General features: G+C 47.5%; 3 protein-coding genes and 1 long non-coding RNA gene across 5 annotated transcripts; 1 reads left to right on the plus strand and 3 right to left on the minus strand.

Moving 5' to 3' along the window:
* Positions 1-1,885: 1,885 nt before the first annotated feature.
* Positions 1,886-13,806, minus strand: rel (v-rel avian reticuloendotheliosis viral oncogene homolog). Its single transcript, XM_035399755.1, has 11 exons — positions 13,699-13,806; positions 12,264-12,302; positions 11,916-12,055; positions 11,470-11,618; positions 10,268-10,359; positions 6,275-6,415; positions 5,221-5,325; positions 4,790-5,005; positions 4,417-4,485; positions 4,232-4,300; positions 1,886-3,907 (listed from the first exon to the last, which is right to left on the minus strand). The coding sequence occupies exons 1-11, from the start codon at positions 13,703-13,705 to the stop codon at positions 3,129-3,131; spliced, it is 1,806 nt and encodes a 601-aa protein (XP_035255646.1). The 5' UTR covers positions 13,706-13,806; the 3' UTR covers positions 1,886-3,128.
* A 5,647-nt stretch (positions 13,807-19,453) lies between these two features.
* On the minus strand, positions 19,454-31,025 carry papolg (poly(A) polymerase gamma). 2 transcript variants are annotated; one of them, XM_035399752.1, is made up of 23 exons: positions 30,668-31,025; positions 28,985-29,152; positions 28,749-28,815; positions 28,383-28,464; positions 28,128-28,237; positions 27,923-27,976; positions 27,705-27,816; positions 27,320-27,409; positions 27,076-27,214; positions 26,556-26,628; positions 26,342-26,462; positions 26,090-26,174; positions 25,890-25,943; positions 25,587-25,706; positions 24,038-24,147; positions 22,596-22,717; positions 22,271-22,431; positions 22,030-22,139; positions 21,710-21,936; positions 21,494-21,574; positions 21,033-21,092; positions 20,813-20,929; positions 19,454-20,264 (listed from the first exon to the last, which is right to left on the minus strand). In XM_035399752.1, the coding sequence occupies exons 1-22, from the start codon at positions 30,682-30,684 to the stop codon at positions 20,831-20,833; spliced, it is 2,262 nt and encodes a 753-aa protein (XP_035255643.1). In that variant the 5' UTR covers positions 30,685-31,025; the 3' UTR covers positions 19,454-20,264; positions 20,813-20,830. The 2 variants fall into 2 exon arrangements, with proteins under 2 accessions (XP_035255643.1, XP_035255641.1); XM_035399750.1 differs by having other exon boundaries at positions 19,454-20,929; positions 30,668-31,024.
* Positions 31,026-34,251: 3,226 nt separating this feature from the next.
* LOC118217996 lies at positions 34,252-46,511 on the minus strand. Its single transcript, XR_004763343.1, has 2 exons — positions 45,759-46,511; positions 34,252-34,615 (listed from the first exon to the last, which is right to left on the minus strand). It is a non-coding gene; the product is annotated as an uncharacterized LOC118217996 (long non-coding RNA).
* Positions 46,512-46,779: 268 nt separating this feature from the next.
* Positions 46,780-107,454, plus strand: bcl11aa (BAF chromatin remodeling complex subunit BCL11A a). The gene is given in 4 exon segments (XM_035400283.1): positions 46,780-47,312; positions 51,399-51,740; positions 102,040-102,500; positions 102,502-107,454. Coding segments are annotated over 4 exon segments (2,508 nt in total). The 5' UTR covers positions 46,780-47,257; the 3' UTR covers positions 104,152-107,454.
* The last annotated feature ends 14,173 nt before the right edge of the window (positions 107,455-121,627 follow it).

A 121,627-nucleotide genomic window follows, 5' to 3' on the forward strand; every position in this document is an offset into this window, starting at 1 on the left:
CCCCCCCCCCCCACAACTCTCCTCTTGGCTGCCATGTTTCTTTGCTCGAAGACAGTTTGGGCTTCTAAACCTGACCAAGTGTGTAATATGGGCTTGTCTTAACTTACTTCTGTACGCACATCTACTTCTGTGTAGGAGTTATTCTTAAAAAGGTACAAGGCAGGACTCTGATCTTTTCTGATTGGTCTGCCATTCCAAACACCACACTGTTTATATAGATTGACTGGCAGGACATGCGCTAACATACTGGACATCCACTGACATATTGGACGTCCGCTAACATCTTGACTATGTTAAGCAGTCGTCCTCACTTGTCCTCCATTGTCGGCGACTACCCCAGAAGATTTCTGAGGTTTGGACGTGTTGAATCTTGGCAGGTACAGTAATTATCTTTACACATTCTGGCAGTCTGTGGCAGAACACCTCAGACCGACCAATCAGGAACAGCTTTCACTGGCCTTCAGCCAAATTATATTCAGCTGCCAAAAAAATACCCAATGATTTAATGACAGTTAGAAAACGTTGGAAAAAATGCATGGACCAGAAATTTCACCAAAGGACACATGCAGTGTGACTATTTTAAATATTTTTAAAATTATTTTTTAAGAAAAGGCTTCAGAGGTGTTAAACAAGTTTAAATCTGCATCCTACTTAATTGTGTATGTTGAGTACCTCTTTTAAGCCCATTTGGTTACAGGAGACAATGAACAACAAGGCAAAGACTCTTGCTCGTGCTTTTGGTGTAGTGTAACAGTAACATCCACTCTACGTGAGTTAGAGAACTGCACGCTGTGGTTTGCATCTTGCAGACAGGAAGTCATGTGGTGAGGTCAAAAAAAAGCACAAGCCTAAGCAAGCGCCTGTCCGGAACATTTTCATCTGAATTTTAATAGGCTTTACCTGCGTTTGTACCCCACTAACTGCTAAATGTAATCACATCTTGGTCATACTGCAGAATCTCAATAAGCAGGCTAATGATCTTACATTTTAACTGTGCTGCTTTTCAGACAGACAAGATCTATTACCAGATCTGGCACTTCACATTCAAATTTTAATCACCAAAACAATACTTAAAGCATTCAAATTCAAATCTACTTGTTTGAAATATAAGATTTTGTGTAATATTTATAATGGGTGGGGTAATGAGTTGATACCCTTTTTCAACCTGATCAACCTTTTCAACCTGGGGAGATGCTGTTTCGTGGACAGAGAGAGGACAATCCTGCTGACTGAAACCTCATTTCCCTGGGCAACGCTATAGCCAATTAGGCGCTGCCTGTGTAGCTACCATCCACATTCCACATTAGGTGATTCTTGATTTGGTGTTTATTATTATTATTATTATTATTATTATTATTATGTGGCTGTCACAAGTGTGGGGTTCCTGGCATCAGTTTGAGTTAATTCACCACAAAACGTTCACTGGGCTTTCTGGGAATAGATGTAGCAGTCCTTTTTGTTTTTCTTCTTATTGAACTCCTGTCACTAATAAAGTCATCATGGCCCAATTACTCATTGGCTATGTCACAACAATGGGAGTGTGCAGGAAACCAGCCATCAGCACGACCCTGTCAGCTGATGTCTCACGCACGCATAGACAGTACAAAACAATGTCAGATGTTCACAAAGGTCAACAAAAACAAACGGAGAAAACGTATTTTTAAAAAGCAGCCCACTTCTTTTCATGAACATGGCATCACTGATAAAGGCAAAATAAGGGTCAGCGTAGGCACCTGTTTCCCAAGGCATGCCGCCATTTTGTGCTGTGAGTGAGTGCTGTCAGACTCTGTTATGGCAGACATTGCCCTGTTGAAAATGGGAGGGAAAGTCCTTTACGGCACACTGGCACACTGGTAGCTGACTGCAGGCATGACAATAAAGTGCGTAACGTAGCAGGGCTTTTATTCACTCTGTGTGTGTTTGTATGTCTGCTCATTGATTCTGTATCTACATTTACCATGTTTACAGTGTGCATGAGTTTAAGAGACTTAAAAAATTTTTAAGTTTAAAATCATATTATCACGTATGAATCACAGAATCACTTGTATTATGAATATATGTACCTTGACCTTCCATTATGAAAAATGTTTCCATTCAAATGCTCAGACTTGGTACAGTGCAACTGATGCATTAGATATCTTTGCTTGTGGCTGCATGTCTAATCATAATTTCCATTTACAGGTGTTCAAAGAAATTGGTTACTTTTGTTGTTTGTTGCTAGCAACAACATCACATTAACCACAATGCATTTATTAAGAAATGTTTAGTACATTCAAATGTTAGACAATTATATATTAAATACAATAGCTACATTGTGAAATAAAAAGGAACAGAAAAAAGCGGGATTACAAATGCATTTCAGAAATATTTAAAGAGCGTTTCGAAAGAGTGTTTCCGACATCACCCTAGAAGTTAGACATCAATAAGAGAATCGAGTGTCATTTACAAGGCAAGGGAAAGTATGTCTTTCCGCTCGTGAACAAAGCCCTTCAAATCTCTTACGCAATCCTGAAGGAAGCGTTTGTACCACGTGAATTCTGGCCTCGACCGGTGATGCGTGCTATACGTGACACTGTAGTTCACTGAGTAGCTGAAGAATGCTCTGAGAACTTTGGAGAGTACATGTGTTATATATGACATAGCCATTACCAAGGAACTCCTCATCCCTTTGAACTCCTTTATAAAGAACAGAAGTACGGTGTAACGTTGCCACTCTCGAGAGCTTTTGCATGCAAGTCCCAAATATGGCTTCATAAATTTATATACACATAAATACAAAACTGGCCTTAAACGAAAGCCTTTGCCTGACCGTTAAAAAGGTTACAAAAATGCTCTGAAGCAACAGTTGCTCCACTTTTTTTTGCTCATTGCAGCGAATCCTTTGACTGATTATTCTGATTTGAAAACCAAATGATTTTCAAATTTGATAGAAAATACATTCATCTAAAAGAGCAGCCTGTATAAAAAAAGTAAAAAAATAGAAAATTTGATAAAGGAATGAAGGAATTTCCAGTTGACAGAACATCATGTATCGAACATTCTTTTCATGTTAATGGCGTAGCCTACAGACAGGGCCTCCTTCCTCATTGCATCACAGCTAATAGGGCCAATTGAACGACAGGTTGGCTTCAGAGCCACCCTGATTGGTGGAGAACTGGTTCTTGAAGGCCTTCAGGCCAGCCGGGGGCGACGCTGAGGACGGCAGCCTCCAGGGCGCCCTCGTTGTTGGCGGGGCGGGGCAGCAGGGGGGTGTAGGAGAGGTGGCAGTCGGAGGAGGGCATCATGCCCACGCCCTGGCCCGTTTCCATGGCGGCCTGCGGCTCCCGCTTCATGGTGAAGCCCGAGGGGGAGGAGTCGGCCAGGCACTGCAGGAAGTCCTCGTTGCCCATGTAGGGCAGCTGAGCGTTGACGCCGCAGTCTCCGTTCAGCACGTCCTGCGCAGCCGGGAGCCCGTAACCGGCCCAGGTCGACTGCAGCCCCGCCCCTGGCCCCGCCCCCTGGTCCTTCCTGTGGACGGGCAGGGAGGCCTGCTGCTGCTGCTGCTGCTGCTGCTGGAGCAGCTGGGAAGGGTGACTGTTTAAGGCCTGCGTCTCTGGCCCCAGGCACTGCAGGTCCCCCTCCGTCAGCAGGGGCAGGCTGCTCCCGTCGCCCGCGCTGGGGTACCCCGAATTGCACTGGAGCTGCTGCATGCCGTTGCCGGGGCCGTTGCCGTGGCCGTCGGCGGAGGAGGAGGGGTTGATGCGGATGGCGTCCAGGGACAGCGCGGGGCTGGGGTGGGACCAGGCCTGGCTGATGGACACCGACGCCTGAGTGGCTACCTGTGATGTCATCATGGTGCGATGGGGAACAGACTGCTGGTAGGGGTTGGGGTACATGCCCTCCATCCTCATGTACATGTTAGGGGGCTCTGTTCAAAAACAACATGTTACTTCAAACGCTATGCAGCAGAAATACTGTGAATTACTCAATGAAGCTCAGCTATGAGGAAATGTTCTCACAGCAAATACCACCAATGGAAGAACGTAACTACTGTATTAACAGATTGTTCTTACAATACGTGCTTCTGGGAACTCACCATGATGGAACTTTTGCAAACACAACACACAGCTACACTCATTTGCTTTTCATAACTATATAAAACTCTATTAACACACTCAAGCACTACGGGTACTCCAGTAAACTGAACACCCAAAAAATCTATTAAACGGGCGGTGCGTGTGCCACTTCCTACCTTTTTTAATGGGCTGACCCATCATTTGAGTGCGTGGCACAGCCTTAACTCTGTTCGCCTGGTTCAGACCTGTGGGACCAATGGAACTCCATGAGACAGATTGATTTTAACACCAGCTGCAGTTACTCTTGCGCGGGGCGTTACGTGACTCGAACCCTGTCTTTCACGTCCTTGCTGCTCCTTACCCGTAAAACTGGGGAAGGATTTCATCAAGTCTTCTCTCCTTCTCTTTTTCTCCTGACAACCATAGGGATCTGCAATACATCAATTATTATTATTATTATTATTAGCACTCATTTATAATATAGTCCAGTGGTTCCCATCCCTTTCATAAGGTACCTCCAGCTGGTTCCAGATATTCGATTTGTTCCATCTCAAGCACACCTGATGCAATTAATCAAGCCCTTCATTGGCTGTATTGGGTGTGCTGGAGGTGGAACACATGAAATACCTGGAACCGGCTGGGGGTCCCCTAGGGGGGGCTTGGGAGCCGCGGACACAGGGACCCAGAGGGACGGGTGGGCCTGGCCGGGAGCGTGGCGTCACAGACAGCCTCACCTTTGTCGTCGGGCAGGTATCGGAACTCCATGGCCTCGCTGACCTCCTGGTCGGTGGGTCGGCGCAGCTGCATGCGCACGGTCACGGGCGACGCGATGGACGGGTCGAAGTACGCCGGCGTCTTGAAGACGATGGCCACCTGCCTGTGGACGTCGGCCTGGGAGAAGGAGCCCTTGGCCTCCCAGTTGTGCGTGAAGAACCGCACCTCGATGTCGTCTGCGGAACGGGGTGAAAGAACGAACGGGCGAACGAATGAATGGTCGGACGGACAGATGGACGAAAGAAGAAAAAGGCGAGTGTACACTGTCTAGACCGCGTGAGAGGATGAGGGATGGAATTCACAAACAAACAATAAAATGAGATCATTTAAGACAATGTCTGTAAGTCTTAAGCAACAGGATGTCCCCTCCCCCTCTCGCGCCTGAACGCACCTTTCTGAACCTTGTCACAGAGCAGGAAGATCTCGTCTCCTCCCTTCACGCTACCGCTGTTCTTGTTGACTCGGCAGATCCGGAGTTCGGCGGTATTTGGGGCACCTGGGGAAACAGCAAGACAGGTTTGAGGCAGATGGACAAAGGGGCGGAGCTACAGGCTCAGGCTGACATATAAGTGGGCGGAGTTACACGGCTGGCTCAGTGGGAGGCTCTGGGACAAAGAAACTTCTGTGCTTTACAATGGCACTCAGATTGAGGATCTCAAAGAACTAAACACAATATCAGAAGAGGAAGTAGCATGTGTTGGGGCCATTAAAAAAATAAAAAAAATTAAAGAGGAACCTGCCCAACTTCTTCTTTTTTCAGTGCCTGTGAGCCACATGGAGGGCTTGGTTTCAACAGCAGGGAGGGAGACAGTGCTACCACGTTACCCTTTAAAAACTCACTCATGTATACATAATGAGCAGTTTCAGCAGCTTCCATTCACTCCTGTAGCTCTCTCTCTCTTTCTCTCTCTCTCACAGCTCTCTTTCTCTCTTTCCCTTCAGCCTGAAACATCTGCATGGCATCATCGAGGCTCTCACATGAGTAGGCAAGGTGTGATGTTAGTAAAGAGGGTTTTCCCACTCAGTGTTTCCACTGTCAGACTTCGTTTCTGTGTTCCTGCTCCTCTCTTCCTTTTTCACTCCTCATTAAACGCTCTGTATTGACATTCATATGTTTGTCATAACATGGGACTCGGGGTGGCTTAATGCAAGCGTTAGTTTTCTTACTTCACAGAGTTTAGCAAGCAGTCAGCAGGTCAAACTGCTTGTGTTCGCCAGCGCCTCGCACGCACTGGAATCCGAAAAGGAGTCGGCCCTTTCCAAGAAGCTGTTGCACAAAACTGGCACAGATTCCCAAGCGCATGACACAGGCCTGAAGCAACGCTGTTTCTGTTTCTTCACACTTCCCTGTCTCACTGCTGCCCCCCCCCCCCCATCACCTTCAATGTCGGACCCCATCTGAACCTACTGTAGTCTGGGGGGGGGGGGGGGGGGGGGGCACTCACGGTTGTCGTAGATGGGGTTGGAGACGATGGGCGGGAGCACGCGGCTGTACTGGCCGGCCTCGTCCTGTAGGAACACCTGGAAGCACAGCCGCACCACGTTCAGGTTGTACTCCTCGGTCTGCAGCAGGTGTTCCCGGGGCACTGCCAACACAACACACACAACTTCTTTAAACTGTTCTTCACGGTCACATTAGTTAAGAAAGGCAATACAGGCAAGTTCTCTAAATTACCACAGTCGAATTTGGTAAGAAAAATAACACAGGCAACTTCTATAAACAATGTATCACAGTTGAAGTCGGTCAGAAAAACAACACAAGGCAAAAAGAGAGGGCGCACACCCAGCAACGTCAGGAGTTTCTGACTGACAGCGGTCAGATTATTCTTTTTAAAAAGAAGGCCGCACACTCTTTATGCTCCTATACAACATTTATTTATCATTTATAAATGGCAAATTGGAGTTTAAAGAGTGTGAGGCCTTTTCTTTTTATTAAAAGAAAGACAAGGCAGTCATCGTCTTTAAACAATGTATTAGTCACATTTTCCCAGGAAGAGCACCGGCGACATCTGTAACCAGCGCAACGAACGTCAGAGAAAAAGCACAGCGGCCAGCGTCGCTGAGCAACGGCAGGCGTTTGGCTTCGTCTCGGCGAGCCGCGACACAGCGCGACGCCATTGGCTGCGATTTCGGCCGACCTCGCCCCGGCGGACGAGTGGAAGCTTCCGATAACGGCGTACGCGCAGCAGGACGCCGAGCGCTTGCAGCACAAACCACATGAGAGGGGAGAGCGCGATCAGGATGCGCCCGCCGCGGCCGCTGCAGCTTCTCTTCGCTTCGTCCTCTGGGCGCATCGTCTAACTCGCAGGCCTGTGTTAAAGGGCTGCTGAACTCCTATGCCTAACTGAATCTACAATCAATCCACGAGTGATGTCACTGATCCGCGCCAGTTAGAAGTCAGTTCCCATCTCTTACACTCGTCTGCTAAGGTTGCACTGTTCTCTTAATGCCATTAAACTCAACAGCATTTGGACACAGCCAGCGACTACTTCAGCACATTGGTCAATTTGTTCACCATTCACTGAGCTCATATTTGGGGCATATGGGAGACCCAGATGACATGAATACCAGTAAATGTGACTCTACAAATACAAATGACATTGCACTTTAATTAATTAATCACTAAATAACTCAAATAACTAAAAAGAGGATTTTCAAAAATTATATATATCGGTGAATTGTTTGCCACTAGAAAGTTTAGAAATGTGAGAAATAAATAAATGAATAGGCACCAGTTTTGGGGTCAACTGTTGACAGAGGGAGAGGGAAAGAGCAAGAGAGAGGGGGAGAAAAATGAGGCGTGAGAAAGAGGAACAGAAAGAGGGATGCTTTGGAAAAAGAGTGAATAAGAAAGAGGGAGTGCAGTTAAGCATGACAAAACATGTAAAACCTTAAACCTTGGATTTTCTTTGCTAAGCTACTTGAGGATATTTAGAAGCACAACAATCATTATGAACAGTCTTATCTAAACCATATAGTAAGTAGAGTAGCTAAGAGTACATAGCAAAATGGCTGAACTTTCCTTTGGTGACACTGAAAAATGCATTTTCAGCTAAAACCCCCTTTCCCACATGCACATAAAACACATGCAAACACACACACCCACACACACGTAAACGCACGCACACACACACGTACACATGCACACTCACACACACACCCACGCACGCACCCACGCACACACACGCATACACACACACACACACACACACAAACACACATGCGCACACACACACGCGCACACACAAACGTATTTATGTACGCTCGTTTCCACCCACTCTCTCGCACTTGACGACCGGACTAGCCCGCCTACAGCAGTGCGTCTGAGTGACATCGCCGCCCTCTTGCTGATGTCATGGCCAGTGGAAGACTGAATGAGCGGAGATAAAATGACATTCTTTTTGGTGGGGGCTGATATGACGGCACAAGCTCTCGACTGCGACATAGCAAGAGACCTCAATCTCTGCCCCCGCTCTGAATGGATGCAACCACAGAGAGAGAGAGAGACACAGAGAGACAGAGAGAGAGAGAGTGATGGGGGTAGGGGCAGAGCTGGGGAGTGTGCGAATACTCCAGGGCTGTGGGCACAGTGCTACATCCCTCCACACTTGTGACTCATGTGATGACTACCGACTTGCCACAACTTACTGTCTTTTATCTGAATGTAATATTTAGTCTTATCAGACACTACTACAGCTCCAGCAGACTTCAAAGGAGAAACTCCAACAAAAACATTTCAGTAAAAAGGAACCCTAATGACATGCGGAAATGCAAATCCTGTACTGCCCTGTTGGAGGACTGAAACTGCTTTGGCAAAGACTTAAAATCCTAAAACAATGCAATAAATGTAATAAAATGGACCAATGATCCTAAAAGTGAGTCCAAACCGAGAAGCCAGTAAATAATGTGCTTATTCAAATAGCAAAAATGCAACTGGCATATTAACAATTTATCACACTGGATATTCACTCAAACAGTTCTGGTCATGTGCCTTTGCTGAAGACCAGCACAGCTGCACTGAAGTGGATTCAAACCTACAACTGACATATAAACCACAGACTTGTCTTAGGCCACATTGTGCTGTAATGCGGGCATAGCTAGCATTTCCTACGATACTAGACATGAAAATTAGAGCCCCGTCTCTCAGATGAATGCTCTGGTTTATGTCCGGGCAGAAAAACAGTTGGACAGTCAGTCGCGCACCTTTATCAAAATTCATCTCACAGACAAAATCAACAGCTATCACCTCCGTCATAGCTGGTTCCAAAACAGCGAGCGAGCATGCTTCGCGTTCAGAAACACAGCGAAATACCACCAAGGAAGCTGAAGCCTCAGTCAACTCTGCTGCTACAGAAATATCTCCACTTCACTCAGGGTAAGGGCGCTAAGTGCAGCTCAAAGGGGAGCGCTCGCAGATCAAGTCTCTATTTAGAGAAGTGGATGCTGTCTGTATCTGGTAGCCGGAAGCAGCTGAGTTTCACAGATGAAGTGATACTGCCTGTGCAGCAGCCACCCCCCCCCCCCACCCCCCCAACCCTGAAAGAGCCTACGGTGTGGATCAAACCCAGAGGGGCCTACGAGGCAGAGGCCTACCGGCGAAATGAGGGAAACGTAACTGTCGTAACAATCGGTTGCTGCAATCCGGCAAGCCTCAGTGCAACACGTGCCCATTTTGATTTATTACCCAAACTCAGTTGCACTGACTAGCTTCCGTTTTTTATATCACAGTTTAATCTCTATTTTGGACCAAGACAGAACTTCCTGGAACACTAACACCATTACCAATCATCATATTTCACCATATTTTGCCTGTGCCACATTTCAACACTTTCGGCATCGACCGAGACAACCACAAGGTTACTAATTCTACAAAACAATTATTGTAAGAGATCTATCTTTCTGCCCACAGCAATGAGAAGGTATTCAGTCCCACATAGACAGGAAACACGGTCAATTGTAAATAAGCCCAGTAAAACCATTAGTTTCCTCTTAACTCTATAGAAGGCAAATATGCCGCAGCAAATGCAAAGCATGCTGGATGATAACAGGCAAGTAAATTGGTCAATACAAATTTCACACATGGGAATGCAAATTTAGAAACACTCCCTTATTAAAAGAATTTTTATAGCAAAAAGTACTAGTCTTATAAACAAAACTGGCTGCTTCCATGCAACAGAACAGCCTTTTAAATATCTTACAACTGGATTACATTCTTGTCTGTACACGAAATGCAGGATAGGCACTGTGCGTTGTCGGATCTGGGTCTTCTTTGCCAACAAAAAAAGCCATGAAGCTACTCAGTAACAGGCATTCCGCATTGAGAGCTAAATACCAGCTCTCAGATTGTAACAGGCTGCGAACAGGCCGCTAGCTGTAAACAGGCTGCTAGCGGTACACAAAGTTGGAAATGTTCGGAGATGACGGACAGCTGAACTCACCATTGAAGGGATTAATGTGGCGGGCAATCCTCTGCATTATCGCTTCCTTCACCTCCCTCCTTCTCACGCACTGGATCCCCAGGTTCTGAAAGCTAGGAGAAAGGAGCACATCAGTCAGGCATCATTACTGCTGACCCTTCATTCAGGAGGAACCACACAGGCTGGACCTGCTGGGCTCATGCTGCAGTCAGCCAGGGCTGAGAAGACCACGCTGGATACTGATCTCCTGATTAAGGGACACTTGGACTCTTTGTTGCACTGGTGCATTTTATATTAATACTGCTGCTACGCTGCTTCATCCTGACTAGCATTCTTTCTCCGTTAACTTTTACTGTGAATTACTTCTTGTTTTATATTTAATGTTTATTGCTGTCTTTGTTGCTGTTTTTAATTGTCTCTTTCTCAATCCGGTTTTCACATTGTACTGTGGTTCTGGGGACACTGCATTTCATTCTTTCTCTAACACCTGTAATGAGACGAATGACAATAAACCTGAACCTGAACTGAAATCAACAGGTACAGATGGTCTGCTGCTTAGTAAAACTGGACCAGAGATTCCATAGAGAGTGCTAAGACAAGAAAGGTCTGATAGCTGGATAAAATGTGTTGCTATAACAAACAGCCTGTATTTGACTACAGAGCAACATGACAGAGACTCAGGCTGGTCATCCCTTAGATGCCGACGGATGAGCGTGGGCGGGAATATGATGACATCACAGGCCGGTGCCATCACACTACACTCAGAGTGGCTTTGACAGTGAGTCACAGGTATAGCGGTTTTTTAAAAAAAACAGCCCCAAAAAAGAGATTCTATGACAACATATCATCCATTGCCTGGGTTTACGTAAGCGAAGACTGACAAAGACACAGACGTAATGAGATGATTACGATACTTCACTGAAAAAACTTGTTATTAGTCAGGCACCTGGTGAATTTCAGACAATTATCTGCACATGAGCTACATCCATAGCAAATCCAGTTTGATTGGCTTAACCGGCTAAAACATCAAAATGTACTACAACTATTGACCGGCTTGTTTGTGTAATTATTCAGTTTGGAATATTCAATTGCCCAACAAGTCACACCACCCAGATCAACAGAACCTTCAGAGCTTGACAATTGAAATCCTCCATTAAAAAGGAAACAGGACATTAGCAAACGCTCATGTCCATGGTGGAAGAATAATACTGATGGTGACTTACGCAATGACCCTGCGCTCAGGCCCAAACTCTGCCTCGTAGTACCCGTCCTTGCAGTCCTTACCCACCAGATCGTGGGGGTGTGGTCTGTAGGGCTCGTTCTTGGTCACCAGTGACACACGCACCTTTCCTTTGCCAGTGAAATTCAAAATCTGGAGAACAAAAGGGGTGCGTGACAAAACAGGAAGAAGGGAGGTGTTAATTGAGGAACATAGAGTTCATAGAGTTTGAAAACAAGGCTAATTTACCTTTCTTTATCTCTTTTCGGCATCATTCTACAACCTCCCCCTCACCTTCTTCAGGTACTGTCTTTCAAATGATGCTGAGCTCATTCCTGATTACCAATGCCAGCTCAATGCCCGCTCACATAAACTCAGCTGCTGCCCCCCCACACACGCAAACACCAAATGACACTAGAGCAGGGGCCGGGGCCCCGGGGGTCCTCTGACCTGGATGCTGGGGTAGGTCCTGTTGTTGTCCGTGCTCCTCTCACCGGGGATGCTGCCAGCCGATCGCCCCTCACACTTGTATCTGAAGCGCATGCCCCTTTGCTTGGGTTCCTCAAATATCTGCACGCTGGGCTCACCCACTGGACGGGCAAAGGAGGAGGCAGAAGGGGTGGCAATTACAAGCAGGAGATACACCAAACTGAAAGCTTAACTTTGAGATGGAGATCACAAAAATAACAGAACTAATTCCCCTTGTGCTTCCAATAATTAAAACACTTAACTGTGTGTTTTTCATTTTTATTATTTTTTTTTTTTTTAGCAAATTGTGGAGCAGGAAGTCTTACTTACCTAAGAGATGAGAACCTCTCTGCAGTGGAAGCATATGAGCTATAGAAAATGAACAAATGAATATACCCAGTGAGCAAAAGCTGGAATCTAGACGTCCAGAGGGGTGGAGGTCTAGGTTGAGAGACGTTTTGATATAAACAGACAAGGATAACCATAATACAGCCCAGGTTTTACCTGGATATAGCCTGGCTACGTCCTAGTCGGTTAGAAAACTTTCACTTTCAAACCAAACGCAGTCGGGGTTTCACCTTAACGCCTAAATGGTGTTCCGCCGACTTTTCACCGCAAAAATATTCATTGGGTATGAGCCAGGGATGGAAAAAGAAAGGCTGTGAGTGTTGCATAAAGCAACTGAAATCACAGAAAATTTTAATGACGATTATCATAAATAGCTTAAATCTAATGAGAACACTAAATTCAGTCCCCCAAAACTAGGTTTCATTTCAGAAGATCTGCACCTGTCAACAGCATATACAATCTGCACTTCTATTGGAGAAACAAACCATTAATTCCAAAAAATCCACGAGCGCAAGTTCACACATTCCACACATCCGAACTCGCATGCCACAGAAATACACCTAGGCAAACACTCACGGGCGCCACCAAACACGCGCCTGCGGAAAAGTACGCACATACAACCTCACGCAACAACACACACTGAGCACGGAGTAATTCTAAATGACTGAATTATATGGAAATCTAAAAATCTATTTAATCTGGCTAAATCAAAATACTATGACCCACATTTCATTGACAAATTGTAAGGTGGATGTTATGAGGTCCCTTCACAAGTTTCCCGTGACTGGGATTTCATTGTAATCAGTTACCCGATCTCGTGCGATGTTAATTATATGTTATGACAATAGTATGAAATAATCACGTTTTGTCGTTAATAATATTGAAATCATAAAGATTTTTCGTTTTTCATTGCCACCCACGGACAGCCTACGTAATTTTCCTTCCGCATTTACACCATCCGTTTTCGCTTATGCTATGATAGCCTAATTTACGAAAAGATACATTCATTTTTTAAAATCAACTTTTAAATTAAGTAATTATTTAATCGCAGAATACCACGGACATAGAGCGTTATTAGCAATCATTACAAAGTTGTCATTTGTTTGGTAATGCATTTTCTACGACTAATTTTCAAAAGTTATCATAAATACACGAACAATGTAATATCTAAAGATTCTGGCAAACTCGAAGATGTTAGAACACTGATGCTCAATGAAGCCTTGATTCTATACTTCAAAACATTACATGAAACGCGACTACATAGAACTTAACTTGCTTTGCTTTAGCAAGGAGCCATTTCATTATATGCGAAAAAAAGAGAGAAAACGAACACTGGCACCTTTTGTAAATGTAGGACCAGCACAATATCTCTACCTTGAAACACATTGCAAAAGTTTTTGTTTTTGACAGTACTCACCGTCCATGTTGTGAACACCCTTATCGCGGTATAGTATTTGAGTGAGACGACTGGACTGAAAAAGAAGAAGAGTGATGTATTCATTTTTAAACAGAGATGATGAAGGGGAATTCCCCACATTATCTCCGCCTGAAGGAGCTGTACAGCCCTCATCTGGGCGGTATTAAGTGACGACAGTAAATTCTTAAAAAAAAAACAAAAAAAAAAAAACTCACCTACAAACATACAGCAGCAACTACTTCGGCGCCCGCGAAAGTACTCTTGTGGGCACGTCAGATTAAATACAAGTAAGAGATAACTGTGGATAACTGTGGACTATGCTTCACGATCTAGTATTTTGATACATTTCCTCGCCATTTTAAACTTCTTTTCTGAAAATAACAAAAGTGTGTGTGCGTGGGTGTGTGTAGAGATAGACTAATTTGTCTTGACAAAGAATTTAATGATTTGTGAAAAGAGCACAAATGATTATCAATCCAAAAACACGAACATGAACAAATTACATCCCAGCATGCATTGGGCGAGTGGCAGGAATACACCTACAGTATCGCCAGTCTATGGCAGGGCACACTCACCATTCACTCACACGCTTATATTCACGGCCAATTAGCATACCTGCATTTCTTTGGACTGTGGACCCAGAGGAAAGCACGGGGAGAACAAACAGATAGGCCCAGGCCAAGATTCGAAACCAGTACCTTTTTGCTGTGAAGAGACAGACACTGAAATGTGCAGTTCTGAAACTGTGATCCTTGGGTTCTTCTTTGCCTCCCTCATCATCTTCCTCACCGTGTGTGGGGGAAATATGCACATCTTCTTTTTGGCAAATCTGCAACTGTCTCAAACTTTTGAAACTTTGTGTTCTGTGCTTAGTGGTAATCTCTATTTTCTATACATTTTTCCATTAATCCATTGTCTGATTTGTGTACATCAACAAGCATCTGTCTCTTCTGAGTTAAAAGCTCTTTGTTTTTTCACTTGGTGATGGATGACAAAAGGATTTTGTGTGTGCAACCTTGTATTTATACCCCAGTGATACAGGAAATGGCAAAAGTTTCTGGAGACTGAGATTTAAAAAAAAAAAACATTTTTTAAATATTGAATTGAATTTCATCATGAATTATATGAATATTCTTATTAGAGTTAAAGAAAGTTCCACCTAATGTTAGAGCAGAAAATTTCAATCATTATGTGTATTATGTTTTATGCAGTCATTTTTGCTCATTTTCATGCTGGGTGAATATAATTCTGGAGTTGACTGTACTGTAACATCTCACCTATTAACAGTAAAAAATAATAAACAATGTTTTGACATGTCAGAGAGCAAGAACTGACAATAGAGACACCCTGACACGGATCAAACCAAGGACTAGATAGCCATGCAGAACACATGTGCATCACTGCAGTCAACAAGCGGCAAAGAAAAGAACTTTGTCAAAAATGCGTGAAAATACATGGAAGTAAGAGGTACCCACTTCCCCAAAATAACAGCAATAAATCTGTTGTCCCACAGGACAACAAGCAAATGGCAATCATTTTTGTAGAGGATGGTTTGGCCTACTACAGTCTGATAGACAAGGAGTGACACCGTCAGGCAAAACACCTTGTTCGTGTTTTTTGAAAACCTTTTTAGCTACATTTTATCTCAAGTCATTGTTTTATCCAATATTTTGTCCAATATGTAATAAAAGTCATACCAACTGTTTTAGTTTTACGTAAAAATATTATGATGATGTTATATAATATTGCTTTGACGAGAAAGAGAGAGAGAGAGAGAGAGAGAGCGAGAGAGAGAGAGAGGGGGTTCAGAAAAAATAGTCTATCAACAAACGGACCCGGATCAGTTTAATTACGATGCAAGTCAGTTTACGAATACAAGGCAAGTATTTTGACAACAGCAAACCTGCAATTGACATGCCTTACAGTAGGAAAAAAAGAAAAATGAAAAAATGGTGGGCTGGCCAACGTCACACTGAGGACTAAGCACAATTACCTGTATCTCCGTCGCCAAATGTCAGAGAAACCACATACGCCACCACAGGACTCCAGGCGTAAAGGTAAACACTGTAAAAAAAATATATGCTAAATCACACATGTCTGAAAAGTGCAATGTTATAGTAATTACTTAATATCTTGACATGAGATATGTAAAACGCGCAAATTGGACAGCGACGGACAATTCAACAGACTGGATTAATCGTCATTAGGAGACTGGAGACTGAAGACATTTGTTCAAATGTCTGCCGACGCCATTTAAGACAAAGAACATTAATCAGGTTTGTTTTATTAACATGCTTATAATATCAATTTTAGGGTATTCCCCAGGCGAGCTAGCACGCCTACATAAGAAGATGGGAATGTCCCAGAGACGATGCGAACAAGGAAGTTTTTTTCTAACGTGGCAGAGAATTGGCTTCCTGCCATTTACGCAGCGATTGCCATACAATTACGTCGCACGAATTTGTTTATATTATATATTACCCCATATATACTATACGAATTTGTTTACTACGCAACTGTATGTAAACGTCTTAATACTCGACTGATTTCATCCCGCATACGAGGGCGCTCGCTGCGCTGACTTTCATGCAGACCGAGAAATCTTAAACCCACAATGAAGAGCGTACAAACTGTGACGTCTTTAACAGTAGGTGAGGAAAAGGACAGACAGGTATAAGCAAGAATGTAATCTTGTGCGCGCGCTGGGAAAACTTTAGATGCGATTAATATTTTTTTAAAGAATTGTCATATTTAGTCCTTCCAACCTTCGGCTGCTTAGTGTCCAACAGACACGGCACGTCATTAAATATAACTTGACTTGAAATGTCTTATTTTAATAGTCTCTATAGAACTAATTTTAAAACATCGCTAGAAATCTATGAAACAGTAACCCTATAAGTGGTAATGATAAAAATTGTAACGTCACCCCTATTTTCCAGGACCACGTGAAGGGTAATGCTAAAGGAACCACCTCAGATTTTTTTTTAAACCACGTTGACCCAAATGACAAATAGGCAGTGTGCCTTCATTTTTTAAATAATCTGATGTATGTTTTCCAAACTTTGCACCTCAATCTGCCAATATATGAACTGAAAGGTACAAATTAGCTTAAACAATTATTTGAATGACGCAAATGAGTGACAGGAAGGAAAACAAATTCTCAGATGTTTGGGAGTCACTACTACGGGAACATTATGTGCTGGTAAATAAAACACTACATGGAAACTATACATAGGCACAGTTGCCCTTTCATTGTTTTTTAAGTGTCAAAGGCCTTTGCTTCGCTTACCTTTTAATGGAATGACACGTCCATGATTAGTTGGCTGTGGTCTGTTTTCTGTAATATGCACTCTTACCCACTGATTTCAGAGAAAGTGCAGAGGAATCCATTTCGCAGACGTCTGTGAAACTACTGCACTCAACTGCCATTAAAGTGGAAAGGATAACCTCACATTCAGTGCAAAGCACTGCAAACATTTTTAACAGCCTTTTGTGTTCACGCGAGGGTCCACATACGCGACTGTACGCAAGTGATCAGTCAATGACGTGAACTGAAACCAATATCCAAACAAAAACCAGACCAGAAGTGCTCGTGTCAATTAGCACATACCCACACCTACAAGCTGTCGGTTACAAAAAGTGCATGAAACGGATGACAAAGAAAAGAAGTTTGAAGCTGAGTTAATCTGAGAAGAATCAAGGCACTTAGAGGTAGGAGGTATATAATAAAAAATCTTTATTTTGAGAGATTAAAAGTAAATGTTAAAATACAACGCAGAAAAACAACATGACTACAATCTATGCGAAGTGGCTCAAACAGCCTTCAAGATTTATCCCTTGGAGACCAGAAAGTAGGCTTTTAACTCAATTCGCTATTCAAGGTTTACAAAACTCAGATGGACTAGTAAAATAGGACAATTGCATAAATTGCCAAAGTGAACACTCAGCAATTAATTATACAGAATGTAGGGAACATACTTCTAAAGTTTTTTTTTTTGGGGGGGGGGGGGGGGTTCCATATACAGTGCAGTCTGTATATGAACAGTGACATGGTTTTAGCAGCTTTGGCTTTGTAGTCCAGCACATTGGATATGAAAGGAAATGATGAATATCAGGGCAAAGTGCAGTGTCAGCTTTTGAAGGGACTTGCATCCATATCAGGTGAACTGTGCAGGAATCACAGCCCTATTTATACATAACCGCCATTTTAGAGGACCAACTGGACACTTGGTTACTCAGCGGTTTCTTGGCCAGCTGTGTCTTTGCATCATTAGTTCATGCACAAGAAAGCAAATGGAAGGAATCGATTGTAGGTGTGGAACTTGCATTTGGAATCTGCTGCTGCTGTCTCTCAACATGAGGACCAAATAAGCGTCAAAGCCAGTAAAGCAGGCCATCATCCATCCATCCATTATCTATACCCGCTTATCCTGGGCAGGGTCCATCCATTATCTATACCCGCTTATCCTGGGCAGGGTCCATTCATTATCTATACCCGCTTATCCTGGGCAGGGTCCGGGGGGGGGGGGGGGGCTGGAGCCTATTCCCAGGGTATATCGGGTGAAAGGCAGGATTACACCCTGGACAGGCTGCCACTCTATCACTCTACTGTACACTTCTGAAAAAAGTCTCATGGACAGATGAGTATTAACCTGTACCAAACTGGTGGTAAGAGGAGAGTGTGGAGAAAGAAAGGAACTGCTCAAGATCCAAAGCACGACACCTCATCTGTGGAGGTAGTGTAGTGTTATGGCTTGGGCATGTATGACTATCACTGGAACTGGCTCGCTTGTCTCCACAGATAAGACTGCTGACTGCAGCAGCAGAATGAATTCTGAAGAGTACATAAGCATCTAATCTGCCCAGATCCAACCAAATACCTCAAAACTCATTCGACACCACTACGCCTTCCAGAAGGAAAATGACCCCAAACACACAGCTAAAGCAGCCAAGCAGCTTCGATGGACCAAAAAAAAACAAAGAAAAAAACTTGAATGTTTTTTGACTGACCAAGCCTTTCCCCGAACCAGAATCCAACTGAACACGCCCTACACTCGCTGAAGACAAGACTGAAGGCACAAAGCCCCTGAAACACGAGGACTGAAGATGGCGGGAGTACAGGCCTGGCGCGGCGTACCCATCTGGTGATGTCTGTGGGTCACAGACTTAAGGTAGTCATCAAATGCAAAGGATTTGCAACTACTATGACAACTTTGTGGATTGGACAAATTAAAAATGTGAGGACTACGTATTAAAAGGGCTGCAATTCCAACAGGTACCACCCAATATGGATGTAAATTAACACATTACCACTGACAGTCTGCACTTTAACCTCACGGTTTCATTTATATCCAGTGTGCTGGACTACAGAGCCAAAACAACTATAATAGTGTCACTGGCCCAATACTTACGGACTGCACTGTATTAGTAAAATCAGGCATTTTTCAAACTAATATTTTCATAGATTTGTCAAGGACAGACAGTGTACAGAGAAGAAAAACATGGGAAGTCAGTGGACACCTACATGGATTTCACCTGCCTAGAATTCATCCAGACTGTCATGATGACAACCAAATACAACACACAAAAAGGCATGAAACCTCTATAAATCTAGGACACTCCAAGGAACAAATATAAGGTTTCCCTCCGAAGAAGTACCAACATACCAAAAATACCCCCCCCCCCAATTTATTAATATAAAAGTCTGAATTCACAAAAACAAAAAGCAAAACAAAAATAAACAGGGAGACAGACATCTGGGGTTTTATGGTTTTATGGTATTATTTTAAAGGAGACAATACCATACATTACATAGAAAAATACCCTTTCAAATACAATTTGTTGCCCTACAAAAACAATACCCCAACGAACTGAAATATTTTTTTTTTTTGTTTTTTCTTTTAAATTGCGATAAACGAAGATTCACATTCGGCTGGAGCAGTCATCACAATGTTAATGAGGAAGAAAAGTAACGGCAATGGTTTTGATATATAAAAAAAGCACAAGGTACAAACATGGCGGGTATAAATAAAATGATAAGAACCCCAGGAAGTGAGTGCGGAAGGAGCCTTAAGCGCGCAGCTGCTTCCTGTACGCCCGACTTGGGCGGGGCCAGTGAAGTTACAGAGCGTGGGGGAGAAAGCAGAAGCCGGGCTCCCTCCTTCTACGTCATGAACCAAGGAGGAGCCGAGGGGCCTCCACAGGAGGCGTAAGAGCCGCCGCCCCGCTCTCGGGGAGTTAGCGTAGCGAGGGGGGAAAACGAGGGGGGGGGGGGGGGGGCAAAAAAAAAAAACAAAAAAGAGGGGTTGGGAGGAACTCATCCAGCTATACAGCACACAGCACTCGACCGTCCCGTTAAAGCAGGCTGACCCTGGTCCCGGACCGCACCAGAACCACGACCGCCCGGGCTACAGCCAATCACAGGCCAGCACGGAGCGTCAGATTTCCACTGGCTGAGAAACAGCGGCTCGCCAGGGCCCCGGGGCCGAGCGCGCTGTGGCGGGCAGCGTGGTCGCGGTTCTGGCCCGGTCCGTGGCCCAGAGGAGCCGCTGACTGCACTGGAACCTCTACAGTCATTTAAAAAAAGAAAAAAAAGGAAAAAGAATATCCTTGGAGGAGGAAAAAAAAAAACAAAAAACAATTTTGACAGTACATAGAGAGGGAAAAAATAAAGGACTTTTTTTTTTTTTTATAACTTTTCTTTTTTGTTAAAAACTACAATTTTTGGTGTATGAAAAAAAGACTAAACAGTGATTTTAAAGACAATTATATACATAAACTATACTTATTGTACAAGTTATGAATTCTAACAAGCTCAACTCAGAGTATTTTGTCGCGTGAAGGCAGTTTAAAAAGAAAAAGGAAACCGACCAATGAATTCCGAAAAAAAAAAAAAAAAAAAAAACTACCACCCTCCAATACTCTTGATTGGCAGTTGATCATTTCAGGGAGAGATTGCAAGCGTCCAGCAGGGCAGCAGTGTGGGGGTGTTAAAAACACATTACCCCCCCCCCCCCGCGGTCCTGCTCCCTTCTCCAGGGGGTCCCGGCACCAGCAGTGAGTGTGCACTAAAAAGGGGGGGGCGGGGGTCAGCGGGGTGACCCAGCAGGGTTACCTGGACAACGCTTCGCTGCTATCGGTTGAGGGTGAGTCTGATGGAGTTCTTGATCACGCGCAGGTTGCTGGTGGGGAGGGGCGACGAGGCGTCCGGGAGCTCCTTGCTGGGTAATCTCTGGGGGGGGGGGGGCGGGAGGGGGCACAGACGAAGAGAAAGGTTTTAAAATAAACGTGGTTCCTCTGACTCGGTCCTAATCTGGAATTACAGGAGGAGGTACCTGCGTCCTCGACGTGTCGATGGTCGGGATGGGCATCGCCTGAACTTCAGCAGGCCCTTCCTGTTGAGCACAAGAGTGATTGGCTGGATGAGAAAAGGAACTCCTAAAAACAGGTCACGTTTACAAGGCTAAAAGAACAGTTAGGGGCTGCCTGTTGTACCCGTCGAAAGACAATGTGTTCAGTTGCCGTGTGCAGTGACATTTAACTCCATTTGCACAAACAAAAAAAGGTCACTCATGGGCTAGCGATAAACAAATATTCAAATATTCTGATACGCGTCTGAAATTAAACCCAGATAATTCTAACTAGTAATGATATTAAAACTCATTAGTAGGAATTATCATGGTTTTATTTCACTTTGTGAAATAACACTTTGGGACAATATGCTAAGGGAGTACGCAAGCTATTTTGGCTAGGAGGGAGTGTGTCGATGGCGATTAAGGAGTCCGCTGGTACCCACCACCGCCGGGCTGTCCCCTTGCTCCTGCCCGTTGCTGGGAGGTGGATAGGGCTCTTTAAACTCCGAGTCCCCCAAAAAGAGCTGTAAAGGGAAAAGTACAGAATGAGTACTACAGGCCTCCACGTATCCTGTGTGGGGACAGGGCAGCAGTGTAGGGTTCTGTGTGGCGCAGCTCCGGGCCGGCCGCAGTGCGTGATGGGTAAGGCGGCGGCTCGCCTTGTCGGCGTCTTTGAGCCTCTTGGGCGACTCCTCCAGGGACGGCGAGTGGGGCCGCTTGGCGGCGGCGGTGCCGTTGACCACCGGGGCGGCGCTCACGCCGTTGGGCAGCTCGCTCGGGCCGCCGGGGGAGCCGTGCCGCGGGACCACGCTCCTGCCCACCACCGTGGGGATGGTGCTGCCAGGAGGGGGCGCTGCGCTCATGGCTGGGGGCGTGGCTACCGGGTCTGCAGAGGGCAGAGACGTCGGGTTTAATAAGAGACCAGGAAGGCTTTTAAACTTACGAAAATGCACAGAGGTGACGGGAGGGCGGTACTCACTGGAGCCAATCACAGGGATGGACATGCCCTGCTCGGTGCTCTGGGGAGAGGCCTCCTCGGGCGGCGGGCTCTCCGCAAACAGCAGAGCGGGGGGTTTGGGAGGGGTGATGCTGGAAGAGAGGTGGGGAAAGCCTTAAATGTGGACCCGCTGCGGATCACGTGGAGCTCGCTGGCTACAAACGGGACCGGGGGGGCTGGAGTTACGGGGGGGGGGGGGGGGGGGGGGGGGCTCCACGCTCACCTGTCGTCCGTGTCAGAAGCCGGCTTCCGGGGCTTGATGACGGGGGTCGGGGAGGTGAAGGGCGTGCCCGAGTCCGTGTCCCTGGAGCTGTCCAGCGTGCTGCTGTCCAGAGAGGCGCGCTTTGTCCCGCCGCCGGAGCTGCGGTTCAAATCCGCCATGCTCTGCACACCCGGGGGAGAGAGAGGGGAAGGTTACACCGCGGGAAAGGACCGCGCGCTCGTTTTGTAACGCTAGCGTCAGGCGCCGAGCGGGGAAGCGACTCCGTCCGGACGTCGCGGGGTAGTGATGTCACGCCCCGCCGCGGTGGGCGTGGCCTTGTACGCACCCGTTTCTTCTTCTGCAGGACCTCCGGAGGCAGGTACTGGTGGAGCTGCCTCTTCTTCACGTGCGTCGCCTCGATCTTCATGCCGTCTTTCAGCATGTTGATGTTGTTCGCTTGTCGGTACACTGCGGGAAAAGAGGCGGACGCATCAGAAGCGTGGGAGCCAAACATACGCTCCACAACACAGCCATTTTCAGCACAACAGCACAGAGACAGGAAGAAAAAAGGGGCGAATCATGCTTTTGGAGTTCTGTGGCAGAGTACCCTGTCTCCAGGTGATACATCACTGAAACAAATAATTCAGCCCTGTCAGAATTAAACCCTGCCACCCAAAATTGAAGTTAATTTAGTGTCACCTGGAGCCCAGCCCACATCTGTGACGATAGGTAAAAACCTACTTCTACGTAAACAAGGAATGTCATTTCTAGAAATCCTTTTTAGCCTTTCCTCGTTCCATTGTCTATACCTTTTGTAGCTCTGCAGTTGGCATTCAGCAGTTTGTTAGTAGTAGTTACCAGTAATGTTAATATCTTATAGTTCGTTTTGATTTAGATTACTAGTTTTTATAATTGTACATAGTGTAACGCTAGTTTTTTCTAGTCTTCTCTAACTTTATTATAAGTCTGGCTGTTTTCTCATTTCAGCTAAGATGGCTAGCATGGGTTTCACTGGCTGCATCTGTGGCTGTCAGTCAGCAAGTTACTCACAAAATGACGTGATGTCTAAGATTGAATGTTCAGCTACAAAAACAAAGTGAAATAGTTTGCGTATGGTCAGTTAATGTTGTATACTTTTCATGGTGGATCATTAATGTGGTTCTGTTCTGAGGAAGGGAATGAGGCAGATGACTAATGATATCGTCAGATCATTAGTCTACTCTGTAACCGCATAAGGAGCACTCAAATCCTATTCGCTTTATTTCTCCAAAATATCTTTGCTGGTCTTTAAGAAACAAAGTTCATAGCAATTTGCGGACATAAAACAGCGATTGCAGCTAGCCTGATCGTCGGTGGGTCTCTAATTCAGTGACAGATTTTTTTTCTTTTTTTGACAGCCGCTGGATTGCTTTCCCCCTTGCTGGCTCCGCCCCCGTGCCCATGACACAGCTGGCTCCATCACCCCTCCCCCTCCTCCCTTCTGCGCTCTCACTCTCAACCCCAATATGCATCTTTTAAAACTGTGAGGTGGGAGGAGACAGGCCAAGAGCTGGTGAAGCCGCACACTTAAAAAAAAAATAATAAAAGGAACAACAAACTACACTCTGAAGATACTCTGCAGTACATTTTCATACACAAGTATTTTTACATCAACTTGTTTCACACACACACACACACACACACACACACACACACACACACACCCACAAAAGAAAAAAGCTATTTCTTGAATGAATTGTGATGGCAAAATGCACGGACAGCATTAACACAGCTACAAACAGGCCTTACCGGTGTCTGTGAAAGCCTGGATGTCATAGGTCAAGTCAATGTTCACACTCTCCGCATTCTCCACCTTCTTGAAGATGATTCCAATGAACCACCTGGAAATGTATTCATTCCTGTTTCGACAGAAATATGCATTTTAATCACCCATGTATCACTGGAGTTTTAAAAACATTTATATTTTAAAAGTTTTGATTTTGAACTTAATAAGGAGGGAAAAAAATGAAATCAAGCAATATTTGATATAGACTACTACCACAATCAACACACAGGTTAAATAAACTGCAGTAAATTTCAAATGTTACTGAATTCCGTTATCAAATCCAGACGCACAGAACAATGGAAGAGGGACAATTAGTTTTCAGCTCCACCTGGTGACTATGCAAGGTACTGCGTCCACCGCTCTTAAATGCTTGAGCACAGACAGACAGGACGTCCTTCATCAACTGACATTGGTCTTCCTGTCCACTGGATTTTATCATTAAACCAGAACAGTACATTCCATGCACTTTCCTTCTGTTTCATTACTGTACACTGTCTGGAAATTCTTTAGAATCCAAGAACTAGGCGGACTCACAGATGGAGTTTAAAAAGCTAGTGATCTATAATCCTTGATGCCATTTTTAATGCAAACATGAGCAGGACACGTTCCCTGTAGAATTTACTTCTATGTTCTACTCTCATATTTCAAATGTAATGCAAGTATTTAAACTCAGGTTTCTTGGCTCCAACCAGAGATTCAAATCCTACTTGCTCCAACCAACATGATACAAAATGCTCTTTCCACAGACTTCAGTGGTGTACAGCTACTGTGCCACAGTCTCTCAGAACAGACTCGCTCAGCAATCGTTCATGAAACCGTTTACATAAGATCAAAGCTGCACTATGGGAGATTGATGTTGTACTCAATTACATAATTTACCAACACCCACTGGGAGAAAATCAGATCGTAGAGCTCAGGTTAAAACAAAATGTTCTTGTTACACAGTACCCAAAAAACAAAAAAAAAAAATCAGTTCTGATAAAGAACTCCCTTCTATGAACTCAAGTTACAAAGTAAACAGAAACACTGCCCCCTTGTGGGGTCCGTCTTGGCGGCGCACATGCAAGGCCACAGACTGCACAGGGAAGCGCATCTGAGTCGGGGCTGAAAGCCTACACCCCGGCAGGCCCGAGTCTACACCCCGGCAGGCCCGAGTCTACACCCCGGCAGGCCCGAGTCTACACCCCGGCAGGCCCGAGTCTACACCCCGGCAGGCCCGAGTCTACACCCCGGCAGGCCCGAGTCTACACCCCGGCAGGCCCGAGTCTACACCCCGGCAGGCCCGAGTCTACACCCCGGCAGGCCCGAGCCCACACCCAGGCAGGCCCGAGTCTACACCCCGGCAGGCCCGAGTCTACACCCCGGCAGGCCCGAGCCCACACCCTGGCAGGCCCGAGCCCACACCCTGGCAGGCCCGAGTCTACACCCCGGCAGGCCCGAGTCTACACCCTGGCAGGCCCGAGCCAACACCCTGGCAGGCCCGGTCAGCGGGCAGCCGGACTCAGGACTCACTCGCTGCTGTTCTCCTTGGACCCGGGGAAGGACTGCGGGTTCACATGGGCCAGAGTGATGTACTCGTTCCGCTCCAGATTCCCCACCAGAACCCGGATCTTGGACTCCACCAGACCGATCCTGGAGAGAGACGGACACAAGGTCATGACAAACAACCAGAGCAAGGCATTAAGAGCGCGTGTGAGCACTGTGAATAACAGCCAAAATGGGAGCAGGAGCCGCCAGGGTGAAGGACTGCAGTTTCCACCAATGCGGCTGTACATGCAAAACACACACGCACACATACAACAGTCACACACTCACCATTCTAAGTGATTCTCCTCAGTAGATGCACTGGCTGTCAGTACAATGTAATGCCTGTTCAACAAGATGCACAAAAGGTAAAGTGAAACTTTAATTGCAATTTTTAGAACATCCTTCTGCGCATGTTCACCAATACTATGTAATAACCGTAAGTACAGAATCGACACACAAACCACCATAACCACAACGCATTTACGTACTTGTATTTTTGGAAAAAGTTTGGCGGCTCAAAAAGCTTCGACCAATCCGCTTTCCCCTGAAGAATTTCATCGGTGACATTGAGACCTGGCGGTATGAGGAGAGGGAAGTTCAGCAACCCAAACGCGCATCACAGAGAGGCGACCTAACTGCTGAATGTGGACGTGTAGCCGCCAGCAGTTACACCTACACCGTTCAGACCGATTCCGGGCCGTTGCCGCGAGCGACGGGCCCGTTTCCGTTTCTTTACCCACCGTTCTTAAACTCCTCGCTCATGATGGTGCGGGTGGAGGTGGAGACGTTGTAGGTGGAGTTCTGCTGCGGGTACGCGGGCGTGATGATGGGCATGAGGTGGTACCGGTCAGAGGGGTTCACCTGCAGGTGGGGGGGGGGGAGACGTTAGCCTCAGGGCAGGATGTTAGCCGGCGGGGGCAGGGGGACAAGGGCACTTTAGAAAGCCAGACTCACCCGTGGGTCCCAGACAGGCAGGTTCAGGTTGCTCTCTTCAGGTTGTTTCAAGAGGACCGGGTTGGGCCATTCCCTGCGGGAGGGAGAGGTTGGGGGGGGGGGGGGGGGTGTTAGTGAACAGGGCTTTACTGAGCTCTCTGGAACACTACAGGTCTGAAATGTTTCAGTGACCAGAACTGCTCCCCTGAACAGATAAAACATTAAGGGCCTGATTTACTACAAACTTCAGCATGCGCAAAACCATTTAGTATGCGCAAAACCAACAACATGACCAATGATTGGTCATTGCATTCGTTTTTGCACTAATCATCGGTTGTGTTCTGCGTGTGCCAAAAGGTCAATGGCAAATCAGGGCCTAAATGTAAGCCATGCATGTTGGCCGGGATGAAGGAATCTGCATTAAACAAATGGATAAAAAAAATAAAAAAAACACTGGCCATCAGCCTTCTAGTGCTGACACCCAAGCGTTCCTCCACAACAGGAAGCGGTGCGAACGCCTGCATTTCCCAAACGGACTCACCACTTGGAGAAGACGAGGAAGAACTTGTGCACCAGCGTGGCGGCGACCGCGTTGGGGTACAGCTGGCAGGTTCGGGCCACCAGCATGGCCCAGGACACGCCCCCCAAGAAGCCCAGCATGTTGGAGTAGATTCCCCGCCCTGGAGGAGGGGCACAAAGCCACGCCCGTCAGATCTCGCGCTGCACGCACTCAAAGCGGCCGAACCTTTCACACGCGGCCCCCCACACAGCCCCGGTACACTCACGCTTGGCCCACAGCTTGATGGCTCTCAACGTTAGCCTGAAGTTCTCCTTGTTTGGCACCAGGTACAGGATTTCATCGGTGACTCGACAACCTGCGCGGAAGGGTTCATTCATAAAAACAAAGCACTGGCACCCTGTTCTGCAAGAGAGCACCTCAGCTACACAAAAAGAAAGGGGATGTTTAACCCTTTAAACTGAACATTCTAATACTGATGTAACGATCACTACTGGGAACTGAAAGCAATCGAATTCTAGAACATTGACTTGTAGAAATATTCTTAAAAACCTACTCTTCAAAGAGTGAAGGACAATCCTTCCAAAACAGTTTCTATCACTACACTACAGGTGGAAAATCCACACTTCAATCAAACACTTTGAGCAGCCTACCGTTTAAGCTGCGAATGCATCGGATATCTAGATTCCTCAAGTGAGAGTCTCCTCGCAGGTCCAGGTTGTCGGGAATGGACGGCAGGGCCAGTCTCGCAAACAACAGATCAATCTACCCAGGAGAGAGAGGGGGAGGGAGAGAAATTAACGCAAATAAATCCTTTTATAAAAAGAAGTACATTAAGAAACTTTGAAAGCACCATTTTAACGTTGCTTACCTCAATCCCATCAAACTTAAACTTGATAACTGGTACAAATGCATCCTCAACAGCCTGTGTTGAAAGAAAATGAACACGTTCAGTCGGTAAACCAACGAAGGACAGTCGGAAAAGGGAAGCATGCAGTTTGGCTATTCTCCCCCAGATCCCCCCTGGAGTAGCCCGCCGATGAGACCAGCGCGCCCTGTGCCCGGAGAACGCTCACCCGTAGGTCTTTGATCTCCTCGAGCTGCTTGAGCTTTTCAAAGAAAGACTGAAAGAAGTCGGAGCGGTCCACGTGACGGGGAGCCACACACAGCGCGTCGATATCCGCCCCTGAAACGCCGGGAGAGGTACATGAACCACAGGCGGCATAAGCGCGAAGCACACACTGCTCAGGCTGCTGAACAGGACAATACGACAGAGGCCATTACTGGCTTCACAGCAGCTTCTGTACATGCAAGCATCTCGTTGGCCTCACCTTTAGTATGCACTCCAAGTCGATAGGACCCAAATGTAAATATTTTCCCACCGACATTGGCTACAGCTGAGGGGGGAAGGTTCTGTAACAGAGTAGACGTACATTTTTAATATTTTATCAACATATAACAGCAGTAAACAGGAGGGACACCTGATGTTTAAATGTAAGAACAGTGAGAAATTTGAAAAGAGAAAACTCATTCTGAAAAGGTCATGTCATCAACCATGGTGCTATTTTACAAAGGAAATGGACTGGACATGAAGCAAAGGAAATATTCTGATACAGACACGCAGACAAAGCTGGCAAAATTAATAAATGAAAGACAAAATAAAGGTGCAGTCATCATTACGCAATTCTATTACTTACCTTAGTATCACTAATATCTGCAATCCATTCCTTGACAAACATGTTGAGTTTCCCCAGAACGGCCAATCTGAAATATAACAGACAAACGTGTGTGCACATAGTATATGGAAACCTAGTTTAAGTTGACAGTTCATCGAAAAAGTCAAGCCCGTTCCTCTCAAATACCACTGTTGCACCAAAGCCCGGGCGCAGCCAACGCGCTCACGTGGAAAAAAAGTGACGTCACAAGGCCCCACCTGTGATTGAGCTCATCCTCGTCCTCAAACACCCCGAAAGGCTTCATGGCCTCGATGAGTTTCTGGGTGTACATGTGATCGATCTCCCTGGGGAACGCCAAGCTGATGGAGGATGTGATCCCATAGTGTTTCTGAGGCTGCTGCCCGCCAAGCACACTGTTGCTAGTCCTTAAAATAAATAGAAATAAGACAATTCACCTTTCCACACAGCTCCTACTCTCTTCACAAAATTCATCATCAGTTTAAACAAGCATGACAGTGGTTGACTATAACTGTAGGCAAAGTACAAAAAAGTTACAAATAAAATAGTCTAGGTTATGGAATAGCATTCCATTATATTACACATGATGACACAAACAAAATCACACACACACAAAATACAATTTTAAAAATAAAATTAGATTAGAACACGACTACCACGAAAAGAATTAATGCACGTTTTAACTGACACTGACATACGTCCTGATTTGGGGCGGGATACTCGTAATAGACAAAGCTCAAGATACATAATTTCATTTGGCCTTAAAATTAGGTCATATAATGGTACCGCTACAGGTTGATAACGTACGGACCACGCCCCATCGCCCCGGGTTATTATTTTTTTTAATAAAACGATAAATTAGTATCTAACAGTACGTCAGCTTACTGCATTTAAAGTGACTTCTGTACAACGTATTGTGTTTTGTGCATTACCGTTGTTGTTTAGCTAGCTATACCATTTCACATTGCTGCATAACATTCGCTTCAAAACCAGTCCACATGTTTACATTTAGCAAGCTAGGCATTTACTTAGGCTACAGCGAAATTAAACTAGCGGGCAGGAAATACTAAAGTTGCAGGCTGAAAAAAACATACTGATTTGAGCAAGACATGTTAAATCCTGACTAGAAAACGCAACAGTCACAAAATCAACAAGCTAACGCTATGTAGCAAACACCATAGCGTTAGCAACAGTCGCGCCAAGCATGTCACCTCTCTCGTAACAAGAATGGCTAACGTTAGCTAACAGCAAGATAAACAAACCATCTAGCTAACGATAGCCACCAAGAAGCACGACACACAGACTAGCTAACACTAGCTACCACTGAGCAAGATAAACTGGTTGTGTAATGTTAGCCAAACGCTCGTCATTTCCAACGAATCGCACCAAACGGTTTGATGCAGGGAACACGATTACGCTTCAACTCTCGCCAACTCATGAAATAAACCCAGCTAGACTAGCAGATTCGCCTATGGTTACAACAGTAAAGATACTGTAGACAGCTAGCATGTCGTTTTAAGAATCACACAAGGATCGATCGCCAAGTTAGACTAACTTCACCAGAACTCAACCCTGTCAACCAAAAGCACGCATCGTATCTCAGCGTACTGTTGTCAGCAAGCTAGTTAGCGAATCTACACAAAGTTAACGCAAGTTCAACATGTAGCTATCCAGTGTTACAGAAAAATAGCTTATAATATAATTAATCTTATTTTTCCGGTGACAAAGAACAGTCTCATTTATGGTTCTCCTTTGCAACAAAATAAACAACCGCAAAACATATTCGATGTGAATCTCGCAGGCCTTTGTTAATCCTAGCTTACTAGCTAACATACAACCAGGTAACGGCCATAAACCCATCTCCTTTCAACAACAAAGGGAAATTAATTTATCAGATCAGTTTAAATGCTTGGACCACTTACGTTGACATTTCTTTCATGACCTCCAGAGGAGCTTTCGTCGTATTTTTCAAAATATCTTCCTTGAAAACATGTAAACTCAGCCAGCAGCAGCCCCCGTCAGTATTTATAACAATAGTTGTACTCCAATATGGCGACGACCGGCGCTGTGTTTCCCGACGGGCTTTGCGCGGCACAGCACGGCGTTAATGCAGTTGGTTTAAATAAAGTACGCCGACTGCATTGTAGCATTGGATCAGGACTGTTGACATGGAGGTAGTGCAAGTATTTTTTCTTAACAAGTCTATATTTCGATATTGTTTTAACGTTAACTGTTCTGAGAAAAAAAGCGGGTACCATATTGTGCGTCTTCCCCTTTACAAGTAGGCCTAGACAGTGAGGACATGAAGTTCCGGGACATCGCGTGACTCAGTTGTCAGAAGCCCTCTGGGTGCTAATTTTCACGTCGTACTGCTGTTAGACTTAGGCCTATACATTTTCATTTCACCACATACATTTGTCACTGTTGTCGCAAATCACAAATTTGTAAAGGGATGCGGTTTTTTCTTTTTTGCTGAAGAGACTCACAAACTGTAGTCAGGGGACCCTGTGGATTCCTGTAGGTGCGGCATGGGGTCCACATAAAAATAAAATGAAATTGCAACAAAACAAGAACAAACATTTTTACTTCATAGAATATCTGGTTTATATTTTCTTATGTATTATATACAAATACATCTTGTGTGCTTTATTCATCTTTGGTAACATGGTAATTATTATGTAATTATTATAATTAAGGGAGAGTCATCATAAATGTAACAGTCCGAATGTATTTAGCCTAGTACTGTGCAATTTTATTTAAAACAGCTTTGACGTCAGTAGTTATTAGCCTTTTCATTTGCATTCATACTTTAATCAGCCAGTCAGTTTATTAATTCTTTAGTATTCAGGGCAGCAGCAATTTACAAACAAATAGGCCTACATAGCCTATATATGCAAAATTTTATTTTAAATTTTAAGTCTTGCATTTACGGATATTTTTTTACATTGCGTAATATATCATTACTTTGTCATAATATGTCATTACACAATGCTTAGGTTTGCAAAATTTGACTTTTCAAAATAAGAAATGTTCCATGAAAATGAATGGGAATTCATGGGAATTAAAGGATGTTAGCAGGAATTTTGATGAATTTATGGGAATTAATAGGTGTTTCACACTTTTTGCCATCAGTTTAAACAAACTATGAAAAGCAATTAAAACAGGCCTTTTTATTTACAGGTTATAGCGTTTCATTTTAAATAAATTGAAATTTGCAGCTTTACTTGAACTTAAGTTAAGTTCAATATCCTGACCACATGCATGCCTCCCTGCACAATCATTCAAGATCCTTCAGATCTTCAATCTAACCCAAACATTTTCAATCACGTTCAGAGGCTGAGATGGTTGTTGCAGGACAGTAATTTTGTGGTCAGTCCAAAATTTTTTGGTTGGTTTCATACTATGCTTGGGATTGTTGTCTTGCAACAATCAATTTGCATAGTTGAACTTGAAAGATCAATTTGCAGCCAGGTTTGAGCTCCCTGGCAGAGGGAACCATGTTTTTGGCCAAAATGTCTTGGTAGCTGCTGGAATTCATGATTTCACTGACCACAGCAAGAGCCCCAGGATCAGCAAATGCAAATGAAAAACGCGGATGTACCGCCATATTTCACCATAGGTATGATATATTGTTTTCTACATAAGCATCCTTCTTCCAATGCCAAATCTGTTGGTGGTGTGCATGACAAAAAAAAAACTCAATTTTGGTCTCACCCGACCATGACATGTGGCTCTAATCAAAGTTTCAACACTGAAAACCTTTCAAAGGAGCCTGTTGAAGTCTGACAGTAGATGCAACCAAAATTTGTCTCCTAACTGTGGCTCTTAATTTTTTTTTAGCCTCCCAAACCATCTGATTCTGTGTGTGGGGGAAGATGTGCCTGGTCCCCTATCTGGCAAGTTTACTACTGTTCCACAAGTTTTAAACATATTAATGACTGATCTAACAGTGGAAAATGGCACCTTTAGTTTACTTATTTGTAACCATCTTATGATTTGTGAAGGTTAACAACTCTTAGTCTTGTTTCTTTTGAGAGTCCTTTCCCTTTCCTCGTGGTGATGGAATCCTCATTGATTTTTCATGTGTGTTACCTTATTTTTATGCCCCAGTGAAAAAGGAAGCCACTGGAGGCCACAATATAGTTCCCCAAGATACAGATGCACTTTAAAAAGGGGCATGTTGATGCAGATTTATTTTTGGTTAGAATTTCATTTGAATTAATTATTAGGGGTGTTGATAAGTGTGGCAAATGTCCTTTAGAAAAAAATATTTTTCTCTGACCAGTAGTATTCATATAAAATAATATAATTTTGATGCATTTTGGTTTCACCATGTAGAACTAACAGCATTTTTATGCATGGTCCCCCTATTTCAGGGCACCATAATGTTTGGGGCAAATGGTTTCACAGCTACTGACTTCCACAGGTACTGTATCACTTGTCTTTATTGATGATGTGACTGCTAATGGCAACAGCAGAAGTGTCCTATCTGCTCCAGTTTAAGCAGATGCCTCCAAACTTATTGGACAGCACTACATACAACTGCAAGACAGTGATCCCGCACATACTGCTATAGCAACAGAAAAGCTGAGAATCTGCACTTTAATCACATGTGAATTGTTTCATTACAAATCTATGGAGTACAGAGCCTAATCAAGAAAACATTTATTTGTCCCAAAATATTGTTTATTTTATACAGCCTTGTGTTCTCATGTTTATTTCAATTATTCACATGCACACACAAACACACACACACACACACACACACCTACCTCAGGATTGAGGGTTGTAGGAAATCTTACTTCAGCCCCATCTTGTGGACATATAGTGGCAAGCTCTCTGAACATGATGGTTGATTATGCTGCTGTTTCTGCAATCCATTTTTGGTGCATCAAAAGCATTTTGATTATACAAGAGGTCTACTTCTATATTCTGAACTTACTCCTCATTGGTCTTTTCTGTATCCATTTGTGAAAACCTTACTTTTAGTACAGACGTTAACAATGAGTATTATTCTAAAAAGAATCATTTTCTTTTAGAGAGCACTGTGTTATTAAGAAAATAACTTGGATCACTGCATCATAAAATTGACATTGTGTTACCAACATCTTCGTAATAAATACTTATACATAAAGAAATCTATGTATTTTAAAGGATAAACTGTAAAGCTCGTACCACTTTGAAATTGACCAAAAAGCATTGTAATCTCAGGCTTTCTCTGAAGTGATTAGTTTCTTTCCTCTTTCCGTATAAGTCTATGCACTCGTGTTATCTAGGTGTCATATACCTCATCAGTAGTTTCTTCCTGTCATGGGTTGTACCAAGCAAGATTGGTATAAATGTTCATATAAATTTTTTTTTGTTGGATTCGCACAGAAAAAATGTGATAGATGTGTTTCAAATCCATGTGGCAGTGTACAATTCTTCCAACCCGTATGTCAGTTTATTACACGTTATCGGAGAAAGTAGTAAAATTCACACTACAAAACATACAATATACAAAATATTGGTGGTGCCACTTTATTTTATTATACATGGTTAGATTAATAAAGGATGACATATTTGTATGATATTACAGCCTGTACAGGAGATCTGGTTTGTCCATTTTTGCATATTTGGGAATATGGTGGATGATGGTCACCATTAGCGGCCAAATCTGTCACATTACCGGTCGTGCTGTTATTAACAAAGCTACCAGTGGCACACGCTAGTCAGGAGCCACGCTGCATTTCCCCACCAGTATCTCACCAATCAGCTTCCAGTGCTGACATTCTGATGGTCCCAATGAATTTCCCCGATAGGCCGATAGGCGCATTTGCATCCAAAGCCATTAGCAGTAAACACAGAGATGATGTCTCAAAGGGGTTTTCCTGCATAAACAAAAAATAAAAAAATTCAGTCATTTACCAGACATTTTTAGCCAAAGTGGCTTACAATATTCTATTTCAAATAAAGGATCCATTACATAAATTCTGCAGTCTCAAACTTTCCCTATGCCAACTGCCAGGAGTGAAACATAGATTGGTATATCTAATTTAATCAAATATGAGTGTGTTGTGAAGTATAATCATTGGGCTTGTAATTTAGAGGTTGTAGGTTCGATTCCCAGATAGGACACTGCAGTGTACCCTTGAGCAAGGTACTCAGCCTGAATTGCTTCAGCATATATCCAGCTGTATAAAAGGGTACTGTATTTAAAAAAAAATGTTGTGTACATCACTCTGAAAAAGTGTCTGCTAAAATGGCTGTAATTAAATGAATCAGTCAGTTGCCACTAAAGGCCAATTTCAGCAGTTTTTTGTTGAGTCACTGCTTGTGGCCAATATTGGTGTATTATTATTCTTGGCCCTTAGACTTCCCAGTGAGAAATACAAACATTAGCCACTGCTTAGAAAGATATAAAATAGGTCTAGCTGGGTCACATTACTATGATTTTCCACTGTTACTGTTCACAAATAATTATATATATAAGTTTCACAAACTGGGGTCAGTATTTGTTTCCTTATTGGTAGTAGTAATCAAATATAATGTAAGTTAACATGATAATTGTGTGAAATGTTAGTGTACAGAAATGTATGAACTGAGAGTTTCAAAGTCCTCACAAAACAAATTTAACATGGCATTATTTCCCTCAAAATTATACAATATGTACACGGTTGTGCATATACTGTAAAATAATATAGACATCTTAAATATGTCATTACAAACAAGAATAATTCTACAAACATCTGTATGCAGATACATACACAGCAAAAAAGATTGAGGTCTAAACATTTCTTGACATCTATTGTTTTTTAACTATTGTTTTACAGAAATACTGTTAGTACTACTGTGGTGGTGCTATGCATGTTTGTGCAAGGCCACGATGAATAGTAAGATATTTAAAATACACAAAATTTGAGTCAGAGGTATATGTGTGTTCATCGAAGGGCAAGTTCACTGATGCTTGTAGCTGCTGCTCTGCCTTCCATTAACGAATGAAGTTGATATCGACTCCGCATGAGTTTCTCTGAGAAGGACGGCTGGTGAAAACTCTGACATCAATCTTCTTTTAGATTGGCAATTAAGATAATTAAGAGCCTCTAATGTTTGGCTTTACAGATTCTGATGCCTCGAGCGCTGGTGCCTTTAAATCACGCCGGCGATAGCAGAACTGGAGAAAGGGAGTGTGCAAATCAGCAACTCGGGGCATGTGCAGAGTCTGAGTTTGACGTTGGACTGCTAACTATATGCTTTAGGCTGGGGGAACAAAATGCTTTGTCGAGCTAATTAATTTGACCTCCTGGTGCTAAATGTTCCTCCCTCATCTTAAAATACATTGAGGAGGGGATTAGTGAACCCAAAAGACATTTTAAAAAATTGCAGTATCATGAAAACAGTCTGCGTGCCACAGCAATAGTTTGAGGACCAATGTAAGACACTCTATATGGTGTGAATCTTGGTTTCTTAGTTTAAGTTTAATTTAATCAGCACAGGAGTGCAAGAATGCCTCTGTTTTAGCAGTGGATAAGCATTATTTGAGGTTTCTGCAATGGCTGGTGTTGATGGTTTACAGAATAATAATTCCAGGTTCCCTGCTATCAAGTGCTTGCGTTGCGGTCAGCACCTGCGTGATTTGATTAATATTGCATTTGCCAGGTCGCATTGACCTCCTAGTCTGTTTGTCCCTTAGCAGAAGTTGAAACATCGGTCTGTTAAAAAGTCACAAGAAATACATTATACATGCATACACAACAGCGATTCTGGTACCCATAAAATACTCCCGCAGGTATAGGCGTTGTACACGAGCACGGCAGTGCATATATGCGGTCTTTACAAAAAGGTGTAATTATATTAATGGGAACTACTTGTATTGGTGGAGCACAAAAATATTCTCTGAATGGGGACCATATTATGTTTATGCTTCGTCCATAGAAATCGGCAAATCGTTTCAAACGCACATAATTCCCACCAGAACCTAGTAATAATTTCAAGCTCCATATACAGTATACTGTAGACCAGTAAGTTAGAGATCAGTTTTAGAGTTCTGTTCCTTGCGCCTTGAGAAAAAACGTAAAGCAAGCAGCTGTGTATCGACAATTACAATACTTCACCACAAATGTGCAGTGAATTCAAAGTGATAGTATTAGGATCCAACAATTGTTGCATATACACCAATGTTATCTACGCAACCATCAGACTGTTGTGACGCTGTCCATGGTTCTGAATCATTCCAGCGAGTTGTATACAGTTAGGGAGAGTATAAATCTTTATTTATCACACTCGCCTCCTCACCGATAATTTAACATATATGATTATATTCCACATATATGTTTTGGTGCTTCTTCATATATACGTTATGTTGTTACAAGTTGTTATTCCTTATATCTTGAAAATCCAGCCGCCTTTCCTGGAGTTTAATATGAATCATTCTCAAATGATCTTGCTTGCAAGTGTTCTAGCCCTTAATACTACACAGTTGTTCCCCCTTTTATTTCGGCTAAACGAAAGCCACGTGGACATATACAGCGTTGTTCTAACATTAAAGACGGATATCAAGTGGGAAATCGTGTCGAAATTAGTTATTTCTTTTCGTGGCTGGTAATAATTTAAAAGCCAGTGAACTAAATACATAGGCAGTTCATTAAATCATTAAAACAGGCTGCTATAATACTCTCAAAGTCATTATAACGCTATTCCCTCGTCAGAGACCTTCGCTTGCCTTAAGCACAGTTTAATCAAATTAGATAGCAAGCTATGTCTTGGGGTTTCTTCTATTGATATTCATTAAAAATACATGACTTATCACTAATCTCTTGAAGTTATATCCCATTCATTCAACGTAAGGTAATAAACGCCACGGAGAAGGATAAACAGTAAAAATTAATTTACCTTAAAAGCAATAAAAATCCGCATACGTCCCTTCTGTGCCTCCAAATGAAATTAACAGATAGTCTACTTATTAGAGGGACGTTTTCAGGGGGTTATACATTGTAGTATATGCTGATGGTTTAGAACAGTTGTGAGGACACTATAATAATAACGATAATAGTAATAACGTTTTATGTTGCAGTGTTTCCACTTTTTAAAAATCCCGAGCTAGTAAAGTGAAAGCATCATTGTAATAATTATAATAATAATAATTATAGTTATTATTATTATTGTCATTATTTTTATACAAAGCATAGGTGAACCAGATGATCGATTCAGTCAGCAAAGCGCAACGAGCTTCAGTGTAATTGTTTCCTATACCAAGCAAGGCTTATTACAGGAATATCTAAAACCATGCTATACGCGACATATAGATTTGTAAAAGCTTCGAGGTGCTAGAATTATGGTAATTTATTTAATTGAGACCGATTGAAACACTGGATGAACTGCAGATAAAGTTTTTGTAGTCTTTAAAAAACACTATTATGATCCAGCATGAACCTTCATTTGCTTTATTATTGTTAAATCATGCTTATGCTTATGATTCTCTCGTGGCTTGTTTAATTCTCAAATATGATCTCTGGGCGTTTTATTTTTTTGTTGGGAAGATTGGATTGATGACTTTCTTAAAGAGGAAAGTCAACTTATGAATAAAAAGTATTGTTTGAATATAAACGTAAGGCTTTTCCAATACACATTTTCCAACAAAAAAAAGAAACAAAAGGATGATATTACTAAACGACGAGATGTCAATATAAAAATTTGGCAAATAGCTATATGCTATCGCTCAATCAAACTGCTTTCACTTTCACAGATAACATCTTCGCAATGTGATAAATGCATAGTTTAATGTAGAGTATATAAGGTGCAGTATTTACATGTAGGCTATATCAACACAGGTAGCCTATATGCAAACTGTGCGTTTTTTCTTAACTGAAAAACAGAAAATAACATAATTTTTCGACTTCAAATTCTGTGTCGGAGGAACTTATCAACCAAACCACTATTTCTACTGTAAACACTATTAAGAGAAACAGCAAGTGCTATTAGATACTGCTAATAATTGCGACTTGAAGTGGAAGACAGACCCTGGTGTATTTAAACGCTAGAGGGAGCTTTTGATCCGAGTCCTGCAACCATCACCAATCCCCGTGGACAAAGTAGCCTACAATGAAAACTACAAAACGCAGAAGTTAAATCCTTTGCTAAGCAGAGCCAGAAGTTTCGTGAGGGTTGGTTTAATTCACGCAAGTACTTAACGGCAGCTAATTTGAAACGGGATATTTTTGTATTATTTTACGGCTGATGAACCAAAACAGTTTATAACCTAATTGTCATTAATATTAAATACCTGTAGGTTATTAACGGACTTTCACCGAAACTTTGGTTTTAGTACCAAAGTTAAGCACACACCCATTGAGATTATTTTGTATTTGCCTCTTATCTCCCTCAAATACGAATAGATAGCCGAATAAAAAAGTTGTGGAATAACATAGCCTACCCGTTTAAACAGGTTCCGATAGTCACTGAATAGACTGGATAGAAAATAAACTAACCCAGTGTCACAAAATAATGCAGTAACCCTGTCCCACAACATACTTCCCACGACTAATTTCCAGTAGTATATATTTTTTAATTGATTGTGCTTCAAGATGACCGCTTGGAGAAGCATGAACAATCTTAGCATATGCACCTCTTAGATCAAATAATCCATGTGCAGAACCAAAAACCGTTGCATAACGCACAGCGCCTTACTTGGCCAATAGTCTACGTTCTATCGGTCACTTGAAAAAAGGAAACATATGCTATTCTTTTTTCCCGCAATAATCAATGTATAATGTCAAACACAAAACTAGTTTTGCTTAACGCCCGAATACCCGTATAATTGCAACAATATAAATAATTCCAGTGACAAAGTCTTCTGAATGGTGATGGCATGTTCAAGGGAAATACAAACAAGCAAAGAAACGAAATATTAACCGACGCTACATTACCGTATTTTGACCTCAAGATGGCACCCATTCATTACCTTGTAAAATAGCTTAATACTAGAACTTGCTTCCGTAAAGTCTTGTTCAGACAAGACGAGTGATACGCATTTTTGAATGCACCTCTACAAAGCATGCCTTACGTGGCCGAGAAAGTCCCCCTTATCTTTTAAGACGGTTTTACTCGAACACAGATAGGCTCAAAAATTTTCCCATTGCAAGGAAATATGAATAATCAACAAATTCGTAATGTTGAATGCCCCTACAATGCAGTCTCGGTGCTTTTTGTGCGCGCGGCCTCAATGGTACATGCGCTAAAATAAAGGGAGGCCTTCTCGCTCAACAACAGTTAAATGCTTGGAGTCCCCTGTGTACCATCGCAGCCTCCTCATTCATCATCATAACAACCGTTTAGTGTAAAATTAACAACGACTTAACTACTACCGCAATAAACATGGCCATGCATTACAACAGATTGATGAAGATTGCTCGGTGGAATCCACGAACCTCACGTGGAGGATGAGCAAGTACGTCAGAGAAACATGCCGATTTGAATTTAGGGTGGCGTAATGCAATTAATGTGAAAAATAAATAAATAAAATAAACTGATGTGTCCATGTCCGTGCGTGCAAGTAGGTTCCGCATTCATCGCGATTGCTTATGCTTTCAGGTGTGGTAGTGTGATGCTTACTCCTAGGTCCTCCCCTGGGGTAGAGGAATGCGCACACGCGCGGGTACACGCACATGTCCTGATTTTTATATAAAAAAAGACTAACCAGCTCAGGTTTGTAATTTCACCCATAGCCAAGTAATCCCTTTGATTAAATCTAATACCTGCCAAAACCCAGATGGCATGCCCACCCATAGCACGATGTGATAATGCCACATTGTGAAATCTATCCATTAATATTAATTGTCAGCCTGTGAATCTGTCTGAACTACTAAAGCTTGAAATTTCCCGAAAAGGCAAGGCCCGACTTACCAAGGATTTTAGGATAATTCCTGTTTTTTTTTCATTGTCTGCGTATTTTTTCCCATTTGCCCGATTCGCCATATACTTTTTTTAGTGGCGTGATATTGTTATGTTGTAGCTACTGGCATAAACAGGCATTTTCTTTGTTCATGTGTAACGCATGAGTCCGCATGTGAATCTCATTAACGCGAAGCATGTGTCCAGATGACATGTAACACATGTAAATTGCGTAATTTGGAATTGAGGTAAGGAACAAAATAAACTGTGAACTGTAGCTGTTTAATATATTGATATTCCCCGTACATGGACAAAAAGTGTTTTATGGGAATTCAATGTCGTTAAGTTTGCCGTAACAAACACATTGAGAAACTATATAAAATATTTTTTTGACTTTTAAACTCACTCGGAAGTGGACATAGAATGACTCGAAATTAGCTGCCTGATTAAGTAATGCGAAGAGCAATGTTAGAAGTTCAAGATCTTAGTCATGCTGTTCCCTGTGATTTTTTTAATTCCGTCAATTCAGTACGATGGAATGGCCAGGGGGAAGACGACGACAATAAAATGTTGATAGCTATATCTTTGAAATGCACGACTGTAATTTAGGACTTACTTCAAGGCCAGACTTATTTAGTTCCATTCGGAGAGGTCAGTTTGAGGTCTGGCAAAGCTAACCTCTCCGCTCCCCATCTGTCCACACTTCAATCAAAACACTTTTCAATGAAGCCCTGTGTGCTCGAGACCGACCACAAACAAACTGAAGTGGGTGCATAGACACTCGAGTGTTTGCCGTGGAGTGACCAGTGTGTTTGTCAGCAAATTGATGCAGTGCTTCTTTACGTCAAAATGACACAATTGTCAGATTGTTAAATCCCCCCCCCCCCCCCTTAAAAAAGGAAAGGGAGCAGCGGTGCTATGCGATTAAATATAAACGGGAATCTTGAGCGAGCGCCGTTATAGATTAATTCCCTCTATTCGTTACCCATCAATTTTGGGGGTTGGGGGACGGACTGCGCGCGCAGTTTGAATGTCATTTCTCAGTTTGGGCTATGGGGTCGCTACTCGCCGGACGATGGGAATCTAGAAACGGGCTTAAAATGTCAGTTACAAGCAATCTCATGACGAGAATCTAACGAAAATACAGGCTCTAGGCTTTTTTATTACTACTGTTTTGAATATGACCGTCGTTTTAGTTCTGAGAACAAAATCGAGCTGAATCGAATGTGGAATTTAGCCCATTTACTGGTAAGTGGTGACTACAGGACAAACCAGTTTATGGGGAGAATATTTGAAAAGTGATACTTCGTCATGCCACAAGTGTGTTAAATGGTAAGGGAACATGTGATACGTCATTCGACATTTTTACTATCCCTGGTTTAAATAACAGACATAACACGAGGCAAATTGGTCAAAACGCAGTAAGCCCCAGGCATTCACATGCGCCCTAAGTTTAGACGCTTACTAACTACATGCGTGCCAGACTCTACAGTTCAAACAGACCCTTCCATTTAAAGTTTTTAAGTATCCTTAATGTAATTAGTCATTCGTTCAGTTACGTGAGATTTCAGGTCATATTAGACAGAATGTATTGCGAGTGAATGGTTGAAGCTGATATAAAAATATAATGGTTTGCATATCCTTTATTCATATCCAAACTGAAGGCCGAAAATGCTAACTGTGGCCTTTAACTGTATACATATTTTTTTAATTACAACATATATATATATATATATATTATTTTTTTCGACTTCTACAGATCAGGGTGAACAAACTAAGGAATAAATAATAATGAAATACAGCTAATGAAGGCGGAAAACGCAGATGTTTCAAGGTTGCTCAATGACACACAAACATACACACAGTGTATTTTTTTTATCATGCAGGTTATAGCCCACGTGTAAGCGTAAGCTTTGCGCAAATCAGAGGAGCTGATGAATAGGCAAAGGGAAAAATGAAAAAGTGAAGCAGAAAAAGAAAAATGACAAAGTGTTGAGCGTTGATTTATCGCATAAGCCCCTGGTCATTTCCATATATTGAAATGCGCCCAAGCGGCCAGTCAGTCAATTTTCTCCGAGCTGCTGCCCGTGGAAGGCGTGCACGTGACTACCCCGCATTTCACTCACCCTTTCTCCTCTTGAGGTATTATATGTTTAATCCACTGTTTAGGTTCAGAAATATATGAATATATACATTTACAGTGCGCTTATATTTAGCATACCATGTCTCTTATCCATTATTAACTGTTGCAAAAGCAAACATTGAATTATTGGGTGAAGGTGTTAGAAAGACCGAGAGGTCTGCAAACCTCAGTGAGGTTCGCGAGCACAGTAACCGAATAATTAATATTTTATTAAATGTATGGTTTATGATTGTGTGCATCACTGTAACGTGCGCAACATATCCAGTTAAAATATTTTCATTCCCTTGTCCATCAGTCATCTGGTGCAGGCACTCTCACTTGCACACATGAAGAAAGGGGTGATGCATGTCAGACTGCACTGTAGGCTAGATGGATACTCCAATATATTTAACAACGGCTGGCTGATTTATGATTGCATCAATCGCGCTGTCATTTACATATTGAGATTCTCCCTGTCCACAAGGGTTTTTTCCCGCTGCCGTGTAGTGTACTCTCCTGGAGGAATTGGGTGAGGAGGTGTAGCGCTCGATCTGCTTTCATCAATGTTGGCTATGAAGGAAGGGGGAGGGCGGGAGGGGGGGTATGTAGAAAAAGAGGGGAAAAGAAAAAAGGAAAAAAGCTTTGTGCTAGCAGATGGAACGGGGTCTAGGGAGAGGTCAAGGTTAGCGCTCTCTGCTATTGAATCGGTTGCAGCCTCGTAGACAGACCTATGCCTCGGAGGCACCCATCGGGGCTTTTCGCAATCAAACCCAGTACAAAAGGCAGTCGCAGAACAACGCATCATCTGAATCATCTTTTTATTTACTTATTTAATCGGGGGTGTTCAAATTATTTGTTTTGAATAATAATAATAATAATAATAATAATAATAATAATAATAATAATCACTCGTTGGACATTGATTCTTACAGCTTGAACGGATACATTCTTATATGGATTTCTTTAAACTGTGTCGTGGAAAGAACCTAATCTGTGTCGTGGAAATTTAGACTGAATTCATTTTGAATTCATAGGCCTTGTCAGAAAATAACCTACTTCTGCACAGCTGTCATTGATTGTCAGATTGCTAATTCCTTTTATTGCATTTTACAAAATCCCAAGCCTTGAATGTTTGTTTCGTAAAGCCATGATTAGCCTGTATCTTGTTGTAGAGGGAGTCGGTCCACATTTTTACTGCAGGTGCATTTCGATTGTACTGCCTTTCATTGCACAGTAGGCCTTGCCATAACCTTGACAATTTCTCAAACGTGTGGCATGATAAGAAATAGCTTTGATTCTATCCAGAAAGAACTATGCTTTGTGAGAAAATTACTTAAAGCATTAGATATAAACCCATTTGTTGGTGGAATTTATTTGTTTTAAATCTGTTAAATCTGCTGCATTCCAATGGAATGTTAACATCCCAAACAAAACGACATAAACTAATGAATACGTCCATATAAATAATGTCACAAACATTGCCTGTATTTTCCAGATTAATAACGGCGCACCGTGCTTTTCCTGGGCGTTAGAATAGGTGCCCAGTATTTACAATAAACGAATGCCCCATGAGACCCGCAGTCTTACTCTCTTGTTTTACAAAAAGAGTCGCTACACAATGGGAAATTGCAATTGCACACAAGGAGCCTGGCTGCTAAACTCGGCTGTCTTCGAAAAATCACGCAACTCCAAAAGAAAATGAGTTTGCAGTCGTCTTGCCACTGCTCCTGTGTAGAGCCACTATATTAAAGTACAGCCCATAAACAGCGGTTTCAATGGGGAACTTTATTCCATTCCCTGCTAACAATAAATACCCGGATAAAACCTATACACAACAAAATAATAGCCCACACATGTGCTTCTACACATTTGTAAACGTTCAATATGATTCACTCAGGCACGAAATGTATGCTAATTATGTAGATTGTGCATTTCTATATTTTTATAAATTTTGGAAATTCTGAGAGCTTCCTGCGCGGGGATAAGGATAGGTTGTTCTAAGTTCATACCGTTTTGACATGCAGACTGCACCAAGTTTAGGCTATCATTCAGTAAGACAGAAACTTTCACTATCTGTTACTGTTGATTAGCCCATAGATGGGCAGATTGTAAATAGTAAAAACATTGTTAAAAAAAGAAGAAAAAAAGAAGAAAGAACACGCTAAAAACAGCCTAAAACAGCTTTTTCCATTTTTGGTTGCCTATTTTTGAAGGCGATTGTTGTTTTTGACGTTTACAGCTGTATCTATTAATTTCTGTTCTGGCATCTGTCCGATGAATATGAATTCTCTGTTTTATAAAAAAAAAACTTGTAAAACAAATGTTAAACTTGTCTCTGCATTGCCTTGATCGTGGTTTAAAAAAGTATTTAATGTGTCCAACGTTCAGTCGTATAATTTATGAATATATAACTTTCGCTGTTCTTCATTTAACCTGACAATTCGTTCATATATCACTAGACAGAGGCATTTGCAATCGTTTATATGAACATGAAAATGGGAAAGACAAACATACACCAAAATAAACAATAATAGCATGTGTTAATATCCTTATCAAATAAATACGCGACATAACTTGGGGTCGTGAAGTTATCTGTTCCCCATTGTGCGGTGCAGAAAGCGAGACTAAATGTAGCTACTTTTTACATACTATAGCCTACATTGCATTGAATAAGCTCAGTATGTTTTTTAAGTCTGAACAAGCCCGAACGTCTGTACTTCTAAACGGAAATCAGACCTATTAGACATTGAATCATTACCATTATCTGTCTGTGTTTACTGAATAGCCAACATTTACGGCATTATTTAATCGACTACTAGCGGGTTGTACAATAATGAGTCCATACATTCGCTGATTCTTTCTAATTGACAGCAAAATGCCGCGCATGCTAGCTACAATCCTCATAGCTCTTTAAAACGTTGACGCTTCTGTCGGAAACAAGATATTCTAACGCAAAACACACCGAGCTTTCTTAGCAAATGTCTAAGCTGTCCTTGACCCGACAAATATTTTCACTCACTCACTGTTCACATTTTTTCTTCGTGGCTCAACTTCCTCTCCCGATCCACTCTTACGTCTCCCATTGAATCTCCCTTTCCCTGTTCGGTCTGTCCAGTCCATCTCTACAGTACTGCTCGCGTTTGCACTGCGTTTCGCTCCTGTGATTCTCTCGCGCTGCCGCTAGTCTAGTACTTTTATTAGTTGGCTTGGGTGTTTTTCTCTCCTACCCACTTCATACATAGCCACGATCATGTCATCGCTTTTATTTGTCTGGTGTCTCTTGCTGTCATTATTTAGTCTGATGAGGCGGTGTTCTGTTCCCCTTTATTTTTCAATCTATTGTCACGACAATTTTACCCCTCCCCCTGCAAATTCCCCGCATGAAGGCAACCTGCGCACATCTGAAAGTTATTACATCCACCTCCTTGCTTTTTTTTTTTTTTTTTTTTAATGGGCAGTCCCTGTGATCTTTCCTTTATATGGCCTTTCTTTATATTTTCTTTATTTTTACAACAACCTAGTACATACAGCACCACAGCTACATCCTCCACAAGCACGCATGTCCCTTTGAACTTGACCAATTAAAAACATATATTTTCCTAAGCTCACACTTTCTGTTCAAGACCAGTCAACAGTCTTAAATTCGTTATACTTTTTACAACCCTGCCTTGCATGCGTGCGAGAACCTGTCTGTCCTGTTCATGCAACCCGATCGTTTATTCACGGCCGGTTTCGTTTCAAAGCAGCTTCACCCCTTCAAACGCTTCTGTCCTCGTAGGCTACACACACGTTACTGACTGCTTGACCACCGTGCGAGTGTTTTCACTGCCTCTGTGCTTCTGCCTCTGGATCCCTGCTCAGTGTCCACTACGCTTATATTAAACATTTCTCTCTCCCCCTCCCCTTCTGTGTCGTAGCCTATGTCCAGCCCCCTTGAATCTCTTGTCCATTGGCTTTTCTCACTCTGTTTTTCTGTCCACCCCCCCCCCCCCAACACACACACCACACACACACACACACACCTTTCATTTCATCTCCCTCTCTCTCTCTCCCCTCTCTCTCTCTCTCCCCCTCTCTCTCTCTCTGTCTCCTGTGCCTCTTGTCCGGCCCCCTGATCTTTCTGTCCATTGGCTTCTTCGGGTCTACATTTCATGTCCAGCCCCTAATGAGTGTCCATTGGTTTTGTTATTTCCATTCCCTCCTCCCACTCCCCGGCTTCGCCCTGCCCATGTTTTGTATGTCTGTGTCCATCCATCTCCTGACGTTCAAGTTCGCAGGGACGTCACGTCCGCACTTGAACTTGCAGCTCAGGGGGGCTTTTGCCATTTTTTCATCTCTCTCTCTCTCTCTTTTCAAAAAAGCCATGACGGCTATCCCACAATCCATCTTCCCTGCGCCATCTTTGTATTATTTCTAATTTATTTTGGATGTCAAAGGCATTGATGAAGATATTTTCTCTGGAGTCTCCCTTCTAACCCGGCTCTCCCGATGTGAACCGAGCTGAAAGCCACCACCAACCACCATGTCTCGCCGCAAGCAAGGCAAACCCCAGCACTTAAGCAAACGGGATTTTTCGCGTAAGTAAACCAAAATTGTAATTCACAGTCTTTTCCATTACTTTCTCACTGCCCGTAGTTTAATGCGTGTATAAAAGAAGAAAAACGGTAACGGCGAGCGTAATTCTTGGTAAAGGCATACTGGACACTGGACGGCGAGGATCGTGGTCAAGTGGACTTCACTGAAAAGCGTGGGGAAAATGTATTTCCTTCAAGACATACCTATGAAGAGTGCATTCCTCTTCAAAACCAAGAAAAAGTTGTACTTCACTTCAATATGCAACATTTTGAAATCGGAGTTCTTTGCATAAGATTTTGTTACGTGCATATGGTATGGCTTTGAGTGCCCCCGTCGCTTTAGCCACTTAAGTGCATATGCTAAGGTAGGCGACTGGTCTAGGTATGCATGCTTTACCAGAGTTATTTGGTATATCTATCGGAAAATCCCGTAACAGTGTCTATGTTCTTGAGAGGATTCCCTCCTCTCGCACTATTTTTTGGAAGATTTTCAAAAAAAGTGGAAGTGGATTTTGATTGGGAAAAATCTCGTGTCCGACTGTTTACAAGCACCGCGTGCGCGTAACCCGCTGCCAGCAGCGCTGAAAGCGGAGAAAAAAAGAATAAGCGCGTAATTTTACTCGCATATCTACACAGAGTATTGTCAAACGGGTGGATTATATACATTTTACGCTTTGTTTTTATTAAAAGGGAGACAGAATATGCTTAGAAATCGCGCTTGTTCTAATAATAGGGAACGAGCTCCATAAAGAGCAACAGGAACACGGCATTGCTCCATTATTTTTCTTCCTATTTTCTGTCTCTCTACATTTCTGGATCCTGTTTTAAATGCATTTTAACATATCGCTGTAAGGATCTACTAAGGTAAGGTACAGTCTTCATGATGCTCGTTAGATTGTAAGGTTTATCGACGCTACGTTCGTGGGAAGACAAAGATTGCTCAAATTTAGCTGCTGCTTATAATGTGTGAAGAATACGTAAATGCACAAAATAATGAACATTTTTAGAGCATGTCACTTTAATTCGGTTTGATGTATTTGAATCGTGTATATATTCCACTTTTCAAGCGGAGTCCCATTTAAAGTAAAATAACAGCGTGAAAAATAGATAAACAGTCGACCAGACAAGAAACAGTGTTATCCTTCGGTATTTATATAACTAACGGACAACAGATAGACGAATATATGATAAATAATAAACCCGTCCTATAATTACGCTTGTTCGAAGACTCGTACTCTAGTACCGATGTTTAGAACTGTTAGTCTGGCCGCAAAGGCGTTTTTCCAAGTTGCATTGAAGTCCAGTAGCCTACCTGTGCGTGTCTGCGTTTTGTCGCTAGGAGGCAGAAGACGATAATAAACTGGAAATGAACTTGAACCTGATCAATTTCACCGCCACCCCGATCTACATATTCTGACGATCTGTTTGGAATAAAAGGAAACGCATAATACGAGGTTATGGCTCCTTTTCCCCCATCCTTTTCGCAACTCTCTGCTCAAATCCACTGTTTTTCAATGACAATTTAAGTTAAACAAATTCTCATAAAATTGTCGCTGTTGTGGACAAAGTCTTAAAAATAACCTTAATATTTTCAAATGGATTTCGTTGTATTTATTCCCTCCGAGCACACACGAAACAAAAGGGTAAACTTATCTGCATTTTTAAGATGAATATATTGTGTACACTAGTAATTAGCATTGTGTAATATGCACAGGGACTGGGTATGAAGGCTCTTAATTTAAGGTTAGTATTTCTACTTTTCATTGCATTCCTTCATTTAGCAATAAATACACCACAGTAGCTTTAAAAAAAAAAACTACGCCAAACGCGCGTATGTAAATCTCTGCTATTTTTAAATCTAATTTATGAATATGTATTTTTTTTTTACTCCGAGTCAAACAGTGATAGCTGTTATTCGTTTTTCCTTTTAACCTTTGAAATACATTGCAGTTCAACGACAGAGGGGAATAATATTGCACAAGTTGTCTGATGCTCGGTTTTAAGCCACGTGTGTTTAGTGCAATAGTGTTAACATACAAACTTATTTTCTTACACGACGTGCATCACACGAATAATGTTGCTGTAACGCGTAGTGGTCAGTTGAATTGTGTTGTGTTCCGTTAAATGTGCTGCCTTAAATTCTTAAATTCCCGAAGTAAAAACATATAAAAGTTTTTTCGTGAACAACTTTGAATATTGTACACAATTTTTGACGAAAATATACGTCTGTTCACAAACGTGCTTGTGAAATATTTTTGCACTTTCAACCTCTTTTAAAATGTAAATTGCTTTACAATTTGGATAATAAAATAGGGGTTATTCAGTAAGACGCCTCTTAAGAAAATATACTCATTCTCTATTGAACATTTACACAGTACCTAAGTGTGTAGTTTTTACTGCTCTCTTTGTACGATATCCATAGCCTGCACGTTTATATACTTTACGAAATAAATGATAACTTACTTCAGACAATGCAAATATTTAACTCGTAAAATTAATATGACCATATATATATATATATAGCGAAGGAAACACACTTGACAGCCATAAACAAGTCATAAAAAGCATGACCGAAATGAGTATCAAGATGCACGCATCTGTTGAAAATCTAGTAGGATTAAAAAAGATCTGAGTCTTTTGTAACCGATGTGGTCAGTTCTGAGGTCAACTTCGAGCCTTTGCACGCAACGCCATAGCCTAGTCTTCCTATTATTATTATCTGATGCTTCTAAATGCGCTGGTATGCTGTACAACCCAGACAATTCCCGCTGCTGACCCGGCATAAAACTAAGGGTAGTAGCAGCAGCAACAGGAATTATCACGTTATCTCAATGTCCTAGTTCGAGCGCAGATGTCGTGTAGGATTGCGTCTTTCAAATGATATTTTCTCACAAGCACGTCTGGGAGCTAATCCACATACGCCCCTCAGTATCTGGTCTAGGTTGGGCTGAAATAAATTTAACCTCAGTTCACAAGATCCCAGCACTTTTATCAAAATCTGTTCCAATCATCCTAAACTCAAATTAAAATCTATTTTTTGATTCTCTGTGGTTTTAAGTTCATTAAAATGTGAAATTGGCAGCTTAGTAAAGAAGGTCAAGGTACTTAACCATTAGGAGGCTCGTAGTGTTTTCACCTCTGTACAGAGATTTAAGATAACATTAGTTTCGGGCTACTACAATAGTGGATTTCTTCACCGTTTACTCAAAACTCTTTAACTGTCTTCATCTTTTCCCGTCCCTTGTCCCATTGGTCCTTGTTCAGTGACTGGTCAGAAGTGAGAGAACTGTGCGATCATTTAACATTCTAACATTTCAGTCTCTGAGCTAAGCCCTTGCTTGTCCGTTTCTCCACACTGATTTCCGGCCGCGAAAGTGGTCATCAAGGAAATAAAACTGATGCGCGTGGAAGAGCCTAGACGTACTATTAGATTTAAGAATTCACGGGCTTTCACTGCGTACCCATAATGTTTTATTCACATTTTAAATGGCTTTCCAATTTTAAGATCAAGAAGGTTGGATAAATGCTAGAAGAAAAAAAAAAAACTGGGAGGCTGAAAGCAGTTCATTTAAATTCACATATTGCCTGTTCATTCTTGTCTTACAATGATGCTGTTTTTGCATGGGCCATTTTAAAAGTGTTGAATGTCTTGCATCTGTAAATAAATATAAAAACAAATTGTAAATAGGGTAGTAGATGAGCGTGCAGCTTTTCATTTGGTATTAATTTGAATAATAAATGCTTATAAGTAGTTAGGAAAATTCAGTGTGTAAAAAGCCAGTACTGACAACAGGAACAGAAATAGCAGAACCACAGGAAGCATCTCTGCGTTTTATGAACCTGTGAAGAAGTAATTTTGCGAGACCTTTGTTTAAAAAATGACAAGAAAAACTCCATTGTTTGGAAAGATGGCACCGCAAATTCAATACAAGCAAAAGCCAGTCACAATTATCTTTTTATTTACTGCTCCACAGTCTGGGTGCTGGTCAGCGGGACATTTTGGTCTAATTTCCCCCCCCCTCTCTCCCTCCCTCGCTCTTTCTCTCTCTCTCTCCCCGTCTGCCCCCCCCCCCCCCCCCCCCCGTGTAGCCGAGCCCCTGGCTGCCGTCCTCCCGGAGGAGCAGCAGGAGCACGGAGGCCTGGTCCAGGTGGTTCCGGAAGCGGATCAGGACCTCCTCACCTGTGGCCAGTGTCAGATGAACTTCCCTCTGGGGGATATCCTGGTTTTTATTGAGCACAAGCGGAAGCAATGCAGCGGCAGCATGTGCGCGGACAAAGCTGTGGATAAACCGCCGTCGGCCTCGCCCCCGCGCGGCCCGCTGCGGAGGGCCTCCGTCCCCGTGGAGGTGGGCGTTCAGGTCACGCCGGAGGACGACGACTGCTTGTCCACGTCGTCCCGAGGGATTTGCCCGAAACAGGAAACCGTAACAGGTAACCAGACCTCACCGAAGCAGACCATAATAAAAACAAAACACAACAAATAGGACACACACACACACACACGCACGTGCGCGCGTACGCACAGGTGGACCACGCTGACAGGAAGTCGCGTCTCGTGTATCGCTCGCCGCCTGCGTAACGGCGCTCTCTCGCGCGCGCTCGACTTCCTGCTCTCGCGTGCGCGTGGGACGCGTGCGTCGCGTGCCGCGGCGCGCGTGACGTCTCGGTGGGGGTTGGTTGTCTTGGACGGGGAACGCGGAGACGGCGTCTTGTCAGTTTCATTTGGCGGGGATCTTCAGCGTACCCGCACTGCGAGAACTCGGATATACAGCGCAGTAACGCTGTCGGATACCTTTGCCATATGCCTGTGCTCCTGGAGTGTCAGGAACGGGCCGTTCTGCGGTGTGCGTGGTTATAACGGCTGTTCATATGCAATGTCATTTACCATCATCTCTGGCTCGGGCCCATGGCTTTGGCAGTCGGCTTTCTGTAGACTTTAAGCACGTCCAGTGGACTGTTGTTTTGGACCCCTGTAGAATGGGGCCTCAGCTGAGGGCCAAGCTATCTCCAAACTACTGGGGTGAAATGGTTACCCCAGCTCAGCAACTGTCCCAGGATCTATAGAGTTTGAGAGCCTTTTTTTTCTCCACACTAGTCAAATGTAGACCAATGACAAAGTGACACTGGCGACCTTGACTTTAACTTGCCATTTGTGACTGGCCCAGGCTGGAAAGTCTGAGACCGAGTGCATGTGTTATGGTTTGTGCATAAACAGACCTATCCCAGGAAAAAGGGGGAAGGTTCTCTGGTCTGGAGGGGAGCTTTGAAACGGATGATGGTTGGAAGGGGGTGGGGTGGGGGGGGGGGTGAGGGTGGTGGAGGGGGTGGAGGGGGGGTCCCTTAGCCTGTCCGCTCGCTCATGCCCGTGAGAAACGCTGCCCTGGGCAGCTTGGATGTTCTGATGTGGGTTTTGGGCAGATGTATCTTGACTTCTCTGTGGTTTCACGTGGCCACATCTTATCCGTGTAAATGAGGGCCTGCACATTTCACTTTCTTACCAAAATAAAAAAAAGAGGGAAAGGGAAGGCGCTCGGTTATTTTTGGTCGTTGCGGAAGAGTAATTCAGTTAAAGAATTGTTATGCCGCAAATTATTTGTTGTCGTTTTCCCCGCATTTGGAATTGGGGAGAGCGTCTAGTGGTTTGCTTTCAGCACTGAACAAAGTCCCCAGAAGCAGGAAGTGAAGTTAAAGAGATGCAAAACAAAACCGTTTATCATGTTGCTGTAAACAAGTTTTTTACAAAAAATCTTTGGAATCCATGGGGTTAAAGCTTGACCCAAGGTAGCTATAAGTCTTTGGCTCTTCTCTGTGTATTTAAAACATGTGCCTGCCGTCCAGTCCACATCCTGGTTTAGAGATAAGTTTGCCGTGTGGATTGGTTGGGAGCGGGGCGGGTGGGGGGTGGAGGGGGTTGTTGATAAGGGAGCGTGTCTTAATCACGAGCCTTTTGGTCTTGCCTTTTCTTTTGATCAGGGCACCTTCTGCTTCAGATTCCTATTCTAGGAAGTCCTTGGGCTTCCGCATCGACCTGGCCAGAACATTTTCTGCACTTGACCTTTTGCTTTAGCGATAATTGCTGCTTATTGAGATCAGCTTGGCTGAAGTGGTTTTGCGGACCTTTCTGTAACGTGCAGAAAGTCAGTGACAATCGGCCCTCTTCAGCGGACGCGGACGCGCGCCTCGCTCTTTCTCACCGGCCAAACGTTTACGTTCGGTTCCGTTAGCTCCGGCTTAATCGCCAGCGCCGCTAACCGGGGTCGTGTTTGTCTGGTTAACCCCCTTTGTTTTAAAGATGCCGCTGCGTTTTCAGCACAAATTATACAACCTATTTATCCACGCTCGCCATCGCACATACGCGTCTTGCTTCTGTCAGCAGCTAAACTGGGTTATTAAACTCATTTGCATGATAATGTAAAAAGGTTCATCTGGGAGCTTTGGGTCACTGGTATTATGGTTTGTTTTTTTCTTTAGTAAAACCGTTCTGCGGTGGCTAAATCTGAGTAGCAGCTCCTTAACACTTGATTTAAAATGCCTGCATGGTCAGTTACAAAAAAAAAATGAATAGATGAACTAATCCTCACTGAGGACTGCGTTCTGTTTTCTTTTCCCCCCCTGTTCTGTCAGCAGCGCATGTTAAAGCTCCGTATTGGTCTTTATGTGTAAATATGAGGGGGGCTGGGGGGAGAAATGCTTCATGCGTTCAAGAGACTTTAAAATTCATTTTCTGCTGTTGAGGAAGTTGTTGTCTGCTGGAGTCCAAATTGTTTTCTTGACAATCTCCAAGCAACGGAAGAGAGAGGATATGAATAATTAGCATCAATGTGACGGCTACATTTATTATTAAATATTATAATAATAATAATTATTATTGCTATTTTTATTATTACTGTTATTATTGCTGCTGTTTTTATTTTTGTTATTATTATTATTACATTGTAGCACTTTACAGCCCTATAACTTTATTATATTGTAATTATTAGTGTGATCTTTGTTTCTTTGTTATGAGTCACACACTTAGGTCAAAGTTATGTTCAACTCAAACTTAATGCTTCAGTGTTACTACATATTTATCTCAAGCTAGGAAAGTGCAGGTGTTGTTGTTGTTGCTGTATTATTATTATTATTATTATTATTATTATTATTATTATTATTATTATTAGTAGTAGTAGTAGTAGTTGTAGTAGTAGTAGTAGCGTTATTGTTGTTGCTGCTGTTGTTATGAAGGCGGAATGATAAGGCCTGTGCTCCCAGTCTGTGGTTAGTGTTGGGACAGTGGGTAGGCAAAGAGGGGGAAGTGGAGGTTCCCTGCCTGGCTCAAAAGGCCAAATATGGACGGCCCAGCGTGGGTGATGTACACCCTATTTACATACGGCGCTGCCCCCTGTAAAAAGACGAAAGGCAGTACCTGTCTGGCTGAAGCTGCGTGAAGATCTCACAGCCTGCGCCCGGGCAGAGGGGCCCAGTTCTGGGGCATGGGGGGGGGTCACACACCCCCTCCCTGCTGGCCCCTTCAGTGTAAATGTGAAGGGCTGCTGATTCCATTTTAAAACCTTGCTGTTTTATTGTTTTAACTCCGAATCAGACCCAAAATTAGACTAGGTTGAAAGCTGAGACTCACTGGAGGCTAATAAATAAAGTATTCCGGTCACGGCGAGTACTTTTATGCCAAATATCACAGCGCTAATCGCACCGATCGTGTAAAGAGTGACAGGATCTCAATTTCTTCTGTGAGCTTTTTTTTAATGAGGAAAACTGTAAACAATAAAAGCGTAAAGCAGCTGTCCGATCTCCCGGTCGAAACGCAGCGTCCAGATACGTGCCCAAATGACAGATGGAATTTTCATTGGCCGTAAGAATGCGTGTTGGCCGGAACAATGAACTTTCATTTGCATAACAAACAATTCCTCGAGACGTCTACCGCTGCCGCGGCCCTTTTAAAATTATGAATGTCCTGAAACGGAGCAGCCGATTAGTCCAGACTAACACCGCCACCATGCAGAACGGGCCTCCGCGCATAATTGTGTTTTAAATGCCTTTGTCGGCTTGTGTTTTAGAACCTCTGAAGCTCTCTCTCTCTCTCTCTCTCTACCTCTCTCTCTCTCCCTTTCTTTCCCCCCTCTCTCTCTCTCCCTCCCTTTCTCTCTCCATGTCTCTCTCTCTCTCCTTCCCTTTCTCTCTCCATGTCTCTCTCTCCCTCTCCCTCCCTCTCTCCCTTTCTTCCCCTCTCTCTCTCTCTCTCTATCTGTCACTATTGCTGTGGTTGCAATAGTCGGTGTAAGTCGGCCATCATCCAATTAATATTGAATCAATTACAGTGCGCTGTAGGCTGGCGTGTGACACGCGTGCCTGTTCTAACACCGCTGGGCAGCCAGGCCGGGTGGCTAATTTGGCCTATTTTTTAAGGTATTGTTCGACTGGCGTTTGTTCTTATTTCGAGATGTTTTAAAAATCGCCTGCTGCTTAAACAGAAAATTGTTTCCGCAGCACTTGTTCACTTCTGCAAATAGTTCTGCTTGGGAAATGTCTTCTTACCAGCCCAGTGTGTTCTTGCTCCGGCCTCTGTTCGATGATTCAGGGGGTGAAAAGGCAACTTTAAAGCCAGGGCTGCCGTGTGTGTGTGTGTGTGTGTGTGTGTGTGTGTGTGTGTGCGTGCACAGTGTGTGCATGTGTGCATGCACGTGTAACCAGCAGTGTAAGATTTGTTTCATGTAGCTAATATCAGTGTTGTCGGTATTGGTTGGTAATGGCCGTCTCATGTATTGGGCTGCTGCTGTGATTATGGTTGTTATGATGGCTGCTATGATGACACATGATGACGTGCCTGAGAAAACACATGATTACACACATGTGAATCTCATATATTTATTTTTTGTTTAGAATTTTTCATTTCAACCACCCAAACTCACCAAGCTATACAGAGACTCTGTAGCTCCCTAGACATGTGCTCTCTATTCAGTCAAATATTATACAAAAGCATTTTTGCATATAAATAAAATGTAATTATTATTTAATATTACTTCGTCAGTGGATATCTTTTCCCATCCAGATCTCCCATGAATGTAGAAACTTGATAAGTTACTATTGCTATCATTAAAACAGGGAGGTATTGTAATTGGTGTCAGCCAATATGGACAGACAAATATGCACCCTGAATTGATGGTGAAGTTGACTGGAGAGATGCCTGAGCTGTCCCAGTACTTCAGTGTGCTGTTAAAGGAATTGTTTATATGCTATACGTGTGTTTCTGAAACTTCCAGGGCATGCAAGTGCATTTTTCATACTCCTCGAGAACAGAATCTAAAAGCCTCTTCATAACGACCATGCAAGACCACGCGGTTGTGTTTCTGAATGTCTGTTTTGGTGTTCTGTGCTGGGTATTGGTCTGTAGATACCAGATGGTCCCTTTCATTTTTTATGATTATTCATATGATCATTGAAGTATTTTGTGAAAAATAGAGAAGAAGGTAATTTCTTTAAATCAGGTTGTCCTGGTGGTTGTACATGTCTGTGCTGTAGAGAACACTTGAGCTGTCTCTGTGTGCTTTGCTTGCACGTCACAGTCAGTCCTCCCCACTGTGGGGTCTGCTTGTGATCCTAGCCTGATTTCCTCCTGTCGATGGTTTAGCTTTTGCCCTTTGTGACACCAGAACCTGAAAACGGAAGAGAGGCCCAGCCAGGTGATTTTGGGTGTGGCCCGTCAGTCAGGCCCTCGTCGTGATTGATGAGGGGCGAAGGGGCGGGGCCTCTGCGCTTCTTTCCCTTTGTCTGTCGGATCGAACGGCGGGAGCCCAACTCTGCCGCGCGTCGTGGCGGTGTCAGGGTGACCCTGAAGCAGATCGCCCGCCATCGCTCCCGCCTCCCACAACCGGTCGCTCGTGTGCGTAATAAAACGTTTAAAACGGGGGGCGGTTTACTCGTCAGATCTTTAATCTGATTGGTTATCCCCCTCCGTCCTTCCGGTCACTTCGCAGGCTTGGCTCGCCCGGCCGGCTATCCCAGCATGCCTTGCGGCTGTCCCTGAAAACGAGCGGAGGCGGTCACGGATCGGCTTCTCGTCGGAGGACGCGTGGCTTCGCGCGTTTTACGCCTGCGCGCGCTCGTTAGCGACTTGTACCCGTGGGGATCGGGGACGCCGCGCCGCGGCGCTGAATTCGTGAGGCTCGGCTCTCGCTCCGCACCGCTCGGCCTTCGCGACGCGGCGGGCGTGGATCGGACGCGAGGTCCGGTGCGCGACGCGGCGCGGTTCGATTTGCGCCATGCGGGACTTGCGTGGGCTGCGGCTGGATTATCTCTGCCGGTGACGTTCCGCGAGGCGGTTCATCCCGCATGCGTTTGCCGTTCAAATTTTTATTTTATTCTGCTTTCATTTTAAAGTGGAACTAATTATCCATTTGAGCATAAAATATTGCTGGAGGATTTTTTTTTTGTGTCGGCCTCGTGTTCTTTACACATTTCCCTGTAAAATGAGGGACGTAGTCGAAAAAAAAAAAGCACTGCCACAAATGTGTTTTAAAATGAGATTTCCCCCCCCTCCCCTGCGAGGCTCTTTGTCCAATCCTCATAATTTGGCCTGCTTTTGAGAAACGGGGAAATCCATATTCATGTGGAAACATGTCATGTGCGTCTGAAAGCCGGCGGAACCTGAAGGGAGGCCGCTTCCATTTTTTATTTGTCGTAACCCCCGGACAGGGCGCAGGAGCGGCCGCGCTATCGGTATCTGAATTTGATTAAATCCCGCTTTGCTGGAACAAAGGTATTTAGCAGCCAGCCGTCCCCTCCCTGGCTTGGTGCCACCTCCCTTCCAGAAGCCCACGCCATTGGGTGTCTGTCGTTCGCCCCCCCCCCCCACCCCCCACCCTCGCCAACCGCCGCCTTCGCTCGACGGGAGGAATGCAAACCCGTGGGTGTGCGCTGCGTCTCTGTTCACGCCTCGCCTCCGATCTTCCGGGAAGAAAAAACAACAAAAAAAAAACACGGGTTTCAAATAATTGGCAGCATGCATATGTAAACCGGTTGTACTAGGGTGCTTGAAAGAGGTTTTAAAAAAAGTGAGCTTTTTTTCCTTCATATTTTCTTTCGGTGTTCGGTATGAAATTATACAAATTGTTTCTTCTCCTTTAAGGTATTTGCACCGTGAAGGAGGTACTCCCAGTGGTGTAGAGTTGAGATTTTAGTGAATTTGTAAATGCTGTGCTTGCACTGTGTGATCAGCACATACAGTACAGAGGGGAGATGTGCTTGTGTTGATTTGGTTTTATTTTTGGGGGACGAGGGCTTGTGTTTTTGGAAATAATTTAAGAGCAGCCTTTTCTTCGTCCCTGCCTGTTGGACACATGGATTTGTGCCTCCCTGAAATCCAGGGCCCACCATGCCCCTGTGATGCCACAGCTCTCAAATTATGTCAGTGTTTTATAAAACGTGACTATAAAAAATGTTTATATACTACAAAGCTTATTTATAAATCCCTGTGGATTACAGACTGGTGTTTTATAACATGGCAGAGGCACTAAGGATTGCTGCATGTGTACTTGTGTGTTTGCGTTTGTGTGTGAGTATATGTGTATGTCTGCGTATTTGTGTGTACGCGTGTGTGTAGGTATGGGCGTCCGTGTGCATGTTGGTATGCCTGTGTGTGTTTGTGTGTGCTTGTGTGTTGTGTTTGTGTGTGCATTCATGCATGTGTGTGCATGTGTGTGTGTGTGTGTGTGTGTGTGTGTGTACATGTAGGTATCCCTGTGCATGTGTGTGTGTGTGTGTGTGTGTGTGTGTGTGCATGCTGGTATCCCTGTGTGTGTGTGTGTATGTGTGTATGTGTGCATGTGTGTGTGTGTGTGTGTGTGTGTGTGTACATGTAGGTATCCCTGTGCATGTGTGTGTGTGTGTGTGTGTGTGTGTGCATGCTGGTATCCCTGTGTGTGTGTGTGTATGTGTGTGTGTGTGTGTGTGCATAGTGAGCGCTGGCCTGGCTCAGGCTCGGGGGATCAGGCTCTGGTGCATCCCTCCACAGGCCCAGCCAGGGAAGCCTTGGCAGGGTGTGGGCTGGAGGCGTGGGCGGGGCCGGGCCCCTGGCTCCTCTCTGGGCTTTCTGTCTGCACCATTCACCTCTACAACTGCAGCGGCCTACCCCTGCCTCCAGCGGGAATATGCTGCACACACACTCGCATGCTACACACACACACACACACACACACACTCGCATACTACACACACACACTCGCACGCATGCACATACGCACATACACACGCTCGCATGCTGACACACACACTCGCACGCATGCACATATGCACACACACACACACACACACACACACGCACACACTCGCATACTACACACACACACACACACTCGCACGCATGCACATATGCACACACACACACACGCTCGCACACATGCGCTCGCACACCCACACACACACACACACACACGCTCGCACACATGCGCTCGCACACCCACACACACACACACACACACGCGCACACACAAGCAAGCATATGCGGGCTGGCGATGTCTGTGCTATGGCTGGTGTCTGTGATGAAGCTGCTATTTGGCCAGACAGTCCTTCTGTGAATCCTGCCTGGAACACACCATCCCATCATCTCTCTAGCCTTACTAACTGCACATCATGTTTTTTACTCTGCAGTCATATACACACACAGCGCATGTGCTGTTAATACAGTGACATCACAAATGTCCTCTTCATGCAGTGACATCACAAAGCGACCTGACTCTTGCTTTGCCAATTCTGCGGAGCGGGGAGCTTCCGATATTCGCTTACCTACTAAGTTAGAAATAACTGGTGAATTTTTGTCCCACTGGCACCCATAAATCCCTCAGACACTCCTGTTCCATTTCCTGCTTGTCTGCGGGTGGGAAGCTCCCACTACGGCTTTAATTCAGCTGCTCTCTGGAGCAGGCACAGGAGCAGGAACAGGAGCAGTGCTCTGCTCCGGGCTATACCAGCGCTTACTGCTCACTGTGTCATCAACAAGTCTCCCATCAAGTCGAGGCTGACCACATGCTTGTTTCTGACACACGCACCACACTGGCTCAGACATGGGAGAGGATCTCTGTACACACGTGTACATTTCTGAAGTCCGTGGCATGTGCGCAGTGCATGCCGTCTCTCTTATATAAAACGAGTCGCAGTGAGAGAGAAAGAAAGGGCAGCAGTTTTACTCTGGCTGCGGAGAGGCTGAGAGGAAGTGCAGGTAGAAAGCCGGCTTTCCTGTGTGTCCCACTGCTGTAATCTCTGGGCCAATAAAGCTGCCTTTCAGTTCACGCTGATCTGTGGAAGGTTCAGCACTCCGAGGCTGATGTTACCTGAGGGAGTGTGTGTTTGAGCTGAGCAGGCTGTGTGTGTGTGTGTGTGTGTGTGAGTGTTTGAGCTGAGCAGGCTCTGTGTATGTGTGTGTGTGTGTGTGTGTGTTTGAGCTGAGCAGGCTCTGTGTATGTGTGTGTGTGTGTGTGTGTTTGAGCTGAGCGGGCTGTGTGTGTGTGTGTGTGTGTGTGTGTGAGTGTTTGAGCTGAGCATGCTCTGTGTGTGTGTGCCTCCTCGCTACCTCTCTCCAGCTGCTGGAGGTGTTACCATTACTGTGTGCAGTAAAGTGAGTTTGACGCTGGGCTGAAAGTATTAAATTGACAGTTAAGGGAAAGATTAATGACTGGACATAACTTGAGATCCCACTCATTTCACAGGTTTGTGTGTATCTCTGATCAGCCAGAAATCACACACATAATATGAAACTGATTTTTGTTTATAATAAATTCTTCCTACAATTAATGTTATTGGCACTGGAAATTTGAATTAAATTCATGATTCCTATAGTGTATTTATACATGCTTGTTAACCTGCACTGGCTTAGCTGGGAAACGCAGAGAGGAACCAGAACATCTGCTCTTGCTTTTACGCTTTTTCTTTTTTCGATTTCTTCTGATTCTGTCAATTCACTTTCGGTTTTGACTGGGTGCGCGCGCGCACGCTTGCAGGAGGCAGCGTCTGAAGCATCGCAGCCTGTTTTTAGCCCGTCACCTGTGATGGCCGCAGTGTTTCACGGGTGCCTCTCATTTAACAAGTGGGCTGAGAGACGCTTGTTTGTACAAAGAAATAATCCTCCCCCGTCAAGCGGAGCGCTGGCTGCTCTGGGCTGGCCGAGGTCTGAGTGCAAGGCTCCCTCTCGCTCCACACCAGCCGGCCCGGCGCACCGCCTCACCGGGGCCTGCCAATAAGTTAATTGCTTTATTTTTAGACGCGTGCGGAAGACGGCGAAGGGCTAGCGCGCAGCTGCAGCCCGCAATAGAAACCCAGAGGCCGACAAAGATGCGCGCTTTAGCTCCGTTTTTATGTGGGGAAATAAAATACATCGGAATATCCTTCATTTACTCCAGCAATCTGCAAAGCTCCTCCCCTTTTATTCTCTTCTGATCATGCCGTCGGTTATCTCTGTTCATATGCCACTGTATCTTCCGTCGCGAGCAGGTGGATCGTGCGTGCACGTCTGTGTGTGCGCCTTCGTCCGTTTCTTTCAGTAATGAAAGCCATGAATAGGCTCGTTTTTTAAATACTTAAGTGGGCCCTTTTTCACCTGTATTAATGAGAAATGATAGCGGAAGGATTTAATATTAGGTTGGGTTTCTGGGTAAAGTAAGGAAGCCATTTCTCCTTTTAGAAACTAATTTTGATAGTTGGTGTCTTCAGAGCTAACATACTTAATACTATTATTAAGCTTACTACTATTACCACTAATAAATAATAATAATAATTCTGATAATAATAATAATAATAATAATAATGAAGGTAAATTATACAGAGTCCCTTTTTCATAGGAAAATAAATCTGGAATTAAAACACTGTATTCTAAAAATGATTTATGCTTCAGTCTTTACACGAGGCATCGCAGGCCTGACCCTGAGCCTGCTGCATCAGGGGTAGAGATGGGATACCCTACCGTGTGCATATTAAAAAACCTGAAGACAATGCTGCAAACACGCGCACACGCACACAAAAATCCTCTACTTCCTGACTGAGTCTTACTGATAATTTGCTTGGGCTCATTTGAATTTTAAGCACTTCTTTAATCTTCAAAGCTTAAATTGCTTTATGAATATGCATGGTGTGGGCAGACTTTAGTTCATTACCTAGTTGTAAATTCTAATGACCATTAGGTCCTCTCAGTAATTGCCAATTGTTTTGCATTTTTGATTGGCCTATTACCATGTGCATTCAGGGCACATCAGCACTGTCAGCTTTCTGCATAAGGAGAGTGTGTGTGTGTGTGTGTGTGTGTGTGTGTGTGTGTGTGCGCGTGTGATTGCGTGTGTGTGTGTGCATATGTGAGTGTGTGTGTGTGTGTCTGTGCTGGCGTGTGCACGTCTGTGTGTGTGTGTGTATGTGTGTGTGTGCATGCCCATATGTGCAGGTGGGAGGGGTGGCAGTGAAAAGTGTGCATCTCTGGTAAGGTCTGAATTTCCACAATGTGAAAACTCGAGTTGTAAATTAAAATGCTGCTTTTACATTTACATCTAGAGATTGAATGTTCATTGGGAAATTTGACAGATTTGATTTGCACAGAGACTGTGCATTCCTTCCTTACAGCTCTGTGCATAGGATGGGTGCTGCATCTAATCACTTTTCATTAAGGCCTGGCAGCTCAGAACAAAAGCACCAGCCATTGGCCAATCAGATATCATTCCCAGAATACACTTCTTCTGTGCTGCTGCTTACCTATGGCTTCTACAGTTTATTTATGTGAGATGTGTGTGTGTGTGCCTGTTTGTTTGTTTGTGTGTGTGTGTGTGTCTGTTTGAGAAAGAGAGAGAGAGAGAGAGCGATTGAGAGCAGTGTGAGATACGAGCAGATGTGGCCTGTCATTTCTTGCTTTCCTCTCCTCATTTAGCAGAATCTGCAGCCATACGGCCTCCTGCCCGCATTAGAATGTTGTTCAGGAGGTAGTCCGTCCTCCTGCTCACATTAGAATGTTGTTCAGGAGGTAGTCCGTCCTCCTGCTCACATTAGAATGTCGTTCAGAAGGTAGTCCGTCCTCCTGCTCACATTAGAATGTCGTTCAGGAGGTAGTCCGTCCTCCTGCTCACATTAGAATGTCGTTCAGAAGGTAGTCCGTCCTCCTGCTCACATTAGAATGTTGTTCAGGAGGTAGTCCGTCCTCCTGCTCACATTAGAATGTTGTTCCGGAGGTAGTCCGTCCTCCTGCTCACATTAGAATGTTGTTCAGGAGGTAGTCCGTCCTCCTGCTCACATTAGAATGTCGTTCAGAAGGTAGTCCGTCCTCCTGCTCACATTAGAATGTCGTTCAGGAGGTAGTCCGTCCTCCTGCTCACATTAGAATGTCGTTCAGAAGGTAGTCCGTCCTCCTGCTCACATTAGAATGTTGTTCAGGAGGTAGTCCGTCCTCCTGCTCGCATTAGAATGTTGTTCAGGAGGCAGTCCGTCCTCCTGCTCGCATTAGAATGTCGTTCAGGAGGCAGTCTTTCTTGCTGAGCGTGTTGGTCTGTTGAAAAGTGACGTGTTGTTGAATCAAAAAATTCAAGTAGGGAATCATAAAACAGTTGTGTAAACACAGTGTCCACTGTTCATGTTTGTCACCCTTAGACACACAACAAGCATTAGCACACATGCAGGTGCACACTCCCCATATGTAAGCTTGCACACACACACACGCGCACACACACGAACAAACACACACATGCACTCACGCGCACACACTCACAAAGCTGTACTACTGTTCTGCTCATGTTTTTATGTTCCCTTTGGATGAAGATTTAAATTTCATACGTTTTCTACAGACAGAGGGACAGTGCATGTGCTTCAGAAGAAGATTAATAAAAGAGAATAAATCACTCAAATAAGACGCATTTGCAAGTGAAAATGAGCACAGACAATTAGAAACACAAAAGAAAACAAAAACACAAAAAAGAATTAATGAAATATGCTGGTTTCCACAAGGGGTGGTGATTTTTTTCCCTCTTGGTTCGTCAGTTGTTGTTTTTTCCTCGCCGGTCTCTGCAGATGCTTTAAGGAAAAGCTGAGACCTACATTGCGATGAAAAGGAATTGTTAATGACTGAATGAAGAATAAGTTGTTGCAAGTTTAAAATTGTTCTCAAATGGAAATGTTGGTGAGATGTTGGGGGGGGGGGGGGGGGGGTGGGGGGGTTGACTCCGCCTCTGAGGGGGGGCCCAGTAGGCCCCCTGCTTTGCCGGGGCTCCCTGGCCTTACCCTGGCTCAGAGCAGGCTTCAGAGTTGTTAATATTCAGCTGGGAAACCGTATCCAGAGCGCAAATAAATTATTAAGTGCGTGAACTTTTTAGGCAGTAAGATGAACTGATGGGACACATCTGTGAGATCCGGAGGTATTTTTTTTTTTGCTTTTGTGCGTGTGTGTGTGTGTGTGTGTGTGTGTGTGTGTGTGCGCTTGTTTATGCGTCCGTGTGTATGTGTGGATGTGTATGAGTGTGTGTGTATGTGTGTGTATGTGCGTGCGCGTGCGTGCATGTCTGTGTGTGTACCTGTGTATACAGTATGTGCATGTGCGTGCGTATGTGTGTGCTTACATATCTGCGTTCCTGTGTGCGTGCGCACGTACGTGTGTGTGTGCGCGCGTGCGTGTGTGCGTGCGTGTGTGCGTGTGTGCGTGCGCGTGTGTGCGCGTGCGTGTGCGCGTGTGCGTGCGCGCGCGTGTGTGTGTGTGTGTGTGTGCTGAGAGATTCTGCCCTTTCTGACTTCCCAGCCCCTGGTCTCTGGCCAAGGACATGAATAATTGATTCAGTGCACGCTATCATTTTCTTGATGTAATTGGTTTGGTAAGATATGATTAAATCTATTGGATAATTCATTGGTCCAAAACGGGTAAAGAAATGGTTCATGCTGGTGAGGCTCCGCCCTTCCTCTCTTGTGAAGATGTTTTAGCTGGATAAAGAGAGTTCTCCCAGTCTTTCCTGGTCAAAGCATTGCTCCAGGACTTCGCTCACTGTGTTGGGAGTTGATTAGCCGGCTCTTACCCACGAACAGCTGAGTAGAAAAAAAGCACATCTTTCCCTCCCCTCTCGCTCTATCTCTCTCTCTCCCTGCAAGCCATGAGTCCTTGGAGGGATCTAAGCAAAAGAAAAGGAGATATTTTGATCCTGGCAGAGGTGTGTTCTGTTCTGGAGTGGGTTTTTTAAACTCCAGAGAAGATGGGTTTGTTTGTTTCCGGAGGGAGAGGCCCTGTTTGGTCTTGAATGGCAGGTGGAGGCCGGGCTTGCTTGCTCATTGCCTGTCTTTACTATACTGTACATAGAGCACGGCCATTGGTCTGCTGTGTGTGTGTGTGTGTGTTTCGGTATATGATTTGTGTTCATTTTGATCTACTGGTGTCTGCACAATGTAGTATAAAATATATATGGTTTACATCAAGAATAATTTTTTATTGTGGTTACTGTCAACTATATATTTTAGACTGAAGTGTATAATAATACTAATAATAATATAATAATAATAATGTTATTATTGGTTAAATAAATAAAAAGAAATGAAAGAAATAGAAAAGTATTATTAATGGTCAGTAGCCTGCTTGTTTGGTGGCCCTTTTGGTGGGCAGCAGTGGACAGAGTGAAGCTGGCTGTGTGTCAGAACCTCTGGCTGTGAGGTGCTGTGGTCTTTGATGGACTCTTCTTCCCCACCATATTAAAAGCTCCTCATTTAGTCTCTGTGCTGCGTAGCTCTCAGTTTAAAACATGACTCAAAACTGTCGCCATGCCTTTTCCTTGTGTGTGTGTGTGTGTGCGTGATCATCTCCTTTCTAAAGTGAAAACGATTCTGGGCCGCGTCATGCTCTCAAGCACCATGAACAGAGCTCTGAATGTAGCGCGTAGGTGCCAGACAAACTTAAGCAAAGCGAAACCGGCCCGGCTTTTAACCCCCCCCCCCCTCAGCGAGGGCCCAAACGCTCTTAAGCCCATTTTCTTCCCCGCGTTTTTTTTTCTTCCTTTTTGTCTTCTGGTTCTTCTGCCCTCCTCGCCTCCAGTCATTCCATCGGAAGAGTCAACAGAATGTGCCTGAACATGCCAGGAGCGAGCAGAGCCTTTTCATCATCGCAGAGCTCCCTGCTTTATGTAATTTGTCAGAAGCTTAATTTGTGTGTGTATATGTTTTCTTCAAAGCACCACCCCCCTCTCTTCGCCCCACCTGTGTGTGCTGTTGCCTGTGGGAGAGTTTGGGGCTGAGGCGGTTGGGGTTGGTGGTGGGGGTGGGGTGGTGTGGTGGTGGAAGGAGCAGGGTAGGTGCTCCAGCTCTTGGTCAGGCCGCTCCGGCGCATGCGTGTCCCTGGGAAGGGTGTGTGGACCGGGGGGGCCGCGGTGCGAGGGGGGTGGGCACACAAAGGGAAAATTCTGCTCCGGAGCCATTACTCTCCCCCGGCCTCAGTGTGGCCCGGCCGGCTCAGCCAGACAGGATGATAGATTGCATTGTCAAGGGTCCCAGGGTGTGCCCTGAACTTGGAGCACTTTGTTTATCTTGAATAGAAAGGGAAAGGCGCGGGAATAATCTATGTCTCGCTGAGAAGAGAGAGAGAGAGAAAGAGGGGGAGAGAGAGAGAGAGAGAGAGGGAGAAAGAGACCGAGAGGGAGAGTGAGGGAGAGGGAGGGAGAGAGAGAGAGAGGGAGAGATGCAGAAGGGGAAGAGAGAAGGGGGCAAGGGGTGGCTGGTGGGGGTTGCGGTTCACAGGAGGGGGGTGGGGGTGGGGGTGGGGCCCTACAGTGGTTGTCCATTAACAGATGAACTTGGCTGAGGTCCAGACATGTGATGAGACTGTGTCATAGCCTGCCCTTAATTCAGCTTTTTTGGCCTTTCTCTCCTCCTGCCTATCCCTCTTTTTTCCCCCTCCTCCCTTCCTTCTTTCTCTCTCTCTCTCTCTACCTGCTGACAGTACTTCAATACTTCCAGGTTACTTTCTTGGCTAAAGGCAAAAAAAAAAAAAAAAAAGCACGAGTCTCTTCTCCCTCCCTCCCTCCCTCCCACCCCCTCCAGCCATGTCAGAACCAGTTCAGACCGGTTAGCTGGCCTTGTTGCCGGGCTCTGGAGGAGTTCTGGAGGGGAAACACAAAAAGAAAACATTCTGATGAAGAGACTAACCTGAGGGTTGACGAAAGGAGGAGGGGGAGAAAAAAAACGGCAATAAAAAAAAAAACCGCTGTGCGCAAACTTTTGAAGAAGTGGAACTGGAGAGGCGAGCCGCCTGCGCCGGCTTCCACGTGAGAGGCGCGCCTGTGCGCTTCGGGACAAACAGAAATTGGGGAGGACGGAGGGACTGGGACAGGAGCGAGGGGAGGGCATAAAGGGCCGTTGTTTGGCAGGGTCGACTGCAAGGAGAGAGCTCTCCCGGGGGGAGGGGGGGGGCGAGGGTGGGGGGGCGAAGCTGTCTTCATTCCCTCCCTGTCAGCGCCCGTCCTGCGCACGGACAGGCCCCGGAGGCCCCGCCCCCGGTGCGCCACGGCGACCCGCAGCCCCTCTGATATATGGACTTGTTAGCCGCGGAGGACGGAGGGCGGCATCGATCCCCGCGCCTCCCTTTTGAAGAATGGCTGTCGAACCCGCGTCCGATGCGCGGCCCTGGAACGCCCCATTCGTCACCCCCGCCCCGCCGGGCCGCACATGCTTTTAATAAAAGCCACTTTTTTAAGCCGCTCTTAAAAGGCAGCGGGAGGGGCCCGGGGCCGGGGCCGGGGCCGGGGCCGAGGCCAGAGCGGAGTCTGAACCCTCAGCGTTCTGCTCGCTGGCCTGCCGCTCTTAGTTCCTACTTTTTTTTTTTTGGTGTTTTTTTATTTTTGGATGCTTCTTCTTCTAAACCGAAACTGGCCCTGCTTATTTTGCAGTCTTTGTAATTTGCATTTAGCGGGTGGGCTCAGAACTTTATTTAACCCAGCGCACTCTCAGTGCCCCTTCTTGTAATTCTTTGTTTAATAACTAGGTTACCTGCATGGTTCAAAAGCTGCAGTTGTGCGTAGTGCGTGGAGCCCCATTGTAAATAGGCCTTGATGAGAGACATCATGTAATTTCTGGGATTCTTCTCTTTCTGGAGACGCGTGTGTGTTGTCATTGTTTATTTTGGTTTTGTTTTGTGATCTTTGTGTTTCGGGGCTCCTGTTGCTGCTGTTTCACAGCCTGTCCCTGCAATATGATTGGTCGCATTTTTTGTTCTACGTCTTCATGTTGCCGTGCCGACTCACTCTGCACCTTAGAGCTTCACTGGCTGTAAATGTCACCCACCTTTCCTTCACAGAGCAAAAGGTCAAGTGTGTCTGCTAGGACAGCCATTGGCTGAATGCTGTGTTCTTGGGCTGCCATTGGCTGAATGTTGAGTTCTTGGGCTGCCATTGGCTGAAGGCTGTATGCTTGTGCTGCCATTGGCTTTACTGAATCTGGTGCTCGGCTTTTGCCCCAGCAGAAGCTGAATGCCCGGGCCTCAGAAGCAGGTCTTATCTCAGCCGCTCCCCTGCTCTCCGCCGTGCGCCGGCTCTGGTATCAAAGGTGAGAGCGGTGACCGGGGGCCGAGGGAGGAGCCAGCCCGGCGGAAGGCAGCCGGGGAAACGGACGCTGTCGTCCTGACGCGTCCGAGCCCCCGCTCGAGTGTTGCTTCAGCTCATACCGCACGCTGTAAAAACGCTGGGGCTTCCGCACGTGCCAAACCAGACGGAGCCCCCGCCGTCTCCTTCACACTGTTCCTTTATACTGTCTCTCTCCTTCCCGAGTACAGGAAAGCATCTGCAGTCTTACAGCCACAATCGAGTCAAACTCAACCTTAATCATTACAGATCCTTACTGTATGTGCACTCTAGATTACATCGGTCAGTCTTTTTCATGTGCACGCAATAATAATAATAATAATAATCAGTAGGAGCAGCAACAGTAATTATCATATATTGTGTATAAATAATATATTGTATTTATATGAGAGAGAGATTTATTTTATTGGTTATGTAATAAGGCCTCACAGAGTAACTGCTGGACTTCTGAGGGGTTTCTGATTGACTTCCTGCAGAAACGTGCTGTAACCCTTTGTGGAAATGAAGGTAGTTCTCTTCAGGAAACTGTCAGATCCCTACACTGGGCTCTCTGGAGAGGCTGGTCACGCGTAAGACACAGCAGACGGTATGAGTTTGTGTGAGAGCGTCTTTCCGTTTGTACTGTCAGTGTGGAAGTCCAGTCTGCCTGCCGTGTCCTCTGAATTTTTTTACTTCTTAACCCTTGCACTAGGACAAGTTCAGTCTTCAAGTTCAGTCTGACCACACAGGCCGGAGAAATGTATGGGAGCTTGTGCATCTTTAATGGCCAAGTCCTTATTTTGAGTGATCTGTTGCTCTTATGTTCTCATTCATAGATTTAGCGGGTTTGCAGCGGACTGTGGGCGCGTCTGACGTACGCACGTGGTTTTATTTGCGAATAACATCGCTTTCCTACAGCTTCATTACTCAACCCGCTTTGGCACAACACGCGCTATCTGCAGTTTTTTTTTTTCTGTAATATTCCGCGCGGAAGCGGCTAAACGTGTCCGCGGGTGGAGAGTCCGAGCCGCATTAGCATATGTATTCGCAGATTGCCTGCGAAGCGGCCCGGCGTGGGGGAGGGGGGCAGGGCGGGCTGTCAGGACCGTTTTGTGCTCCTCCGCAGACAAAAGCGAGGCACGGAGACTCGCTCGCTCGCTCGCCCGCCCGCCCGCTCGCGGATACCGCGCCGCCGTGGTTTGCGCGCCCCGGACGCGCTGCGGGCTCGACCTCCAGCCCCGCGAAAAAAGACCGCGTTCCCGCATGCCGATCGTTTTCAGGCATTTTTTGAATTCAGTTTTTTTTTTGTCCGTTTCCGCTGGATCGCTGTCGCTCGCCCTTCACGCAGGTTCGCGGCTCTTGAAATCGTCTCGATGGCTGGCCGTTGTTATTGAGCCCACGGTCATATCTACACATTTCAAAAAACTGTTATTATGCACATCCTTAAAGCGGCATTTCATTTTGGTATAACACAAGTCATTTTGTGGAGCGTTGCGTTGTATTTGCGAAGCATTGTATTTGCATAACGTGAATGCTAGCAACATCAGCTGTCCCTGTTGATTGTTAACAGCTTTGTCGTTTCTCCCAGTTTTGCTGCTCCCAGTTCACTCCCGTTCATTTTCGCGACCTTGCCGAAATGAGTCGTTTTAAAACACAAATTACTTACAGAGGATAATAGATCGATAAAAGAATAAGTGAGTAGTAGTAAGTCAGTGTTCTAGAACTCCAATGCTATCAATTACCAGTAATGATTGTGACATCAGCATTAGAATGTTCAGTTAAGAACATTCTAGTCACATATTTGTGATTTTACATCTTAAAGGATTAAATAAGAAGCTACAAAATGGCCCACAAGCCTTTGCAGGCTGGACTGGACCTCCAGTTCCTCCCCCTTAAACCTGCCCTCTGACACGGGCTCCCAGACAGGGGTTGTGTGGGGAACCAGGGAGGAAGGAGGGAGAGAAGGAGGGAGGGAGGGAGGTAGAGAGAATGAGAGATGAGACCACTGAGCGCAATATCCTATTTCCAGCGCATTGTCCAAGTGTTTCATCCCTTTGTATGGGTAATGTACGCTAGGAGGCTCCCGCCAGAGCCTTTCTGACTGCCTAATGGGGTCGGGGGTGTCAGGCTGTGATGTATGGATTATGTTTACTGTGGCATATTTTGTTTGTGAGCCGGGGCTGAGAGATTGGTGTGGATGATAAATGAAAATGCCATCCCGATTCACACACAAGTTCCTGTGGTCGCCCGCTTCTCCCTGGCAGTGAAGGGGAAAGAGACATCTCTCGGTAATGGAGGAGTATTTATGGGAATATAATAGGCTCAAATAAAAAAAAAAAGAAGTTCCTTTTTTTTAAAAGCTGAAAGTTGGAGCGGTTTGACCCGCCTTCCCATCCTCCACAGAAGGCTCCTGAATAATTCATGCTGGCGCTCTCTGCCGTTGGGGTGTCTAATGTTTGGAAATATTAGCGTTAATATTTTCATTACGGCCGAACCCTGCTAAGAGGCTTCTCTCCCTCCCGAGCGCGGGCTGCGGGGGCAGCCCAATGTTTCCATTTTATTTATTAAATTATTTTATTTACTTACCCGGCTCCGGAGCGAGCCGTTTGGGACCGCGCCCCTTTGGGAAGAGGCCGGGATATGGGCCGCGGGCCTCGTTTCGCCCAGCTTTCGGGGGGCCGGAGTGCCCATTATGTTTGCTTTGGGCTGCGCGGTGTCCCGCTGAAGTGTCCCGCATTAACTCTTTCCCTGCCGGGCTGAGGGCCCTCTGGCAGCGCGGCTCCCCGCGCGATTGGTCTTCCGCAGCCATTACTGGCCCTTCAGAAGGGCCCTCGGCAGCCAAATCAGCGCAGCTAATGGCGCCCCATTTGCAACTGATAGTTCAAGCGGCCTCCCAAAAAAAAAAGAAAAAAAAACCGGACTGCTGTTTTATATAACCCGTCCTTGCGCAGAGTCTGGTTTGTGTGTGTTGCGTTTCATGCGCAAAGCGTCTTTATTTTTGTCTCAGTTCTGTTGGCGAGTAGCTGCTGAGGGTGTTGGCCATAAAATGTACACGGGTGCGATTGGTGCTAATTAATGAGGCTTTTAACCTGAGAGAAAAACAGAATGAAATGCCTCCAATTCATTTTTTACCATTTTAATCTGCCGGTCGCAGTGATTATAGGCCTGAAAGACGAAGACAAAAACAAATCGGTGCTGAAATTTCGAGGCGCAGCTCGACGTGCGTTTCCTGACGCTTTCTGTTGCTTTTTTTGTGTCCGATAAGAAGACGAGCGCAGAGGTGCCGTCCCACGCCGTGGCCTCCCTGCCGAACCTGCAGGACGGACGGCGGCCCTAAACTGCAGCGCCCCCTTTGTCTGCGCTCCCCCCAGCTGCGCAGACGGCTCTGACATCTCCCTGTGCCGCGGGCGAGGGCTTCCTCCCGCACAGCATGCTGGTCCGCACTCTCTTTGTTGGGTGTTTTACAGTTCAGCTTACGGTTCCCCACTCAACGAGGCCTCTGCAGGTGTGTGTGTGTGTGTGCGCGTGTGTGTGCGTGTGCGCGAGTCTGTGTTTGTGTGTGTATGTACGTGCAAGTGGCGCACATGCATGCTCTTGTGCGTGTGTGCATTTCATTTTTTATCTTGGTTATTCTTGCGCGTTTCGTTTTTGCAACCCCTTTGCTAAACGCTCCTTGCAGATTTGATTAGCTGTGCTGTGCTGTGCTGTGCTGGGGTTGGGAGGTGGCCCACTGAACCCTGGCCTCTCTGAACTCTTTATTGCTCTTTAACAGAAGTTGTGAGGGCTGTAGGTCGGACCGGACTGCGCTGCAGTCAGCGGCGCAGTCAGCGGTGCAGTCAGCGTAGCTGCGCAGGAGCTGCACACGCACACTCTCTCGCTGCGCAGACTCGCACCGCCGCAGACCCGCTCACCCGTCTGTGCCTGCCGCTCGGTCCTCTTCCCCTCTCAGAATGAGGAGGCAGCGGTGATACTGGACTCCTGCTTGTCACTGAAAGGGCGACTGCTCGTTGACTTTCACTGGTGCTCTGTTTTTTTTGTTTTTGTCTTTAGTATGACAGAAGGTGCTTGTTTCTGAGCTCAGAATGAGACGGCTGAAAATTTGGTTTAAAATGTTTTTTGGTTTTAAATGCTTCCTCCTCCGCCCGAAATGCTGCTCCCCCCTCTCTCATCCCCCCCCCCCCGCCTCCTCAGTCTGTACTTAAGAATCTGCTGAATCCTTCACCCCGCTGCTGCAGTTGTTTAAACACCGGGACCTTGGAGACCTGTCAGAACTGCTGTTGTCTGGACGGGTCCCAGAGTTTGTTCCCTTTGGACCGTAGACATAAACGGCTCGGATACAGACAGGAAGCCGCTCTGAAGTTGCACTTGGTTGATTCTGGATGACCACAGGGGTTTCAGCTACTGTACTGTCTCTCCTTCTCAGTTTTTTTTCCCCCCTCCCTGCCTGGTTTTTTCTCTTGTCCTTTTTTGTTGCAGCAAATACCCTTGTTACCAGATACAAATACACCTTTATACTTGACCGGGCAGTGCAGCAAGGGGAAAAGTCTCCTGTGATCCCCCGTCCTTCCAGTCTATCAGTTACCTGTGTGTGTGTGTGTGTGTGTGTGTGTGTGTGTGTGTGTGTGCGTGTGTTATCATTACTTCACTGGTGTGTTAAAAAACAATGTAATGTTATATTTTGTTCACGTTCTGCACTTCCTGGTGGGGAAAAGTTTGTGTTTGGTGTTTTCCCTGTGTCTTTGCTAGCCTGTTTTTGGTTCAGTAGGATGTGTACTGTTTGCCATTCAGGTTTTGGGCTTGTAAACTGGCCTTATTTGACATCCTATGTGGATATGATGGACTGGGTCCAGTAAACTAGGCTCTGTTCACCAAGCTCCAGTGATACTGGGCCTTGTTCATTGAGGTCCAGTGTGGGTCTCATTGATGGAGCTGCACTGGTGCCCTGTCAGGTTAACAATGCTCCAGTTCTAGGCCAAAGGGTTCTTTTAAACAACCCTTTGCATGATTTGTCAGAGGAGAAAGGGCAGGAGAGTTGTATAATGTCTTGAGTTTCAAGACATTATACAGAATCCTACCTGATGGCCCTTGTGTGTGTGTGTGTTGAAAGCATAGAAGGACGGTTTCCTTTTAATTGGTTTAAACAGTTTTTGGTTCATTTTGGGCTAGTAGTGACTTCACATGAAGCGATTTTTTGTGTGCTAGTAAAATGAAGAGATCTGTAAGAGACACCAACGGCATGAGCTGGTCACTCCAGCAGCAGCTGTACTGCATTAGTGGCATGACTGTTCAAACACACTGCATGCGTGTCTCAGTAACTGGAACAAAAGTCACACTCTGTCTGAGGAATCTACGCACATTCCCATCCATAGCATACATTCTGTAAGCAATAACAACGCTGCTGACCATGCAGGCTGAATGCATGCATTTCATATGCGTTGTTTAGAAAAGAAAATACATGATTGTCTTGTATAAAGTACATAAAAAATGAGTCATACTATATAATGTTCTGTTTTCTAGTTCTTTATGAGTTAAATGCTTGTTTTCCCTGTTCAGCATCACGCATTACATGTGCAAATGCATTTGGTCCAGTTTCACTTCTCATTACAGTGTATTTGCTGCATTAAAATGTTTTTTTTTTTTTGCTCCTATCATGTACACCCCCCTTGTGGCTGCGATCTGCCAAGTTTGAGGGGCGGGCTGCCAACGCGGGGCCTGCGATTCGTCTCCTCGCCTGTCAGCGCTCTGGAACCCGGCCCCGCGCGCGCTCCGAAAGAAAGCCACACTCTTTTAAATTAAAAAGGTTAATTTGCTTAACACGGCTGTACAGTCTGGCCGCGGCGGAGGCGAGCGGAGGCTACATCCACACCGCGTGCTCCTCGCGTCCTGCGAAAGACCGCGAGGCGTGGCGGGGACGGGCGGCGGTGTGAGGGAACGGGCCCGCACGCGAACGCACGCGCGCACCCCAAACACGCAGCCGCTGGTGACGGCCGCCCGGCGATTTCGCACGCGTAGGACTCTCGCAGAACCGGTCCTCGCTGCCACCTTGAGAGTGAGAGCGAGTCAGGAGGGGATGAGTCCCTTTTGGGCCTCTTTTGATCCTCACTAATGGCAAGGGGTGTTTGGAGCGATGAGACACCAACGCGCACATTAGCGCAAATCCGCGCTAAACGAACTGATGTAATTAAGGTACGCGTACACTGCTTGTGTATGCACTCGCTACACGCGCATGTGTACACGCACACATGAAGGTGAGGTATATGTGTGTTTGCTCGTCTGTATGTGGAGCGGCTGCTGTGCTGCTTGTACCCACGCGTGTGTTGTGCTTGTGATCCTGCTCTCCAGAGATTTGGTGACCAGGCAACAGTGACCCGTTGGGACTGCTGTGTGTGTGTGTGGGGGGGTGGGGGGGGGGTGGGGGGTGGGGGGGGCGGGGGACTGCACTGTCACGGGGGTTAGGAGTGCCATGGTACCATGATGTCGGCCTTGCAGTGGTTGTCTTTGTCACGCCAAATGTCATATTGTAACGTCTGCGCTCCTCATCCCCCAGTAGTGTGGGTACAGGACACACTGCACATCTCTAATATTTTGTACTTGTGGGGACGTGTGTGAATGAGCCTGAGTGAGACTGAGGGGCCGAGGCTCTGCCCCTGGCCCCTGGCTCTGCGCTCGGCCCCTGGCTCTGCAGCTGCAGTCTCTCCCAGCGCTCGGCCCCTGGCCCTGCAGCGTGCAGTCTCTCCGAGCCCCTGGCTCTGCAGCGTGCAGTCTCTCCCAGCGCTGGGCCCCTGGCTCTACAGTCTCTCCCAGCGCTGGGCCCCTGGCTCCTCAGACGCTCTCGTTGGCGTTATCGCCGTCTTCCGTCTTTTAACAGCGACGGCGGGCGGGCGGGCGAGCGCGGGGGCTCTCTCTCTCTCTCTCCTCGCTCTGTCGTCTGCGGAGAAGCTCGGGGGAGGAGGGCTTTGTCTGCCAGGCACACATTCACCGCGGCGATAACTTCACACGTTCGGAGCGCGGCAAAGCAAACAAGCCGAGCGGCGAGAGCCGGGAGCCGGGCGCCGGGCGGGGGAAGCGAAACCGAGAGAGAGAGAGAGAGAGAGAGAGAGAGAGAGAGAGAGAGAGAGAGAGAGAGAGAGAGAGAGAGAGAGAGAGAGGGAGAGGGAGAGGGAGAGGGAGAGGGAGAGGGAGAGGGAGAGGGAGAGGGAGAGGGAGAGGGAGAGGGAGAGGGAGAGGGAGAGGGAGAGGGAGAGGGAGAGGGAGAGGGAGAGGGAGAGGGAGAGAGAGAGAGAGAGAGCGCGGAAGTGCAGTCATTAAGCCCTAACTTCTGCGATTCGGATGCAGAACTACGCAGCTGCTGTTTTTATTTTCTGAACTCTCCTGGGTCCGTTGGGCCTGTTGCGGCTCTTCGTTGAGGGGGGCGGGGGTGGGGGTGGGGGTGGGGGGGGCGTACCTGCCAGGCCTTGTCTTGGATTCCCGCGCCGGGCGTGTCGGGTTCTTGTGTAACGCCGTGACGCCTCCGCAGCCGGCGAGCCTGTCCTGAAAGCACCCCGTTCTCACGACCCGTCCGCCGCCTCGCCAAACCGCAGCGGAACCAGACGCGCCCCGCCCGGCCCCGCCCCGGGCCCCGCCCGGCCCCGCCCGACACAACGGAATCTCCGCCCTGCGCCCATTGTCGGGCGGCAACGGCGACTCCAGAGCTAAAGGAGGTGGTCGCCGGGAGGGGGGGTGGGTGTGAGGTTTGGGGTTAATCGCCACCGGGGGGGTGGGGGCAGCCCGCCCACCGCGTCCCGACCGCCAGGCAGTGGGACGAGCTGCCGCGGGCCGTTCCCAGGAGCGACGACTTCTTCGGTTACACAAAATGTCCGCCCGGGCCCCTGTGCTGCGGAGGCTATTATTAGCCGCGTCGCTCGGTTATCCGAGAGCGGCGCTTTTAGCGGCCATTTGAGCGGCTGACGCTCGGGTTTTGCAGCAGATTAAATGAAATTTCAGGCGCGTTTTTGGCTCGGCTGGGAGCAGACAAAGGCAGCAGCTGTCGTGGAAACGTAATCTGGCACCAGCCAGGGACGGCTGAGCTTCCCACCTCTTTTGTTTTTTTCAAATTTTCAAAAATTTCTCTTAAACATTTTTCGTACGCCCTTGCTTTTTAAAAACGGTACCTTTCCGTATATTTCCTGGCTGTCTTCTGATGCAGACTTGAGCCCTCCTGGACCGCCCTCCTGACAGTCGGCTTGTGAGGGGAAGTTATCATTTTCCCTCTCCTGCTGTTTGCTGGGAATGGCAGGTCTGGCCTCCGCCCTTGTGATGAGTGAAGTTGTCAAAACACTTGGGTGACTTTTTTCCCCCGCCTTTCAAACTGCCATGCATGTATTTATTATGAACTGCTGATGTCTGCCCTGTACACTCTAGCAAGCCTGTCTCTCATGTACTGTCACACGCTGTCCTGGGTCCATGTTCTGCGCGCAACGTAGCCACTTGACTGCCGTAACAGGGAGAACACAAAACAACAGCGGTTTCTAAGGTTACCCTATTTCTTGTAGGTAAAATGTTTGCTAGAAGGGGGGGTTATTGTGTGATGTGATCCCTTTTCTTTGGTGAAGTGGTTTAGGTGTTGAAACTGGTTTTGTTGTGGAAACCGATAGCTGGACGTGGGGTGTTGGTGCAGGATGCGCCTGGTGTCTGTGTGAGTTTCTGTGCTCGGGGCCCTCTCTCTCTCACTCTCCCTCTCTTTCTCTCCTCTCTCACACTCTCTCTCTTTCTTCTCTTACACTCTCTCCTCTCTCCCACTCTATCTCTCTCTGTCTAACTCTCTCCCACTATCTCTCTCACTCTCACACTCTTCCACTCTCTCTTTCAGTCTAATGCACTCTCCCACTTGTTCTTTCTCTCTCTCTCTCTCTCCCCCCCTCTCTCCCCTCTCCCCTCTCCCTCTCTCTCTCTTTCTTTCTCCCACTCTCTCTCTCCCTCCCTCTCTCCCTCTCCCTCCCTCACTCCCTCTCTCTCTCTCCCACTCTCTCTCTCCCTCCCTCTCTCCCTCCCTCTCCCTCTCTCTCTCACGCGGGGGGTGGGGCCTGCAGCCCCCGGTGACAGCAGGCTTCGCTGTCAGGCCTGAGACGGCCCTGCTTGAAGTGCAAATGAAAGGCGTAAAAACCTGACAGCTGTAAATGACTGCCCAGAGTGTTTCCAGTTTGAACCGAGAACTGCATCAATTTACATCAGGCTCTTCATTTACGCGTGTTTGCGGTAGTGGGGGCCGGGGGGGGGGGGGGGGTCGCTGCTGATGTCTCAGTTCCAAGTCATGTTTTCCCAGACCTCGCGTTGTCCGATAGGACGATGCAGATTTCGAGCCGTCCAATTGATTTCCCCACCCGTGATTTCATTTTTCTCTGAGCAGTGTTTTCATTGGCCTCAGAGAGGACGTTGAGCGCAGAGTGATCGTATACAAACTTGGTCTCACGAGCTGGACGGTGCTGTTTGTTTAATCAGCAGATGGCTCTACCTGTGTGGTTTAGAGATTGTTCATTTATACACCACGCATTGCATAAAGCAAACCCCACCACCCAGAGCTGCAACAGCAGTGAGATTCAAGCATCCTCCGCCTGGTGACAGGTGTTATACAGCTTACCAAGCATAAAGCCACCTGTCACTTACATTACATATCCTCCATCTTCATTTGTCCTATTATATATATATATATATATATATATATATATATATATGAGACCTATTGATCCTTACTGTAAGAAAATGGTGTGCATAATTCAATTGTACAGATAAGGTGGCTTATGGTTGTTAAATTAAGTACTGCAACAAAGTAGCCTAATTTTTTTTTTGTAACACTGCCTTAATTAACATTCTAATTTTGGTTGTCTAATTATGGAAAAAATACGATAAGTTCAGTTTGATTTACAGATCAACTTCCACCTTTTTTTTGGTGAAGAAAGACTCTGTAGTTCTCTAGTCTCTAGTAGTTTTTACACATTGGGAAAATGCGGAGACATTATTACAATTCAAACGGTTTTTATTAAAGAATGGCTTTGTCTTGGCCGCGCGTGCGCGCGTTTGGCGCCTTCCGCGTGACCCGCGGTGGCGCGGCGCGGACGGGCCGCTCGTATTAAATTATCTCTGGGACCGGGAGGCGGGACGGAGGGGCTCGCGGATGAAGAATTAGGGTAAGCGCCGCCCGCCAGAGCCAAGCCTGTGCAGCATCCATCTTGCGCTGCATTATTGATGGTAAACGTTATATTTAGATATTAACGGCTCCTTCCCCCCCCCCCTCCCCCCCCCCGCATTAGATAGGAAATCGAATCATCTGGGAGCGCCGCCGCCGCGCTCGGGGTGCCTGACGGACAGCTGTGCGGACGGGGCTGACGTCCGCCGGTTTTCCGCGAGGCGGTTATTGTCGGTTGTTACCGACGGCGACGCTCCGGCGTTGGCCCGGCGCGGTGTGGCCGCGCGGTTGCCGATCTTAAATTTTTTATACAAATAAAGTGCCGGACGGGAAAGTGCCTTTGAGTCATGCGTCCGCGTCCCGGCTGAATAAATCACTCAGGAGCTCAGCGACGCGCGACCTGGCCTCTGGCCCCGCCCCGCCCCGCCCCGCCCCGCCGTGCCTGATGCACTGTCCCCCCCGCTCGCCCCCCCCCCCCCCAAACCTCCTGCAGTAACGGTCCACTTCTGATTTAATCATCCGATGGACTGCGCGAGTGTTTTATGGAGCAGCCCAGTTAAAATGCCCGCTTTTCGCTGCTTACGTTTGCGTTCTTTCCTTTCACCCGCGCCGAGGCGCTTCTCCTCTTTTCCTCCGTCTCTTCCCGGTTTGACTCGTGTCCTGCCCGTCGCCGTGTTCCTAGTTAGGACGTCTCCGCTCGTCTGGACGTCACGTGACCCGCCTTGACGGCCCCTCCCCCCTGGATTTCTGCCCATCGGTTGGCTGGAGTGCAGGAGAAATTAGTCGTCAAACCCCTCATTCATTAAAACTCCAGCGCAGGTATTGATGTCCGTGTATGTGAAAAGCAGAAGCTCTTGGCAGGAGTAGCCACTCGCTCGTAAAAAAGTCTTTAGGCTGCGATTCTCTGACTGTTTTGTCTGGCTGGGCTTTTGAAATTTTTTGCGTTCCTAAAGATCTCTCTCTTTTTTCCACGGCCTTTCAGAGGGAATACCTCTTTGGCACAAAGTGATAGATTTATAGGAATGCTCAGGCCAGTGACGCATTTCTGAAAGGTTTAAAGCGATGCATAATTTATCAGAATCGGATCCTGACTTACCGCCAGCCCCTCTCAGCTCTGAAAGGGAACGGGGCGAATGCGGAGTGATTCCATGTTGAGAGCTAATCGGCGGCAGCAACAAGTCCGATAATCAATCGGCGCGGCAGAACTTTTACCACGGGGCCGAGCGGCGCGCAGCCAGGCGCCGAGCGCCGGGCGGGAGATGGCGATGGCGTTCGGGCGCGTTGAGAAACCGCTGGTGCATTCTGGGATGGGCAGGGAGTTATGCTGAATAACGTCTCCTCGCAGGCACGGGAGTCGCATGTGGCCCTGGGCTCACTGGACATTTCGCTGGGGGGCGGTGGGGTAATTCCATTTGTTTTGGGGGGGGGGGCTTTGTTGTAAATGCCAGAAGTCTACCATCCTCCACGCGTTTAACCCCATATCACCTCATCCCCTCTCCGCTGCTGCTGTAGACGCTTTCATAGACCAGTGAAAGTGTCTACGCACACACACACACACACACACACACAGCCTTCACAAGTTTTGTACAGTTAAGGGTAGGAGAGGGGAAAGCTGAAGAGGGGTCTTGCAGTGACTTAGATCCGTGTGGCCTCCCCCATGCCTCCGAGACCAGGATTGCTCAGAAACTGGATTAAAGGTGATTTAATTGGCAGGCAGACTGCTTGGGTCTGGTTTCTTCATTTTGGCAGGGAATTTGCACAGAAAAGAGGCCGCTCAGTGCCAGTGCTTAGAGAGTTAGTGACATTCACTCATGACCGTAAACAAGGACACGTGGCTTTATTTAGCCGTTGGTTACACAGATTCCCAGACATTTTGTTTCCCGGACTTGTATTGTGTTCTTCTGCTAATTGTGTAAGAGATTGTCTGGAGCGTGTGATGAAAAGATCACTCTGTGCCTCCCCACATGTTGTCGTGGCACAGGCCCAACCTGGCGGGCTGTACGAGTCAGCCCGGACCCGTTCATTTGACCAACACGGGTCTCTCCGTTATCGCGTTTCTTACGTCAGTGTAAAAGCTCAGAAAGTACTGATGCATCATGGGACAGTAGAAGAGGTGACTGCGACGGAGCGGAGGTTCTGGTGGGTTCGGCGCTTCGGGGGGAAACGCTGTTCGGCAGTACTTTGAGCGCTCCTCGGGAGAAGCCCGTGTGTGAACCCCGTGGCCGTGCCAGGCTCTGCTCCCCCCCCCCCCCCCGCGCCCGAGGAAAGCCCCTTTCCAGGAAGGGTGGCACGCTCCGTCTGCGCTCGGGTTCGACTGCAGCCGCGGCGCTGCCAATTTACTTCACTTACAGTTTTAATTTTATATTAATGGCTTTATAAAAAAATACAAATAAAAAAAACGCTTCCGCCCCAGCCGGCCTTCTAATTGGTCTTAAAAGTTGTTTGTTGCCGTTTGAGCGGCGTAATTAGCCTACCAGTCGCACTCTGCACAAAAAATGAAGAGCGGTGACGAGGCTCGTCTCTTAATTTGGCCGCGCGATCTTTTGGGCTCGGCTAAAAGGAACGGGCCGCTCCTCTAAGGAAGGCTTTCGGGAGCCAGCGACCGCCGCCGCGCGCGCAGAAGGGCGGGTCGTAAAAGCGCGCTGCAGCACTTAGCCGCGCGCTGATGGGAACATTAGCCACATTAGGCAGCTCTCGGAAGGGGCTAATGGAGCTAGCACGCAAAAAACGGCCAGGCTCACAAATATTTTCTGGAACTTTAGTTTTTTTTTTTTTTTTTTCCTTTACCGCTGCCCCACCCCCCCCACCCCCCCAAAAACACTCCTGCAAGGAAAAGAGGGAACTAACCAGAAGAGTCCCTCCACACAACTTCTAATGGCTAAATATTGCTGCAATAAATGGAATGGATTTCCATCAGTGCTCAATTTGAGAAATCGCTACCTCTCAAAAAAAAGAAAAAAAGGAAAAGTGAAACGGCTGTGTGCGGGTGGTTTATGTGCCTGTCAGGGCAGCTTGGACTCGGTCCCTTACTTTCTCCTGCAGTCATGCTGTCACGACTGGATTCTTCAGCAGAGTTTGGACAGCTGTGAGTGGGGGTCCTTTAAAGGTTGCTTGTTAGATGCATGTTTGCTGTTGCCTCTCAAGGTGTGTTTGTGTGTGTTTGTGTTTGTGTGTGTGTGTGTGTGTGTGTGTGTTTGGCTCTGATCTGCACGTCCCTGGCCTTTCTGATGATGGCATTTCTCCATGGTTTTTACACGTCTTTCACGGGTTGCCCTTGGTCAAAATCAGGCGGAGGTGGCATCTCAACCCAAATCGCGCAGGGGTTAAACCCCAGCCGCTGTGCCCAGGGGGACTGCGTCGTCTCGACGCTCGTCTGATTAATACAGGAGTCATTCTGAAGATCTCATTTCACCCTGGCTTTACTGCGCTAGAACGCTCTGCCTTCACCGGAGAGGAAGATTTGTGACCCCCGATATGCAGATCAGGGTGGGGGTACAGTAGTTAAACCCCAGCCACAGTTCCTGGAGCGAATGCATTATCTGAAACTCATCTGATTTATAATGTAAACATTCTGAGGAGTCCATTCCTCCTCACTTCTACTGAGTTGGATTCCTGTGCTTTTGCTGGAGAAAAAAGATTTGCATGGAGATTTGTGTTGCCTTATATTCAAATGAGTTTGGCTGTCCGCGTAATAATTATACCCCAGCAACAATTTGTATAACAGTGATGTGGAACTCACCTGATTTATAAACTAGACATTCAGAAGATTCACCACATCCCTGGTTTAGGACCTCTTATTTAGTATCTGGGTTTTTTTTTTTTAAATCCTCACAGTCTATAGGCATATAATATGTATGTGTGTGTCTGTGTTTGTGTGTGTGTGTGTGTGTGTGTACGCGTGTGTGTACGTGTGTGTTTATGTGTGTGTGGTGCGTGTGTTTCTGTGTATGCATGTGCGTGTGTGTGTGTGTGTGTGTGTGTTTCTGTGTGTGTATGCGTGTGTGTGTGTGTGCGTGTGCGTGTGTGTGTTTCTGTGTGTGTGTGCGTGTGTGTGTTCTGGCTCCCTTCCCTCTCTGTCATTGAGTGATGTGGGGTAATTTGGACCCCCTGTCTGTGGAGGTTCTGACAGAATGAAGGTGAACTCCGCCTGGAGGAGGCTTTGGGCCGGGCCGACGCTTCGCCAATCTATTCATAAGTAAGACCACATGCCTCATAACGCCAGCCTCCCGCGGGCCGCCGGGACGTAGCCGCTAGCCGGGCTCCGTTTGTTTAGACCTTCAGATGTTTCTCTGCGAGCACGCCGGGCACAACAGGGGCCCTGGCCCGTTCACACACAATTAACATGGCCGGGCTTTTCGGAGGTCTCAGACGTCAGCATTAATGCAGCTGTGCGTTCCCTCAAACAGTGCGCCCCCCCCCCCCCCCCCCAGGAGGTCTCAGAAGAAAAACACACCCGAATCAATCGGCTGCTCCGGACAGCCGGCCCGCACATAATGAAGCTGGTAAAGGGCTCTGGTGGAGGCAAAGGCGGGAACGTGAATGATCTCTTTTTTATGATTTTTCGGCGCTGTTTGTTTATTTTCGCATGTTTCGTGCAGTGGGGCTGTAGAATGGGTGCTTTGACTGTGGAGACGGACCTTTGTGGGCTGGTGGGGGGAGGGTTTAGGAACACCGCTCTCTGCTAGAAAACCCGGATATCTGAGGTGCTCGGGAAACCCCCTCGTGCTGCCTGGTCCTGAAACAGGCCTGGCTTGTACCGGCCTGGCTGTACACCTCTTTTAACTGAAGCTTTTGCCGGGCTGCTCTTGTGTCAGCCTTTAAAACAATGCACCATGGAGCCAGCAGTTTCCCAAAGCAATCCTCCAGGACGCTGTGGGTACTTTTCACCTCTGTGGTTGTTTCTGCACCCTCCCCTGATCCACAAATCCCCAAAAACATTTCCTTTTTTTTTTCTATTGATGACTAATGGTAACAGATCTGTATTGAAAACATCCTGTATTGATTTTTTGGTCATCAGGAGAGCATCTGAAGCATCTGGGTGCTTAGAGTGTGGCGAAGGCTCTCTCCAGCAGAACAAACGAGAGCGAGGAGGGAGGGAGAGAGGGAGGGAGGGAGGGAGCGAGGGAGGGATTCTGGCAGCCAGGCGCTGTAGTGGAACCGCTGCCAGGAGCAGGGCTCCGGTGGGTCAGTGTTCTCGCAGCGGCGGGTTGCCAGCGACTCAGATCCCCATCATCTTCCTCACCTCGCTCCTCTCCCCGCTCGTCTTCTCGCTCTCCTCCCCCGTCTCTCTCTCTCCACCTCTCTGGTGTTATTTTGGGAGCGCTCTCTCCGCGCCCTGTGGAGGCAGGCGTGCGTTAGCGGCTCGGCCCCTCCCCCCCCCCCCCCCGGCCCGGGTCAGGCGGCCGCCGGGTGTTTGTTTCCCTGCGCGGGCCCCGCGGTGCAGCGGGGGCCCCCGTGTCACGGGTTTTCGGCGTCTCCCTCCCCTCCTGAGTCAGCCGTGCCCCAGAGGCTGGGCGCTTTGTGGGATGCTGGGGGTCAGGGGTCAGAGCGCCGGGCACCTGCGTGCACCTGAGAGGGAGACGTGGGCTGCCTGAGGGGGCGGGGTTTACTGAGGAAGAGCCAAGTGCCCCCATCACCCCCCACCCCCCACCTCCTGTTCTCAGGTGTCCTCTGAGCACATTTTTGGAAAATAAAAGTGCGTGCATCTGTCTGCGTGTGTGTGTGTGTGTGTGTGAGTGTGTTTGCGCATGTGTGTGTGCATGTTCATGTGTGTGTACATGTATGTGGGTACGTACGTGCGTGTGTATGTGTTTGCGTTTGTATCTGTGTGTGTGTGTGCGCGTGTATGCATGTACTTGTGTGTGTGTGTGTGTGTTTGTGTGCATATGTGTGTGTACGTGTGTGTGTGTGTGTGTGCGTGTGTGCGTGTGTGCGCGTACGTGTGTGTGTGTGCCTGATGACTGATGCTCTGTGCCCTGCAGCTGCTCCTGCTGCCGGGGCCCCAGGTCCCTGCAAATCTCCCTCTCTGCTCGCCCCTGCTTCCTGTGTGCGCGTTGCTGCGGTGACCGTTGACCTATCACGTGCTCCGAGGGCCTTACTCCCACTCAACCGAAGTTCTTATTGGTCCTGATAACGTACAGCGTGCTTGCGCTCAGACGCGCGTTGTGCTTGAGTACAGGCTAAATCCAGCACTAAATCAGCGGATATCACGTGTAGCGCTATTTCCATTAGCGCCAGTGCTACTCACCAAAACGCGGCCCTCGTTCTGTAATATTTACGGGCCGTTCTGTTTGTTCACATCGCGGTTGAGGAGCCGACGGTGCCTTTCAGTACTTTCAGTGCAAGAGAAATGCATTCGGGGCTGAATTACTGTCGGGATCCTAATGGAAATGTGAATGTGATGCGGTTGAATTGAGGGGCGGGGCGGGGTGTGATTGGTGAGGGGAATTGGGCGAGTGAGAGTGAGTGTTCCGGTGCCTCAGAACTGCCGTTGCTCCTCTAATTAAAATGGCCGAAAATGTCGGCCGTCGGTGTCTAAAGCCGCGCTCCCTGCAGCCGCGCTGCGCCGCGGCGTTCGAGTTTGGGCTTCTCCCCCGGCCTCGGTCTGATGCGGCGATGCGCTCACCGGGGACGTGCTCTGAATGCGCTCTCTCTTCTCCCCGCGTGTCAGAGAGGGAGAGAGAGAGAGAGAGAGCGGAGGAGAGAGGGAGGGAGGAAGAGAGCGGGGGAGAGAGGGAGGGAGGAAGAGAGCGGGGGAGAGAGGGAGGAAGAGAGCGGGAGAGAGAGAGAGGGAGGGAGGAAGAGAGCGGCCCGAGTGGTCGCGTTGTTGTCACTTTTCGGCGGCCGGCGTGTGTCCTTGTCAGAACTGCGACTGGAGCACGCCGGGGGAGATGTTTATCGTCACCGCCTTCGTCTCGCGGCGCCTGTACGGCCCTCTCTCTCCGCGTTCGGAGAGAGAGGGGGGCCTCCCCGGCCCCTCCCCCCCGGTCCCTACGCTCTCGCGCCCGCCGAACAGCCGGAGCGGCCCGCAGGCCTCTGGGATCTCCCATAATCCCGAAAATGTCAGCCTCTCCCGCCACGCCGAGCCGCCGCCATTCAAACGCGCGGTGTTTACGGTTTCTGCAGTGTGTTTTGTCTTTCGGTGAGTGTGGTGTGCAGCTGCACCACTCTGCGCAGCTATCGCTGATGTCACTGAGGTCATGTGACCTCGGGGGGGAGTGGCAGGCTGACCTGTGAGCGGCTGAAGCAAGACTTCCTTCAGTACAGTGACCCTGACCAGAGACCTCACAGGCCCTCCTGCAGTACAGTGTCCCTGACCGGAGACCTCACAGGCCCTCCTGCAGTACAGTGTCCCTGACCGGAGACCTCACAGGCCCTCCTGCAGTACAGTGTCCCTGACCAGAGACCTCACAGGCCCTCCTGCAGTACAGTGTCCCTGACCGGAGACCTCACAGGCCCTCCTGCAGTACAGTGTCCCTGACCAGAGACCTCACAGGCCCTCCTGCAGCACAGTGTCCCTGACCGGAGACCTCACAGGCCCTCCTGCAGTACAGTGTCCCTGACCGGAGACCTCACAGGCCCTCCTGCAGTACAGTGTCCCTGACCGGAGACCTCACAGGCCCTCCTGCAGTACAGTGTCCCTGACCAGAGACCTCACAGGCCCTCCTGCAGTACAGTGTCCCTGACCGGAGACCTCACAGGCCCTCCTGCAGTACAGTGTCCCTGACCGGAGACCTCACAGGCCCTCCTGCAGTACAGTGTCCCTGACCAGAGACCTCACAGGCCCTCCTGCAGTACAGTGTCCCTGACCGGAGACCTCACAGGCCCTCCTGCAGTACAGTGTCCCTGACCGGAGACCTCACAGGCCCTCCTGCAGTACAGTGTCCCTGACCAGAGACCTCACAGGCCCTCCTGCAGTACAGTGTCCCTGACCAGAGACCTCACAGGCCCTCCTGCAGCACAGTGTCCCTGACCAGAGACCTCACAGGCCCTCCTGCAGTACAGTGTCCCTGACCAGAGACCTCACAGGCCCTCCTGCAGTACAGTGTCCCTGACCAGAGACCTCACAGGCCCTCCTGCAGCACAGTGTCCCTGACCAGAGACCTCACAGGCCCTCCTGCAGTACAGTGTCCCTGACCAGAGACCTCACAGGCCCTCCTGCAGCACAGTGTCCCTGACCGGAGACCTCACAGGCCCTCCTGCAGTACAGTGTCCCTGAGTGAGACCTCACAGGCCCTCCTGTTAAGCGCATTTGATAAATTCCTCATGTAATCATTCTGAGCTGTTTTTTTATTTATTTTCCAGAGAGATTGTCTGCGGTTGAGGGTGGTGGTTCTCTGCTCTACCTGTACCCCATTACAGTGATTAAGGGTTTAAGCCCCCTCCCTCCCAGCCCGGCTTCTTCTCCCCTCACCTCTCAGGCTCATACATAAATAAAGGAATGTGGGGCCTAATTAATTGGTGCTTGAGGAGCGGCGGCGTTAGCGCGGTGATTAATTAAGGTATTTATGAGTGCGACTGTCACTCTGGGCTCCCCGCTTTCATGTCAGGGAACTGTGACACGAGCGTCTCATGTCATCATTCGTCACAGCGAGAGGGGGCGGGCGGGGGGGGCGTGGGGGGGGTGGGGGGGACGCCCCTGGCATGTGCGCTGGTGCGTTGAACAGAGTGCGTGCACACGCACACGGACACGCACCCGCTCGTCGCAGATGCGTCCCTTCATGTTTGGCCTTTAAAAAAAAAACAAAAAAACCCCACCCCTCCCTGGCTGTCATCGCTCCCCTCTAATCTCTGCGCGCCTCTGGTTTGGTTTTACTGCAGGCTGCAGTTGCCTCCGCCATCTCGGGGCTCTCCCAACATGTGCGAAAGGGAGCAAATGAATGAGAGAGAAGGAAAGTGCTACGCGCGGCGGGTTATATAAAGGCTCGGGCGTTTAATTACCGCCGTAAACACAGCTTAGCGGCCTCTCGCTGTATTATTAGAATTACGTTTATGAGATAAGGCGGAAGTATTTCTCCTTTCCCCCTCGTGTCCGTCCGTCAGGGAGCGGCGCAGAGGCCCAGGCCCTTTAAGCCACCGGCGAGGAGGGAAGGGGAGCTGGGTTCGATGTGATGTTTCTGATGTGATTCGTAGGACTGGGAGTTTTGGGGGTCAGAGAAGCAGCTGTGGGGGTCTCCTCACTGAGGTAGTACAGAAGCACGACCGCGGAGGATGACTGCTAGTGTGAGGCCCAAACACTGGGACTCAGAGGGGATGTGGGTTAGCTAGCATGAGGCCCAAACACAGGGACTCAGAGTGGATGTGGGTTAGCTAGCATGAGGCCCAAACACTGGGACTCAGAGGGGATGTGGGTTAGCTAGCATGAGGCCCAAACACAGGGACTCAGAGTGGATGTGGGTTAGCTAGCATGAGGCCCAAACACTGGGACTCAGAGGGGATGTGGGTTAGCTAGCATGAGGCCCAAACACAGGGACTCAGAGGGGATGTGGGTTAGCTAGTGTGAGGCCCAAACACAGGGACTCAGAGGGGATGTGTGTTAGCTAGTGTGAGGCCCAAACACAGGGACTCAGAGGGGATGTGGGTTAGCTAGTGTGAGGCCCAAACACAGGGACTAGCATGAGGCCCATAGGCAGGGACTGTGTGTTAGCTAGCGTGAGGCCCAAACACAGGGACTAGCGTGAGGCCCATAGGCAGGCTTTGGTAATGGCCCGTGAGGGGCCAGTGGAGGAATGGCCAGGTGGCAGACAGAGCCCTAATCTGTGAGACACTTGCGCTGTTAGCTCCATTGTTTGCGGGGGCGCAGGGTGAATTACGCCCCTGTAGATGCCATCTGTCTCCACAGCCCCCTCCCACAGCCTAGCCACTCACACGGCCTGAACACAGCCCCCTCCCACAGCCTAGCCACTCACACGGCCTGAACACAGCCCCCTCCCACAGCCTAGCCACTCACACGGCCTGAACACAGCCCCCTCCCACAGCCTAGCCACTCACACGGCCTGAACACAGCCCCCTCCCACCGCCGCCCAAGCACAGCCACTCGCACGGCCTGAACACAGCCCCCTCCCACCGCCGCCCAAGCACAGCCACTCGCACGGCCTGAACACAGCCCCTTCCCACAGCCGCCCAAGCACAGCCGCCCAAGCACAGCCACTCGCACGGCCTGAACACAGCCCCCTCCCACCGCCGCCCAAGCACAGCCACTCGCACGGCCTGAACACAGCCCCCTCCCACAGCCGCCCAAGCACAGCCACTCGCACGGCCTAAACACAGCCCCCTCCCACAGCCTAGCCACTCGCACGGCCTGAACACAGCCCCCTCCCACAGCCACTCACACGGCCTAAACACAGCCCCCTCCCACAGCCCCCTCCCACAGCCACTCACACGGCCTAAACACAGCCCCCTCCCACAGCCGCCCAAGCACAGCCACTCGCACGGCCTGAACACAGCCCCCTCCCACAGCCCCCTCCCACAGCCACTCACACGGCCTAAACACAGCCCCGTTTAATAAACACAGCCAGGGCGTCTCATCCTCACGCTCATCGTTTTAAACTTGGTTAAAAATGCCCCAAAACTGGCCACATCATGCAATCAATGAAATGCAAGGATACTTATTTCTGTTGTCATTTTTCATAATACTTCAATCCAACATTTTGCTATTATTGATCCACACACACACACACACACACACATATATATATATATATACTGTGTGTTAATAATATCACTCACCCTTTAAAGAAGAGCAACTGTGCTATAAGTGCATCCTCTATTTATGCCTGTCAGTTTGTTCTTATGCGCCTGACCTTGGCTTTAGTGAAGCAGACTCCACCAGCAGGTTCAGACCGTGTTTGTCGCACGGTGGTGGTTTTGCAAATTGCAAAGTTGCAGAATGAAGTCTGTGCTGTAGAGTGTGTTTTTTGTGCATTTCTATTTTGGCTCACCTGTGTCCTGTTACCGTGGTGATCCTGTTACATTCACGTGTAACAGACACTTCCTGTTCCTTTCAGCAGCTGTACTACACGCAGGCATTTGATATTAATTATGATTTAATAAAGTTTTTTTTAATTTTTACTGCTTTTTGACATGCTGAAATGCGTCGGTCTGTCCACGCTATACCCCAGCCCCGCTCAGAAGCACCCGTTACTGACCTCGTTAAAGAGTCAGTTAGTTAGTAGTGCTAGGGTCCTCTCTGCCCCACCCCCCTTCCGCACTACATCTCTTGGGCCTTCCGAAATCTGCAGTATAGCATTTGTCATTTGAGGTTTTAGTTCCTAGATGGTAAATTCAGTGGCCTGTGGTTTTCACCTGCAAGACTGCGAGAGAAAAAATCACAGTTAGAATTTTTTTCAACATCAATTGTCTAATATGAATGAGCAGCAGTTACAGATCTATTCCTCATCTTGAAAAAAGAACCGAAGAATGTGAAATGAAATATGTAATTATATCTCGGTTGTGCTTCGCTGATTGACTGTCCTCCTGTGAATATAAGTGTGCATTAAGAGCGTTGGACTAGCTGGATATGGTATTTGTCTGATTAGCAATGTAAGAAAATGAGGACATAGAATTAACAGGCCATTCAGCCCATGAAGGCTAGCCGTTTACCTGTAGAGTACCCAGCACCGCGCCTGCGCTGCACGTGTGTGAATGTGTGTTCTCACCTGAGCTGGGGGGGCCGCACACAGCACGGGCCGTGAGATAGCGGGTCTGGAATAAATCCCCCCCCCGGGCTCCGGCGCTGTTCTGGCCCGTAGCGGACGCTACGCCGCAGGTATTGTGCGTGCGCAGTGTCTGGAGATGGCGGATAGAGCCGGGTCCCGGTTAACGCGCGCGGGAGGAGAAACGGCTAATAGCCGCGCTCCCCGCGCCCAAACGTAGCGGGGACGGAGAGTCGGGTGCGTGCGAATCCGCCGGCGCTTAATTGCGCTGGCTGGCGGCGGCGGCTGATCCCAGCCTTGGCGGGATTACACGCGTGACGGCGAGGGGGGAATCCCAGTTGGGCGCGGATCCCCTGCAGATTTCCCTCCCGTTTTCTGCAGATTGTGATTGACCCTCCTTACCCTGGACATGATTGAGAATACAGAGTTAATTGTTCATATTCCCCCCCCCCCTCCCCCCCTTCTCTCTTACTGCCTCAGGTATTCTCTCCCTTCCTCTCTCGCTCTCTCTCCTTCTTTCTTTCTCTACCCTTCTTTCTCTCTCTCACTCTCATTCTCTCTCTCTCTCCTTTCTTTCTCTACCCTTCTTTCTCTCTCTCGCTCTCATTCTCCTCTCTCACACTCTCTTTCTCTCTTTCCTTTCTTTCTCTACCCTTCTTTCTCTCTTGCCTTCTCTCGCTCTCATTCTCCTCTCTCTCTCTCTCTCTCTCTCTCTCTCTCTCTCTCTCACCTTCACCCTCTCCCTCTCTCGTCTTGTTCTCTCCCTCTGTTCTCTTTCTCTTCAGAGAGAATGCTCTGTGCTGGCAGTGGCTGGCCCGGCTCTGGTAGCGTCTCTCCGCGTTTAGGAAGCGGCGTTGAGCGTGGCGTTTCCTCCGCGGCGCCGGATCTACCCGGGCGGATCGGCGCTGGGTTGGGCCGCTGCGTCCGCCGTTCCGCTCTGCAGATGGGGGGGGTGGGGGTTTGGCGAGGGGCTTAATGGGATACGCTGCTATTTTTACCTGATCCTGCTCAATATGCAAGGCTAAAAAACATGCCTCCATTTCACGGCCTTTCTGTGTGAGGCTGAGGCGAGTTAGCGGTAATAAGTGCCGTGGTGCGATTCCGCCAGCCAGGCCAGGTTAATTACAGCTGTGAGTCTGCCCGGGAGCGCCAGAGCGTCATCACAATCATCTCTTTCAAGTGAATCTTTTTTTCCACTTGCTGCTCACGGTGTGCCACTAGCAGGCAGATTACGCGCGGCTGTTTAGGCCTCTGTTTGTGTTTTCTCTGTGCTCGCCCCCCTAGCCTTTTCCCGCATCTGTACTCCTGTGCTGTGCTTTATGTACTCTTAAAGGAGCCGTCCTGAGCGTGGCTTTGTCTATGGAACGGCGTTGGTCAGGTGACCTTTGTGTGTTTGTGGTCGGTGGCTGAGCCGAGTGTGGAGAGAGTGTTGTGTATAAGCAGGGCCCAGAGAAACCCACAAACCCCACTCACCCTAGCTGGCTATTAGTAGTTGATGGTGGTGGTGATGATGATACTACTACTACTACTACTACTACTATTACTGCTACTCCTACTACTGATACTACTGATACTATTGGACCTTGTTCATTTACTTTTTTAGATGGCTCTGTATGTGTGCCTACTTGTAGTATTACTAGTATTTGAAACAATAAAAACAATAGTAGCAGCAGCTGCGGTGTACAGTAGCAGCGATTATGGGGACCAGGTACTTATTTGTGTTATGAAGACATATCGGCCACCTACAGACCCGCATAGCCAGGCAGTCCTGCTGCATTACAAGATTTTTTTGTGAAAAACACCAAGGCCACTGCACGTTCACTGGCTGTAGACGTGTTTTGGCTGCCATGTGTTCATTTTGCAGCACATTAACATGGCTTAGTCTTATTACTGTCCTCTAAAAACTTACCTGCACCAATTTTTCTTCTGTTGATTTTATCGCCATTTTTGTCCATACAGACAGAAAAAAATTAATGGTAGCTACCGCTTGATATTAATTCAACGAGGGGAGTTATGGTTTAATGTCTGACATAATCTTTTAAAGCTGTATCTTATTAATATTCTTTCTTAATTCAGTGGTCGAATTGCAAAGCAAAAAAACAAAAACAATAATCAAATTAAATAAAAGAAACCGTCTGGGGCAGTTAAAAAATGAGATGGTAATAAAATTCTCAGATGATATTGCACGACGGTGTCCCTCGGACCCCTTCTCCTCTTAATCCTGTTACAGCGCTGTTCCATTACCTCCATGACTGCCATCACTGGATCTCAGCCGTCTCGTCAAGGACAAAAGAGGAGAAGCCGGCCTTTCTTTCTGTGCTGGTGTGGAGGGGTATGGGGCGGGGGGGGGGGGGGGGGGGGTGTGGGGGGCGGGGGGGGGGGGGGGGGGGGGGGGGGGGGGGGGGGGGGGGGGCGAGCGCGGCCTGGAGAGGCGTCTGGGCGTTTTGTCTGCAGGATGCGGTGGTGGCGGGGGAGAGGGACGCGGGGGTCGCGGTGGGGGGTTTGGGGGGCGGGTGTGAGGGCTCGCCGCGGTGAGGGTGCAGCCTCAGAACAATGGGAGACTGTGACCGTCTGGGACGGGACACCCTGCGCCCCCCCTGCGCCCCCCCGCTTTGTGCGCCGCGCCCATCGATCCTGCGCTTCCTGCGCTTGTGTCAGTCTGCGTCAGCGACGCGGTGCTGTCCTCACCTGTCAGGTTCCACACGCATATGTACAGAGACAGCTGCCAGAGACGGTGCACAGGGCTGCTAACACAGGCAGCACACAGGGTCACACAGGGCTGCTAACACAGCTAGTGCACAGGGTCACTCAGGGCTGCTAACACAGACAGCACACAGGGTCACACAGGGCTGCTAACACAGCTAGTGCACAGGGTCACACAGGGCTGCTAACACAGGCAGCACACAGGGTCACTCAGGGCTAGTAACACAGGCAGCGCACAGGGTCACACAGGGCTGCTAACACACCCAGCGCACAGGGTCACTCAGGGCTGCTAACACAGGCAGCGCACAGGGTACTCTTGGCGCCCGTGGCTGCCAGCTGGAGAGGCTGATCACAGCGGGTCTGAGAGGCGCGGGCGCTGACCGCCGCTCGCTGCCGGCTGGAGGGCTTTGTGATTAACTGAGGATCCGTAAATTAGAGCTCCGCGGCTCCGCCCGCTCCCGGCAATGCTCACAGTGTCAAGCCGCAGATTATCATTACACCCTAACAACCTGCAGCATTCAGGCCTGCTCTGAGACCCAGTCAGCACGGACAGGGCTCTCTCTCTCACTCTCTCTCTCTCTTTCACTCTCTCTCTCTTTCATTCACTCTCACTCTCTTTCATTCACACTCACTCTCTCTCTCTCTCTTTCATTCACTCTCACTCTCTCTCTCTCTGTCTCTCTCTCTCTTTCATTCACTCTCTCTCTCTCTCTCTCTTTCATTCACTCTCACTCTCTCTCTCTCTTTCATTCACTCTCACTCTCTCTCTCTTTCATTCACTCTCTCTCTCTCTCTTTCATTCACTCTCTCTCTCTCTCTCTCTCTTTCATTCACTCTCACTCTCTCTCTCTTTCATTCACTCTCATTCTCTCTCTCGCTCGCTCTCTCTCTCTCTCTCTGTCTCTCTATCTCACTCTCTCTCTCACTCACTCTTTCTTTGAGTCACTCTCACTCTTTCGCTCTCTATCTCTCATTCTTTCTTTCTTTTGCACTCTCTCTCTCTCTCTCTCCCTCTGCAGCAGTCACACACGTTAAACAGCAGTGAATATGATCCTTACTTCAGCAATCAAACATTCATCTTTTGCTGCAGTAACAGGATTAAAAATATACATGTGGGCCTAAAAGCAGATTATCTGATTTCCTGTTCTGTCTTCCAATATTTTATCGTTAAAACAGGCAGCAAAAAACTAGATGTTCTTCTGATGTGTGAACAGCAAAGCATGTTTTTCACAAGCATCACGCGACTCAGTAACCCCCCCCCCCCTCCCCCCGTTGCCCCCAAACTGCATAAGGCTATCAATTATTGCCACAATTATTTGTCTAGTTGGATATTTGAAATGTCATCTGAAAAAGGTGATTACATATTGCAGAAAACCGTGCCGTGTGTAATCAGATGAACTGGGCCCAGTTAAGTGTAGCGTTGCAGCAACCTGTCCGTCAGAGCTGTGTTCCCCAGCGGCCAATGAAAACGCTGCTTACAGCCACGCTGTGTGGCACAAGCTCGTCTTATCCTGAAAGATGCAAAGACGTCTCGAGCAAAGGCATTTCGACACACAAAAATAATCATGTTTTCTCTTCATCCCTCTGATGTATGGGATATTCTTAAAAATACTGAACCCCTTTTATTACTCAGTTATTTATTTTTTTAACAAATGTTTCTGTGCAAGGACACATTTGAACAGAATTGAAAGAGAAAAGGACGTGCTTTTTTCCCCTTCCTTCTTTACTAAGAAACACGTGGTGCTTCATTTACAGATTTTTCTTGAATAAGCAGGCATAAATTTATATTACATTGGTTTAACACATTCTCCTCGTACATGTTTATACACATGCATTGTAATGACTGAATGAAGCGAAGGCCAGAAGCTGTTGTATCAAGCCTTTTATGGGACCGTGGCAGTGAAAAAAACAGAACATATCTTTTGCATGATAATAGAAAAAATATATGGTGGGTTAAACCCTGTGCAGGTGGCAACAATTAACTATAATTTCTGTAGATTGTAATGATCCATAATTTACCAAGCAGTGATGGCCTTCACATCATAACCCCCCCCCCCTCCCAAACTCTTGAAAGTCTCCTTTCTGCTCTGGTTCTGGGGGGGGGGGGCTGTCAGTAACGGGCCCTGGGGGTGGTGGGAGCCAGCGGTGGGAGAGCACCATTATTACCCTGCCTCTGTCACTTGTACTGTACACATACGCACACACACGCACGCATACACGCACAGACACACACGCATGCACGCACACACACATGCACACACACACACGCACACACACGCACGCATACATGCACAGACACACACACACACACGCATGCACCCACACACACATGCACACACACACACGCACACACATACACTCACACACACACTAGTGCGCACACACACACACATACACACACACACACTCCTCCTCTTGGCCTCTGTCTCCTCCCACAGCAGCAGGGGGTTTGGCTTAGCCAAGTTTTGATAGTTTTTCAGTTTTTGGGTTAATGGATTTGCCACCTGAAATTGGTATGATGAAGCTGTAAGTTTTAAAGGTGTAACCTTTGCCATTTTATTGTAAAGCGCTGGATAGGTGCCTAGTTACATTACCCAAATCACCAGACAGTATGTTGGTCTAACCTTATTTTGGTTTTTCACATATGTCCTTCTGATTATATTCCTGTAGCCCACATCCAGTACACACACTCACCGCACAGTATGTGTGTGTGATGTGTGTATGTGAGTGTGTATGTGTGTTTGAGTGTGTATGCGTGCTTGTTCGCATGCGCGTGTCTGAGCATGTGTGTGTGATGTGTGTGTGTGTGTGTGTGTGTGGTTGTGTGTGCGTGAGTGTGATGTGTGTGTGGTTGTGTGTGCGTGAGTGTGTGTGTGTGTGTGTGTGTGTGTGTGAGTGTGATGTGTACGTGAGTGTGTGTGTGTGAGAGTGTGATGTGTGTGTGTGTGAGTGTGATGTGTGTGTGATGTGTGTGATGTGTGTGTGTGTGTGGTTGTGTGTGCGTGAGTGTGTGTGTGCGTGAGTGTGATGTGTATGTGAGTGTGATGTGTGTATGTGAGTGTGTAGGTGTGTTTGAGTGTGTATGCATGCTTGTTCGCATGCGCGTGTCTGAGCATGTGTGTGTGATGTGTGTGTGTGTGTGTGTGTGTGTGTGAGAGTGTGATGTGTGTGTGTGTGTGTGTGTGTGTTAGGAGCCTGAGAACTGTCCCCCGTCTCTGTGCATTAACAGGATTATCTCCCAGAGCCCCTCCCATGCAGCCTCTCCCATAGAGCCTGGGAGAGCCCTGTCTGGCTACATACTTTGCTGCCTATTGAGGGCTAATTGCAGGGAAAACAGACAGACATCTCTTGCCTTATACCACCCCACCTCTTCCTCATCTGTCACACTCCCTTTCTCTTTCTCTCTGTTTGTCTCTCTCCCTCAGGGTGGCATAACCCCCCCCCCCCGCCCCAACCTCCAAAAAATAAAAAATGCACATAAGCATAATCAGATTAAATGCATCTTCTCTGAGTGCCGGTGTGTTTTTCTTGTGTGGATGAATACGCTCTGGCCCCTCATGCGCGGGGCTTAAGTGAATTGTAGCCCTGGCTAAATGTAATGTGGCGGTGGCACCTCTTGTAGCGATGCTAATTTCCAGAGTTCAGGCCATCAGTTGTTACGCAGCGCTAAATATCCATTTCTGCCATGTTTTGGGGGGGAAGCTGTTTTTCAAGCTGTGCGTCCTTTGAAACGCCGAGGTCCTGCCTCCCGAGGCGAGGGAGACCTCTGTCTGTTTACCTGTGGAGGTAAAGCGCTATAAAGTGCTTTTCGCTCGGAAATTTATCCTGCGTAATTATCTCTCGCGTACGTCTGAGGGTGTTGATGGGTTTGTTTAGATCGCCGTTATTTCTTTTTTATTAGTGCGCTTCGACCTCTCTCTGAAAGAGTTGAGTAAATGGAACCAAACATATTTACTGATAATTCAGCGTGTGTGGAAAAAGATTTAAGTGCATATGTTTGTGTGTGTGTGTGTGCATACGTGTGTGTATGTGTGTGTGTATGTGTGCTGTATGTGACTGTGTGTGTGTGATTGTGTGTATACTTGCATATGTACACGTTTGTGTATGTATGTGTTAATGGGTGTGCATATGAGTGCATATATATTGTGTGTATGTGCATCTGCATTTATGAATTTGTGCAGCTGTTTCCCTGTGTTTTTGTGCACGTATGCGGTGGTGCTGGTGATGGTGGAAGGAGGCTAGGTCATGTTATCAATGGTCTGTGTTCAGTAAAATAATACAAAGGTAATAGTTTGTCTCTGTGTACAGCAGTACACATCTCCTTTCTTTCATTCTGAAAGGCTTTCAGTTGCTGGCCAGTGTATTATCTTTAGTGTAAATGAGTTGGAGGAAGAGCTGGCTGTATTTAATGAGATTACAAAGCTCTGTGTAGTGGAAGCTCGGGTCATTGTGAAAGTGCCACTGAAAATCAATTATTGCAGAAAATGTTTTTGCTATTTTGCCATTTGCAATACCTCCTCTTCAGTCTCAATAAATACACACACACATATATATATATATATATATATATATATATATATATATCTTTTGTTGCGCTGTAGTTGTGTGTGTCTGTGTGCGTTTTGTATGACCGTGTGTTCTTGTTTCGCCACTAAGGCTCGGCTAATTTAATAAAGTGTGGCGCTGAACGGTGCTGAATTATTTAAAGTGTGGATTTTGGAGGCGCTAATTCGCTGAGAGGCGTGGTGCAGGTTTGAGCTCCAGAAACAGGGCTGTGTGGGGAACTGCAGGCGCTGGGAATGAGGATCGATCGGTCTTCCATTAAGCACGTCTTTCGCTGGAGTTGTCAGTTTGGGGGAGGACATCGCTCAACGGTATTAATTCCCTACCTTTTGGGCTGTATGCTGGTGCCCCCAAACTGAGGGAAAAACATGAGCTTTTTTTTACAATTCACCGTCATGCAAAATTTTATTTTAGTATAATAACAATAATAATAATAACAACCCAAGGTTCATCAAAACTTAATAAAAATTAATAAAATAATACTTTACAATAAAAAGAGGTAATTATTTTATTTTTTAAAAGCAGAAAAATGTCTGATTCAGAAAGCTCATGTTGCAGTGGAGGTGAATGCAGTTGTGCGCATCAGTGAAGTTGTATTTTGTGTTACACAACAGTAGTAGTGCAGCTCCTTCAAATACACGTCCATTTCTTTACCTTCATTACGGGGTGCAGCAGGCCGAGAGTGAGCTCCTCTGAGCGGCCTGTCTGAACCCCCCCGTATCCCCCCCCCCCCGTATCCCCCCCCCCCCCCCCCTTGCTCTGAAGCAGCCGCGGCTCGTCTTCGCGTTTGAAGCCCCTCCGTTCTTCTGGGCTTTGGCCCGCGGTGTTTTTTTCCGGAGAGCATGTTTTTAATAAGAGCTGTATTTACAGCCATGTGATACTTTTATTAGTCAACAAGCCTCGGCCGCTGCGTGGGGGTGTTTTGGGAAACCGTTCGGGGGCTGGGGGGGGGGGGGCAGAGGCGGGAGGGAGATTAAACCCAAATGTGAGACGTTCCACCCGAGGCCGGGCCGGGTAATGAAGAGGTGCGAAAGAGCACCAAGGCTTAACCCTTTCCCCTCCGCCGCTCTGCGTACTGCACCCTACTGTACTGCCCTTTCCCCTCCCCCGCTCTGCGTACTGCACCCTACTGTACTGCCCTTTCCCCTCCCCCGCTCTGCGTACTGTACCCTACTGTACTGCCCGCACTCTCACGCTCTGCGTACTGTACCCTACTGTACTGCCTGCACTCTCACGCTCTGCGTACTGTACCCTACTGTACTGCCCTTTCCCCTCCGCCGCTCTGCGCACTGTACCCTACTGTACTGCCCTTTCCCCTCCGCCGCTCTGCGTACTGTACCCTACTGTACTGCCCTTTCCCCTCTGCCGCTCTGCGTACTGTACCCTACTGTACTGCCCTTTCCCCTCCGCCGCTCTGCGCACTGTACCCTACTGTACTGCCCTTTCCCCTCCGCCGCTCTGCGCACTGTACCCTACTGTACTGCCTGCACTCTCACGCTCTGCGCACTGTACCCTACTGTACTGCCCTTTCCCCTCCGCCGCTCTGCGTACTGTACCCTACTGTACTGCCCTTTCCCCTCAGCCGCTCTGCGTACTGTACCCTACTGTACTGCCCTTTCCCCTCCGCCGCTCTGCGCACTGTACCCTACTGTACTGCCCTTTCCCCTCCGCCGCTCTGCGCACTGTACCCTACTGTACTGCCTGCACTCTCACGCTCTGCGCACTGTACCCTACTGTACTGCCCTTTCCCCTCCGCCGCTCTGCGTACTGTACCCTACTGTACTGCCCTTTCCCCTCCCCCGCTCTGCGTACTGCACCCTACTGTACTGCCCGCACTCTCACGCTCTGCGTACTGTACCCTACTGTACTGCCTGCACTCTCACGCTCTGCGTACTGTACCCTACTGTACTGCCCTTTCCCCTCCGCCACTCTGCGCACTGTACCCTACTGTACTGCCCTTTCCCCTCCGCCGCTCTGCGCACTGCACCCTACTGTACTGCCCTTTCCCCTCCGCCGCTCTGCGTACTGCACCCTACTGTACTGCCCTTTCCCCTCCCCCGCTCTGCGTACTGCACCCTACTGTACTGCCCTTTCCCCTCCCCCGCTCTGCGTACTGTACCCTACTGTACTGCCCGCACTCTCACGCTCTGCGTACTGTACCCTACTGTACTGCCTGCACTCTCACGCTCTGCGTACTGTACCCTACTGTACTGCCCTTTCCCCTCCGCCGCTCTGCGCACTGTACCCTACTGTACTGCCCTTTCCCCTCCGCCGCTCTGCGTACTGTACCCTACTGTACTGCCCTTTCCCCTCTGCCGCTCTGCGTACTGTACCCTACTGTACTGCCCTTTCCCCTCCGCCGCTCTGCGCACTGTACCCTACTGTACTGCCCTTTCCCCTCCGCCGCTCTGCGCACTGTACCCTACTGTACTGCCTGCACTCTCACGCTCTGCGCACTGTACCCTACTGTACTGCCCTTTCCCCTCCGCCGCTCTGCGTACTGTACCCTACTGTACTGCCCTTTCCCCTCCGCCGCTCTGCGTACTGTACCCTACTGTACTGCCCTTTCCCCTCCGCCGCTCTGCGCACTGTACCCTACTGTACTGCCCTTTCCCCTCCGCCGCTCTGCGCACTGTACCCTACTGTACTGCCTGCACTCTCACGCTCTGCGCACTGTACCCTACTGTACTGCCCTTTCCCCTCCGCCGCTCTGCGTACTGTACCCTACTGTACTGCCCTTTCCCCTCCCCCGCTCTGCGTACTGCACCCTACTGTACTGCCCGCACTCTCACGCTCTGCGTACTGTACCCTACTGTACTGCCTGCACTCTCACGCTCTGCGTACTGTACCCTACTGTACTGCCCTTTCCCCTCCGCCACTCTGCGCACTGTACCCTACTGTACTGCCCTTTCCCCTCCGCCGCTCTGCGTACTGCACCCTACTGTACTGCCCTTTCCCCTCCCCCGCTCTGCATACTGTACCCTACTGTACTGCCCTTTCCCCTCCCCCGCTCTGCGCACTGTACCCTACTGTACTGCCCTTTCCCCTCCGCCGCTCTGCGTACTGCACCCTACTGTACTGCCCTTTCCCCTCCGCCGCTCTGCGCACTGTACCCTACTGTACTGCCCTTTCCCCTCCGCCGCTCTGCGTACTCTACCCTACTGTACTGCCCGCACTCTCACGCTCTGCGTACTGTACCCTACTGTACTGCCTGCACTCTCACGCTCTGCGCACTGTACCCTACTGTACTGCCCTTTCCCCTCCGCCGCTCTGCGCACTGTACCCTACTGTACTGCCCTTTCCCCTCCGCCGCTCTGCGTACTCTACCCTACTGTACTGCCCGCACTCTCACGCTCTGCGTACTGTACCCTACTGTACTGCCTGCACTCTCACGCTCTGCGTACTGTACCCTACTGTACTGCCCTTTCCCCTCCGCCACTCTGCGCACTGTACCCTACTGTACTGCCCTTTCCCCTCCGCCGCTCTGCGTACTGTACCCTACTGTACTGCCCTTTCCCCTCCGCCGCTCTGCATACTGTACCCTACTGTACTGCCCTTTCCCCTCCGCTGCTCTGCGCACTGTACCCTACTGTACTGCCTGCACTCTCACGCTCTGCGTACTGTACCCTACTGTACTGCCCTTTCCCCTCCGACGCTCTGCGCACTGTACCCTACTGTACTGCCCTTTCCCCTCCGCCGCTCTGCGTACTGCACCCTACTGTACTGCCCTTTCCCCTCCGCCGCTCTGCGTACTGCACCCTACTGTACTGCCCTTTCCCCTCCGCCGCTCTGCGTACTGTACCCTACTGTACTGCACCCTACTGTACTGCCCTTTCCCCTCCGCCGCTCTGCGCACTGCACCCTACTGTACTGCCCTTTCCCCTCCGCCGCTCTGCGCACTGTACCCTACTGTACTGCCCGCACTCTCACACTCGGTCTGAGCTTTCTCCTCCTGTGCCCCTCTGCTCTTTAAAATCTCCCTTTCATGATTGTGAATACTGAACAAAGGCGGCTGCCCAATCGCCTGGCGCCCGTGAAAGCGAGGGGTTGTCCCGTGACCCTGTGTGTTTGGCCCGGAGCGCTGAGTGTCCTCTCTGTTTGCGGCCCCGCAGGTAAAGATGAGCCCAGCAGCTACACCTGCACCACGTGCAAGCAGCCGTTCGGCAGCGCCTGGTTCCTGCTGCAGCACGCCCAGAACACGCACGGCTTCCGCATCTACCTGGAGAGCGAGCACGGCAGCCCGCTCACGCCCCGCATGGCCGCCCCCCTGCCCGGGATGGGCGCCGACTGCGCCTCCCACCCGCCCCCGCCCCTCCACGGGCTCCACCTGCCGGACGGGAGCCCCTTCAGCCTGCTGCGCCTCCCGGGCTCCGTGTCGGGGCGGGACGGCCCCCCCGCGCCGGCGCTGAGGGAGGGGCGCTTCCCCCCGACGCCGCCGCTCTTCAGCCCGCCGCCGCGCCACCACCTGGACCCCCACCGCATGGAGCACCTGAGCCCCGAGGACCTGGCGCTGGCGTCCCACCACCCGAGTGCCTTCGACAGGGTGCTGCGCCTCAACCCCCTGCCCCTGGACCCCCCCCGCCATGGACTTCTCGCGGAGGCTGCGGGAGCTGGCCGGCAACACCGCGGGCTCCACGCCCCCCCTGTCCCCCAGCCGGCCCAGCCCCATACAGAGGCTGCTGCAGCCCTTCCCGCCCGGGGCCAAGCCCCCCTTCCTGGCCACGCCGCCCCCGCTGCCCTCCATGCAGTCCCCCTCGGGCTCCCAGACCACGCCCAACCAGCAGCAGCAGCAGCAGTCGGCCACGCCCTTAAAGAGCAAGTCGTGCGAGTTCTGCGGGAAGTCCTTCAAGTTCCAGAGCAACCTGATCGTGCACCGGCGCAGCCACACGGGCGAGAAGCCCTACAAGTGCCACCTGTGCGACCACGCCTGCACCCAGGCCAGCAAGCTCAAGCGCCACATGAAGACGCACCTGCACAAGTCCTCGCCCGTCACCGTCAAGTCCGACGACGGCCTGTCGGCCACCAGCTCGCCCGAGCCGGGCACCAGCGACCTGGTGGGCAGCGCCAGCAGCGCCCTCAAGTCGGTGGTGGCCAAGTTCAAGAGCGAGAACGACTGCATGATCCCCGAGAACGGCGAGGAGGAGGACGAGGAGGAGGAGGAGGAGGAGGAAGAAGAGGAAGAGGAGGAGGAGGAGGAGGAAGAGGAGGAGGGGGAAGAGGAGGAGCTGGAGAGGGAGGGGGCCCGGAACAGCTTCCACTTCGGCCTGAGCCTGGAGGCGGCGCGGCACCACGAGAACAGCGGCGGCGGGCGGGGGGGCGCGGGCGGGGCCGGGGGCGAGGACGGCATCCCGCGCTCGCTGCCCGAGGTGATGCAGGGCATGGGCCTGGCGGCCAGCATGCAGCACTACGGCGAGGCCTTCCGCCAGCACAAGCGCAGCGCCCTGGGCTCCGGCAGCCAGCCGCACCGCGACCTGTGCCACGACGACTCGGCGCTGGAGTCGGACCGCGTGGACGAGGGCTGCGGCTCGGCCGTCAACGGGCGCGGCTCGTCCCCCAGCGAGTCGGCCTCCGTGGGCCTCTCCAAGAAGCTCCTCCTGGGCAGCCCCAGCTCCCTCAGCCCCTTCTCCAAGCGCATCAAGACGGAGAAGGACTTCGACCTGCCCACGCCCACCATCCCCAACTCGGAGAACGTGTACTCGCAGTGGCTGGCGGGCTACGCCGCGTCCCGCCAGCTCAAGGACCCCTTCCTCAGCTTCGGCGACTCCAGACAATCGCCCTTCGCCTCGTCCTCGGAGCACTCGTCCGAAAACGGGAGCCTGCGCTTCTCCACGCCGCCGGGCGAGCTGGACGGCGGGGTGTCGGGGCGCAGCGGCACGGGCAGCGGGGGCAGCACCCCGCACCTGGGCGGCCGGCCCAGCTCCAAGGACGGCCGGCGCAGCGACACCTGCGAGTTCTGCGGCAAGGTGTTCAAGAACTGCAGCAACCTGACGGTGCACCGGCGCAGCCACACCGGCGAGCGGCCCTACAAGTGCGAGCTGTGCAACTACGCCTGCGCCCAGAGCAGCAAGCTCACGCGCCACATGAAGACGCACGGCCAGGTGGGCAAGGACGTTTACAAATGTGAAATCTGTCAGATGCCTTTTAGCGTGTACAGCACCCTGGAGAAACACATGAAAAAATGGCACAGCGACCGCCCTTTGAGTAACGAAATTAAAACTGAGTAGAGGAGGACTTATCCGCCCCAAAAACAGTCCCCTGTAGGACCCCTCCCCCCCCCCCCCAACCCCCCCCCCCCCCCTTTTTCACTTGTCCAGTGGAAGCTAAGACACAGTGCTTGGCACCAGCACACCCTGTTTATTTTACCGTTGAATGCATGATCTGTATCGGGGGCAATACTATTGCATTGACGCAAACTTCGAGCCTTTCTCTTGTGCAATAATTTACATGTTGTGTACCTTTTTCTTTTTTTTCTTTTCTTTTTTAAAAAAGATAATTAGACGGCATGCATGGTATGTTTTGGCTAATTTTTAAAAAAAGGAATTGTCCCTGGTTGGTTAGTTGTTGCGTAAATGTGTTGCTGTTTTCTTGTTATGTTTTATTTAAAAAAAGAAAGAAAAAATGACCATGCTGCATACGTTCTGTAAAACATATCATGTACAGTTTTGTGTTGTAACATGGAGGACAACAGTCTTGCTTAACCCGCTATGGACGGGCTGGGAATCGCACTTAAACTGATCTTTCAAAAAGATTTTCTGTCTACAAAGGGTTAAAAATATCAATTGGCGTAATTCATAAATATAAAGCAGTGACAGCCTTTGAATTTCTTAAAAGAAAATAGTCATTAAAATTTGAATTTGTACTATCATTTGGTAACAAAACAAAAAAAAGAGTGCCTTGGATATCTTGAAACTGCATTGGTTAATCTTCCTATTTGCTATAAGCTTGGAGACTCAGCTAGATACTGGAAACGGATCTAAATGGTCCACTAAGGTTCTTGCATCAAGCACCTAACTGCTATAGTCAACTGTGACTAAGAAAAATAAGATACGACTAAAGAAACAAAGGACATTTATAGTTAATCATCATTTAGCTACCTATTACATGCGTATTTTTGAATTGCGACTGTTTACTATTGCCCAGTATGTTCTGTATTGTGTGGTTTATTTTTTTTTAAGCTTTTGGTTTTTCTGGTACTGTACACAGTGGTACTATTCCTGAGTCCATAATCTTAAGCTCTTGTCATTTTTGTTTTGCTGTTGAGGTTGTAAAGGTTTTTTTTATATATATATATAGTAGCACAAAACTATGCTGTTGACGCTTGGACTTCGAGTTTGGCCCAATCAGTGATAAAGGCACTTATGAAATGGAGGGCATTTAATTCAAGCTACGTTTATTTGGGATGGGAGTATGGAGGAGAGAGAAAAGATGGGCTTGTCTCTCAGGTTTGATATACAAGGAAGCTTCAGAACTTTTTTTTTTTTTTTTTAAACCTGTCAGTGATGATTAACTATAAATTGCCTAAGTAATGGAAATGGGGAAAAAATACTCCAAATTTACCGTACCTAAGCCTGTGCTCCCTAAAAAAGAAAAGATGGAAAGAATAAAAACAGAACAGTTTTTTGATTTCTCATACGCTGTGTGCTATTTGTGTTGACGTACACGGAGACTGCTTTTTCATTGTTGAGTTCTAGCATTTGCCCCAATTAATAGCACTTATCACTCTTCCTCAGTGTGTGTGTCCGTATCATTTATCTCGGAGGTACAGTGGTTGAGTATAAAAAAAAAATAAGACTGCTTGTTTATAGGACAAAAAAAAATAAAATAAAATAAATGCACTGTTTCAATTTTCCCAGTTTACAGGTATACACTTAAGGGAAAACTTTCTATAATGCTGACGAACGAATATGGAGTCATTGTCTAGCGTAGAGCATAACAACGTATGTTTCCATCCATTTTCTCCCCACAAACCCCAGCTGTCGGGCACCAGTGCTGTGACCGGGTGCAAACCCCAGCTGTCGGGCACCAGTGCTGTGACCGGGTGCAGGCTTCCCTGAGAGAAGAGAGCGAACGATTGAAACTTGCTGCTTACACTGCAAGAATTTTTTGTACAAATTTTTTTTTTAAACTTTAAATATAAAAAGTGACTTTTTAAAAAAATAACACTTCATTCTTTAGGGGGAACAGTATTTAAGTTTGTCGTTGTTTTCCTTTCCTCTCTGTCTTGGTGATGTTCAAGACTTGATCACAATATATAAATATAAATATATATATATAAAATGGGGGAAAAAATCTGTGATTTTTTTTTTCTTTTTTCTTTTTTCCTTGGCTATTCTCAGCTCTTCAGGTCGAATAAAACTTGCGTTGGGGAAAGGTTTAAGATTATATATAAATATATAATAGAGAACTTAAATATAGGAAAATGCACACTCATGTCAATTCCTATGCTAAAACACATTTATGGTCTACTTTTTTCTGTATTTCTAGAATGGTATTTGAATTAAATGTTCACCTAGTGTAGGCACAATAGTATTTATATTGAAGCTTGTATTTTTAACTGTTGCTTGTTCTCTCAAAAGGTATCAACTTACCTTTTTTGGTAGTGGAAAAAAACAAGCTGCCACAGTATATTTTTTTAATTTGGCAGGATAATATAGTGCGAATTATTTGTATGTTTAAAAAAAAAAAAAACCAAGTAAAACGAAAAAAAAAAAAATGTGGCATTGTACAGGTGAGGCCATGTGATGGCCTCCTCGAGGAATCCTTTCAGAATGTCCACAATAGCTGAAACAGGTGGTTGTACATATCTTTTTTTCTTTTTTATTCCTTCTCTGCTGCCATTCTGTATGCAGTAATGCAAGCTGACGTCGGGTCCTTATGTTGTGTGCTTTCCTGTCCCTTCACCTCCGTCACCTGACTACATTCCAGCATCGTAACAAAAACTTCATATGCAGTAAATAAAAAAAAGTAAATACGTTAAATAAATAAATACAAAAAAAAAAAAATCAATGTTTTGCAGGTTTTTTTTTTCATTGCCAAATAATAAATGGTGCTTTATATTTAGATTGGGAAGAATTTCATATGCAAAGCATATTTAAACTGAAACGGAACCCCCAGGAAAGCCCGCTTGAGTTGATACTTTTTTGTAAATGGCAATGCGGACATTTTGTTATCAGCCTTTTTCTATTCCAGTTCTGAAAGCTGTTTGTTGTAACTTGAACTTGAACTTTGTCTTTTACAATGGGAGTCACTATTTATTATTACTTATGTGCGCTGTTCAAAACGGAGGCACAGAAATGGATCGTTTTTATTTTTTCTTTTTATTTTGTTTATTGTTTTCCTTTTTTTTTTTTTTAAATAATGACCAAAGGTCATTGACAAACTAGCTATTTTGTTGTATTTGTTTCTGGTCTGTTAAGTTCTATTGGAGATACCACTGTCTGTGTTTCTGGCAGTTGTCTGCATTACCCTGTTCACACACCCATTTTGTCCCTTTATTGAAAAACAATTAATAAAAAACTCAAAGTATATTTGTGTTTGGTGGCAGTAGATTTCTGGTGGTGGAAAATTGTCAGGTGAGCGATCGATAAACAGACATGAGTAACCCAACTCACATGAATAATGTAATAATCACAGACGCATCTTTACACACACACGCAGGCACAGACGCAGACACACACACACAAGCATAGATGCAGACACACACACACACACACACACAGGCACAGACGCAGACACACACACACACACAGGCACAGATGCAGACACACACACACACACACACACACACACACAAACACACAGGCACAGATGCAGACACACACACACACACACACAGGCACAGACGCAGACACGCACACACACACACATTATCACAACACACATGAATAATTTAATAATCACACAGACGTATCTATACACACACACACACATGCACACGCATTATCACAACACACATGAATAATCTCACCTCATCTCTTGCTATCTCTCTCACACACACACACACACACACACGCACGCAGGCACAGACGCAGACGTACTCACACACACACACACGCACACCTCACACATTATCACAAAGCACATGAATAATCTCACCTCATCTCTCTTGCTTTCCCTCTCTCTCTCTCTCGCTCTCCCGCTCTCTCACTCACACACACAAACACACATACCTCGGACACTAACGAAGCACACACGCACAAAACGCTTGTTGACATGCTCTCAAATTCCCATGATTCTTTGCGGTGGCGGCAGGCAGTTTTGAGCTCTAACGCTCACCTTCTCTAAACAGGCTCCCCTCCCACGGCCCTGGCCCGTTTGGAAGTTTGTTTTACCCGCAGGGTAGGGCCGGTCACACTTCTGGAACAGCCCCCAGGGAGGTCATGTGACATCTGTTGTGTCATTCTACCTGTTTAGCGTGAATGTGGGACTTGGGCAGCAGCTGTGGCAGTGGTACAGTAATGGAGGAGGGCCGAGGCACAGGATTCTGGGATGCAGTCCCCAGCTCACCAGCAGCAGATCATTTATGACTTGTTCTTAACTTTCACGATGAGATCACTTTTATTTCTTTCATCAATTTCACATAGATGGTTGGAATCTGATGATCTTTTCAATTTCATTGCATAAAATGTGGTTTTATTGAAGGTGGTGAATGAAATTGAGTGCAACAGTGGCTGTGTATCTGGGATAAGTTGATCTTACTCCCTCTTCATTTAAAGTCATTTAAGTTCTGTGAGACTATATGTGGGTTTCAACTTATAAGTTCAACATTTCAATTTTAAAAAAGCACCAGCCGTTTTGAAGTGCTTCTCCGGTGATTATTTTAAATAACCAAGATGATCTATAAAGTTTGCAGTTGAAGAAATTAAGAAATAAATGTTCTGACAGTACATGAAAGTTTCTGCAAGTTCTATAAAATGGGACATTCTGGTACTCACTCGTTTAAAATGTTCAATGAACACTCATGCAGGGGGGGCAGGTGAATTGGCACAGCAACGTGTCAGAAACCTATTTTAAACTCATGCAAAAAAGGTTTCAGAATTTCATGTGACAAACAAGCAAGTGATTCATGGGCTTTTTGTGAGTTTTTAAGAAGTTACAGCGACTTGTGAACAGGAAATCATTTAAATATGGCCGAAACTGCTTGGAAGCAGCAGAGCAAGACGGAAACTCTGCCATGCACGTAATCTGCAGTGCAGCAAAAGGCATGGATAACACTGGCCTTTTTGCTGCACAGCACATTGGCTATGTAGCTAGCTGACTGGCTAACTATTCTATTTCAATTGTAGCCAGAACAAGATCGAGCTGCACTTTAAAAAGCGTGGCTAGAAAATGTTCTTATTCCCAGTAATTCTTTTTGCTTTGAGAACGTTTTCATTCGAGGCATGAACACTCTTTAGCGTGTTTGTAGTAGCTCAACAGAACGAGCGAATCAGCGATACAATCCATTGTGGGGTAATTGCTGCCTTTTAATGGATGAGCTTTACACACTGGATTTGTTTCAACTTCCTGAAGAACGTGGAACTTTAAAAATGCCTCTGACAGAATCTGTCCTTGAGGCACTGTTGTTTGTAGCGGGTGGATTAGTATAGTCTTAATGACTGACTTAAAGCCTCTAAATTGTATTTATACCTGAAAGTTGTGTTAAGTCACCAGCAGCCTCTTTATATTCATTGATGAATGCTACAAGCTATGGGAATAACACTGCTGCCAAGTAAAACTAAACTGGTGCGATACATTAATTGTTTTAGAAATGTGATCCACTAAAAAATGTACGCACATTATTATTATTTTTTCCCACACAGACGTGTCCCCTTTTCTCCATGCGTTATGCACATGGGTGTAGTGTGTGTTTTTGTGTTTTTGTTTTGGCTGGTGCTCTAAACCTGCACTCGCTGAAGGCAGAAGGCCTGCCCTCGTCCTCCCCTGCAGGTCCTACTCTCCGCTGGGCATTTTGACGCAGTGCTGTCGCCTCCCCGAGCGAGTCGCGCCCCGCGGGGGGTGGGGGTGGCGGGGGGGGGGGGGGGGGGGGATCAAACCGCAGCCGGAGGACGCCTCTGGAGGACTCCAGATGGCGAGGGCTTCGCTCGCTGTGGCGGAACTGAAGAAGAACTGGCGCCGCGTCACGCGCGGTGCGTACGATGCTGTATGTTAACATACATGCTGGCATGTGTACGTGTGATGCGTACGATGCTGTATGAGAACATACATGTTGGCATGTGTACGCGTGATGCGTACGATGCTGTATGAGAACATACATGTTGGCATGTGTACGCGTGATGCGTACGATGCTGTATGAGAACATACATGTTGGCATGTGTACGCGTGATGCGTACGATGCTGTATGCTAACATACATGTTGGCATGTGTACGCGTGATGCGTACGATGCTGTATGTTAACATACATGTTGGCATGTGTACGCGTGATGCGTACGATGCTGTATGTTAACATACATGTTGGCATGTGTACGCGTGATGCGTACGATGCTGTATGAGAACATACATGTTGGCATGTGTATGCGTGATGCGTACGATGCTGTATGCTAACATACATGTTGGCGTGTGTACGTGTGATGCGTACGATGCTGTATGAGAACATACATGTTGGCATGTGTACGCGTGATGCGTACGATGCTGTATGAGAACATACATGTTGGCATGTGTACGCGTGATGCGTACGATGCTGTATGAGAACATACATGTTGGCATGTGTACGCGTGATGCGTACGATGCTGTATGTTAACATACATGTTGGCATGTGTACGCGTGATGCGTACGATGCTGTATGAGAACATACATGTTGGCATGTGTACGCGTGATGCGTACGATGCTGTATGCTAACATACATGTTGGCATGTGTACGCGTGATGCGTACGATGCTGTATGTTAACATACATGTTGGCATGTGTACGCGTGATGCGTACGATGCTGTATGAGAACATACATGTTGGCATGTGTACGCGTGATGCGTACGATGCTGTATGCTAACATACATGTTGGCATGTGTACGCGTGATGCGTACGATGCTGTATGTTAACATACATGTTGGCATGTGTACGCGTGATGCGCACGATGCTGTATGTTAACATACATGTTGGCATGTGTACGCGTGATGCGTACGATGCTGTATGAGAACATACATGTTGGCATGTGTGCGCGTGATGCGTACGATGCTGTATGAGAACATACATGTTGGCATGTGTACGCGTGATGCGTACGATGCTGTATGCTAACATACATGTTGGCATGTGTACGCGTGATGCGTACGATGCTGTATGTTAACATACATGTTGGCATGTGTACGCGTGATGCGTACGATGCTGTATGAGAACATACATGTTGGCATGTGTACGCGTGATGCGTACGCCCATGTATGAGAACATACATGTTGGCATGTGTACGCGTGATGCGTACGATGCTGTATGTTAACATACATGTTGGCATGTGTACGCGTGATGCGTACGATGCTGTATGAGAACATACATGTTGGCATGTGTACGCGTGATGCGTACGATGCTGTATGTTAACATACATGTTGGCATGTGTACGCGTGATGCGTACGATGCTGTATGAGAACATACATGTTGGCATGTGTACGCGTGATGCGTACGATGCTGTATGCTAACATACATGTTGGCATGTGTACGCGTGATGCGTACGATGCTGTATGCTAACATACATGTTGGCATGTGTATGCGTGATGCGTACGATGCTGTATGAGAACATACATGTTGGCATGTGTACGCGTGATGCGTACGATGCTGTATGCTAACATACATGTTGGCATGTGTACGCGTGATGCGTACGATGCTGTATGAGAACATACATGTTGGCATGTGTACGCGTGATGCGTACGATGCTGTATGTTAACATACATGTTGGCATGTGTACGCGTGATGCGTACGATGCTGTATGTTAACATACATGTTGGCGTGTGTACGCGTGATGCGTACGATGCTGTATGAGAACATACATGTTGGCATGTGTGCGCGTGATGCGTACGATGCTGTATGAGAACATACATGTTGGCATGTGTGCGCGTGATGCGTACGATGCTGTATGCTAACATACATGTTGGCATGTGTGCGCGTGATGCGTACGATGCTGTATGAGAACATACATGTTGGCATGTGTACGCGTGGTGCGTACGATGCTGTATGCTAACATACATGTTGGCATGTGTACGCGTGGTGCGTACGATGCTGTATGAGAACATACATGTTGGCATGTGTACGCGTGATGCGTACGATGCTGTATGAGAACATACATGTTGGCATGTGTATGCGTGATGCGTACGATGCTGTATGCTAACATACATGTTGGCATGTGTACGCGTGATGCGTACGATGCTGTATGTTAACACACATGTTGGCATGTGTACGCGTGATGCGTACGATGCTGTACGTTAACACACATGTTGGCATGTGTATGCGTGATGCGTACGATGCTGTATGAGAACATACATGTTGGCATGTGTACGCGTGATGCGTACGATGCTGTGTGTTAACATACATGTTGGCATGTGTATGCGCGATGCGTACGATGCTGTATGAGAACATACATGTTGGCATGTGTATGCGTGATGCGTACGATGCTGTATGAGAACATACATGTTGGCATGTGTATGCGTGATGCGTACGATGCTGTATGAGAACATGCATGTTGGCATGTGTACGCGTGATGCGTACGATGCTGTATGTTAACATACATGTTGGCATGTGTACGCGCGATGCGTACGATGCTGTATGAGAACATACATGTTGGCATGTGTATGCGTGATGCGTACGATGCTGTATGAGAACATACATGTTGGCATGTGTATGCGTGATGCGTACGATGCTGTATGCTAACATACATGTTGGCATGTGTACGCGTGATGCGTACGATGCTGTATGCTAACATACATGTTGGCATGTGTACGCGTGATGCGTACGATGCTGTATGAGAACATACATGTTGGCATGTGTACGCGTGATGCGTACGATGCTGTATGTTAACATCCATGTTGGCATGTGTACGCGTGATGCGTACGATGCTGTATGTTAACATCCATGTTGGCATGTGTACGCGTGATGCGTACGATGCTGTATGAGAACATCCATGTTGGCATGTGTACGCGTGATGCGTACGATGCTGTATGAGAACATACATGTTGGCATGTGTACGCGTGATGCGTACGATGCTGTATGAGAACATACATGTTGGCATGTGTACGCGTGATGCGTACGATGCTGTATGAGAACATACATGTTGGCATGTGTACGCGTGATGCGTACGATGCTGTATGAGAACATACATGTTGGCATGTGTACGCGTGGTGCGTACGGCCACGTATGAGAACATCCATGTTGGCATGTTCTTGCTTTGCTCATGTGGGTTAGTTACAGCACTTGGTCTGTTGTCACAAGAACATCATGTGCAGAGGAGAAAATAAAAGCAAGCAACACATTGAATCTGCTGTATAATTACCTGCAGTTTTCCTGAACGTTTTCGCCATTCAAACGGCTCTGGTCGGGGGACGCGTAATCGTCAGGAGAAGCGGAGGTCTCATGTGGCTTTGAGGTGGGAGGGGAAACCGCGCGTTACGGTCAGGTGACCCGGCGAGGGTCCGCGAGGGCTGGGCGCTCAGCGCGGGATGGCGGCCGTTAGCGCTGCGCTCTGGCAGCGATGCGGTCTCCGCGGAGACTGGAGTGCTCTTATTGGGGGCGGGATGTTGTACGTAAGGCGGGGGGGCATGCAGGGGCAGGTGGGGGCTGTGTGAGGGTCAGCAGGGGAGCAGAGGTGAGGTGTGCTTTCTCCTCACCCGGGCCAAGCTGTGGCCCTCGCCCGTCTGTGTTTCCCTGGCCTCTCCTCACCTGTTCCCTCTCCACACCGCCCCCCCCCCCCCTCCCCCCCCCCGCCCCTCCACCCCCCTTCCTGCTCCAGGCCCTTCCTAAACCAGGCTACCCCGCACTCATGCACATTACTCCCAATCACGCCTCCCTCCTGCACAGAGCCGGTCCCATTCTGAAAAACCTGTCTCTTGACTGTTCACCTTTCTGCCAACGTGCCCACTCCTTCAGCCGGTCAGCGATTGGCCTGCCGCGTCTCCGAGCGTTATTAGACATGGGCAATGGATCCCAGAGAGATCCGCGGCGTCGCTTTCCCCGCTCTGCTGTCCAGAGGTGGCGAGGGATTGACTTTGACCCCGCCTCTAATCTCTCCAAAGTTCATATTATTTGCTTTTCTCTTCATGAAAGTGGCGCGAAAGATAGGTAGGTGCGTGTATGTCTAGTGATTAGATTTGCTCCAGGTTATGAATCAGATCCTACGTGAGATGTTTTGAAGTGCCTGGATTGATCTGAGGTGTGTTTTGTTTGCCTTCTTGGATTTTTAAGAAATGTCAGGGGAGATTCACGGTCCCATCTTGGCCTGCAACTGCTAGCCTGAGAGAGAGGGAGAGAGAGAGAGGTGCTGATTTTCAAAGCCTCGATGTCACGTGTGCAGTGTGGACCGCTGGCTCTTTCTCACCTCTGACTCTGATTAGAACTCTGATTAGGCTTTTCCAGCACGTCCTCCTTTTAACAGACACACCTGCGGTTTTACCTCACCACTCGCACGCAGATCAGATTTGACCACGCGCAAGCTAAATCGCCCCCCAGAAACAAACAAACAAAAAAAAATATGGAATCCAGTGAGGTGGGACACGACATCTGCTGTGACCCTTTTGGGGCAGTGACTCACCCCCCCGCCCCCACCATCCTCCCCCCCCCCCCGGGGGAATAAACAGGCTTGGTTTCCGGGCGTGAACCTGAACCGGCTGAACTCCAGTCGTGGTGCGAGCGGGGTGGAAGTTCGCCTCCTTATCTGCGCCGCTGGCCTTGCCTGGTCATCCAGCGTGCCTTTATCGCCAGCCTCCCTTCTTCCTCTCCTCCTTCGCCCCCTCTCTCTCTCTCTCCTTTCTGCAGGGGTGGCGTGACAGCGTAATCTCCGGTCTTGTACTAGCCGGCCTTGTTGCCGAGCAGCCGAGGTCAAAGTCTATAGATAGACAAGGAGCTCGGAATGCAAGGTGTGGACGGCCCTGATAAAGTTTGAGGCCATGTCGGGGGTGGGGGGGGGGGCGGGTCTGGGGGAACCGGACCTTCCTCTGGCTTAGAGTTTACAGGTCAGAGAGCAGGGGTTCACCTCCTGGAGCACAAAAACAAGCCTCCCCATTCCTTTCTCTCACTGAACTTTAAACTTGGTGTTAAATGGGCAGCTATAGTATGCTACAGAAAAAAAACTACAAAGAGATACATGAACAGGGAAAATGGCTGTGCTGTAACTCTTTCTCTCTGTCTCCCAAGTTCAACTTTAGACATGTCAGAGGTAAAAGCACCACAGACTGATATTTCCCCAGGTCTTCCCTCTGGCTGGATGTTTGGAGTCAACAGAATGTTTCTGTTTCTTTATTTCATGGAGTGGAGAGTGGACAGCCCTCAGATCCCAACAGGCTGACCAGAGTTTCCCGGCCAAAAGCGTAGAAAAGACCGTCATTGGCGGACATGGCCATGAAAACTCTCTAATACCGCTTCTCTCCTTTCCCACACTCACTCTCTCCATCCATCCCTCCATCACTGAGCGTGCAGCAGGTTACCGGCTGTCTCTCTCTCTCCTCTCAGTCTGCACCTCAGCTTATTTTGGGACCCGCTGGGGGCCACATGGGCCCCCGGCATGTGTCCCACAGGGAGGAGAAGGGCCGTCCGCCTCCACAGGATGTTGGCTGTGCTCCTCTGAGCTTGGGGACCCCTGGCACGTCCCGGCCCTTTCCATAAGACGTGTTTGCTCTCTAAAACCAAATGAAGCAAATATTTGCCAACCCCGTTGGTCACTCCCGTTGTGAGGTAGGTTTGCACCTGCGTGCTTCTGTGATGTCACCACGCCACGCCCATTCGCCAAACCGCGGCACGAAACCCGAACGCTCCTCTCTCTTATTTATTTATATATTTCTTTTCCCAGGCGCGCGGCGGCCCTCCGGGGCGCTTTGAGCGGGAGCCGCGCTGCGTCTGTCCGGGGCGGTGGGAATTCCCAGCGGCGCCGCTGCGGGGGACTGTGGGTAATCTGCGGCGAGGTGCGCCCATCCGCGCCGGCGTCTCGCGGCCCGGGGATCGGGGATCGGCCCGGGTCTGCGGGGGTTAATTGCCGCTGCGGCGGGGAGGCCAGGTCACCTTCTGAGCAGAAAAAAGAGGTAATCATAGAGGACAGCTGAAGTTGAGCCTCTGATATTTTTCAGGACAGTTACTAATAGGGTGGGGGAGGGGAGGGGAGGGGAGGGGAGGCCGAGGGACGGGGGGAGACGAGGGGAGACGGGGGGAGACGGGGGGAGACGGGGGGAGATGGGGGGAGATGGGGGGAGACGGGGGGAGATGGGGGGTTAGGGCCTATCCTGGCAGGTCCGTGGGGCCAGGCGGGGAAAGGAGTCTGTGTTATGTCTATGGGCTCTGTGTTTTGTGTTGAAGTGACCCCGTGCACTCTGTCTGCAGCCCCTCAGACTGCTTCACACACACACACACACACACACAGGCACACACACCCACACTCACGCACCCACACACACGCATGCACCACACACACACACACACACATGCACACGCACACACACATGCACACACACAGACACACACACTGACTCACACACACACACACATACGCACACACACGAACACCCACACCCACACACACACATGCACCACACACACACACACACACACACCACACATACACACACATGCACACTGGATCATTATGTACTTTAAAAGAAAACACTACTACTGAACACATTTACAAAGACCCTCACAGTCTCCAGCACCGTTTCTCTGAAAATAGCTGAGGCGTAACTCTCTCTCTCCCTCTCTCTCTTCCTCTCTCTCTCTCTCTTTCTCTCTCTCTCCCTCTCCGCTCTCCCTCCTGACTCTGCCCCCTCTCAGTGTGTGAAGGCGGTAGAGGTGAAAGGTCGCGTTTCTCAGGGCTGCAGATTAGACATCACATGACTGAGCACCTTTGTTAAAACGGCCCGGCAGAGGGGAAATGGTGCAGGGGTTTGCTCGACTGCGTCTGGAGGAAGGATCAAAATCCCCCACCCCCCACCCCTACCGCCCCCCCCCCCCCACCCCCCCAAAAAAAGGGCTGTGTGTGTACATTAGTAATCAAAGTGAGGCTGCGTCTGGCTGTTCTAGCAGCAGTAGCAGTGTTTGCTCATTAGACTGGGAATGTTCTGAAGTCCACATTACACTCTCAGATGTGTCCAGGTTCTCAAACCTTGGCCAGAATGTCTGGCCTGCAACAATGCATTTTTACTGCACAAATGTCTAGAACTTTAGACTTTTGTGGATACATAAATGGGCTGTCTGAATCAATTCTGACTGGGGCATTCATGTCTAATGCAATTTTATATTTAAGAACATGGCATATTCAAATCTCTCTAAAACTGTACCGAAGCACTTTTCATTCCAGAGAAATTAAAACCTTGAGTAAAAACGACAGAGTCTAGGTTTTACTCTGTTTATAAAAAAAATATCCACTTGAAAATGAATTTACCGGGCCTTGAATAAGAGGCTGGAATTTACTCTGTTTATAAAACATCCACTTGAAAATGAATTTTACCAGGCTTTGAATTTTATTGCTATTGCACTTGGCAAAAGGTTTCATAGCTATATATACACACACACACCTTTGGTAATGTGAAACTATTGCACTTTGCCAACCCAGTACCAGGCAGATGAAACATTTCTCGACAAACCTATATTCTCCTTTGCGTTTTTCGTATTAGAGCGTACCTTGCCCTTACAGTGTTAGCCTGGCACTATCCAAAGTGGTCTTTTGTCTTTTTGTTGAATGGCTGACCTCAGCTTCATTCGCACATCTTCGGGGATGGGCTGCTTCTCACTCTGCTTTCACACACCGGCTTAACAGAGGAGAGTTATAAATTATGAGATGCTTTGTGTGCTCATGTCATTTCCTATTTACCTTGACAACCAAGCATGCATCCAATGTGTGCCTGAGCTGGACACACCACTGCACAAGTCTGAGTACCTGAGCTGGTCACACCACTGCACAAGTCTGAGTACCTGAGCTGGACACACCACTGCACAAGTCTAAGTACCTGAGATCCCCTTGTGACACTGTTGGTTTTATTATTGTTTTTAGGAGCATTTCAAAACAACCTGCACTGTCTATTTTTGGAAGGTATGTGTCATGGAAGTAATGTGCAACGGCATACCGATTCATCCTTCCACAATGCAGCAATAAACCGGTATTCTGCTTGGCCCACGTAACACATTGGAGAGAAGCCAGTGTGAACCTGGCCCGAGGTGTGCCTGGAGGTAGTGTAAGCATGCCTAAAATACCCCTCCGCGTTTCAGCACGGCTGCGCCCGGACCTGCGTCAACACGGCTGATTTTGGGGCAGCCGAGTGGGAGGGCGTGCCCCTTCCCCGTCGCACAGGAGACCCCAGCGTAATGGAGCCAGGCGGTGGTTTTATCGCTGGGCTCATGGTCCACGCCGTATCTGCGTCTGTGTGTACAAAGAGATGCAGGAGGAAGTTATTGTCCCCACTTCGTCAATAAAAACACAGTCGTTATCTTTTTTTTGTTTCCTTTTCAAGGTGTGAAAGGTCGTTGCGATGAGCACTGCGCTGTGTGGGCTGTGAAGACAGAGAAACAGTGCACCAGTGCAGTTTACTGGGAGCGAGAAAACTGGGCTATATGAAGCCTCGGGTGGAGGGGTTTCACTGCTCCAGTCTGGCGCTTTAAAACACTCAGGAGCCGAGGGAGTTTACAGAAAGGTCTGGACACAAACATTTCTGGAAGAAAAATGAAACCCTGATTGGGTCGTGTGACAACTCATACAAACGATGAGGTGACAGAACAGTTCTATCCTCAGGTGTGTCCTTGAAAGGGTGTTCAGGAATCCTGTCCTTGAGTGGGATAGAGTTGAGGGGTGAAGAGGCGTCTTATGGGTGTACCAGGGCCTTCCCTCAGAGCTCTACTGCCCCTTCGGCGATGGGTGGCCCACAAGGCACCTGCTGGTCCGAGATGGCACCGTCCAAGCGGACAACCTGTGGCCGTGGTCATGCCGGAAAGTTCCGGGTGATGTCCGTGGGGTTTGGGGCTTGTGATGCGCTGGGCGCGGTTTACTGGGCGTGGTTTCCGTGCTGCGGCCGGAATGCGGTTGGCTGACGCGACGCTCGTCAAATACCATCTGGGGCGAGCGGAGTTGTGTGGATCGGCATTCCAGAAGCGTCTGAAACTCAGAAACACTAAAGCAGCCAAGGAACTAAAAAAATGCCTTTCAGTGTCTTCATGGGGTCTCAGAAAACGCCCAAAAATTGAACGTACTGCACTGCAGAAAGCCTCGTCGCTGCATTAGCATACCACAACTTGATTTTCTGGCTGCGCAGGTGGCATTTCAATGGCTCTCTCCCAGCAGAATGTTTTTTTTTTTTAGAGCGGTCTTTTAAACTCAGGTAAGCCTCTGGGCCTACCTAGCGCGCGTGTCATTTCTAACCTATCAATGGAGCCGCTTTATGAGTTCCAAGCCTTACACGTCCTAATTACTCCCCGCCAGCGTGCGCTGAAAGCCCGCTCTTTATCAGCGCTCGCTCGCCCTGGCCCGCTCGGATGGGGCTCAGGCGCTCGGCGCGGCCGCTCTGACCCGAGCGGCGAAGACGCCGGCGTGGCGGAAACCAGCCCTGAGCGCGGCCCCGCTAAACCTCAGTGAGTAACGACCCCCCCCCCCCCCACAAATTCACACCTAAAATCAAGTGTGGTGAGAAGGTTGATTTTTTTCCAATGAAGTACGAATAAAAAATGACAAATTAATTCAGTGGTTCTCAAACTAGACTAATGAGAGGGCAGTGAGAGGAGTTTAGGTGTATCACCAGATGGATACGATTTATATTACGCATATGCTTTTCATAAACAATAAAATAACAGTAGTTGCGTTCACTGCCTGTGATATAGTGTACAAGTTATCGTTCTGAAATATCTTTAAAATCGTATCAGCTCAGTGTTTGAACATGTGTTCAGCCACGTTTTAGGAATGGGGTCACAGAAAATGTATGTTCTCATGAAACCGCTCACGGGCAAAGAACGGTTGGAAAGTACCACATGACCTCACGCGTGAACAAGGCAATAAAAGCCCGGAATATTCCTATCAGTCTCTTTGTGCGTGTCGAGGTGAGGCAGCGGGGACGCAGAGAGTTAACCTCACCTGTGGAGGTTTGGCGTTACCCCCCGCCTTCCCGCTCTGTCCCCCCGCAGGCGGAGCGTGTTCCCGGTTCTGCACGGGACCCCACCCCGGCCGTTTCTCAGAACCCTGCGCCCCACACCCTTGCCCCCGAGGGACGGTCACATGCTTGACCTGTTCGACGGGCCGGACCACGCCCTCCGCATACCGCTCGCTCAGCCCGCCCGCTTCTTTTCGGCTTTGTGATCTTGACATTTGATCGCGGGTGCCGGGACAAGCAAACAGGGACGGCCTCGCTCAAGTCCCTGCAGGAACTCGCTCTCGAGTCTGAGGGAGGAACACGGACGATTCGGTATTTATTTTCTCGGTCTCCTGTTTAAAGAAACGAAACTGATTGGAAGTCCTGTCATTAGAGTGTGTCGCCAGTCCCATTAAACATTCATCTCCTAGATTAAAAAGAGGTAAGCCTTTTATGTCACCGAACTCACACACTGGAAACAATTACCTAAAAATAACAAAATTACCATAACTGAAATGGCGCCTGCCAAAGCAAAGGCCAAATAATTAGTTTGAGAAACTGTGTTTTCATTGCGTGAACCACACTAGCAGATTGTTTAAATTACCTTTCTGAGTCTCATCTGGGGGCTTTGTAAACAGGAGACTTAAGTTTGGTTCAAAAAAGCTGTGAAAATTCCCCAGTAAATTATTTCTTTCTCTGTTCCTGTTTGAATTTTTCTGCAGTGCTTTTTTTCCCTTTTTTTTTTCAAAGCACATTATATTTACCTGTAAGATGTAATGACCATTTAATTGGATGAGCTGAAGCTAAACAAACCTGATTTTTCTTTCATAGATTCTTCCCCCTTTTCTCTCCCCCGCCCTTATTTACAATGGGCCAGTTCCTGAATCCAGTCGACACCAGGCTCAGCCATGTGCCAACCCTGAGTGCAATGCATTATGGGAGAAGCCTCTGATCCTACCTGTCAGTCAGACGAGATTCACCTCAGGGCAGACCTGTCTCGACCGAATGGTTCCTTGTGACTGACACGGTGGCTCAGTTCCTCCGGGTGGACACACAAAGTCACAGGGTTTAAAAATCTGTGCAATGTGGAAGTGGCTGGAGAATAATCATGTGGGTGTGGTTTTTTGAAAAGGGCATGTTTTCATAAATAGAAATTGGGAAATAACTAGATAAAGGACACAGCAGACATGATACACCTGTGCTGAGTTTTTAAAGCAATCTTTGAGAGACCTTTGACAAACCCCCCTTACCTTACCCCGTATAGAATAATACTCTCTGTACTGACACATACACTTGCTTACAATAAGATCATTCGCCATGGCGAAGCAGATGCACATGCTTCTATACCCGTGGACGAGGGCAAAGAAGATATTAATTGCCAGAAATCAAAGCAGAAGAAAAATAGGAATAAAAATATGAATATTAATAAAAAGGAGACTTTCTCACACCCGATATCAGTGGCCACAGCAGCACTCGGCTGG

Source organism: Anguilla anguilla, chromosome 18 (genome assembly GCF_013347855.1).
Source record: "Anguilla anguilla isolate fAngAng1 chromosome 18, fAngAng1.pri, whole genome shotgun sequence".
Taxonomy (NCBI): domain Eukaryota; kingdom Metazoa; phylum Chordata; class Actinopteri; order Anguilliformes; family Anguillidae; genus Anguilla; species Anguilla anguilla.

Excerpts from the sequence above, each read along its gene's own strand:
- rel (XM_035399755.1), bottom strand. Across the intron at positions 5,326-6,274 it reads CAACCCCATCTACGACAACC|GTGCCCCAAATACCGCCGAA; the intron begins GTGAGTGCCCCC and ends CTGTTTCCCCAG. Across the intron at positions 4,301-4,416 it reads ATCCTTCCCCAGTTTTACGG|GTCTGAACCAGGCGAACAGA; the intron begins GTAAGGAGCAGC and ends TTGGTCCCACAG.
- papolg (XM_035399752.1), bottom strand. Across the intron at positions 24,148-25,586 it reads TCCAAGGAGAACAGCAGCGA|GAATGAATACATTTCCAGGT; the intron begins GTGAGTCCTGAG and ends CTGTCGAAACAG. Across the intron at positions 22,140-22,270 it reads GCTTCTGACACGGACGACAG|CATCACCCCTCCCAAACCCC; the intron begins GTGAGCGTGGAG and ends CCTCTCTTCCAG.